A 144,179-nucleotide genomic window follows, 5' to 3' on the forward strand; every position below is an offset into this window, starting at 1 on the left:
GATGAACTCTCCGATGTTGTTCTTGGAAATCGTGTTTGTCCGCCTCATCCTGTTGATACGGATAATGATAACGTGCTTATCACTGAAGGACCTATATTTGAAGATTGGAATGTTGCCTATACGGATTGGCAACGACGTGATAAAGCAGCTTGTCGGTATATTCTTTCTGCTCTTACTGATTCCCTTTTGCTTGATATGTACGAACTGCCTACTTCCCACGACGTATGGAAGTACCTTATTGCAAACTTTCAGAAGAAATCTGTCACAGAAATACTTTATTTGAGAGGGTTGCTTAACAAGTTACAATATGAAGTTGGTACTGCCATGACGGGACATATTGAATCTTTCAAATCTATTATTAATCAACTTGCTGCTGCCGGTGATCCTGTTCCACAAAAGCAACTGATTACACTTCTCCTTGATACGGTGAAGGACTCTTCTTATGATAACATTGTTACTATTCTCTCTAATAAAGATGGTCTTGATTTCAACCAAGCCTGCATGTCTTTAATTGAATACTCTCAACGTCAAGAACGTCGTAATGCTAGTCATGAAACAGCTATGATTTCACACGAGGAGACTGAGTCACAACAGATGGAACGGGCTTTTTATGCTCGAAGGCGTCCATTTCAACGAGGAAACCGCAGAGGTGGCCGTCGCGGTAATATTTTCTCTCGTCTCAAATTTCCTAATAAGCAATGTTCTTACTGCAACAGAAATGGCCATACTGAAGATGATTGTTGGGCACGTCAATATGATGAAGAACACAATATTACCACAAAACAACCACGTTTATCTAGAGACTCTTCTTCTTCTTCTTGTGAATATTGTGGACGATCTGATCATCCCACTCATATGTGCTATAAGCGTCGATTCGACACAGATCGGAATAGAGCATATGCTACTGAACATCGAAACAACATTGTACCAGAAACAAGCTGCGTCCTATGTTCAGTTGCTCCAGACAGAATACTTCATGTACGCGATGGATCACTTTTTATTGTCGATTCTGGTGCTACAGGAAATATGACATATCAGTCTAAGTGGCTTCATAACTATCATCCACTGCCAGTTCAACGTGTTGTTTATCTTGCCGATGATACTACTTGTCAAGTAAAGGGTATTGGAGACTTATATCTTGGTACCTTATCTTCTTCCACTCGAATTTTGCGAGGAGTATTACATGTACCAGATCTTCAACGTAATCTTCTTTCAGTTGCTAGACTTGTTGATCTTGGTCTGTTTGTTGGATTTGATCATACCAAATGCCGAATTGAGAAAGATGGACAGACTATAGCCACTGCTCCTCGAAATGGTAATTTGTTTGAACTCTCTCTCAACGATGCTGTATCAAATGTTGTCACTGCTCCAGGTGATCATGATTGCAAAGTATGGCATCACCGTTTTGTTCATGCTGATTTCTCAAAACTCCTTGATCTTCAACGTCGTGATCTTGTTCATGGCATGGATCTTAAAGCCCATCCTCATATGGGAATTTGTGAATTTTGTGCTCTTGGGAAACACAATCGCAAACCCTTTCCTCTTTCAAATACAACTCATTCTCATGACATATTGGATCTTGTTCATACTGATATATGTGGACCTCTACCTTCTTCGAGATCACAATATCGCTACTTCATTACTTTCATTGATGATTTCTCAAGGTATACGACTGTATTTCTACTTAGACAAAGATCTGAAGCCTTATCTGTTTTCAAACAATTCCACAAGGCTGCGGAACTTCAAACTGGTCGTCGCCTTAAGAAGCTTCGTAGTGACAATGGAGGCGAATATGTTTCTCGAGAGTTTGTGAGTTACTGTGCTGACAGTGGAATTCATCATGAACACACTATTCCATATTCGCCTCAACAGAACGGTGTTGCTGAACGAAAGAATCGCACTATTCTCAATGCTGTAAGATGTATGCTGATTCATTCTGGCTTATCTCGTGTTTTTTGGGCTGAAGCTACTTTGACAGCAGTATTTATTCAGAATCATCTTCCTACTACTGCACCCTCTGGTAAGATACCCATCACAGCATGGACAGGTGACATTCCTTCTGTATCTCATTTTCGAACCTTTGGATGTATTGCTTATATTCATGTTCCCAAAGAAACACGAACAAAGCTTGATGCTCCTGGTCTTAAAGTTATTTTTATTGGATATTCTGACACTTCCAAAGGCTACAAATTCTATGACCCTTCCTCCAAGAAAGTAATTGTGAATCGTGATGCTACTTTTAACGAACAGCTTATGGGAGGCTCATGGTCCATGGATGATTCTGATGATACTAAATCATTGCTTCAAGCTTTTCCATTTCTTTCAGAAGATGAAACTCTTCCTATAGAGCAACTTTCCTCTTCACGACCATCCATTCCGAATGTCGCCAATGATGATATTGATATTTTTGTTGATCTGCCTATTGATTTTGAACATGGCTCATGTCATGTTTATGATGACGATATTGCTGATAATGCTTTTTCTACTTCCGAAGATCCAGTTACTTATGATGAAGCTATTTCTTCACCACAAAAGGATCAATGGCAAGAGGCTATGGAAGCAGAGTACGATTCTCTTATCTCTAAAGGTACATGGATACTAACTGAATTACCTCCTGGTCGTACAGCTATTAAATGTAAGTGGGTGTATAAGACAAAAGTAAAAGCAGATGGATCTTTTGACAAGTTCAAGACGCGTTTAGTTGCAAAAGGTTATTCCCAAGTAGCTGGTGTTGATTATCAAGAGACTTTTTCACCAGTTGTTCGCATTACAAGTGTTCGAGTTTTATTGGCATTTGCTGTTCAATTTGATTTAGAAGCTCATCAAATGGATGTGCGAACTACTTTTCTTAATGGTGACTTGGAAGAGGAAATTTATATGGAACAACCAGAAGGGTTTGTTATTCCAGGTAAAGAAGACCTTGTTGCTCCACTCCATAAGGCACTATATGGTCTCAAACAAGCTTCGCGAGCCTGGTATACAAAATTTGATCTTTTTCTCACCTCTAAAGGATTCATCTCTTGCTCGTCAGACCCCAACTTATACATAAAACGCCAAGGTAGCAGTTTTGTGATTCTTGCTCTTTATGTGGATGATACCATCCTTGTTTCCAATGATTTGGGATTTCTTCAGCAAGTGAAAAAGTTATTGTCTTCTGCATTTGATATGGTGGATCTTGGAGAGATTCACTCGTGTCTTGGCATTCAAATCCAACGGAACCGTACAAAAGGTATTTTATTCCTTCGACAGTCAAAGTTTATTGCAGATACTATTCAAAAATTTGGTATGGAATCTGCACATTCAGCCAACACACCTTGTCTTGCAAGCTCTACGAAGAACACTTCTGACAATGGCGGTCAACTTGTCACAAATCAACCTTATGCTAACTTGATTGGATGTCTTCAGTTTGTTGTCATGAACACTCATCCTGATATTTTGTTTGCTGCTAATTATCTTGGACAACATCTTGCATGTCCTTCTCTTAAGCATTGGTCTGCTGCAAAGCGTGTATTGAAATACTTGAAAGGCACTACAGATTTTGGTTTAGTCTATCAACGACAACTCACATCGGATTCTATGCAATCTCTTTCTCTTTTGGGTTACACAGATGCAGACTGGGCAAGCTCACATTTATCTATGCGATCTACTAGTGGAAATTTATTCTTTATAAATGGTTGTCTTGTTTCTTGGACTAGCAAGAAACAACGTTGTGTTGCAGTTTCTACGACTGAGTCAGAATATGTTGCGGCATCACTTGCAGCTCGTGAGTTGATTTGGCTTCGACAAATGCTAGTTGATATTGGTCACTCTCCTCTTTCTAGCACACCCTTGCGGTGTGACAACCAAAGTGCTATTAGTCTTGCAAAAGACTATGTTCAACATAATAAGTCAAAGCACATTGCTGTCCATTATCATTATGTCAGGTATGAAGTACGCAAAGGAACCATTATGGTTGAACACTGTCCAAGTGACCAGATGATTGCATACATTTTGACTAAAGGCCTCAACGAGTCACGTTTCATCCTCTTGCGCTCGGAGCTTGGAGTTGCTTTGACCTCACTCTTTCTAGATTAGCTTCTTTGCTATTGTAATAGCTTTGTACATATGACATTGTAATCTTTTAGGTACCATGCACTATGCACACTCCACATTTGCACATTGTGATATCTAAGTCACTTGAATATTTGTACATAGATGCACAATTCACTTTCACATCATCATCGCTGGTTCATATTTTCACATTGTATAGGGGCTTGGGTTTTTCCCTTGAACTCCCCAAGGGTTTTTTCATCCAAAGCTAGAGACCTTTGTTTGAGTGGGGGTGTTGGAGCTATATATGGCTCACTCTACTCAACTTGGTCTCACCTATATATTTGTATCTTGTCCTCAATATGAATCAGTCTTTGGGAGCGTATATGGTGTGTCTCTTGTTTCGTCTCTCTCTTTCTCTCTACATCTCAACACTTTCTTTGCTGTACAATATCAACTTAAACGTTCACCGCCCCAAAACGTTTGTGAGTAGGGCCACCCCCAAAAAAAGAAGTGTAAGCCTCTTTTGATTTTGGAGGTATAACTTCCACCATCTATATGCTTTCTTCCGGTTAGCCATTGGAATGATATATCACTTACTACGTTTTTCAATGAAGGTAAATTATTTCTTTTGAGTTTCATATCCACCGTAAGCTTAGAACCTTTCATTTGGGTAGTGAGCATACTATGTTGAAAGAAAGATTTTGAGCTTAACAATTATCGTGCTTTCATATGAACTAAAAGATGTTACAAGGACAAGCTTTATTGTGTGCTATGTAACTCAGAAGTAAATGTAAAGGCCCATGCTATGATTGTGTGGTAAAGAAGCCTTAACAAAGTGATCCAATATGCACAGGTGGTGATGAGTTGCAATACCACTACCTATTTACATTGAGTACTCTTTTTGAAGTTGAAATTCTATAGGAATAGAAAGCAATATTACTTTAGTGAGGTTGAACAATGCCAACTACTATTCAAAAGTAAATATATTCTTGGCTTTATTTTTTGGTCTAAGTAAGTCCTTAGTAAAGCGTTGCATTTTGGGTGAAATTGTGGACCATTGAATAAAGCTTGCTGATTAGTGCAAAATTGCAAACCAAAATGGGCCTCTTTATAGAGGAGAGTGTTATCGTTTTTCGAGCGATGTTTTTCGAGCGATCCTAGTTTCCAAGCAAGTCTTGGCGAAAGGGTACTCCGTAGAAGTGTACTCCTATTAGACAAGGTGGTCTTGTATGCAGTTATCCATAAAAACTACAAATCTATAAATTAGATCACGTTCTTGAATACATATTGACAATAATGAATTTTGGTGCTTGAAAAGGACATAGAGAACTTTACCTACAAGAGGATACATGCTACATTGATCAATACAAATGGAATGCCTAAATCAATCGTTTATTTATATACACCCTAATCTCATGTCTAGAGAGAGAGAGAGAGAGAGAGAGAGAGAGAGAGAGAGAGAGAGAGAGAGAGAGAATGCAAGATTGCAACAATAACAATACACATTTAAATGAAAGACTCTTGGATACTAAATTTTTGTTATCAAAAAGACATGACAGATTATAGCTGAAAATAAGGATTTCATGTACGATCAATGAAATAAAATGTAACAATAATTTATAATGATTCACATTCATCATCAATGTAAAGGTTTTGAATGTAGCGATGCTCTTCTCGTTCCATATCGAATCGTTTGTCTCTAGAAATGCTCTTTGCCATTGCTTCGGCATACACGGGCAATTGACTTTGCATGGAAGCAATAAACGAAATCTTAATACATATAAAGAAATCCATACAAAGGAAAAAGATTAACATATTCAAATATAACATCTAATACATAACATTTTCCATGTAAAATGTGTTTCCTAAATCGTGATTAATCTATATATTGTCACCAACCAGGATAGAACAAAAGCATATCCAAATATGGCAATACAAGCCAAACAACACATAAGCATATATTGAAATACTACTATTTACCTAGAGCTGGAAATAATTTCTATACCAAAACATTCATACAAAGGGAGAAGATTAACATATGAACAACATAACATTTCCGAAGTAAACTATGATCCAAAACCCATGAGTTTTACATAAATGTCAATCTGCGACAAAACATGGGCATAATATTAATTAAACATGGCAATATAAACCAAACATCACATAAAAACAAACCACACTTGAAAGAAGTCCATAATAGTATTAGTCTCAAGGGACAAGGGCCTCACTAGTCATACGGATTGAAACCTGCAAGTGGATCTACCTCATCATCTGCCTGCACCCTACTAACATCATCATGGCTGCCCTGTTGCATGTAAGCCAAAAGGAGAGGCTCTACATACATGGTCATAAAAAATGTATCCACATCAATAGATGCACATAGTCTGTTGAGCTTATATGTGAAGCTACTCAATATATGGCTTCTTTATATATGGCACCTAGGTCCCCTCTATATATACATCATCTCATGTGTGTATTCTACACACTTTGGGTTATATGTGAAGCTACTCAATATATGGCTTCTCTATATATGGCACCCAGGTCCCCTCTATATATACATCATCTCATGTGTGTATTCCACACACTTTGGGGTTCTATTTCTATGCTCTCTCTTTCTCTCTCAACATGGTATCAGAGCAGTACGTTTTTGTTTTCTATTTTTCTTCTGATCGAAAACGATTCTGCAGAAACTACCCACGTTAGAGACCAGAGTTGATGTAGTCTACAACTTTGCAGAAGAAACTACTCGCGAGAGGGACTAGAATCGATGTGGTCTACAACTTTGCAAAAGGAAGTTTTTTCAAATTCTGCACCGATTTTGAGTTATCATTCACAGACTACGTACATGTCCGAAAAGCAAGTTTCGTTTTATGTTTTTGATTTTTCTGCTAAGTAAAAACGATTTTGCAAAAACTACCCATGTGAGGGACTGGAATCAATGTGGTCTACAACTTTGCAGAAGGAAGTTTTTTCAAATTCTGCACCGATTTTGAGTTATCGTTGACGGACTCCGTACATGTCCAAAAAGCAAGTTTCGTTTTATGTTTTTAATTTTTCTGCTAATTGAAAACGATTTTGCAGAAACTACCCGCACGAGGGACCGGAATCAATGTGGTCTACAACTTTGTAGAAGGAAGTTTTTTTTCAAATTTTGCACCGATTTTGAGTTATCGTTCGCGGACTGCGTACATACGTGAAAAGCAAGTTTCATTTTATGTTTTGATTTTTTTGCTAATTGAAAACGATTTGCAAAAACTACCCGCGTGAGGGATCGAAATCAATGTGGTCTACAACTTTGCAAAAGAAACTAGCCGCTGCAGGCATCGAAATCGATGAGAAACTATTTGCTTGAGCCATCGGAATCGATGTGGTCTATAACTTTGCAGAAGAAAGTTTCTCTAAATTCTGCACCAATTTTGGGTTATCGTTCGCGGATCGTGAACATGTTTGAAAAGCAAAATTTTACTTTTTGCTTTTGATTTTTCTCATAATTGAAAACTTCTCAATTATATTTTTTCTTCATCAATCATATATTTGTTACTGTCGTAACTTTGTTGCAGAAGCCAGCTACGTATCATTCCGATTCAGTCGAGTCGTTGATGATCATCCAAATTCTATCGAGCTACTGTTGGTACATGATATTTTGTTATATAATATACTCGTTCATTGATTCTCGTATAATTATTCTTTTAGAGATATAGTTTATGTTGTTTTATTGATAATTTCTCATTGGTACCATAGTGATTTTGATGGTACCATGATGATGTTTTGTTAGTACTTTGGTCATGGTGATTTTCGTTGATAGCATGATGATATTTCGTTGATACCATGGTTATTATCGGTGATTTCATGATGATATTTCGTTGATTCCATGGTGATTTTTGTTGATACCATGGTTATTCTCGGTGATACCATGATGTTGTTTCATTGATATCATGGTTATTCTCGATGATACCATGATGTTGTTTTGTTTATACAATGATTATTCTCGGTGATATCATGATGCTTTTCATTGATACCATGATGATTTATTCATTTTTATTGATACAATGATGATGTTTTGTTAATACTTTGATGATATTCATTCATGGCTACGTTAATAAATGTTGTTTTATGTACTATATACACATATCATTTGCATCACGTAATCACACATCTTGTACTTTTACGTTCATATTTATGTACCATATGTTGTCGTGCGTATATATGTCGTCAAAAGAGTGGCGTCGTGAACCATCTCTTATGGCATTGTGAACGTAATTATTTCACTAACGATGCTAATAATTTCATGACTATGTTTGCTTGAGTCTATGATCTATGTAGGATTGATCAAAGAATTGATTTTATGAAGACAAACTTGGTGACAATAAAAGATTTATGAAGATATGTTTGGTGATGCTATATTGAAGACAATATGAAGACATGTTTGGTGATGTGATATTGATGACAAGCTACACAGCAGATTCACGGAGACACTTTTGATTACAAGCTAATTGATAGCCTTTACACCTCTTTAATGAACCTTTGTATTCATTATTGTATTTGATAGGATAGGATTAATGTAACTCCTCATAAAACATTCATTGTAAAAGGAGTGATGTAGCTCCTCGTGAACATTTGTATATTCAATGATTTTTCTAATATAACGGTGGGTGTATATAGAGCTGTGGGTTTTTCCCTTGATCCCACAAGGGTTTTTTCATCCACAGTTAGGGACCCTTATTTGAGCGGGGGTGTTGAGCTTATATGTGAAGGTACTCAATATATGGCTTCTCTATATATGGCACCCAGGTCCCCTCTATATATACATCATCTCATGTGTATATTCTACACACTTTGGGGTTCTATTTCTATGCTCTCTCTCTCTCTCTCTCTCTCTCTCAACATGAAGATATATTTGGTGATACGATAGTGATGACAAGCTACATAACAGATTCATGGAGACACTTCTTATTACAAGCTAATCGATAGCTTCACATATAAGCTCAACATACTCTACCAGTGTGCATGCATGTCTTAAAAATAGGCGCAGTACCACATCCCATCTCAATGCACACACCACCTCGACGACAGTACATGTGTACAAAGCATGCTAAAAATGTATGACTCCTCTCCAGTCCCCCATGCCACTGCTGCTCGACAGGGTCCAAAGCACGCAAGTCATCCGGAAGATAATGGTAGGCGAGGGTATCTAAAGGATGCATGCCGAAGGACACAAAGAGAGGTGTACTCTCTGCAATGAAAATAGGAGGATCTGCAGCTCGACGTCGAACCATAAAAAGCATTGACGTAGAAAACTAGCAACAAAAGATAATAATATCCAATTAGACCTTAATTCAAGAAACACATGTAGTTTTGAGCATTTGAATAGAATATAATCATCACTATACTCACATCTGTGCGAATACCACCAATCTCTTTGAATCCATATGTAGAGCAGTGAATGACAACCACTCGTCTCACTATCTCCAAATCGTAAATGCGAACATAGCGCTCAATCCACCCAATTGTGAAATCACCTATAATATAATTGCATCATCTTAGAAAAGTTTCAATAAGTAGAAACATACAAAATAAACATAAATATTAACAATTATTAACTTTAACAAATACCTGCCATAGAGGCCATCACCAATAACCATCCCAAGTCTGTCAAAGTAGATGCTGCCAAAGCAATCCCATAGCGCACATGGTCCTCAGAAACAAAATCCCAGGTGGGACAAGGATCGTCACCACCTTGAGTGCCTCCAAATGGCAAGTCAAGAAAAATGAAGTCAGCTGTCCAATCCACACTAGTCTTTCCCCTCTTTGTGTAATTAACCCCTTAAGGCTTATTTTGCTTGATGAACTCGTGCACACTATAGAAGGTATCATTTTTTCTTCCTCTCGTAAAATCCTTCCCAATGGTGATCTAATCACCAACCACTCCAATGCTTTTGGGATTCTCAACATGAGGCATGTATATATCCCAAACAATGCGTTGCAAGATAAATAAATTGTGTAGTCCTTTTGGAAAGTCTCTTTTGATCTTTTAGAGTATTCCCTTCAAGATCACAAGAGCATGATATCAATATGTTTTCCTCTCAAAACACATACAAATAAGAGAAGAGAGAGAGAGAGAGAGAGAGAGAGAGAGAGAGAGAGTCTCTGTGTATGTGTGCAAAGACATAACCTGGATACTTGAGAGACATACACAATAGAGTAATGTATTGAGAAACATGATATATATATATGTATATATACAAGTACTTACATGCATAAATAGACATTTATATATCTATGTATACGTATGCAAGTAAGTAGGTATATATATGTGTGTGTGTATAAACACTATTAAAATATTCACTAAAGAATCAAAATAGATGTGTGTGCAAGTAAGTAGGTATATATATGTGTGTATATATAAACACTATTAAAATATTCACTAAAGAATCAAAATAGATGTGGATCTTGAAATTCAAACCTTGAATGCAATCCTTTGTTTCCAGGTCCTCCATATGATGAGAAATATCAAAGGACTTTTGGCTTTCAACATCAATCCTTTGTTTCTCAACATGCTTCTATTTTTGTTTATCTAAACAACAATAGAATAAAGAACAAAACGTTATTGAAAACCAACAAATACATGATTCAAATTTTCACTTATACAAAATTTCAAATTATCATACTCTTTCTTTGGTCCACTTCTTTTGGAACCATGGTTGATATTTGTGAATAGAGCTCCTTCTCTCTATTCAAAACATGACCTCCTTCAAGATCTATCCACCATGGACAATTGTCAAGCTCCCATTGTGTACATTGATGCATAGCACGTGAGTACATACAAGTCTCTTCATTCAGGGTCAAAAGCCATTGCTTTGCCCTAACTGGAATACTTGGCACATGACCTTTTCCTTACAAGCAAACAAAGTACCTACCATGAACAATGAAACAATTATCAAAGACATAATTTTATCTTCGTTATGAAATTAAAGTAACTATCAAGTAAATTCATTCACACATCTTCACCTAAAAAGTAGCCTCATAGAAGCTTTCAATATCATATCCTCTTTCTTGAGAGGTTTATCATTGCTGCTCTTCTCCTTTGGCTCTCCTCGAACCTCAAGAGGAAACAGATATGTCCTCATCTCTATCTTCACCTCTTCATAGAAGTCAAACAGGGAGAGATCAAGAGGAACAATTACCCCTCCCGGCATATCCAGAAAATCGACCAACACCTCCGTAGCTTTATGGTATATCTTCTCAAGCACAGCTTCTCTTCTAAGCCAACTTTAAGAAGAAAACATAAATTCATGTATTATTTTTGTTAGCCTATAAACCATGCAATCTATACAATCATAAAAAATGTTCGGAACTCACTGTCTATAAAGGTGATCCCCTCGTGCAAGGCCATACATAGATTTTGTTGCTTTGTTTGCCTCCAACAAAGTCAACCAAAAGATTTTTGACTCCATTTGAACATCACATAAAGCCAATAAATTCTATTTCTCAAGCGTTGCAAAACTTTCGGGCCCCCACTTGAGAGACCATACTTTTGACCTCCAAGTATCTCCATGCTTGGGATCGGCAATATTAAGGATCTAAAATTAACTTAGTGAAGTCAATAATTTATATAAGCAAAGTAAATACAAACACATAGTTGTTCATTGAGAAAGACTCACCTTTCCAATCCTATCACCATATCTTGAAGCCAACTCTTCATTCTCCTTCTCTTCAAACAATCGAAGCTCTTCATCTGACATTTTTAGTCTTGCCTCTTCAACCTTCTTGTTTAGTGCTTTACTTATTTGCACCTATAAAAACAAGGGAAGGAGTCAAATCCATTGTGCCAAGCATAGCAATACTGAATTCATGTCAGAAATATATTTGACTCTCCTGTTGCATTGAGTCTACATTAAGTTGAGATGAACCTCTGGTTTTTCTCAATCGCTTACGACCCCCTGGAAACAGCCGGAGGACTGCAAAGAGAAACAAATAAAAAAGTCTTTGTTAGAAAAGCATCCCAAATTATAAAAAAACAAATTGGAAAAAACACCTCAAAAGCATGCCGTGCCGACGCGGCCTGCTTTTGAGGTGTTTTTTTGCAATTTGCATGCCATTTATACTTGCAACTTAAATTGGCCAAATGCAATCCTTTTCTAATTTTCACGACTAATTTGTTGCAGCTATAAGAATGCAAATAGAAAAAAATAAAAAAGTCTTTGTTAAAAAAGCATCCCAAATTTTAAAAAAAACAAATTGAAAAAAAACACCCCAAAAGCAGGCCGTGCCGACGCGGCCTGCTTTTGAGGTGATTTTTTGCAATTTGCATGCCATTTATACTCGCAACTTAAGCATTCTACCACTTACAAAAGAAGGGCAAGAAATAGCTTTGCCTACACCAACGAACTCAAATACAACAAGCTGATCAGGCTAAAGACGATAAGCTGATCACGCTTATCAAAAGATAGCATTGTACTAAGAGCATCCTCCCAATCCTGACAGTGTACATTGTCTGAGGTGTTGTGAAAGCAACTTCCATACAAACAAGCAATAAAAAATCTTGTCAATGTACTCACAATCATAGCTAACCCAGAACTCAAGGCATGGTTCAAAGCACTCAAGGTGGTGCCTGGGTTTTTGCATACTTCAAACTACACACATACAACCCATAAGGCACATGCTACGATACTTTACCAATTTCACCTGCCTTGAGTTCTGTTCTGAAGTACCTTCCTCACATGCATTATACATAAGCAACAACATAGAGAACAGACACATTAGATGAAAACACTTGGTTCACTTTAGTTGGTCATTTTTCCCTGATCTGGAGCATGATAGATGAAGTCTATTGAGGTCTCCAAGGACAGCCTTGCACTTGCCAATGATTCATGACAGCTCATGAATCATCCATGACACTAGCTTAATGCAAATATTAAAAAAAGATACCTTTATCCAAAAACTTACAAGTCCTCTATGTAGAAACATTTAGGTTCTGTAAAGTTTTGTACTAGGTTCTGGACTGTTATTAATAACAGGTGGCCGTCATCCCCATAATATGCACAAGAGTATTCAAAGAACAGGTTGCCGTCAATTCCATGATATGCACAAGAGTATTCAAAGAACAGATATGCACAAGAGTTGAAATAACATCTATGCTGCTTGTTTGCTTGGAAGAAATTTTGATGAGCATTGCATACATAGCCTCCTCAGACACAGAGAATGAAGACAAAATGCAAAAAAAACACCCCAAAAGCAGGCCGCACCGGCGCGCCCTGCTTTTGGGATGTTTTTTTGCATTTTTTTTTTAAAAACACACACACATTTTGCAGGCCTTTATCACACATTCTGGCATCAGACCTCAGTTCGAAAAACCAATGTTGGCAACATACACAATGCTGCTATAATGTATGCAAAGAAAGTCTCATTATGTGCAGACTCCAAAAGACATCTGTTCCTATCAATGTTCCTCTGCTGGCCAACTACGGGGAGAAAGAGCGGAATCCCCGACCATCTTAAAGGTCAGAATGCAAATCTGAGAGAGCACTAAGAAATCTTCAACAATGAACCTCATAGCAAAGAGGCCTGCACAAAGAATCATAAAAGAAGCATTACTTGCAACATATGCCTGCACCGTAATTATAGTCAGGTTTTGCTATAATTAGACCGCAAGATCAACATGAATTACATTGCAATCCTACAAGGTCATTATGCACGAGTCTTGCCATTTACTGCTTCGATTGCCTAGAGTTCTGTTCAAAATCAACACACCGACATACAAGCCCTCATTCTGAATTTAGCAATAAGCTCAACAATCCAGTTGTTTGAAAATTATCTCTCCAACAAGCCCTCTAACCTGTTGTAGATTTCTATCACTCAATGACCACAAGTTGAAGAAACGCATACAATAGAAGCGCATGACAGTAGAACCGCTGGCTGAAATTGACTAAAGCGCAGAATTTTTTTTCCAAAGAGCACCACAAAAGGAGGGCACGCCGGCGCGGCCTCCTTTTGAGGAGTTTTTTTTAGCAAAGAGCAGCTATGGAAACTTATGGCAAAGAGAGCAGCTATGTACCTCTGAGGAGTTTTTTTCGATTTCTTCATCTTCGCATCTTCGCTCTATTCTTCCCTTTCGACTCAGAAAAGCCCCAAATTTAGAGAAATTTTGATATATATATATATATATATATATATATATATATATATATATATATATATATATATATATAGAGAGAGAGAGAGAGAGAGAGAGAGAGAGAGAACTAGAGAGAGAGAAGAAGAAGAAGAATAAGAGAAATTTAACTTCATAGGAAACTATCCCAAGAGACCTTAAAAATCTATCCAATGAGGAGATTTGAACTCAATACATGTTATTCAAGAGGGAAATGGCATAACCAATCTACCACACTCGGGTGATAGAGAGAAAGAGAGAGAGAGAGAGAGAGAGAGACAAGATATATATATAGAGAGAGAAAGATCTAGTTATTTTTATGATGGAAAAAATTTAACGCATTGAAATTTTAAAATTATGTGATCATGAGATAGAGGTGCATTTATGACGGTTTCACTAGATTTTTGTGCCAGTTTTTTTTTTGCAGAAAAAGGGAATTCTCGATCAATAGAAATTCCCTTCAGTTGGTTCAACTTAGAGTTTCTACAATCAGAGTTGGTTCAACTCAGAGCTTTAACGCCCTGTTTTTACAATCGTCCCCTTTCTTCAACCATCCATGAGTAGATTCATCACCATATATGGTCCTTCTCCACGACAGAAATTAAGTGTTAATTTTCACAGCAGGTTTGTGGAAATCAAGCTAAACCTTCTAGAGGAGCATTTTGACTTAGAAGGGGTGCCTTTGTCACTTAAGCCTTTGTCACTCAGCCATGAACAATTAAAGTTTGAGCCTGTTCTGCTCTCCACTGGTGAAGAAGGATTTCTTCTTGATGCATAAATACATCAATTCTATAAGATTTTTATTGATATTGCTGTACATGAGACTCCTACTTCTGTTGAGTTCATTCCTAATGAAACACAAAAAACTCACAGTGTCATTGAAATGATTAAACAGATGCCCTTAAATAGTAGCTTGCATGTCGCTATGGAAAGTGCTACAGAGATTGTTAAAGCTGAAGAACTGCCCAAAGTTTACGATGGGTACATTGCATTTGAGCTCCCTCCTTGTGAAGAGAAGTCAACAATGCATGGCATGGAGCAGAAGTATGATGGTCACTCTTGGATGGAGTACTTCACATGCAGCTCAGATTGTTTTGATGGTGTTGTGCGCTTGAGTCGTTGTCCTAGACACCTTCGGTGCGTCAATATTGATTGTCCTCACTACTCGAGGCTACATTATCAAAATGAAACACACTGGAAAGGAAGAATGAAAAAAGTTGTCCTGTCGGTCTTGTAGGGCTTCAACATGGTAATAAAGTTTGCAAGCATTGCTCACAAATGCCGGAGTGTGTTGATTTGTGTCATGCAATAATATACTACTGTGTGCCTAGAGATCATTTCAACACTACAAGATGTGCGATTCATCTGGGTAATCATAAGCACCCTTATGAAGAGAGTGTAAGCAGAGCCATCAAAAAACAAATAGAGGAGAAGGTTGCAGCATGTGCAAAGCTCAATCCTTTCACTACTCCAAAACAACTTGAGGGTGTCATTACTCAAGATCTTATTATGGACATTCTAATGAAAGACAATAAAGAGGGGAACTCAGAGATTGGTGAGGATGAACTTGCAGACATTCTTGAGTATGCCACTCCTCTCTCAAATAAAAGGGGGATAGGAAGATGTTTAGAGTATGCCAAAAGAGAGAAGAATATCACTGCAACGGGCCTTGAAGCTGTGTTGGACTTAAAGAATCTTTGTTGCTACCCTTTCATACACAGTGTGATTTTCCCAGGGCAGTTGAGTGATAGACATCAACCACATGTTTTTAAAATGTCGATTAGGGGACCTGGTAGTGGACTTGATTAGATTAATAGAATGAGACCTAGTGGAAACTTGCAAGAAATGTGGGTTCATTTTGATCACATACATAGAGTTTCTAGTTGGCCCACAATGCCTGCACACATATATGACCCTTATGTGCGTTCTCTTTTGACTATTGCCACATGTGAGTTCAAGGTCAAGGATCGCTTTGCTCAAACTGAGTTTTGGAAAAAGTTGTATTCTATGGTTCATGAAAATGGCTTTGAAAAACTAGAGTTTCGTGGATTCATGGCAGATGCGGCAAATGAAAATTGGCTTGCAGTGCGTGCAGTTTACTTTGGTGGGGCAAAAAAAACGGTACCTGAAAAAGAGAGGAGTTGTACTTTCCATTGGGAGAAAAGCATGGTTCAACACACACACGTAAGTGTATCCGTCCTTCATTTCAAGAGGAGCATAATCCTTGTGTCGAAAGTGGCAAAATGCACCATCCGACGTGGCTACAAGAATGAAATCAAAAAATTTTGGCATGCAGGTCATTCAATCAAGGGCGAGATACCATCATTGGAAACTTGGCTTGCTTGGTGGGATGTGAGAGCATTCCATTGGGGATCTTGGTTTGTGAGTCAAGATGAGTCAGGTATTTTTGTACCCACCACTAATCTAGCAGAGGCTAAACATGCAAGTATGCGTGCTGGAGTTGGTTTTAAAAGCCAGATATCCCTTTATGAGGCCACAGGATTTGACATGTCAATGGCTATTTTGCAAAGTGTGAAGTGTAATGCATACTTGAAAGGTATTCATGCAGGAATAGGCCCTGGAATACAAGATATGGCAGAGAGATTCAGTAGTCATAATACAAGCCGGACATTGAATAGAAAACTAGCAGATCTTTCTCATTCATCTATGGTTGAAATGGGGATTCAGTCTCCGGAGATGCAACATTCCGCAATGTGTAAACGGAGTGTGCGTGCAAAGCGACCGCTACAGGTTGATCCAAGAGAGATCCTAGAAGAGGATAGTCATAGTCCAGAATTTTTAACTGTTACTGAGGGTCATAGTTACCAAAATAAACCAAAAGGTGAGAAAAAAGGAGAATATGTGGAGAGGAGGATCCCAAAGACAGTGTGGGCTATCAGAAGAACCGAACCAGGAAAGAAAATGACTTGTTTTGGACGATTACCAGGGAAAAGTGGAAGATGTGGAACATACATTAATTCAGGGATTGATAATAGCAAAGATGGAGTACCTGCACCTTGCTTTTGGGGTCGAAGCAAGTATCCTGGAGGTCTTGTGGGGGGGTTTATTTGGTTCTTTAACTCATCCCCAACACACTCTTGGGAGGTTGATGAGGACCATGTTGTTGGCTTGATTGGCCCTGCTCCAGGAGTGTGGCCAGTGGATGAGGGAACTTTGTTGCAACCAGAAGAGATACAAATCCTTGAGGAAAATGGATTTTCACTTGAATCAGGTAAAAGCTCAATCAAATCAACTACAACAAATGCAACATCGAGCTCTTTGCAAGCGCTTAGTTGTTTTCGGTCAAAATTTAGAGTTGGTAAGCTTGTTAAGTGGAGAGAAAATTTGACCAAAGAGTTCCAGGTTAGCATTCAGAAAGGAAGAACCTTGTCTGTGCAACTGGTTTGTGAGGCCATTGTTTTATGCAATGAGTCTCATATTTTCTACGTAAGTACTAAAGGCTCGCGAGCATTAGGTGTCAACTACTCAGTGAATCTGGGTGAGTTTCCTCGTTGCACGTGTGAGGGACTTCTGAAAAGAGAAAGCAAGTACCTGACATACATGCCATGTAAGCACTTGTACTATGTGTATTTGCAAATATTGGGATTGGATTCATCATCTCACGAGTTCATTCACCAGGCAGCTCTCACAAAAGTCGAATTATTTCAAGCTCTTAGTGGCAGACACTGCAATGTCACAATTTGACAATCATGTGTGTGAGCATTAAAGCCAACTGAGTCTTTTTGTCTCTTTGAGATGCAAATCGTGACCAAGCAACAACTAGAAGCTTTTTGGTGTATATTTTACATCGATACGGAGATGACTCTTTCGCTACTATCTAATGGATCGAAAACTATAGCAATATAAAATCAAAGAGCATACATTTTGCTATGAATCTTGGAGTATATTGCCATCATTGTTTTTACTTTTTGTTTTGACAAAGTGAATCATTGTAAATTATTGTTACATTTTTTTTCATTTATCGTACATGAAATCCTTATTTTCAGCTATAGTCTTTCATGTCTTTTTTATAACAAAAATTTAGTATCCAAGAGTCGTCCATTTAAATGTGTATTGTTATTGTTGCAATCTTGCATTCTCTCTCTCTCTCTCTCTCTCTCTCTCTCTCTCTCTCTCTCTCTCTCTCTCCATGAGATTAGGGTGTATATAAATAAACAGTTGATTTAGGCATTCCATTTGTATTGATCAATGCAACATGTATCCTCTTGTAGGTAAAGTTCTCTATGTCCTTTTCAAGCACCAAAATTCATTCTTGTCAATATGTATTCAAGAACGTGATCTAATTTATAGCTTTGTAGTTTTCATGGATAGCTGCATACAAGACCACCTTGTCTAATAGGAGTACCCTTCCGCCAAGACTTGCTTGGAAATTAGGATCGCTCAGAAAACATCGCTCGGAGAACGGTGAGGCAAGCTTTTCCATGCATGGGAACCCCCCCATATATCTTTGCCCTTTTACCAAAATATTTCCTATTATATAAGTTACTTTTGATTTTTCTTATCTTTTTCACAAAAGTTTTAGCCTTTATTAAATAAATAAGACTTATGCTAATCAATCACGATGTAGCATAAATAAGTAAGCTTTCTTTGTTGATATCTCTTTTGACCTTAAATATTAAATATATATATTCTAAATTACATTATATAGTTTAGTATTTTCAAATATATTTTTCATGTATATATATTATTCCACCCTACCAAATATTTTATTCACTAGTTTTCATTTTCAAACCTCAACCCCACTTTCAAATTTCAATAATACCTCCATCTAGATGATTTCCAATCTTTTCAAAACTCTAGGTCATGTTTTCATACACATGAAGGAGCTTACACTTGAAGGCAAGAGAGAAGTCCACTCAAAGGGGACCACCAAAAGACTTTTGTAGCCACAAATAATACATTATTTGGCTGAATTTTTTAAGTAAAGAAGAACCCCGAATCTGAAGGAGCGTTCAACATGAAAGATGTAGCTCGTGATCTCAACTTTTAGCTCAATTTTTTTCAGAATTTTTGAAGTTATGAACATGGAGATATGACTTTTGTAGTGGACCCCACTTTTCTCGTGTAATGGTGACACAGGCCATCCCCAATTTTCTTCCCTCTAGAATGGCTATGGTTCTACAAGTCTTCAAGCATGATTACAAGAGACAAGGCTCTTTTAATGAGGTCTTGGCAAGTCTAGAGTGATTCTATCACCATTTTTGGAGGATCCATCCTCATCAACAACTATCCACCTTTGACAATCTCTCTTGTAAATCTCTTACCTCTCTCTTCTCTCCCTAATAAGCTTATGTCTAGCCAAAGCTAGACTATTGTAAATATCTCCTATCCTCTACATCCTACCCACATTCTCTCATCTTCTCTCTCTATTGACTCTGGTATTTTAAATAATGAGGAGACAAGATGGGAGCCACAGTCACATGCACCCCATTTTCCTAGTCACCAAAGTGGGACACTTACCTCAAATAGAAATATTGCTAAATCCTCCCCTCCTTTCCTATATAAGGAGGCCATGAGAGAACACACACACACACACACACACCTATCCATACACACTCTTGTGCTACATGCTTGTAGCATGAACCCTAATCACATAATCACAACACCATCAACATCACCATGCACAAAAGATGAGCACTACACCTCCACACCACTTGTAATTAAGGGTTGAAGGCACAATTTCAAGAAGAAGAAGGGTGGACACACTCATGATATTCCTCGCCATCAACTCCCATCTCTCCATTATGCCTCCTACGATCTTGTTCCCTTCTCATTTTCCTGCCATACGCTACCTATTGTATTCATCTTTTGCAAGCAATCAACACACTCCATCTTGGTGCCATACTTTGTGTCGCTTTGGATACATCTCATTGTGAGTATGGTATATGCTTGTTCCTTGCCATTTTTTTTCCTGCTTATGTTAAGGTGTGCGGATTCGCCACCATACACACACACTCTCTCCCCCTCTCATATTCCTATCATCTTTCTACTTCCATCTTGAGATGTGCGGATTTGCCACCTTTTGTATGAGAAGTGAGCATACTTGCATGTATCCTTGACTTCGTTATCTTCCTTACTACATGCACGAGTAGCGAGCCCATTCTCACTCACTCACCACTGCTCTCACCTTATTCTCTGACCACCCCATTCCACATTTGGGTGTGGATCTTGAAATTGTTTTACATGGCATGTTTCATTGTGTATATGTATGCATCATAGCCACATATCTTGCTAGGTGGTGCCTCTATTGTGTATCCCCCATGATGAGGCCATTGTGCATAGTCTTGGTGTAGAGGCCACCGGGTCTATTTTTCACTTCCGCCTCTCATTTGGTGCCCCCACGGAGGAGGGCTCTTGAAACCTTCAGTTTACAAGGCGGACATGTTTACTTCTCTTTATGAACGAGTGGCTTCTTGAATTCTCTAATTGGACCACTGAAGAGGAGGAGCTTCAAGCAGGTTTGACACAAGTCATCAAGACACTCTTGTCAGGGTGTTGTATTGTTAGCATAGAAGAAGTGGTAAGACCCTCTTTCCCTACTCAGATTGTTTACATTTCTCATCATCCCCGCAAGCGTAAAAGAAAAGCACAAGCTGCATCATGCTCACATTGTAGCCAAAAACCGCACCTTAGACATGAGTGCAACCCAAAGTGAAGAAAAGGCCATCATTTTCTCCCTCAACATCCGCACAGGAGTTCTCACAAAGGTAGGCTTTCAAGTAGCACCAGGCTTCTCTACATCTACATCCCCATCTTTGCCACCTATTCCACCTACATCCACAACAAGCCTTCACAACTTGAGGAAGCTACTACGAATGCGTGGTCCCTCCCTCTCCCTTGCACCAAAAGATTCAAGGGTTTTCCAACGCCGACAATCACCCCGTCTCCAAAACAAAAGGGTAAATCCTCCAAAGTCTTTCTATACCTCACTCTCATCTCATGAGCCAGGAACTAGAAACAGCAGCATGGATTCTACGTCGTCTACCGAGTGAAGTGGCAGAGCTTGTCATCGACAAGGTCTTTGACACTGGTTTTGCTTGGCGGAAAGACAAGACCCTCCACCTTCAAGGGGTGTTGCTTGTGAATCAAGGCTATGATGACGACTTTACAGCTTGCTATGTATCCATCCAACTTGGATTAATACAAGTGGTAAGACTCACCACCTACCTCATCACACCGCTGTATACACTAGATGACACTCTATCTTGCAAGAAAGTGAAGTTGCTCAAAGAGAGAGAGTTCAAGCTTTTCCAAGAGCTTGCTAGAGGGGCAGTCCTAGAGCTAGAAGATGAAGACAACCTTGTTCTGTGGTACTATAAATTTGACCTCGACTACCAAGAGCTCTACACCTCCGACTATAACCTTCCACCACAAAGGAGAGAGCCTTTCGAATTATCATGTGATGGACCCAGCGCATCAGCCTTTTGCAAGGAACCAAACTTATGCACCACAACAAATTCAATCAATCAAAGTAATCTTGAACCGCAAGATGTTTTATCAGCAGATCATTACAACCATGTTTGGTAGAGAACGATTGCAAGAGATAAACACCTCTTCTCTACCCTTTATCCTCCCTATGATTAATCATGAAGTGTCTTTTGATGTAGTTATTTTCATCCTTGTATATTATGTTTTCCATCTACCGAGCACCCATGTATTGAATCTCTATTTATATTATAAAAAAAAAGATTTCTAAGTTGAGTTAATTTTCTCACTTTCACAATGGCAAGTGTAGCATTTCCAACCTTTACTGGTAAGGTGGGTGACGATGCTACAGACTTTTTAGACAACTTGGAAATAGCATGTGTCATCTCTGCGAGAGATGATGATGCTTCGCGCTTGCGCATCTTCCCACTTCTAATGAAGGTGGAGGCAAGATCATGGTACAATGCCTTGGCACCAGAAACCAACGAACGGTGGGACTTATTAAGAGTAGCCTTTTTCAAGCATTTTGGAGAGGGCACAACATCAAAGAAGCTATGGCAATTGTTGACAGAGTTGAAGCAGGGCAGTATGCTGGAATACGCATCATATGAGGCAAAGTTTGTAGATTTATGGGGGCGATGGGTTGCATCGCTAAGAGAGGATGAGGGGGCACCTGATTTCCTAAAGAAGGATCGGTTTGTGGCTGGGTTATGGCCAACTCTTAAAGAGAAGGTGAAGGGAAGGTTTCCTGATACGTATGAGCTAGCAGTTGAAGTGGCCCACCTTAAAGACAAGAAGTTGCGCCTACAAGCTAGGAATATCGATGAAGAGGAAGCCGTTAGGACCCGACCACCTCTAGCACCACCTACAATAGCCGCCCAGAGGATTCAACCACAAGAACCAATTGAAGATCAGCAAGGCCTGCTCAATCGAATCACCAATCAACTTGAGAATCTCTCATTCCATTTGATACAACAAGGGCATGCACACAATCGCAACCAAGAGAAAGGAAGAGGACAACGAAGGCAAAACCAAGAATACCACTGCTACAATCGTGGGGAGGATGGTCATGGCATGTACTACTGTCTACACCCAAGGAGGAAGAATTTCAACAGAGGAGTCAGACAAAACCACGTTTCACCACCGAGAGCAAGACCACCACCACCGAGGGCACCACAACAAGCACCACCCATGCAAATCCTACAACCACCCATTCAACCACAATCACCACAACCACCACAACCTCTCATTCCACCCTTACCCCTACCACTAGTTGGCAATCAAACAGTAAGCATCATCAGTCTTGAAGGTAAAGGAAAGGAGAAAGTGGTGGAGGATATCAAGGGAGTAGCAAAAGGTAAGACCAAGTTTAAAGGAGTAGATGCCATAGGGGTAAACGCGCTAGGCATGGTGAATCTTCCCAAAAGAAAGAAAAGATGAAGACTAAAAGGGAATCTAGCAAAAAGCCGTCCAAGTCAGGACGTAAAATTGACATTGAAGATTTCTCTTTGGGTGAATGTTCTAAACCATATGATTTGGTTCAAGATGTTTCTATGCAGGGCCCAAAAATCACCTGGCCCCAATTACTCCACCTAGCACCTAGGGTGAGGAGACAATGGACAAAGATGGTTAGCACGAGACGACCAAAGCCAAAGATAGCTGGGGCTATCTCTGGGAGGAATCTAGATGACATACTACCAGTGATGGATGCTTACATCAAAGAGCAACACATCTCCAATATCTACATCGATGGTGGTGCACAAATATGCGTCATGAGTGAAAACATGATGCACCGTTTGGGTTTAGAGGTGAGTCGGCCAGCACCATGCCGAGCCAAAATGGCAAATAATGTAAAAGTTCAATGTGTTGGTGTTATAAATGCAGTTAGGATAAAGGCATTCAACACCAAGGTAGATATGGATATCTTTGTCATGCCACACAAAGGGGAGGGCTATCCTATCATTCTAGGGAGGCCTTGGCTTATGGCTATGAGAGCTAAGCAGGACTCGGACACCGGCATAATCCAGATGAAGGATGCAAAAGGGAGGCCAATACTTTATGACATGAAGACAGGTCGTCAATACGACATGGATCTAGAAACCTCTATGGATGAGTTTTCTAGTGGTGACTCTTCAACCACTTTAGAGGAGGAGTCAACAGGGAGTGAAGGAAGTGATAGCTCCATTGAGGTAATGGGCCTCACATTCAACCACAACAAGGTGGACCCTTCAAATTTTCAACCACAGGTGAAAGTGGTGAAGACACTTCAACTACCCCTATGGCACGAGATTGGTGGAAGACGACCAAAAGTTATATTGACGACCACTTGGCAAGTCCTTTCTAGAGAAAGACTCATGCAAAGAAATGCAATTGAGGTCTACTGGCACTTTAGGTTTTCCTTTCTAATTGTGAACATTGTGTGTAACATTAATTTGGGAAGCTCTTTAAGTTGGGTTGCGACAAGAGTGGAAGGATTGACATCAACAACCAGTGGAATCAATCTAGGACACACCCATCAAGGAAGAATGGTTTTGCATACTAGTGGCAACATGGAGTCATTTTTCAAAATGTGGTTTGTAGTTTATCTTTTGTACATGGTGGGCTCTCTTGTGCAATAGGCATCAACCATGCAATCTATCCATGTGGGCAACAGGTGTCTATCAATTTGGCATCAAGAAGGACAACAAGCAAGATATAAGGATTATGGCTTCTTACTCCCTTTAGGCTATGTGTCTGGACGAGAAAGCCATGCATGGTGCCGCTTTGGAATACTTTCAAGGACTGATCAAGTTCTTTCCATACCTTCTATCATTTATGCAAGAGTTAATTCTTGTGCAGCTTGTGGACTCAAGAATCATTATAAGTGTGATCTTATGAAGAAGGCATTATTGCACACAATGGATTTACGCTTAGTGTGGGACCCAGGTGGACATCGAAAAGAACTTTGGGGAGCCTCATGCTTCCAAGGGATCCATTATTCCCTACAAGGATCTACCAGCCACCAACGAGAAATCCTACTCTATTTCAACATGCTCCAGAAGAAGAGCTAGAGCCATGAATACCTCTAGCCTTAGGGGGAGGGCTAATGAGGCAAGCTTTTCCATGCATGGGAACACCCCATATATCTTTGCCCTTTTACCAAAATATTTCCTATTATATAAGTTACTTTTGATTTTTCTTCCCTTTTTCACAAAAGTTTTAGCCTTTATTAAATAAATAAGACTTATGCTAATCAATCACGATGTAGCATAAATAAGTAAGCTTTCTTTGTTGATATCTCTTTTGACCTTAAATATTAAATATATATATTCTAAATTACATTATATAGTTTAGTATTTTCTAATATATTTTTCATGTATATATATTATTCCACCCTACCAAATATTTTATTCACTAGTTTTCATTTTCAAACCTCAACCCCACTTTCAAATTTCAATAATACCTCCATCTAGATGATTTCCAATCTTTTCAAAACTCTAGGTCATGTTTTCATACACATGAAGGAGCTTACACTTGAAGGCAAGAGAGAAGTCCACTCAAAGGGGACCACCAAAAGACTTTTGCAGCCACAAATGATACATTATTTGGCTGAATTTTTTAAGTAAAGAAGAACCCCGAATCTGAAGGAGCGTTCAACATGAAAGATGTAGCTTGTGATCTCAACTTTTAGCTCAATTTTTTTTCAAAATTTTTGGAGTTATGAACACGGAGATATGACTTTTGTAGTGGACCCCATTTTTCTCCTGTAATGGTGACACAGGCCATCCCCAATTTTCTTCCCTCTAGAATGGCTATGGTTCTACAAGTCTTCAAGCATGATTACAAGAGACAAGGCTCTTTTAATGAGGTCTTGGCAAGTCTAGAGTGATTCTATCACCATTTTTGGAGGATCCATCCTCATCAACAACTATCCACCTTTGACAATCTCTCTTGTAAATCTCTTACCTCTCTCTTCTCTCCCTAATAAGCTTATGTCTAGCCAAAGCTAGACTATTGTAAATATCTCCTATCCTCTACATCCTACCCACATTCTCTCATCTTCTCTCTCTATTGACTCTGGTATTTTAAATAATGAGGAGACAAGATGGGAGCCACAGTCACATGCACCCCATTTTCCTAGTCACCAAAGTGGGACACTTACCTCAAATAGAAATATTGCTAAATCCTCCCCTCCTTCCCTATATAAGGAGGCCATGAGAGAACACACACACACACACACACACACACACACACCTATCCATACACACTCTTGTGCTACATGCTTGTAGCATGAACCCTAATCACATAATCACAACACCATCAGCATCACCATGCACAAAAGATGAGCACCACACCTCCACACCACTTGTAATTAAGGGTTGAAGGCACAATTTCAAGAAGAAGAAGGGTGGACACACTCATGATATTCCTCGCCATCAACTCCCATCTCTCCATTATGCCTCCTATGATCTTGTTCCCTTCTCATTTTTCTGCCATACGCTACCTATTGTATTCATCTTTTGCAAGCAATCAACACACTCCATCTTGGTGCCATACTTTGTGTCGCTTTGGATACATCTCATTGTGAGTATGGTATATGCTTGTTCCTTGCCATTTTTTTTCCTGCTTATGTTAAGGTGTGCGGATTCGCCACCATACACACACACACTCTCTCCCCCTCTCATATTCCTATCATCTTTCGACTTCCATCTTGAGATGTGCGGATTTGCCACCTTTCGTATGAGAAGTGAGCATACTTGCATGTATCCTTGACCTCGTTATCTTCCTTACTACATGCACGAGTAGCGAGCCCATTCTCACTCACTCACCACTGCTCTCACCTTATTCTCTGACCACCCCATTCCACATTTGGTTGTGGATCTTGAAATTGTTTTCCATGGCATGTTTCATTGTGTATATGTATACGTCCTAGCCGCATATCTTGCTAGGTGGTGCCCCTATTGTGTATCCCCTATGATGAGGCCATTGTGCATAGTGTTGGTGTAGAGGCCACCGGGTCTATTTTTCACTTCCGCCTCTCAATGGTAGCACTCATAGAGGAGCATTGGGTATTGGGACACACACAATCTTTATTATCCTCTTTCACTTTGTTTTTCTGCAATTTCTTGCAATGCATCAAGTGTTTTTTTAATTCATTATTTATTATGCTTTTGGAATATATTGTGATCTAAATAGTTCATTGTTACAATTGTTTCTAGAAAAGGTAATATTTTATTGTGATACCAAATGTTTTAAGATGCTAGTGTCATTTTTTCCCTTATACACAAGCCTCTTAATATTATATTCCTCTCAATAGCCTTATGTAGGCCCTAGTGAATTTTCACCTTGTTATTTTTGCAAAACTCACAATTGTGAGTGATTGTATTAGAATTCCATTAAGAAATATACAAAACCACCTCAAGCTCAAACCAAGCCTTGAGTGACAAATAGCTACATCAGCCTAGTCAACTGTACCACACACCGAGCTATTAGCAAACCTTTACACAAGATGGGTCGATCGGATGGTGAGAGTTTCCCTAATCTAGTCATCCGAGATTTGTCTTTTTCCCACCACAAATATAATTTTTTTACTTTTTTGCACTATCTCTGAGAAGCCATCCATTAGATAGATCGCTATCAAAAACCTAGCAGTTCTTGGACTTCCAAAGATTACTGAAGAAACAGTATCCGGCGATTTGAGTACAGACAAGAAGCACAAGATTTTGAAAATGTTTTTCACCAAGGCACAAATCCTTCTTAAAGAATTCTATCTTCCATGTTCTTTGCATCCATTTGCACACCTTTCCTGCCAAGCCTCTAGTTGTCGGGCATTCTATGAGCATGTGGGCTTGGTCTTCGCTAGCCAAATAGCACCTTGAACATTTAGATCGGATACCACGTGCCTGAATCTTGGTAACTATTGGAAGATGCCCCCACAACACCTTCCACAGAAAAACCTTGATCAACTAAGGTTACTTTGGATTCCAAATGTTCTTTGTGACTTCAAGCCATCAGGCTTAGGACCATACGATAACTTCCATTTTTTGTTCAAGGGGCTGAACCAATCAACCTCGTGCACTGATGCTTGGTAAATTCCCTCAGTTTGAGTTTTTTTCAAAAGCATTCTTGGGCCATTTCCAAGATCTCCATCTCAAACAAGAATCCTAAACCGGTATCAAAATATTTTTCAGGCCTTCTACATCTCTGTTTTGAGATGTATCTTCTCAATGCCATCGAGTTGAAACTGTTCATTCAGTCGGTCAGAGAATTTCCAATACTTGTTGTTTCCATCCAAGAAGTTGAGTAACTATTGGAGTCCTTTATTGTTCACCCTTCTTGCACTTTCTCTCCAATAAGAGTTCAATATTCCACCAATCATTTTACACAGCCATTTGAGTCCTTTATTGTCCACCCTTCTTGAAATTTCTTTCCAATAAGAGTTCAATATTACACCAATCATTTTACACACCCAAGGGGACCAATGTGAGATGGATTTCTAGAAGTATCTAGTTAATTCACCCAATTCCAGTAACCCACCTAATCTATTACACTTTTGTACCAACTCTCCCGTGATTCCATCTAGTCTTAAGCTAGACCAACTTGAGGCTAATATTTTGTCATGGATCTTGATCACTTTCCACTGACCACTTTTAGAGCAAAATTGTGACTTGTCTATTATATCCTTGGCCATGATAGCCCATGCTAGCTGAGTCCACGTCAGTTAACAGAAGCTGCTAAAGACCAAAGACGTACGGATGCACATTGAAGATCAACATGAAGAAGCAGTAACGATTGAAGTTACACATTTTCCACGTTTTTCCAAAATGGTAACGTATTGTAAATTCCTGTTTTATTTCAAGGCATTTTAATATTGTTAATGTGTTACAGGCTCATTGGGAGTTCCAAGCTATAAAGAATAGGTTAGTTAGTATGCTTAGGTAGAAAATTCAGTAAGTGGTGGATCCCTAAAGGCCTTGGGCGCCCGAACATTGCATATTTTTACCCTACGTACATAAGGTAGTGTCTAAAAGAAATTAGGGTTCTCAAGCTCATTTGTTGAGAGCACTCTTTGGTGAGAGCTCTTGAGGTGTATGGCTATGGAGTCCTTGAGCTTTTCCTTGCTCATGAGACTTGATTAACACTAATCAATGACTCATTCTCTCTCACTATGCCTCTCTCTTACTTCTTATGATTGCCTATGATGTTTAGATTATCTAGATCTTAACTAATTAGTGGTTAATCCCTCTCTAATCCTATGTGATTGCCCTCTTTTTCTTGTGTGTGAATGTAGGTTTGATTGGAGTGTGGTGCTCGATAGATCTATGTGTGTGTGCTTTCGATTAGTGTGTTGCATGATGGGATTAGTGTTGTGTGCGTCTTGCAACCATAGTGTGTGTGATCGGGTTGATTGGAGGTGAAGAGAAGTGGATATGGAGATTTCCCTTCATTGTGGCTTAGCTCCTCCATAGGCCGAGAAGCTCACCTCGTAGAGTTAACCATTTGTGCTGTCACGACTAGCTCACTAACCGTGTGAGTGTTTCCATGACCTAACCGGGTAGCTCATCCCTCAGGATTGATAATTATGTTGGTCATTCGAGCTATTGCAACAATGGAACCCCCAACATTTGGCGCCAGTGCTGGGTACGATGGCCTACTTTAGCGTAATTGTGGCATAATCGAATACGTTCCCTCACTAATTTCACGTGTGTGTTTATGTTTTTGTCGATTTTGGATGTGTGTGCATGAAGAAATTGTGTTTATAATTCCCTAATGTGTGACCATATCTTGCCAATTATGTGTTTACACACTCTAATTTCTCACTAACCCCTTGATAATTTGACTAATTTTTGCTAGCTTACTAATTTGTTATGAAGGATTGGAGCATTCGACCATTCAACTGATCTTCAATGGAAAGGTAATTATCTCAACCTCCCTAGAATCTAAGGATGTGTAGAAATCCCACCATGATGTAATGTAATGTCGATGCAATGTAATGCTATGCTATGTTGATGCAATGCAATGTTGATGTTGTGGAATGAAAATTTTACGATTATTCATTTTCACGCCGTCGTAATGCTAAAATTTATAAGAATTGGTGGCACATGAATTTGATAAGTTTCAATTGCTAATTGATGAATGTGTGTTGGTGATTGGGTGCCTAAGTGAGTTAATTGATCTGATAATTCTATAAAAACACAATAATCTTTTAAAATAATTAAAAATTCACATAAAAATTAGAAAAATTCATAGATAAAGCCCAACACAATAATCTTTTAAAAAAATAAAAATTCACATAAAAATTGGAAAAATTCATAGATAAAGCCCAAAAATTAATAAAAACTCAAGACGGTCACAAAAAAATTCAAAACCGATCGAAAAAAATCCCAAAAGAATCATAGAAATCATAAAAATTCAAAAAACAAATCACAAAAAATTCATAGATTGACAAAAAATTTGATTTTTTTCCCAAAAATATCGTAAAAAATCATTAAAAAAACTATAAAAACTAGAAAATTGAAAATTTCACAAATAATTAGTAAAAATAAAAAGAGAGTGGTCGTAAGGGTAGAAATAACTCAAAAGAGCCAGAAATAGCGAGAACGAGGTCGAAAAGTCCAAATAGCCCCGTGGAAAAGAGTCAGAAATGGCAAAAGCAAATCTAAGAAGAGTATCGCAAACCGAGCAAACACCACCAACCAAAAATCAAACCGGGCAAATTTCTCAAAAGCGAATCAAAGATTAGTCGGAAAAAAACGAGCAGAATGACCAACTCCAAGTAGTGGAGCATTAGGGAAATAAATTTCAAGAATTTTGCATGCTAGAAATTGACTAGTGCAAATAATTGCGCTGCAAATTGAGCTTCGAGTTGAACGAACAGGGACACAACGCACATGCGATTGTAGATTAGTCTAGTACGAGCATCAAAAATTATACTAATCAATACCAAAATCTGCTAGGAGACAATTTTGGTAGATCAAGCTGACATGGACTCAAATCGAGTCGAGAGTTCAAGTACATTAGAGCAAGCTAGTAGCAGTGGCAACACATGTACAACTGCACAAGAGCAGCTTCTACACCTATATGTCCACAATGGAGATAAAGTCTTATATGCAGATTCAGAAGGCCATAGATACTTGATGAGCAGTAAAAGCAGCATAGGAGCCAAGATCGTATTGATTAGAGTAAAGGCAGATTCAGAGAACTCCCACATATTCACAGACTTCAGTGGAGCCAGGTATTGCAAGATCAAAGATGAAGTGCAGATAGAAGTGCAAAAAAATCAACCCAAATGGTTATCCAAAAATTTGCACAAATCCGCAAAGCATCCATTTAGTACATATGCAATTAGGGTCATTGTACATGGATTATAGTGGTTAGATCTATAATCAAGAGCCAGAGTTGCAAGATCCAACAGATCAATCAATAGAAGCAAATCCAATTGGAAAACGAAGCCAAGACGGTACAAAGGTCTAGATAGAGCAATCTACAGGTTGATGCCCAGTGTTTTAAAACAAGATGCCGACAACTTGGCAAGCATAGAAGCAGAAACTTCTCTGCAAGATCTTGACATGACAGAACCAATTGAAATACCACTAGTAATGGCATATTGCTCATATTGTGGATGAAAAGGTGGACATTTTTTTGAAGATTGTCCAAGAAATTTAGACAACAAGGACATATCAACTGCCAAGCAAGGTACATAGAAAATTGGAAATACGAATCTCGATGTAAGTGCATCTAACTTGTCACTTTTAATGAAATCAGATGATTCTTCATTATTGTTAGAGGCACCAGTAATAGCACTGCAAGTTAAAAATCAGCATAAAGATGCACAGGCAACTAAAAGGATTAAAATTGATTCTTTGAACAACAAATTCTTTCATGAATTTAGTAAAGGTGTCGAGATATCACCAAAGGTTGAAAAGACTGTTAGGTTTGCAAATGATTGTGCATTCACTGTCACAAGTGTGCAATCATTCACAAGTCTAAGGGACACATCAAACAGAATGATGTTAGCTTTGTATGGTACACATAACTCACATGTGCTTTATGCAGATAAAAAAGGAAACATGTACGAAAAGAATCAACCTGTGTTTGAACGGCCCACATACCAGCTCATAGAAGTGCATCCAATGATAGATCAGAAAGGATGGTTCATTTTAGAGGAAAGAATCTATTATAGACCATCCTCTCTAGAGCTAAAAGATATTACCGAGTGAACCCATAAATTTGTTCAGAGCCAAACTCTCCTCCATCAAAAATCAAACTTTGATGTTGTGACCAAACGAGCATATACTTTGATCAAATCAGTCGTAGATATAGACGAGAGTCTAGCATCTATGATGCCTTGGGTTTTGAAACCACAGAAGTTCATATCATAAGAGACCCATGGGATAGACAATATCAGGGCAAAGATAATACTATCTACCAACTTGATTTGGGGAATAATTTGTCATGTTTCTCAAGGATACATAGGAAACGATACAGAAGGTTTACTGATGCCTAACATCAACAATTCTAGACAAAGTGTACCTTCACAATCCCAAAAGGTGAGACTAAACCAGAGCCAAATGGTTTTGAACTCTTATAATGAAGCAGGCTATAGTGATCACCCTAGGAAGGGGGGAGTTGTAAATCCATCAAGCTCAGCTCATGTACCAGGAAATACTACACTAGTTAGAAGCCCTAGAGCTTCAAGCCAACAGACCCCTTCAAGGCAAAAACCTTTGAAATATCATATGGTTGTTGGAAGTTTCCAATTGACCTAGGTTCCATGAGAATCTGAACACAAATGCTTATATGAATATTATCAGGGATAAAACTTTCTGTTGATCTCCACAATTAAAAGCCATAAGCCAACAAATCCAATAGTGTTCAAACAGTTACATGTGATCAAGCTCACGTATACATATCAAGATGCACATGGGAACGAATACCAACAAGGTCATGACCTTGTACAAACCCATACGGATGGCCCATCGAGACTGAAGTCAAAGACTATTTGAAGATGATGCAAAGCCTCAAGCCGCCAGAACAGGTGACAAAAAAGTACAAGTCAATGAAAGCTAAAGTCCAGAAAGATACACAAAGGTCACCACAAAAATCTCCTTTCAAGAGACAGATTCTGCCAGAAAGTACAATGGATCTTTTAAGGTCAAAGGTTACTCAGATGCAGGAGGACAATGCTCATCAATTGCAAACAAAAAGTACAGTATCACAGCCAATGGAGTCAACATTGATTAAAGACGATGGTCAAAGCAAATAAAGTGCAGATAAAGCTCAACCAAAGGACACTACCACAACAAAAGTAGTCAATTCAAACACGAATGCTAAGATAATCAAGTGCAACATTGTTAATGAAAATGAAGAAAAGCTGTCAAGAGAAGTAAAGCTAGATTTTCAGTTAGACGAGAACCTTATGTCTTTTCGCACTTGGAAAACATGTGGCCAACCACAACTAGAAGATGCTCCTGAATTTTGTGAGCATATGAGGAAACAAACGGGCAGAATGCTGGGGAATCATCTCCACCGCCATTGAAGTAAGTTCAAAAATCATCATAGCTCAATTCTACGTGATCACAAGAAAAGATATGCCATACGACATCATAATGAGAATGCCAATGACCCAGAAGATGTCAGAGATACAGAATGTAAACATGACGGAGTCATCACAGACAGCAAAGAATGAAGATCAACAATGGTCACCCACAGACGACAGCACAAAGTCCTCAAGCACAATCCAAATGGAAGATCTTATTGAAGATGATTCTTCTCCATCGAGCAAAACTTCAAAAGAGCTTAAAGCAAATCAAGGAATAGCAAGTGAAAATCAAACAAAGCAAAGAGCAACCACAAAATCTATTGAGTAGAGAATGCCACCAAATCCATAAGTTAAGAAGAACGAGGTTGCAGACAACCAAGAAGCAATAGGAAGTCCAAAGATTAATACATTGCCAGTCGAATCAGCTGATGCAAGTCATATTGGAAAACAAAGTCTCAAGTCACCCCCATAGAGACACAATTAGGTCAAGATGAGACCATGACAAAAGCAGGACATAGATCTTCAATAGAACCAACAATGAGAATACCTGTAGTTCTTAGCAGTACAAAAGGAGCAAGTGTTAGATGCAATGCTCTACTAGATAAAGAAGAAAATTCCAGTAAGATTGCAGATAACATCTAGAGCGTTCTAGAGATTACTCAGAGCAAGCCACATAATAGAGAAATCATGGGTAAGGCTACATGTCAAGAAGAAATGGTTGCTACCCTTAGCATCCAAAATCATGAAGACCATGTAAATTTTTAGATAAAGTCTTTAAAGGACATGCTTGCAGATGTAATCCTTGGACATCAGTGGTTAGACCAACACAAGGCCTAGAAAGAAGATACAATGATAATACTCTCTTTTCCAAGAGGTAGCCAACAACATTTACACGTACCATTACTGCTAGATTCAGAGTTGCAGAAGTCACAAGAAACAAAGACAAATCGTGCAAACAAAGGTAAATCCAAAGTGGAACTTCTACCAAATAGCGAAGAAGGTGTGACCTCATATGCCTCTACATCAAAGAACCCTCATGGATTAGATGCTTCTAGCAAGTCAAGCTTCCAAATCTTCAAGTCAATTGCTAACACAACTGAAACCTCTAAGGAGACACCCAGGAAAGCAAAGATATTCCAGCCAAAGTACTCAAGAAAGCAAAAGATAGTCAAGCAAGTGTTTGTTACAAGCTATATAGTCAAAGTCAATGATCCGCTTTGGATTAAAGACAAGAAATCAACACAAAAAGAAAAACACATGGGATGGATAGCATCACAATGGAGATTAAAAGAACAGGAGTACTATGAAGGTAACAAACAGATATGGGTACCAAAACCGTAGGTTAGAGCATATGAATCAATGTCAACTCCCTCCCAGGAAAGAAGGCCCGCAAGGTATCAACCTCGACAATCTCCTAGGATACCTAAGAAGCAGGTATACAAAAAACACAAACAAAATATGCTCAAGTGAACCACAACTTTCAAGAGGATACAAAACAAAGATGGATTTCAAAGAATCTTCCTCTTGGACAAGGATTCTACACAGGCTATACAAAGATTTCGCTACCAGTCAACCACAAGCCAACTACATCAGGCCTGCATAAAGATATAAGAAACTCAACAAGACCTAGAACGAAGAAAAGTCAACAATGGGGATACAAAGGTCATCAAGAGATTTGGGTTCATAAGTCTTCCAATGCTCCTAATCTAAAGCCAGATGCTGGTAGCCAACAAAGGCCTACAGCAACATCAAAGACTCCTATGAACACGCCTAATTAAAGAATCAAGATAATGGAATCTTCACAGTCAAATAAGGACAACCCAACAAATGTGAATGCAGATTCAAAGATGATAAAACAGGTATGGAAAAAGAAACCTTCAATGCCAACTTGGTCCTTCACTAATCCTCTTTTTGAGGATTCAAGCTTACTTTTATTCGAAGAAATGTTTGTAGTAAGCTCAAGAACGTAAAAATTCAACTCGCTAGGGTGCAAATAACACTCTTTGGCATAGTTAGAGTCAGGCTGCTGAGCCATAAAATGAGCACAGCATTAGTCACAAAGCTTCAAGTCATATTAAACTCTATGCTACAAGTTGTAGTTATTAGGCTTACCGTGTCGTGCCGCTCCGCTTCCATGACAAGAAAATGGGCAAAGGAATGCCAATTAGGTTTATTTGAATCCTACAAGATTATTCAGTAGTAATAAGGGCTTGTTAACAAGCCAATTTTAAGTTAAAAGTGTGCCAGATGCAGCTCTAAGGGCCAAAAGATGTCTTGGTAATGCTAAACAGTGAGTATGCCTGAAGTGGTAATAGCTAGGATTTTATTAATCAAAGTTTAAGTAATCGAAGTGCTCTACAGGCCTGTCTTTATAGCTCTTCAATCAAAGCTACAGATAAGAAGTTATGACAGTTTTAAGTTCAGTCAGTAATAACAGATACGTACCAGATTAGGTAGCTGTTGATAAAAGGTAAAAAATGATAGGAATACATGGGTCTGAAGTGCTCACTTCCACGAGCATGTCGGTCTTTCCAGTTTGTCAATCGAGGTTTTGGTTGGTAAGATATGGCGAGTTTAAGTATCACCGGGGACCGATCTCGAACCGCTCTGGTCGCCTTGATCAGTCAAGTTCATCTGCCAGTGCTTCAGTCCAATTATATACATGGTTGGCTAATAGCAGTTCAAATTCATTTATTCAAACCATAGGAGTCGTCAGAGCCAAATGCAATGCCTTAGTCAGTATATATGCCAGGTATGGTGTCAATCGAAGGCTGTCTCCACTAGCAGGTGTATTTTCAAGTCTGATGGTCTCCACGACGGCAAACCATGGCCACTTATGGATGACAAAAGAGGAGTAGTGCTTTCCCGGGATAACTGCCAAAACTCAGCAAAACTTTGGTCGATATTTATATTAAATATCAAGTGTGGCCACCCAAGGGCCACACTTGAATATGTATACCAAGTGTGGCCACCCAAGGGCCATGGCCGATATGTAAGCCAAATGTGATGCCCTTCAAAAAAGTGCCCAATAGCCACAACCTATGGCCACCCAAGGGCCAACTTAATGGCTACCCGCCCACTTAAATTAATGGCCACCCTATTTTGTAATGGGGTGTGAAGCCATAAAGAAAAAGAAAAACCTTCATGACAGGTAGGGGCAGCGCAAGCTGCGCAGGCAGGAGGGAGCACGGGACGGGGCTGCACGATGCTCAGATGAGATTGACCAAGAGACGAAAATTGCAGAGCTCGCTAGCGCGCTTCTATTTGGAGCCACTCCGGCCGCATTTCGTGCACCTCAACGTTCAGCCTACCACGTACTCAGGGAACCGTTCCCATTAGCGATATCACTATTGGGATGGCGGAGAATAGACATTTTTCCCATGCAACCATGGGGAGCTATTTAAAAATAAAGAAAGGTGCAACTCTTGTTGTTCTTCTACTGGGCATTCCTTAGCAGGAGAAGCCAAGACGTCCTAGGAATCTTAAGCTCTAATCTAAGCTTTCATAAGCTCCTTAAGCCAAGCCGCTCCACACTCATTAGCATGGATGTTCATAAGCTCTCTAAGCCATAATCTCGGCTCTCATAAGTCATCTTAACCTTAAGATATCCAAGCCAACTTTGCTCTCGATCTCATTGATCAATCCTAACCATAAGCTCTAAGCCAAGCCTCTCAAACTCATTAGCTATCAGAATCCTAACCTTGAATCTCAAGCCATCATAATCCTAATCTTAAATCTCATTAGCCTTGATTATTATCATAAGCTCTCTAAAGCAAGCCAGCTTAAACCCAAGCTTCCATAGTTGGTTCCAATCATATCTAATCCTAATCTAAGCCACCTAAGCCTGATCAACTCCGAAATTAAGCCATAAATTCTTAGCCGAACACCTTAAGCCACACACCTTAAGCCAAATCGGACCTCCTACGGCCATTGGAAGTCAAAGCTCCCATAACCATAGCGGGAAGAACTTCAACCATTAAGAAGAGAATGAGGAGGGCCTCTTTATTTGCCATGAGATTATGGAGGTGATTAAAATTTTGATGAATGGTGCATGCCATGTGTGCAAGAATGGAGGGTGTGTAAGAGAGGTATAAGAATGGTCAAAGGATGCACTTTTCCCCTCAAAAAAGGGAGGAACAACTTTATGATATTCGGCCTTCCATAACTTTTACGTATGATCTCCGATTTGAGCGGAGATTATATAGCTATAATCTACACACCGAGCTCTTTTCATAGATATGTTACTTGATATAGGTTTGCCCCGCTAGTTTTTAAAATTCATTTTGGGGGGGAAATTTGAATTCAAATAAAGTAGCCATTTTGTGTGTTTGAATTCAAAATATCTCCTTTGATTGCTTTCTTAATACTAGAGCTTTGACTTCCTTAAACTAACAAATAAAGAGGCCCTCCTAGACCCCATTCTCTTCCTAATGCTCTCTCTCAACCTCGAAGCAGTAGAAGGAAAATGAAGCAGATCAAGGTAGTTTTTGGCAGACCAATTAAGGCGAAAGGATCATATTTGGTACTGTTATGATCAGATGAGACTTTAGCATCATTACTGAAGCTTGATTTTCTTAATTAGCACTTGGATTAAGGCAGGTTTACTCCTCGATTAACATTTGATTAAGCAGGGATACTATTTGTTTTGAGTTATCAAGCTTCGAAATCTGGATCAAGCTGTCTGTTTTAAGCTTTCTCTTCATTAATTATGACTGCTGTAACTCTCTTCCTTACACCTCCCATAGCGAGAGGCCCCGTGCCTTCTCGGCTCACCTTTCAGACACAAATCCCTCTACATTCTTGGTGAACACGATGAGAAACAAGCCGGAGTGGGAGGTAAAGATTGAGATTCCAGCAGAGTTGATGTAGTTTATTGAAGATTACAATTTCAATAGATTTGATAAAGGTCTAGCAGCCTGCAGATCTGCCAAAAATGTTGGCCTTAGTTCAAGGATGTTTGCAAGAAGTAAAAGCTATGAAGACCAAAATAGCATATTGATGATGCAGTGGAGATGGAACTTGATGCCGTATGTGAATAGTATGGAATTTTTCAAGGACATGATCTAGATGGACTCCTTGCATGGTATAAAGTGGAGATGAAGAGCCGAGGAATTCCAAAAGATCGGATGATTTCAACCTTTGAAGAAGTGGTAGCCCCCGAGTTTAAAGATAAGGTTTGAGAGCTGGCAGAAACATATCCCACACAGAGAGACTATTTTGCAGATGGGTTTGTTCACGAAAGCTCAAAGATTATCGAGTTGGCAATGAAAGAGATTAACGAACGAAGCCATATTTTTTTCTATAAAGAGAAGGGGATCAGATGCAGTTCCCTCGCTGAACTTTTTTTTCCCTCACAGGAATATTTCTTTTCATCGGAATATTATGGCCGGATGGCGGCCAGAAAGTGGTCGAAAAATGACCGATCGGTCGGCTGGTTGGCTGATGCCTGTAGTCAATGGCCGGTGGCCGGATTCAAAAGCAGATTTTTCTACACAAGAGCAGCCACACATGGGCGGATTGGAGGGTCCGATTTGGACTGTTCACACAAGGGCGGCTTCACATGGTTGCCTCTCATGAGAGAGGGCAACCCTTTTGGCCTATAAAAGGAGGCCATTTCTCCACACATTAGATAGTGTGAAGTTGATGCAACAAGGTGAGTGTGAGGAGGTGAGAGTGAAGCAAGGCGGGAGCTCTATTAAGGGTTTAATCCCTTTGTAAACTACTTCTTCATTTGAAGTGCTAAAGCCATTGAGTGGCTGCTTTCCCGTGGACATAGCCCACATTGGGTGAACCATGTATATCCTGTGTACTCTCTCTCTCTCTCTACTCTATAATCTCTTGTGTGTGAAATCTATCTCTCTCCATTAAGTAATCTACTCTAATATCTATTTAGCTCTGTCATATTTCCTAACAGTGTGAAGCCATAAAGAAAAAGAAAACGCTTCGTGACGGGCAGGCGTAGCGTGAGCTGCGCAGGTAGGAGGGAGCACGGGAGGGGCTGCACGATGCGCAGATGAGCTCGCTCAAGATACGGAAATTGTAGAGCTCGCCAGTGCGCTCCTATTTGGAGCCACTCCCGCTGCATTCCGTGCGCCTCTACATTCAGCCTGCCATGTCATCAGGGAGCCGTTCCCATTAGCAATATCGCTAATGGGATGGCCAAAAATAGAAGGTTTTTTCCATGCAGCCACGGGGAGCTATTATAAAAAAAGAAAGGTGCGATTCTTGTTGTTCTTCTATTGGGCATTCCTTAGCAGGAGAATCCAAGATGTCCTAGGAATCTTAAGCTCTAAGCTAAGCTTTCATAAGCTCCTTAAACCAAGCCACTCGACACTCATTAGCATGGATGTTCATAATCTCTCTAAGCCATACTCTTGGCTCTCATAAGCCATCTTAACCTTAATCTCTCCAAGCCAACTTTGCTCTCAATCTCATTGAGCAATCCTAATCATAAGCTCTAAGCCAAGCCTCTCAAACTCATTAGCCATCGAAATCCTAACCTTGAATCTCAAGCCATCATAATCCTAATCTCCAATCTCATTAGCCTTGATTATTATCATAAGCTCTCTAAAGCAAGCCAACTTAAACCCAAGCTTCCATAGTTGGTTCAATCATATCTAATCCTAATCTAAGCCGCCTAAGCCCAATCAAATCTGGAATTAATCCATAAATCCTAAACCAAACACCTTAAGACGATAACCTTAAGCTGATAACCTTAAGCAAAATCTGGGGCCAAATCGGACCCCCTAAGGCCATTGGAAGTCGAAGCTCCCATATCCATTTTTTTCCCCACTAGGTATTTTCCCTTTGGTCATCCAGGTATTAGACCCTAATTTAGAACCTCATCATTCTACTTTCCTTCTACATAATTTTCATAAATAAACAGCAGTCTCATCATTATGCTATTACAACGGACAAAAGCAACATCATCTCTCACATCAAACATATTTGGACCAATGAAGATGTTGTAGCAAACTGAACCTCATCAACAAATTCAATGAAAAATTAAGAAAATAAGCCCATCAAAAACCAATCAAAACCTTCCCTTGCCTCCACGGACACCTTTCAACACTGCCCGAGGACGGGCACTAAAATCCGAAGGGGGGAATGTTAGCTGAGTCAATGTCAGTTAACAAAATTTGCTAAAGACCGAAGATGTACGGATGCACATTGAAGATCAACATGAAGAAGCAGTAAATATTGGAGTTACACATTTTCCATGTTTTCCCAAAATGGTCACATATTGTAAATTTTTTATTTATTTCAAGCCATTGTAATATTGTTAATGTGTTATAGGCTCAATGGGAGTTCCAAGCTGTAAAGAACAGGTTAGTTAGTGTGCCTAGGTATCAGATTCAATAAGTGGTGGAGCCCTAAAGGCCTTGGGCGCCCGGACATTGCATATTTTTACCCTAGGTACATAAGGCAGTGTGTAAAAGAAATTAGGGTTCTCAAGCTCATTTGTTGAGAGCACTCTTTGGTGAGAGCTCTTGAGGTGTGTGGCTATGGAGTCCTTGAGCTTCTCCTTCCTCGTGAGACTTGATTAACACTAATAAATGATTCATTTTCTCTCACTATGCCTCTCTTGTTCATTGGATCTATTGCAACGATGGAACCCCCAACAGCCCAAGGCTGGTCTTCTTTGGAAAATGAGACCTTAAATTTGGTACATAGGTCCTCAACATGTACAACTCGGTTCAGAATCCTTAGGCCACATTGTAACACCGATCAAGCGATGACGTCCCACTTTGACCATTCCTATAGTAAAGAGTGTCATAAAATCTAATATCTAACCAACCCAAATGATTTTCTCATATTATACTGATCATTTAATGTGGGAGAATAAATAAAAACAAGGGTTAGGATATAGACATGTTCTTATAGATCTATCTCAACACGGGGCCAATGCTAAAGGGGCCCAAATTGTTGAGCTTATATGTGAAGCTACTCAATATATGGCTTCTCTATATATGGCACCCAGGTCCCCTCTATATATACATCATTTCATGTGTGTATTCTACACACTTTGGGGTTCTACTTCTGTGCTCTCTCCTTCTCTCTCAACATGGTATCAGAGAAGTACGTTTTTGTTTTCAATTTTTCTCCTGATCAAAATCGATGTGGTCTACAACTTTGCAGAAAGAAGTTTCTTCAAATTCTGCACCGATTTTGAGTTATCGTTCGCGGACTGAGTACATACCTGAAAAACAGCCTCCGCGTTTTGTTTTTGATTTTTCTGCTAATTGGAAACGATTTTGCAGAAACTACCCGCGTGAGAGACCGGAATCGATGTGTTCTACAACTTTGCAGAAGAAACTACCCGCGATGGGGATTGGAATCGATGTGGTCTATAACTTTGCAGAAGAAAGTTTCTCTAAATTCTGCACCGATTTTGGGTTATCGTCTCAGACTGCGAATATGTTTGAAAATCAAAATTTTACTTTTTGCTTTTGATTTTTCTCATAATTGAAAACTTCTCAATTATATTTTTCTTCATCAATCATATATTTGTTACTGACGTAACTTTGCTGCAGAAGCTAGTTACACATCGTTCAGATTCAGTCGAGCCGTTGATGATCGTCCAAATTCTATCGAGCTACTGTTGGTATATGATCTTTTGTTATATGATATACTCGTTCATTGATTCTCGTATAATTATTCTTTTAGAGATATAGTTTACGTCGTTTTATTGATAATTTCTCATTGATACCATAGTGATTTTGATGGTACCATGATGATGTTTTGTTAATACTTTGGTCATGGTGATTTTCGTTGATACCATGATGATATGTCATTGATACCATGGTTATTCTCGGTGGTGCCATGATAATATTTCGTTGATACCATGGTTATTCTCGGTGATGCCATGATGATGTTTCGTTGATACCATGGTTATTCTCGCTGATGCCATGATGTTGTTTCGTTGATACAATGATTATTCTCGGTGATATCATGATGCTTTTCGTTGATACCATGATCATTTATTCATTTTTATTGATATAATGATGATATTTTGTTAATACTTTGATGGTATTCATTGATCACTACATTGATAAATGTTGTTTTATGTAGTATATACACATATCATTTGTATCACGTAATCACACATTTTGTACTTTTACGTTTATACTTTATGTACCATATGTTGTCGTGCGTATATATGTCGTCAAAAGAGTGACGTCGCGAACCATCTCTTATGGCATTGTGAATGTAATTATTTCATTAACGATGCTAATAATTTTCATGACATGTTTTTTTTTGGAGTCTATGATCTATGTAGGATTGATCAAAAAATTGATTTTATGAAGACAAACTTGGTGACAATAAAAGATTTATGAAGATATGTTTGGTGATGCCATATTGATGAAAACATGAAGACATGTTTGGTGATGCGATATTGATGACAAGCTACACAGCAGATTCACGGAGACACTTTTGATTACAAGCTAATCGATAGCTTTTACACCTCTTTATTGAACCTTTGTATTCATTATTGTATTTGATAGGATAGGAGTAATGTAACTCCTCATAAAACATACATTGTAAAAGGAGTGATGTAGCTCCTCGTAAACATTTGTATATTCAATGATTTTTATAATATAACGGTGGGTGTATATAGAGCTGTGGGTTTTTCCCTTGATCCCCCCAGGGTTTTTTCATCCATGGTTAGGGACCCTTATTTGAGCGGGGGTGTTGAGCTTATATGTGAAGCTACTCAATATATGGCTTCTCTATATATGGCACCCAGGTCCCCTCTATATATACATCATCTCATGTGTGTATTCTACACACTTTGGGGTTCTACTTCTGTGCTCTCTCCTTCTCTCTCAACACAAATGAGAGATGATCTATCAAAGAGCAAGACTAACCAATTGTTAGCAGCAAGCTAGCTAGGATACCATTTTTTGAGCTTTCATTGTAAAAAAATTTATTATCTTGATGAATCGGGAATACTGTAACTCCTACTTTCTAGATAAACATTGTAATTGATGAGTCAGGGCTACAAGCTTCCAAATTGTATCAACGTGTCTTTAGCTAAAGCTCCTAGATTATTAGTTTTGACCACAAAAACCTTGGCTAAGGTATAAAAGCCAATTTTTGTAAGTTTTTGATAATAGAAACATAGCGTGAGATAACGACGCTTACTTCTCTCGCTTCCTACTCCCTTCTCGGTTGTCACGTTGCAGTTGCTCTGTTGCATTGTAACCGTAGGTAAGAGCTCTACGCATTGACGTAAGCATTTTACGATATTTTATAGCTTTTGGCATCGTCGACCCGCAGCCTAATTTACTCATAAGTAGGAATTTAAGCTTTTAAATTAAAAACTAAGTATAGGCGAGATATTAAGGCATCATTGTTAAGCATCATTGTTAAGCATTTAAATGCATTTTGGGACGAAACCGACTAGGTTAAAAACTCACTACTTTTTATAATCTCGATTTTTTGCACTTTTCCTAAAGTGAGACTTGAGACCATAATCATGTGTGCTTAGGTCTTATAAACATTTTCTAGAAGTTTCGTAATGTTTGGATGTCGTTTGATGCTGTAACAAATGTGATTTGTTTGTCGATGAGCGAATAGCTTTTGGTGATTTCAATCATTTTAGTGTATTTTGAGTTAGATGCGAGTTGTTTGTTGTTTTACAAGAGATTAACACCTCTTGTAGCCTCTATGCACTGGTCTAGTCAGCTTTGTCCCATGGATTGACAATTATATTCGTGGTTCTCGCTACATCTGCAATAAGATAGGAGTGAGGTTAGACACCCGTGCCACATTTGGCACCACTGTCAAGGACCAAAGAGACCTAAACTAGGGGAAAATACGAGCGTCTTCTGAAGTTATCATTTAACTTCCTCTAGGATCTCCTAGAGTTAAAAATTTCTTTTTAAATCCGCATAGCTTAAGATTGTCATCTTTTGCTGTGTAGAGGTAGCTTGGAAGTAGGTTGTAGTTGCTAAGTACCTTTTAGTATTGCATGATTGTAGAATGAGATTAGGATTTTGAGAATGATTGATGGATGAGACAAGTCTTAAGATCAAGGCTCAGAAAACCATAAAAAACAAGAAAACGAGTGTTTGTGGACACTTTCCAGAACCCCATTGTAGTAGAACCTAGGGGTAGGGTAAGTAGAATCCGAGGTGGATCTTAGAACATTGCTCTATCCAAAAGAATCAATTGTGAGTTGTTTATGTGAAGTTACAAAAATTCAGGTCTATGGCTAGAAATAGCACCAGAAGACTGTCAACCACTCAATCCGACTGGAGAGTATGCTTTAAAAGTTGTATGAACCAGTAGTAGGTAAGCTCAAGGAAACATTGAGGTTAAAATTTCAAGAGTTTGCAAAAACTCAAATTACTTACTTTTTCTTGACATTTTAGGCCAAATTAAGTTTTGACTTGACTCAGAGGCTTAAAATAGCTCACGAATAGACTGTCCAGTGAAAAAGTTGAAAAAAGTGCTCATTTTAGACCTAAAGTAAATAATCACGATTATTTACTTTCAGCTCAAAAGTAACCAAGGTTGATAACAGAGACTCTATGCATGTGTACAAACATCCAAAAACTAGACAACGAAGATGCCTTAGACAAAATTCCACGCATAGAAGAAGACTGGCCATGACACTTATGTAAAAAAGTTAGAGCGATGAAAGATGGGAGCCTAACTTTGAAGTTAGCTCCCAGAGAGGAATTTTGGTTAGACAATCTACCTCCTCACATGGACATGGATGTACAATCCTTGTATGGGGATTGGGTATTTGAAGCTTCAGGAATGTCGAAACCATTTACTCTGAAAACACTAACCTCTTACTTGGGAGATGCCGAAGATGAATCCATAGTGTGTAAAACCACTCAGGTAAAAAGAGCGGAACAGACCCTAGAAGTAGACAACATCCATTCAATCATGTCTACACCCTGCCAATGCACTCTTACTTTAGGAGAATTATTGAAGATCAGACCATATTTATGGAATGATCTATAGAAAACTCAAGAGAAGGTGGGAATGACATGGCTAATTGTAAAAAAATTGGGAAAATTGAAACACGATTTGGATAACAAAGAGATTCGATTTGCTCCAATGAACAAAGTTGGAGAATACTACGAAGGTAAAGAAGGAAACACAACCCTTCCAGTGAGATATAATGATATAAAAACCACTATAATATTGGATAGTGGAGCAGGCATAGCCATAGCCATGAAAGCAGTATGGGAATCATGGGGACAACCAGCCATTAGACAAACTCAAATGAAATTGCAATTGGCTGATGGACACATCGAAAGACCCATAGGACTACTTGAAAAAGTGATAGTTAATTCCTGTGGATTGAATATCAACACACTTTTGCCATAGTGGAATTTGGAAAGAAACTCAATTACGAAATCATCTTAATCTAAAAGATCACACTTATAGAGATGTCATGAAAACGCTCATACTAGAACTCAATTCAGTCTCTTCGGTTGAAACTAAGCTTCCATCTTGGTTGAACAAAGACACACCTATTTGGATGTGTGGAGTCTCAGAAAATGGGAGTCTAAAACGAGAAGAATGTATCTTAGAAAGGGCTCGGGGGGTTCACTATGTGTAAAACTACCATATCACGTGCGTTCAAGACATGTTTGTAAAACCCCTTATCTATGAAATCTGTTAAGAATATAATGTACCATTTTCTTTTAAAATCTGTAAGTTTTTTTCAAATTTGAAAAAATAAGGTTCTTATGTATATATATTTCTGTAAGTTTCAAGAACTTTAAATACCCTTCTGTTGAACTCACGTGATAGGTTACATTTTTATTAGGTGACCTCCTCGAGAGAAAGGGATTGCACAGACAAAGACAATGTACCTGAACCCTTTCCAGAGCAGTTGTTTGATCCATTTCAGTGGACTCAAATGTTACTAGCAGCAATGGATGTATGTGTAAATACGTCTATGCCTACTCAATTTTGTAAGGACGGCTATGACATAATTCCCATACAAATTGACCCTTCACTTTGAAGAAAAATTTTAGGAATCCAAGGACTTGATGAAAGCTCCACAAGTCTTTTCAAACATCTATTATGATGCAACAGATGAGTTAGAAGAACACTCAACTACCTTAGATGATTCGAGGTTGAAAAAAGAACATATGAGAGCTAAAGTACTCATGAAAGGAGGGGAGTAAAAGTTTTTTGACTTTCCAAACCAGAAACCAAGAAGACAGAAATGATATAGAAGAAAAAGAGACACACGAAACGTGAAAGCTAGACCTAGGGCATCGGTCTCCAGTAGAATACAATTTCTGATGTAGATAGATGCACATGATTCTGTCAAGGATAAAATCACTTGTAGATATCCTTTAAATAAAAATCAAGAAATGTCAAAAACACTGAGAAAAACTAGAAAGGAAACTCAGGAAAAATCTAAATACCAAGACAAGGATTCAACCATGACACGAGTTGAACGAAGAAAGAAATATCAAGAGTTGAAAAAAGCTCTAAAGGAGATATATACAAGTGAAATGGAAACCACAAAGGAGGAAGGTAAAGATGTAATGATAATTTCATCCCATTACAAGAAATATATTCTCCAAGACCGATAAATTATATAGTCGAACAACCTGTTAGGGAACTACGAAAACAGGGTGAGTCCTATGAAGGACCTGAAAATGCAAAAAAGATAGATCTGGCCGAACCAGGAGAAGATCCTAGACCCGTCGTTGCAAATGACCTGACAAAACAAGAAGGAGAGCTTTTGTTAAGATTACTAAAAGAATACGAAGATATCTTTGCTTGTTCTTAAAAGGATCTCAAGGTGTTGATCTAGAAATCTATCAACATACCATACCGATAAGAGATAATGAGAAACCAAGCAAACAAAGGCCATACACATATAATGAAACATTTACTAGGAAGATCAAAGAAGAGATAAAAAAGCTAAAGGAAGACAAATTCATTTATGAAATTGAACATAGAGATTGGGTGTCTCCAATTGTGGTACTACCCAAGAAAAATGGAAAATTAAGAGTGTGTGTCAATCTCAAGAAAGTGAATGCAGCTACCATTAGAGACAACTTTCCTCTTTCAATCACTGAGCTTTAGAGTCAAGTTGCAGGAAAAGAAGCTTACAACTTTTCGGATACAATCAACTTTTGGTTGACCTAAAAGATCAACATAAAACTGCCTTTGCAACTGAATGGGGTATTTTTTCCTATCAGGTTATGCCTTTTGGGTTAACTAATGCTCCTGCCACCTTCCAAATATTGATGAGCCATGATTTTAAGGAATATCTACAAAATTTATTGGAAGTATATATGGATGATCTATGCGTACATTCATCATTCCGAGCTGATAATTTTGAACACCTCAAAACTATATTCGAAAAATGTAGACTTTATAGGATTTGCTTAAATCCTAAAAAGTGCACATTCATGGGTAGACAAAGAAAAATTCTTGGACATGTAGTGTCTAGAAATGTATAGCTAGTAAAATGGATAAAATTCATGTTATTGCTGATTTGCCTATATTGATAACGGTCAAGGGGTTTCAAGTCTTCATGGGACATTGTCGATATTATAGATGGTTCATTTACATGTACGCTATAATTGCAAAACCCATGTATAGCTTGATTACACTCTTTGAATGGACTGATGAGTATGAAGAATCCTTCATGGAGCTTAAGCAAGCTCTCATTTCAGCTCCAATATTGAATGTGCCAGACTGGAATAAAATATTCCACATACATGTAGATGCGTCCAATTTTTCCATTGGGTGTATACTAGCTCAACCAGGAGACGAGAAAATTAATTTTCCTATTTCTTATGCTAGCAAATAGTTGAATATGGAAAAAAAAACTACACAACCACCAAAAGGGAAGGATTAGGGATTATCTTTGCCATGAAAAATTATAGCCATTACCTATTGGCTAACAAATTTATGTTCTTTTTGGACCACCAAGTCTTATTGTACTTGGTCAACAAGCCATGCAACACAGGAGAATTAGTGAGATGTTCCATCATTCTTTTGGAATTTGATTTCACTGTAGTTGTGAAAAAGGGCACCACATAGCATGCCCTTAAGACCAATGATGGGGGCTAAAGCTTTTGCAAAATGGGGTATAGACTTTGTTGGGCCAATACAACTACCTATTTATAGAACCCCAAGCTCAACATATCATTGTAGCTACAGACTATTTGACCAAGTAAGTCGAGGCTAGATCAACTCAAAAGAATGATGCCAGAACCACAGCCGCATTCTTGTATGAGAATGTGTTCACAAGATATGGACTGCCAATAGAATCTGTCAGTGTTAGGGGAACTCATTTCCAATGAGGTAATTGATTATCTTCTTAATGAATTTATGGTCATCCACAATAAATCGGCTCCATATCACCCACAAGAAAATGGACAAGATGAGTATACGAATAAAATTCTTAGCTCGATATTGACTAAAGTGGTTAGTTCTAGAACAACAAATTGGGAAATGAATTTACATGCTACTCTATGGGCTTATAGAGTTTCATTCAAAATAGCTTTAAATGCTACACCCTTCAACCTTGTTTATGGTCTTGATGCCATATTGCCGATAGAATTTCTATTGCTAAAATTAAGGGTAGTTAAGGATCTTGAGTGGACTAGACATAAACTGTCACAAAGGCTTGAAGATTTAGTGAATATTGATGAGCAAAGGCTAAGTGATGTAGCTCACATCTATGCACAAAAGTGGAAACAAAAAAAGTTTTTTGATTCCCATCTTGTTACAAAAATTTTCAAAAAAGGGAACTTAGTTTTAGTCTACTCCCTTCCCAAGTTTAAGAAAAAGGGAAACGAACCGTTTATCCTTGAAGGTGTATCTCCAAGTGGAGCAGTTAAGTTGTCCACCCTAAATGATGAACCAATGGGTAATTGGACTAGTGGATGCCGTTTAAAGAAGTATAATTTGCCACTAGCTAATGAATTGCTAGAAAGGATGCATGCAGCAAAGAAAAAAAAGATAAAATGATAGCAGTTTATTGATGAATCCCAAGAGGAAGCTCATCTTTGGGTATTCAAAAGGAAAGCTGCTCTCAAGAATCAACAAATACCTATTTCCATCAACACTCTGGAACTAGATGATGAATGGTTAGATGGAATGGACCTTCACATCAAAGTACAACTGAACAATCATAGCACAAATGCATTGGTCAATACAGGAGTTCGAGTAAATGCAGTCAGTTATTCCACGTACAAGAAAGCAATAAGTCCGTCTTTGACAATAGGAATAGCGACTATTAAAGAATGCAGCAAGAACCCAACACCGACATTGGGAGTAGTCAACTTAAATGTGATAGTACATGTATGTTCATGCACTCATCAGTTTGTATGCTTACCAGATGAGCACATGAATGAAACAATGATTCTTGGAATGTCATGGATGTGGACGTACAAGGTAGTACCGGATTGGGATACCAATCAGCTCAACCCATAACCTAAAGGAGAACAACTCATTGTTCCAATTGCACTAAGTAAGGAGGAATGGAGAGGAGGCTACTAGCAGAGAAAACCACAAAGCAATCAATCTTCTCCATCCTATCAACAAGAAAATGCTACAAGTAGCATGCAAGGAGTCAAGAAAATTTGGGTACCAAAAGCATAGCTTAAGGACAAGTCGACTCAAATTTTCGTGCCCAAAACATCATCCATTGTACCAAAGACGGTTCCAAGGTCAAAACACAAACAAGAGCATCTTTGAGCAGGGAACCTAGCATGAAATGTATTTGGAAGAAAAAGAAGTACTTATCTTCTCTGCAAACTGTAAAACCAATAAAGCAATGGAGAGTTAAGTCTCAAAAGACACAACCACACCATTCTGACCAAGACAAACCAAGATACCAATGGCGGGTAAAAGCTCGACAACAATCACTATTGATGCCGATAGCTCACGAAATCAGCGTAGCAAAGCATCTTGATGGTACAATCAAGCAAAGAGTACACAAGCTACAAGATTTGCTCTTTGGAAGACAGCAAAAGAAAACCTCGATATCAAAAACCCTTGAGTTAATTACTCAAGGCCCAACTCTTGCACAAGATAGTGGTTTTAATTGCATTGATCTTCAGACCATGGTAGAGCCAACCAAGGCTATGCATAGATACGATTGATCAACCCATGCATACAGTCGTCCCGAAGTACGCCATCTAGGAGGGGTGGAAGGGAACTAAGTAATTAAGGGTAATGTTCGAAGAGGGAGAAAAAAGTTTGATGTTAACGTGTGATTCTTCATAAAATTACCTAATAATGCCCTAACAAATCATCAACAGGGAAAATTTAACTGATAACATCTCCCCGATGAGTGTAAATATTGTATATAGTATTAGAAAATCATCAAAAATGGTATTTGTTGGTTATTTTTTATCTTTTTCTTGATATTGGGACTTAAAAATGAAGAAATCTAATGAAAAACAAAAAAGATGTATTTTTTAATGGATTTTCTTAATTATTGGATTTTCACTTTGCTTTTTTAGCGTACTTTGTTATTCTCTTTTATTTTTTCAATAAACAGGTCAAAAATTAATAATAAATAGCAAATGAGCTTAGATGAAAAAACTCAAGATATGTTGATGATCAAAAGGACAAGGTGGACATGCATAAAAAATTTCAATCAAATTGGCAGATGGAAGAGGGAAGCCTAAATTGGGCTGCCAAGGCCTACTTTCACAAATTCTTGCACAATGAGCTACAAGAATCCGATTGAATAAATTTTTGAGTCTAACATAGATTTCATGGCCTAGTAGAACTAACAGGGGAATTTGGGGAGAAATGGTTCGGGAAGTCCGAGTATAGATATCCAGGGGAGTCTAAAATCACTTCATTTCCACTTGTTGCCCTTGGAGAGAGAGCTGTCGACCTTCTTCGCACGCGATTTCACGAGTCCACAGTTGCCCGTTTACATGAGGGGTAAGTTCTATACTTATCACTAATCCATTCTGTATGTCCGGTAGCTAGTCTAAGCCCAAGGAAAAAAACCTAGAATCCGAGCAGTGCACGAAGTCCTACGACCAAAGATTGACCATAGCAGCCTATCAACTCAACCAAATCGGACGACACATGAACTGTAGCATGCCCCTACATAATAGAGCACTTCTATATCACCAAATGTCCATTCCGTAGGGGTCGAGGGGGGTACCAAGTAGAAAAGCTAGGTTTTTGGCAGATACGAGAATTGGATTCTGAATCCACTAACAGCTTATAGACTAGAAAGCTACAAAGCGTCAAATTTGACATATACGATGTCAAATTGACTCCAAATGGGCCAAAATTAGATGGGTTGCTTCAGGACTATGTAGCGGACAAGTCCATAGCCTCAAAAGTGACTAACCAACTCCATGGGCCATGTAGTCACAAAAATTGGTGATTTCAAAGTCGACAAAGCATGAAGTGATGCGGACACGACAAAACTTAGCCAAATTCAATTTAGGACTTGTTCTACGTGTATTGAATATGTTTAGGTAAAAAATTGTCAAGTTTAGCAGAAAAAGTTGACTGCTGTAAATAATCGTGATTATTTACTTTTGCTCTTTTTTGGTTTGAAAATGGTACCTTCACTTCACCTATCATTTGAACACACCTATTACATGCCACATTTCAAGTCTGAGCCAAATGATCAAGGAAAACTTAGAAAATTATCAAAAAACGCAAAGTAGTCTTTCCAATCAAAATTTTGAGTTATCTATCACATTTTTTTATCCAAATCACCCCATATCTCATACACAGGGTCTACATCAAGACCACAACCAAGTTGCACCAAAAAATGTTCATTTTGATGAAAAAGTTAATAAACGTGATTATTTACTTTCTTGCCAAAATGGGAGAAAATTGCAACTTTGACCTCATGGGACCAAAGCACATGTTGTCCGAAGCCCACTGACCAAGTTTGAGCAAATTTGGATCTCAAAATCTCATTATATCTATTGTTTTAGAGACGGAAAACCTAAATTTGGCACCATTTTCACCCTGTGCACTCAAATTAGCCCACACTTCACTCAGAGTATCTAATTCCTATATATTTCAAGCCTATCATGTCAAAAATGCAAAAAGTTAGAAAAATTCTGCAGCTACAAATAATCGCGATTATTTATTTTGTTGCAAATTTTTGCTTGAACCTAATGATTTTGATCTTTACATGTTTTTATGCATCTATGCATGCTCCAAAATTGATCTGAAGAAAATTGTACTCAATTTGTCAGCAATTCAAACTCAAGGTCATTTCATAGCATAATCTATAGAATTTTCTAACTTTGGCACAAACTTCCCCTAGCAGGAGAAATGCAAGCTGCGAAGAACGCCAAGAAAAATATATCCCAAAAAGAAAAGTTGCAACAGCTGCCACTTACCAACTGGACCCAAGTTCAGTGAAGACGGCTAAAGAAACACACTTGTCTAGAGGAAAACTTCAAGAAAACAACACCACAATTTTCACAGGCATGTTTAGGAGTGAAGAAGGACACCAAGTATTAGCAGCAAGCTAACACGGATACCATTTCTTGGAGTTCTTATTGTAAACCACTTATTATTCTGATAAATCGGGAATATTGTAACTCCTATTTTCTCGGATAAACTCTATAACTAATGAGTCGGGGCTACAAGCTTCCAGATTGTATTGACGGGAGCAAAGCGAACCCCGAACCCCGACGGCCTCTAAAACACCGGGGACCGAATGGCGCGCCTCGAGCCTGTCATGGTAAAGCAAATAGGTGGCACCACCTAGCTTCAGCGGTTAGGACGCAAACAACACACCACCATAACAAAGTTTTCATCCAAGAGAGATGGATACTTGGGAGTAATGATGAAGAGGAAAGGGAATGAGATCAAGTGAGAGAGAGAGAGAGAGAGAGAGAGAGAGAGAGAGAGTGAGGGAGGGGGTATAGCGGCTTAGTACTTAGGCACAACAAAAGGATGGCGAATCCGCACACCCTTCACACATACACAAGCTCACTCCAAAACACAAGACTAGGTGGGGATTCCGCACACCTCACATGGGCAAAACATTGTAAGAAAACATACTCACAAAACCTCAAGCTTTATTTAGAGAATAAGGCGATGAAATGGGGAGCATAGGGTAGGGGAATGAGAAGGGAGAGAGTGGTAGAGCACATGGCAGATAGGTGGGAGTTGATGGCGAAGACTCGCACGAGGATTATGGCCATCATCCTTCATTTAGTTGCCCTTCATCTTCCATAGCCAAGGGTGTAGAGGTCATGCTCAAGACAAGCATGGTGATTGCGGTGATGGTGATGGTGTGTGTGTGTGTGTGTGTGTGTGTGTGTGCACTAGGCACTCACAGTGCATAGTGTGTTCTTTGGTGATGTTGTGTGTTTTTGTGTGATGGTGAACCCTCTTTATATAGGGGAGGAGGGGGGGGAGAAATTCTAGAATTTAGAAATGAAGAAATCATTATCTACATAGGCCATGTGACTGTGGGCCCCACTTGTTTGGCTGTGTGTATATGTGCCAGAATAGCAGTCTCATGAGAGAGAGACTAAGAGAGAGAGATGGGTTGATGAAAAAAAAGTGAGAGGTGACATGGAGAATAAAGTAATTACAAGAGGGGAGAGAGGGGAGTGTGCTCAGAGGTGAATCTGTGTGCAGATGTGTGTGAACACAAGAAAAATCAGGTAACCACCGGGTGGGGATGGGTCTGTGGGCACCTTTTTCAGTGAAACTGAGTGTGTGTGTGTGTGGGGGAGGTTATTTAGCTACAAGACAAGAGACATGGCGCCCTTTAGAGAGAGAGGGGGGTATTTGGGTCATGGGATATGATAGGAGAGAGAAAGAGGGGGTGGGGTATACTATTTTGGAAGATAGGGTAAGTTGCATGTGAGTTAGGGTGCATTATTGGTGAGTTATAATGCATTGTTGGTGAGAGGTGGGGTAGCTTGAGGGGAGAGAGAAAGGAGAAAGGACAAAGGGAAGAGAGAGGGGGTTGACCTTTTGAGTGGAGGAGAGGAAAAGGGACACCCGACGGGACAACAGTGAAGGAAAAGGAGGCAAGGTGGGGATGGGCTACCCCGCAGGCATGAGGTGGCCTATTTTAACTTTCTTATATATTTACATAATCATACTTTATTTTTTCTTACTTTTTCCAATGCCTTTTATCACTCCCTCCATAAGAGGGGGTTTTCATGGGGTGGGGATGAGAGAAGAGGGGTATGGGAGCTTGGCTTGTGAAAAGCCCCCACCATTAGCCCTCCCCTTTTGGCTAGAGGCATTCATGTCTCTAGCTCATCTGTTTGATCATTATCGTCGGAGGTGGCGGCTGATGGTGTGTCCTCATCTGGAATGTCAATTGGTGGAGCCTGGTCAAATCGAAGAAAATAAGGTTTAAGTCGCCAACCATTTACCCTGGTTTTATGAAGTTTTCCATCAGCCTCCATAAGCTGGTAGCTTCCATTGGCATACTTTTTCTTGATGATAAAAGGGCCTTCCCATCGGAGCAGGAGTTTCTTATCCTTGCGCGTGTCGAAGCGATTGTCGTAGCGGAGCACCAACATTCATTTCTTCAATTCTTTTTTCCGGAGATGCTCGTTAAAGCTAAGCCGTCTATGCTCTGCTTGTGCTGCATAATAATTTACTGCTTCTTCTCTGTCCAGCTGCAGTCTTCAGCTGCAGTCTTTCCAAGTTGATGATGTGATATCTCAAATGCATGTTGGGTTGTTGAAGTTGGCTTCCCATTACTCTGAGACTTTGTAGTTGCACTTCAATGGGCAACATTGCTTCCTTACCAAATACTAGATGATACGGTGTGAATCCCAAGGATGTACGAAATGAAGTTTTGTAGGCCCATAAAGCTGGTAGTAGATACTTATCCCAGTCTCTAGGATGATTGTTTACCTTCTTGGTAATAATTTTAGAAACCATTCCATTTACCTTTTCAACTAGGCCATTACATTGAGGGTAATATGGTGAAGAGTGCCTCCTTGTAATGCCCAGTTTTTGCATTAATTCTCCTACCAAGTCCGCTCTGAAACCTGGCCCTCTATCAGAGATGATCACTAAAGGTGTGCCAAACCTACAACATATGTGCTCGTAGATAAATTTAGCTACCTCTACCGTTGTGATTCTAGTGGTGGCTGTAGCCTCTGCCCATCTAGTCATGTAGTCGACCCCCATGATAATGTAGAATTTTCCTGAGTTGGCCCTAGGTAATGGCCCAATGGCATCGATACCCCATTTTTCAAATGGGCCATATGAGAGAATAGGTGTCTGTGGTTCAGGCATAAGTGACCTAGTGCCGGCATTTTGACACAACTTACATGTTTTGCACCAGTGGTGTACATCACGGTTGAGGCTAGGCCATATGAAGCCTGCTTGCAAGATTTTCCTACTTGTTATGTCTAGGGCAAAGTGACCACCACAAACCCCGTCATGACAGCTAGCAATTACTCCTGTGATTTCCTGAGAGAGAGGGACCTTCCTGAGTATTTGGTCCTTACCCTTACAGTACAAACCGTCATTGATGAGTCGATACCTTGTGGCCTTCCGCGTCAGCCATTGCTTCTGTCCCTTTGTTAAATCTGATGGGCATTCCCCTGTTTCCAAAAAATACATGATGTCAGGCAAGGCATCACTTCCTTGAAATAGAGGGAGCTTTAGTTTTATTGCTCCAACCACCACTTCCTGTAGTCTTTCACTTGCTAGGGCATCTGCTTCTTGGTTTTGAGCCCTTGGGATATGGTGTATTTGAACTTCTTCAAACTTACCCAACAAGGTTTTTACACCACTTAAGTGAGTCCTTAAACTAGGATTCTTGCATGTCCATGCTCCATTTACTTGCCTTACCAGAAGTAGAGCATCCCCAAATACATTAAGGCGTTGTACACCTTGCGAGACGCACCATTGTAGACCCTTGGTTAGTGCTGCATACTCAGCTTCATTGTTAGAATGTGAATCTAACAATTGGCCCAACGAAAATACCTTTGTCCCTTTGTCATCAAAGACCACTATGCCAGCAGCTGCTTTGTCGGACGCTCGCTTGTAGGCGCCATCAAAGTAGAGAGAGTATGCTCCTTCTACCATAGGTGGTACTGGAGGTAATCGGACTTCTCCTTCCTTAGATTGCTTCTCCTTCCTTTCAAAGACTTGGTAGGTCACGAGTCCCCCCAAACTTGCCCTTGTCGTGCTTTCTACCTGTACCGTGTAGTCAAACTCTTGTAGACGAACTAGCCATTTAGTAATTCTAGCAGACACATCCATGTGTTGTACAACATAGGGAAATATTTCATCCGTGGTTAGAATCACAAATTGCTTAGGCAGCAAATATGACCTAAAATTTGTAGTTGCAAATTTAAGAGCTAGGACTAAGTGTTCCACATGGGTGAAACCTTTCTCTCCTGCTGTCATCATTCGACTAGAGAAGTAGATTGGCCTCATGAAAGATGTCGTCGTATCCTTTTGGAGTAGCACAACCCCCAATGAGTCATCACCAACACTTGAGGTGACATATAATTTTTCATCTCATTTAGGTGGTGAGATAGTTGGCAGAGTGGCTAAGACCTCCTTTACCTTGTTGTAGCGATGTTCGCTTTCCTCGTCCCAAGTGAAAGTTGATCTTTGAGTGAGTTGTTGCAGTGGTAGAACAAGTTGTGATAGCAGATGTATGAATCTACTTAAGTACCTCACCTTCTGTAGAAAAGAGACCAGTTGACGTGCGGTCGTTGGTGAAGGTAGGGCTATGAGTGCGGACACCTTACTTGGGTCGGCATTGATACCTTTTGCTGAAATTTCATGGCCTAGTAGAATGACTTTACTCTCCCCAATGTGGCATTTGTCCACATTTAATTGCCCACCTAGGCTCTGCAACCTGGCCAAACCTTCAGTTACCTTTTCTAAATGTGAAATACGGGAGCTATATATACAAAAATCATCAATGAACACTCTTATGGATGTTCCAAAGAACGGTTGAAAAACATATGTGACATATCTTTGGAATGTGGCAGGTGCATTTGTGAGACCAAATGGCATAACCCTGTATGCAAAACAACCCCATGGCGTGATAAAAGTGGTTTTTAGCTGATCTTCCAAGGCTATGCGTATTTGAAAGTATCCAGAATAACCATCACAGACGGTACAGCATTCAAAACCCGCTACTTCATTCAGAATTTCATCCAAGAAAGGGAGAGGAAAGTGGTCTCTCTTTGTAGCTGCATTTAGGACTTTGTAGTCAACACAGAGCCTCCACTTACCATTCTTTTTAGGCGTCACCACTACGGGTGACACCCATTCTGAGTTTTCTACAGGATAGATGAATCCCGCCTCCAGCAGTTTCCTTACCTCGTCCAAGAGTGCCTTTTCTTGTATGACCCCCAGTCGTCCTAGCTTTTGCACAACTGGTTTTACCCCTTCCTTCAGCTTAATATGATGTTCCACCACTGTAATGCCTATGATTCTTTCATAGTTGTCAATGAACAGGTTAGAAAATCCCATCAACATTTGCAAAAAACTATCTTTCTCCTCAAGTGTTGATTCCGTAGACAACATACCCTTCAACCTACTTCGTCCTAGGCCAGGTGATTTTCTCTCCTCTTCATTGGGTTTCCCTTTTGGTGATGGATCACTAGTTGTGCTTACCCTTTGTGGATCCTTTATAATGATACCCATCACATCAATGGAACTGTCACTTTCGTCGGTGGATGTGGTCTCCTCCTCAGAACTGGAAGATTCGCTAGTGGTTTCATCTGCTGATGTTTCCAGATTCATTTCCTTCTGCTTGCCAATCCTCATGTCGTAGTAGATTGTCTCCCCTTTCTTACAGGTCATGCGTAGAAGGCCAGTACCCCAGTCCTGTTTTTCCTTCATGGCCATCAACCATGGCCTTCCCAAAATTAGTGGATAGCCCTCCCCCTTAGTAGGCATTACAAAAACATCTACCTCTACCTCAGTGTTGAAAGCTTTGATTTTCACAGCACTTACCACACCCACACACTTTACTTTTGCGTTGTTTGCCATCTTTGCCTTGCATGGAGAAGGCCTGTCAACCTCGATCCCTAATCGAAGCATCATAGCTTCACTCATTACACAGATTTGTGCACCTCCATCAATGTAGGCGTTTCCAACCCTCTTTCCTTTTATGTTTACGTCGACAATTGGAAGGATGTCATCCATGTTGCATCCCGAAATTGCTCCGGCTACCTTTGTTTTGGAGCATCTTGTACTTACCATTTTAGACCATTGTCGCCTTACTTTTGGTGCAAGATGTAGCAGCTGTGGCCATGTAATCTTCGGTCCTTCCTCTGCCACATCCAATGTTAGATCATAGGGCTTAGAACTTTCCCCTAGCTGGAAGTCGGTGATGCCCAATTTCCGTCGTGGCCTGGATGGCCTCTTGCTAGTTTTTCCTCTCATGCTTCTCTCATCATCTGATTGTGTAGCTTTCTCCCTCCTAGCTCTTTTCACAGTCATGGCTTCAAGTGGTTCTAAAAAGGTTACCTTCTCCTTACCCTTGTCCCTCTCCTTTGCTCTGGGTGGATCCACTACTATGGCTTTTCCTTTCTCTTCTAGCCTTATGATGTTTACAGGGCGATCAGGTGGTGGGGCTGGTGGAAGAGGTGGGATGGATGCTTGTAGTGGTGTCTGGGGTGGACGTAGAATTTGTGTTGGTGGGGGTGGTGCTCGGGGTGGGGGTGTTCTTTCTCTAGGGGGTGACAATTGGTTCCTCCTACCTCCTCTATTATAGTTTTGTCGTGGTTTGGGACAGTAATACATACCGTGACCTTCTTTTCCGCAGTTGTAGCAATGATACTCCCTGTTTTGTCGTCGTGCTCTTCCAAGGTCTTGATCTCTTTCTTGACTCCTCCCTTGTTGTATTAAGTGGACAGACAAGTTCTGCAGTTGGTCAGTAATATGGGCCAACATATCTTGTTGATCATCTCTTACCCCAAGAGCCGGTGGTGGTGGTGGAATGGTGGTTGTCGTAGTTGCTGGTCGACGCAATGTTCCTGATTCTGTTGACTCGGTTTCTTTGGCTTTCATTCGCAGCTTCTTGTCTTTAAGGCGAGCAATCTCAACGGCTAACTCGTACGTAGCCGGGAATATACCTTTCACCTTCTCCTTGAGAAGCGGCCATAAGCCATGCGTGAACCGATCTTTTTTTAGGAAATCGGGTGCAGCTTCCCCCCTTGCCAGTGACTCAACCCACCGTTCCCACAAATCCACAAATTTGGACTCATAGGTGGCATATTCTAAAAGACCCTCCTGCTTCAAGTCTCTCAACTTGTCCCACAACTTTTCTGAAGTGGTACCTCCTCCAAAGCGCCTCTTAAAAGCGGTTTTTAAGGGTTCCGAGTCATCCTTGGTTGCTTGTGGAAGTGCATTGTACCATGAGATTCTTAAAGATTCTAACCCGGGATTCATCCGTATCTTTGTTGCTCACTACACATGCTACTTCAAAGTCATCTAGGAAGTCTGTTACCAAATCCTCCCCCTTCTTTCCTTTAAATGTTGGAAATGCTACACTTGCCATGATTACTGAGAGAGAGCTAGAAAGACACACTGCTTAACTTGCAAAAGTTTTTTTTCTTCTTTACAAGGAGGCGTGTATACCCTCTTATACTAGGACATAGATTAAAACTTCAAACGGTACATTGCCTTGTACCAAAGGTAAGACAAATGGTTGATCTGATGCCAGAACCTCCAAAAACCGCTCCCCACCCGGCATGGTGTCAATGACGTGCTGGTAGTGAGCCTTCAAATCCAGTATTACCTTGATTGAGCGTACACGTGTTGGTATGTGTGATCTGTCTTGAGGTAGGTTGTACTGATTCATGTGAAGCTTAGAGGTGCTTAGTCACTGTCCAAGCTTGTGGGAGAGGGTGGTGTTCTTTCTTGAAACAAACTCAGTAGATCCTTAGTTTCTCTAGTGAGAGTGTGAGCCAATGCTTCCGTTATCTGTGCTGCAGCATCAGGTGCGACTTGAAAACTGACTGTGATAATTACCTCGGTGACTTGAGTTACCCGATTCTCAAAGTAGAATAGTGTTGATTCTCTATTGTGTAGAGCTCCTTCCATTTTGTTGTTGTGGGTTGGTTGTAGGTTGCGGACATGGTTTCGACCTTCTCCTTCTTCTTCTTGGCACTTGGCCTATGTATATCCACTGGGTTTGGCGTGTTGGTTGCCTCTCCCATTGCAAATCGATTACCGTTACGCCTGGCACTCGAGCTTCGATGGAGATGCGGAGTTCGTCTAGTTGTGCTTGGAGCTCTTCTTCTTCTGTCGTCCAATTAGCAAATCCTGCAAGCCATTCATCCATTCACAATAGTTTAAGGGTTTCAGTCTTGTAAACTGAAGGGTTTCATGAAAAGATCCTCAGTGGGGGCACCAAATGACGGGAGCAAAGCGAACCCCGAACCCCGACGGCCTCTAAAACACCGGGGACCGAATGGCGCGCCTTGAGCCTGTCATGGTAAAGCAAACAGGGGGCACCACCTAGCTTCAGCGGCTAGGACGCAAACAACACACCACCATAACAAAGTTTTCATCCAAGAGAGATGGATGCTTGGGAGTAATGATGAAGAGGAAAGGGAATGAGATCAAGTGAGAGAGAGAGAGAGAGAGAGAGAGAGAGAGAGTGAGGGAGGGGGTATAGCGGCTTAGTACTTAGGCACAACAAAAGGATGGCGAATCCACACACCCTTCACACATACACAAGCTCACTCCAAAACACAAGACTAGGTGGCGATTCCGCACACCTCACATGGGCAAAACATTGCAAGAAAACATACTCACAAAACCTCAAGCTTTATTTAGAGAATAAGGCGATGAAATGGGGAGCATAGGGTAGGGGAATGAGAAGGGAGAGAGTGGTAGAGCACATGGCAGATAGGTGGGAGTTGATGGCGAAGACTCGCATGAGGATTATGGCCATCATCATTCATTTAGTTTCCCTTCATCTTCCATAGCCAAGGGTGTAGAGGTCATGCTCAAGACAAGCATGGTGATTGCGGTGATGGTGATGGTGTGTGTGTGTGTGTGTGTGTGCACTAGGCACACACAGTGCATAGTGTGTTCTTTGGTGATGTTGTGTGTTTTTGTGTGATGGTGACCCCTCTTTAAATAGGGGAGGAGGGGGGGGAGAAATTCTAGAATTTAGAAATGAAGAAATCATTATCTACATAGGCCATGTGACTGTGGGCCCCACTTGTCTGGCTGTGTGTATATGTGCCAGAATAGCAGTCTCATGAGAGAGAGATGGGTTGATGAAAAAAAAGTGAGAGGTGACATGGAGAATAAAGTAATTACAAGAGGGGAGAGAGGGGAGTGTGCTCAGAGGTGAATCTGTGTGCAGATGTGTGTAAACACAAGAAAAATCAGGTAACCACCGGGTGGGGATGGGTCTGTGGGCACCTTTTTCAATGAAACTGAGTGTGTGTGAGTGTGGGGGAGGTTATTTAGCTACAAGACAAGAGACATGGCGCCCTTTAGAGAGAGAGGGGGGTATTTGGGTCATGGGATATGATAGGAGAGAGAAAGAGGGGGTGGGGTATACTATTTTGGAAGATAGGGTAAGTTGCATGTGAGTTAGGGTGCATTATTGGTGAGTTATAATGCATTATTGGTGAGAGGTGGGGTAGCTTGAGGGGAGAGAGAAAGGAGAAAGGACAAAGGGAAGAGAGAGGGGGTTGACCTTTTGAGTGGAGGAGAGGAAAAGGGACACTCGGCGGGACAACAGTGAAGAAAAAGGAGGCAAGGTGGGGATGGGCTACCCCGCAGGCATGAGGTGGCCTATTTTACCTTTCTTATATATTTACATAATCATACTTTATTTTTTCTTACTTTTTCCAATCCCTTTTATCACTCCCTCCATAAGAGGGGGTTTTCATGGGGTGGGGACGAGAGAAGAGGGGTATGGGAGCTTGGCTTGTGAAAAGCCCCCATCAGTATCAACCTGTCATTACCCATCTTTGTAAGAACTCCCAGATTATTAGTTTTGACCACCAAAAACCTAGGCTAAGGTATAAAAGCCAATTTTTGGAAGTTATTATTAAGTTTTGGATAATGAAATACACAGCGTGAGCTAACAATGCTCACTCCTCTCCTTCTCGCGCTTCCTACTCCCTCCCTGATTGTCACGTTGCAATTGCATTTGTTGCATTGCAACCGCAGGTAAGAGCTCTACGCATTGACGTAAACACATCACAATATTTCATAGTTTTTTGTATTGCCAACCCGCGGCCTAATTTCATCATAACTAGGAATTTACACTTTCAAATCAAAAACGAAGCACAAACGGGGTATTGGGGCATCATTGCTAAGCATTTAGATGCATTTTGGGTCGAAAACGACTAGGTAAAAAATCCACGGTTGTTAATAATTCCAATTTTGAAACTTGACCTAAAGTGGGGTTTGAGACTATAAGCATGTGTGCTTAGGTTTTATAAACAGTTCTAGAAGTTTGTTACGTTTGGATGTCATTTGATATTGTAACAGCTATAATTTGTTTGCTGCCCCGATGAGCGATTGGATTTTAGTGATTTCAGTCCCATAGATTGACAATTTAATCATGGTTCTCGCTAAAACTGCAATAAGATAGGATGGTGAGGTTAGACATGCGTCCCACATTTGGCACCCCTACCGGGGACAAATAGACCTAAACTAGGAAAACACGAGCGTCTTCTGAAGTTATCCTTAACTTCCTCTAGGATTGTTTAGAGTTCAAAACTTTCTTTTAGAAACCACATAGCTTAAAATTGTCGTCTTTTGCTATGTAGAGGTAGCTTGGAGGTAATCGTACTTGTCGAGTGCCTATAAGATTGTAGAAATAGATTAATATTTTGAGGATGATTGATAGACGAGACAAGTCTTAAGTATCAATGCTCATAAAACCATAAAAGATAAGAAAACCAGTGTTTGTGGACACTTTCCACAGCCCCATTGCATGAGAATCTAGGAGTAGGGTAATTAGGATCCGAGGTGGAATTCAGAACATTGCTCTCTCTCAAAGATCATTCTGAGTTGTTATTCGAAGTTGCATAATTTCAGGTCTACGACTGGAAATAGCACCAAAAGAATTGAAACCACTCAATCTGACTGGAGAGTAAGCATAAAAGTTGTCTGAACCAATGGGTAAGCTCAAGGACACTTCAAGGTAAAAATTTCAAGAGTTGGCCAAAACTTAGATTATTTACTTTTTCTTGACATTTTAAGCCAAAGTAAGTTTTAACTTGATTCATAGGCTTAAAATAGCACATGTAAAGACTATCTTTGAAAAAACTGCAAAAAAGTGTTCATTTCAAGCCTGAAATTAATAATCACAATTATTGATTTTTAACTCAGCTTTGACCAAGATTCATACCATTGACTCATTGCATGTGTAAAAACAACTTTTGTAAAGGCTTAAGAGATTTGGATCACCAAACTGACAAAAAATTGGGTAAAAACTAAAGTTTGTACTGACTTTCTGAATCTTGACTGTAAATTGGGAAGAAATTTGTGGGAACTTGTTGAAATTTGATTCACAGGCTTATATTGATGTGATAAACACGGGTACATGCTCAGTTGAGCAAAAAGATGCAAAACGTTGCCAGTTATAAATAATCGCGATTATTTACATCTGTCCCATTTTTCAACTTTTTTGACCAAGTTAGCATACCACTAGTTTTACCATGTTGTAATAAGCCCAAAAACCAAATCTGGTAAGATTTGGATCACTGGATTGAAAATTGTGACCAAATTTACAAAGTTAGTCTGTAGATAGGAAATTGATGACCATTTAACCAAAAATTGTCCAAACTTGATGGAACTTGGATAGGGACCTTAACTTGAGGTGCTTAATAGATCTGTGTCAAAGTTGGGACAAAAATTTACAAGAATTTAGTTGGAGTAAATAATTACGATTATTTACATATGCTTCAAAATTTGAAGATTTTATAAATTTGCGTATACCACAAGGTCAAGCATATCAAGTAGACCCCACAAATCAGTTTTGGTGAAATTTGGATCACAAAAGTGAGACTTAAGCCAGATTCTTGAAATCAAAGTCTGCGAACACAAAACAGTTGATACACTTGATCAGCTTTTGTCCAAACTTGTTGAAACTTGTTTAGGGACTCTAACAGGTTGTTTACTTGCCAAACCAAGCCAAAAAGTGTAAAAAACTAGAAAAAGTAAATAATCTCGATTATTTACTACTACTACCCAGGAATATCAGTTTTGACTTTTAAACTTGTACAGTGTTAGACTAGCATAATATAAAGTCACCCGGGCAATTTTAGGTTTAATTGGATCCAAATTGGTACATGTTCAATCAGTTTCCAGGTTGCAGATTAATCCTTGGATTTTTTGCTAAAGTCAAATTTGAAGTTGAATTGCTGACTCCCATAGCTCGATTTGAAGTGATACACATAGACCAATCACAAGAGTTAGCAAATACTCTACTCTCTTTATAGAAGAATGGCTAACTTAATTAAATTTGTACAGGAATCAGGTTATAGACAAGGAATCGGCAATTTAGTAGAGGTTGCAATCAAGCCAAGTGTAAATTGACGACATGTCAATTCATAGGTAAGTACTCTATCCAGGGCTTCATAAGTCTATATGAACCTTAGATCTGGCCTTGTACTACAAAATCAGGGCATACTCTGAGAAACCTCCAGTAGAGTATCCATAAAAGAAAGCGTGAATCAAGGCAATTCCTTGCACACAATTCTTGAAGAAGTCTCAGACACTTTTTCAGGTTCAACATCTAAAATGTCATCTTACTCGACTCACTCGAAAACCGGAACAACAATGCGCGATAAGAATATACTCTCTTTTTATAAGACTAACCGCCATGGAGCTCAGGTTTATACCTGGACCCCAACGAGGAGTATGCTATTCGCATTGATGACCATGGTATTGAGTTCAAACAAGAGATTAGGGCAAACAAACAAGGAAACATGTACATGGACAGAAACGGAACTCAGTATGTACAAGTTGAAAACCTTGATGTGATAGACAAATGGGGGTTAGAAGTAAACACCATAATCCTAGATATGTTAGCAAAAGAAGGATGACCAACTTTAGATTTTGAGGGATACAATCAAGTAGATTTGAAGCCTTTGAAACGACTTAGAACGGATAATCCTAGGATTGGAGTCTATTGTTGGGAGGATAGAAACGTAAAAGATCTTTGGTGGACGTTGCATGCCAAATCAGGACAACTAAGGGCCATAAAGATCATCTATATCTACAAGATCAAAGATAAGGGATCAACAGACCTACCAACATACCTATTTAGGGATTGTTATAACAACAACTTTGTTATGATGAATCCTAAGGAGGTAGAACAAACCAAATACCAAGGGTATTCGATACGGGATTGGATATTGGGACAAGGACCAAAAACAATTCCAAGAGATGAACACCATGAGAGATCATCTGAGAGTAATGTTAAGAAACTAAAAACCACCTCATCACGTAGAAAACTGAGTGACACTAAGTCTAGTCTAAGGCTACATGAGTCACTATTTGCAACAGACTGGTTTGAAGGACTCGAAGGAACAACTACCAAGTGTTGAGATGTAGAGAGAAAGAGAGAGAGACGAGACAAGAGACACACCATATACGCTCCCAAAGACTGATTCATATTGAGGACAAGATACAAATATATAGGTGAGACCAAGTTGAGTAGAGTGAGCCATATATAGCTCCAACACCCCCACTCAAACAAAGGTCTCTAGCTTTGGATGAAAAAACCCTTGGGGAGTTAAAGGGAAAAACCCAAGCCCCTATACAATGTGAAAATATGAACCAGCGATGATGATGTGAAAGTGAATTGTGCATCTATGTACAAATATTCAAGTGACTTAGAGATCACAATGTGCAAATGTGGAGTGTGCATAGTGCATGGTACCTAAAAGATTACAATGTCATATGTACAAAGCTATTACAATAACAAAGAAGCTAATCTAAAAAGAGTGAGGTCGAAGTAACTCCAAGCTCCGAGCGCAAGAGGATGAAATGTGACTCGTTGAGGCCTTTGGTCGAAATGTCTGCAATCATCTGGTCACTTGGACAGTGTTCAAGAACATGAATATAAGCAATACATCCAAAGGTTCAAAAATGAAATACAGAAGGAATGTCACATGTCCATGTTGTGATGGGTATCTTACCAGAGGGTGCAGTAGTAGGAAGATGATTCTGAATAAATACTGCTGTCAAAGTAGCTTCAGCCCAAAAAACACGAGATAAGCCAGAATGAATCAACATATATCTTACAACATTGAGAATAGTGTGATTCTTTCGTTCAGCAACACCGTTTTGTTGAGGCGAATATGGAATAGTGTGTTCATGATGAATTCCACTGTCAGCACAATAACTCACAAACTCTCGAGAAACATATTCACCTCCATTGTCACTACGAAGCTTCTTAAGGCGATGACCAGTTTGAAGTTCCGCAGCCTTGTGGAATTGTTTGAAACAGATAAGGATTTTGATTTTTGTTTAAGTAGAAATACAGTCGTATACCTTGAGAAATCATCAAAGAAAGTAATGAAGTAGCGATATTGTGATCTCGAAGAAGGTAGAGGTCCACATATATCAGTATGAACAAGATCCAATATGTCATGAGAATGAGTTGTATTTGAAAGAGGAAAGGGTTTGCGATTGTGTTTCCCAAGAGCACAAAATTCACAAATTCCCATATGGGGATGGGCTTTAAGATCCATGCCATGAACAAGATCACGACGTTGAAGATCAAGGAGTTTTGAGAAATCAGCATGAGCAAAACGATGATGCCATACTTTGAAATCATGATCACCTGGAGCAGTGACAACATTTGCTACAGCATCGTTGAGAGAGAGTTCAAACAAATTACCATTTCAAGGAGCAGTGGCTATAGTCTATCCATCTTTGTCAATTCGGCATTTGGTATGATCAAATCCCACAAACAGACCAAGATCAACAAGTCTAGCAACTGAAAGAAGATTATGTTGAAGATTTGGTACATGTATTACTCCTCACAAAATTCGAGTGGAAGAAGATAAGGTACCAAGATATAAGTCTCCAATACCCTTTACTTGACAAGTAGTATCATCAGCAAGATAAACAACACGTTGAACTGGCAGTGGATGATAGTTATGGAGCCACTTAGACTGATATGTCATATTTCCTGTAGCACCAGAATCAACAATAAAAAGTGATCCATCGCGTACATGAAGTATTCTGTCTGGAGCAACTGAACATAGGACGCAGCTTGTTTCTGGTACAATGGTGTTTCGATGTTCAGTAGCATATGCTCTATTTCGATCTGTGTCGAATCGACGCTTATAGCACATATGAGTGGGATGATCAGATCGTCCACAATATTCACAAGAAGAATAAGAAGAGTCTCTAGATAAATGTGGTTGTTTTGTGCTAATATTGTGTTCTTCATCATATTGACGTTCCAGACAATCATCTTCAGTATGGCCATTTCTGTTGCAGTAAGAAAATTTCTTATTAGGAAATTTGAGACGAGAGAAAATATTACCGCGACGGCCACCTCTGTGGTTTCCTCGTTGAAATGGACGCCTTCGAGCATAAAAAGCCCGTTCCATCTGTTGTGACTCAGTCTCCTCTTGTGAAATCACAATTGTATCATGACTAGCATTACGACGTTCTTGACGTTGAGAGTATTCAATTAAAGACATGCAGGCTTGGTCGAAATCAAGACCATCTTTATTAGAGAGAATAGTAACAATGTTATCATAAGAAGAGTCCTTCACCGTATCAAGGAGAAGTGTAATCAGTTGCTTTTGTGGAACAGGATCACCGGCAGTAGCAAGTTGATTAATAATAGATTTGAAAGATTCAATATGTCCCGTCATGGCAGTACTACCTTCATATTGTAACTTGTTAAGCAACCCTCTTAAATAAAGTATTTCTGTGACAGATTTCTTCTGAAAGTTTGCAATAAGATACTTCCATACGTCATGGGAAGTACGCAGCTCATACATATCAAGCAAAAGGAAATCAGTAAGAGTAGAAAGAATATACCGATGAGCTGCTTTATCACGTCGTTGCCAATCCGTATAGGCAACATTCCAATCTTCAAATATAGGTCCTTCAGTGATAAGCACGCTATCATTATCCGTATCAACAAGCTGAGGCGGACAAACACGATTTCCAAGAACAACATCGGAGAGTTCATCGCCTTCAAGAATTAACAACATCTTTGCTTTCCAGCCTGGAAAACCTTGACCTTGGAAAGGAGGAACAGAACGCTGGCCAGAAGGAAAGCCGTTGACGAGAATATTCATAGCCATATCTTGTTGCGAGAAGACGTATAAGATAAGATCGCAGAATTTGCACACCATATATGGTGAAGGCCGCAATTGAGAATGAGAGAGATATGAGGACTACGTTCTGTCAATGATAAACGTAAGAAGGATTCTCAAGGAACGTCCGAAGATGTGAGAGACGTCACCCAAAAAAAAGGCAGGATAAAGGAGACATTAATAATAAAAGAGTCCTCAAAATAGAGTGGCGTGAGACGCAAGATTGACCGCCACAATACGAAAAGCAAAACGCTAAATCTTCTCAAAAAAGTTAACGCCAAAATAAGAAAAACGGTCGCAAACGCTTCACGAAGAAGTAGGACAAAGAAAGCTGCGTCAAGCTCAATTGCAATAAAAACAGCATAACTTTCTGCTGCGAACTCCGATTGACGCAAACCTAGAACTCAAATCGAAGAGCTCGAGGAGACGAACAAGTTTTGGATGAAAAGGGCCATTGCGCTATGCTCCATTGCGCTTTTCTCGTTTCTCCAAATTTTGAGCAGAACAACAAGAAAAATTGAGATGAAGTTCAGGGTGTCATCAAGAAGAAAACGTAATCAACGATTAGATTGATTAGCAATAAACGCCACACAAAACACTAATCATATTCTTCTTAACACAAAACAACCACAGTTAACAAGAATCAATGCTCAAAAATAAAATTTGTAGCAATTTTTGAATCTTACATACAAATCGCATACACATACTGTTTTGTCACCATGAATTGAATCGGCGCATGATCGTTACTGCTCTGATACCATATTGAGATGTAGAGAGAAAGAGAGAGAGACGAGACAAGAGACACACCATATACGCTCCCAAAGACTGATTCATATCGAGGACAAGATACAAATATATAGGTGAGACCAAGTTGAGTAGAGTGAGCCATATATAGCTCCAACACCAAGAGATCGGGAGCTGAACCAAAGAGACGCGTCAGAGAAGCTAATTTTCAAAAATGGGTCAGAAAATACAGTGGATCAGGGGATCTAAACGACCATTTAGGAAGCTTTAAGCAAGTGCAATGAGCAGAACATATATTCGATTTCCATTCTCAATTCGAGGGGTTTGGAATGAGACTAGAAGGAAAAGCATTGACATGGTTCCAAAACATTCCACCAAGGTCAATTATGGACTTGAACATATTAGCTCAAGGATTTGTAGCTACTTGTTCCAAAACGGGAATCAGACATAGTAAGGTAGCTCAAATCTATAGCTTTAAACAGAAACATGGTGAGTCTGTTAGGGATTTTGCAACTCGAATGAAACAATACATTGCAAAATCCCTAGGGCTAGAGATACCTGTAGAACAATGACTTTTATCTTTGTTTCTAGAGGAACTGCTAAACAAAGAACTTCATGCTATACTCTATAGTAAAAAGCATACAACCTTAGAAGAGTGTGTGTCAGATGCTATTGACTAAGGAGACAATTGTGATATTTTTAAAGAAGAAGATGTCCCTAAGGATAACCAAAGCGAGAGAACAGCATCCGCTAAACCAACACAAGTGGGAATGGCTGCTGCTGTAGCACCACCTTTAACCATATAAGATATGCTCAAAAGGATGAACAACATGATGAACACATGCAAAAAGCACCTGTGAGGGGACCAAGACAAGGGATACCTCAATAGGGACAACCAATTAGGCCACAAAAATGGTATGCAGTTCAAGGTAAATGGACCAACCATGAGACCCACGAGTGCTACTTTCGACCAAAGTATGATGGGAATGTTTAGGACGTGTCTATGAGGCCACAAGGACAACCCTTGTACAGATATCAGCCTAATACGGCCCAAGATCAAAGACCACCAATGGGTATGGAAAGACCTCACACTTTGTTGGGTCAAAAACCTCCATATCCAGGACATAATGCAGTTCCTATAAAGTATACTCACTCCAAAGGAGTCATAGATGAACAAGAATTAGTGCGTGTTACACCTTATGTGGAGCTTAGTCCATCTACAATAATTGTAGAAGGAGACTGGTATAATTCACATCCACTACCAATGGAAGAAATCGTGACTTATGCTCCACCAGAGCTCGCACCAATGTATTAACTAGCTAATCAAGGTGTCAGACCTCCCATGGTAAGACCCATGATAAAACCAAGAACGGAAAATTGTCACAAATGTGGTGTAGATGATCATTGGAAAAATGAATGTCCAGAGCATGAAAAAAACGTCAAGCCAATTGAAGCCTATTGCATACAATGTTGCAAAAAGGGAGGACACTTTTTAGAAGATTGTCCTAAAAATCCTTTAAACAAGGGTAAAACAGTAGTAAATGTAGTCCAAGTAATACCTAGTAGCTCACTAGAGAGTGAACTGATTTTTCCAATCAAGGTAATCACTAGAGCCGAGGCCAAGAAAAAGAAACATAACTCCTCTGATGATTTGGAAAATAAGGAAGTTTCCTCTCAAAGGATCAAAAGAAGCAAAAGAAAAATAGATGAGATGAGAAAACAAAAACAACGGATTGAAATTGAGGAGAAAGCAAAAAAAACTATTCCAGGAAAAGGTGAAAGAAACTAAAACTGAAATCAAGGAAACAACAGTGAAATTCGGAGGATCCATTTTGGTTGATAAAATTTTTGAGCCCATTAATGCCACCTTGGAAGCCTACCAAGTAGGACTTAAAGCAGGTCAAAACATGAAAAACAAATGGAAAAACTATCCTTCTTCAGACATGGAAGCAGCTAAGCTAGAAGCTTATCAGAATTTGGTAAGAATCACGCAAAGAAATGCTAGAAAAATAAATACCCAAGCTTGAAAGTATTGCAAAAATTGAAGAGCTTGTGGTAAGAGACACTACAAAAAAACCCAATGTGGTGGCAGAACCCCACATTGAAACAAAAGAACGAGAACTTATAGTGCTGGACAACGAAGATTCCTTAGACGGAATTCCATTTGTAGAGGAAGACTGGCCAAGACACTTATGGAAAAAATTTAGAGAGATCAATGATGGGATTTTAACTCTTAAAGTCAGCTCCTATAGAGGAAGTTTGGTTGGATAACCTACCTTTTGATATGAATATGGATGTACAATTCTTGTATGGGGATTGCGGATCTGAAGCTTCAAGACTGTCAAAACCATTGACCTTGAAAACATTACCCTCTTACTTGGGAGATAACAAAGATGAATCCATAGTGTGTAAGACCACTCAAGTAAAAAGAGCTGACCAGACCCTAGAAGTAGACAACATTCATTCAATCATGTCTACACCCATCCAATGCACTCTTACTTTGGGAGAACTGTTAAAACTCGGACCATATTTATGGAATGACCTACAGAAAACCCTAGAGAAAGTGGGGATAACCGGGATAATCTCAAAAAAATTGGGAAATTTGAAAACCGAAATGGACAACAAAGAGATTCGATCTGCTCCAATGAACAAAGTCGAAGAATATTACAAAGGGGAAGAAGGAAACGCCACCCTTGGAGTGAAATTTAATGACATTGAAACCATGGCAATACTAGATAGTGGAGTAGGCCAAGCCATAGCCACAAAATTAGTTTGGGAATCCTGGGGACAACCAGCCACTAGACAAACTCGAATGAAATTGCAATTGGCTGACAGACACATTGAGAGACCATTAGGGCTGCTTGAAAAAGTGATAATCAATTCCTGTGGAGTTGAATATCAACACACTTTTGCCATAGTAGACTTTGGGGAAAACTCAATTATAAAATCATATTGGGAAGACCTTTCATGCAACAAGTATAGCTTATCCAAGACTAAGAAAACAATTATTTGTACTTGAAGCAAGTGGGATGTATAACAAGACTAAATCTAAAAGATCACACTTGTAGAGATATTTTGAAAACACCCATACAAGAGTTTGATTTAGTCTCTTCGGCTGAAACTAAGCTTCCATTCTAGGTAAACAAAGACACTCCTATTTGGATGTGTGGAGCTTCAAAAAATGGGAGTTTAAAACGAGAAGAATGTATTCTAGAAAGGGATTGCACATACGAAGGCTCTGTACCTGAACCCTTTCCAGAGCATTTGTTTGAGCCATTTGAGTGGACTCAAATTTTCGCAACAATGGATGTATGTGTGAATACTTCTATGCCTACTCAATTTTTCAATGAGTATGGCTACGACATAATTCCCATCCAAATGATTTTAACCCTCAACATTGAAGATGAAGATGAGGATCCCAAGGACCTGATCAAAGCTCAACAAGTCTTTTCAGACCTCTACTACGATGCAACAGATGATTTAGATGAACACTCAGCTACCTCAGAAGATTCGGGGTTAGAAAAAGAACATGTGAGAGCTAAGATACTCTTGAAAGGAGGGGAGGAAAAGTTTTTTGACTTTCCTAACTAGAAATCAAGAAGACAAAAATGGTATAGACGAAAAAGAGACACCAAAAACGTGAAAACACAACCTATGCCATCATTCTCCAATAGAACATAATTCCTGATGCAGATAGATGCAAATGATTGTGTCAAGGACAAAATCACTAGCACATATCCTTCAAACAAAAATCCAAAAATGTCTAAAACATCGTGAAAAACAAGGAAGGATACTCAAGCAAACCAACACGGTAAGGAGCCAATCCTGACACAAGTTGAGCGGAAAAAGAAATATCAAGAGTTGAAAAAATCTCTAAATGAGATATATACGACCGAAATGGAAACCACGGAAGAGGATGGTAAGGATGTAATGAGTGTACCACCCCATTACAAAAAGTATACTCTCCAGAATTAAAAAATCATAGTCGAACAACCTGTTAGGGAACTACAAAAACAGGTCAAGTCCTATGAAGGGTTTGAAAATGCTAAAAAGATAGACCTGGTTGAACCAAGAGAAGAGCCTAGACCTGCTTATATTAAAAACGACCTAATAGAGAAAGAAAAAGAGCTCTTGCTAAGATTGCTAAATGAATACCGAGATATCTTTGCTTGGTCTTACAAGGATCTCAATGGTGTTGATCCAAAAATCTGTCAACATACCATACCCATGAGAGATGATGCAAAGCCAAGTAGACAGAGGCCATAAACATATAATGAAACATTTGCCAGAAAGATAACAGAAGAGATTTAAAAACTAAAGGATGCCAAATTCATTTACAAAATCGAACACACAGATTGGGTGTCTCCAATTGTGGTAGTACCCAAGAAGAATGGAAAATTACGAGTGTGTGTTAATCTCAAAAAAGTGAATGCAGCTACCATTAGAGACAAATTTTGTCTTCCAATCACTGAGCATGTTTTAGAACGAGTTGTAGGAAAAGAAGCTTATAGCTTCTTAGATGGATTTTCGGGATACAATCTACTTTTGTTTGACCCAAAAGATGAGCATAAAACTACTTTTGCAACAGAATGGGGTAATTTTGCCTACCGGGTTATGCCGTTTGGGCTAACTAATGCTCCAGCCACATTTCAAAGGTTGATGATCCATGATTTTAAATAATATCTTATGAAATTCTTAGAAGTATATATGGATGATCTATGCATATATTCATCAATCTGAGCTAATCATTTTGAGCACCTCAAAAAGGTGTTCAAAAAATGTAGACTTGTAGGATTTGCTTAAATTCTAAAAAGTGCATATTCATGGGTAGACAAGAAAAAATTCTTGGACATATAGTGTCTAAAAATGGCATAGCTACTTACATTGAAAAATTCATGTCATTGCTGATTTGCCTAGACCGACAACAGTCAAGGGGGTACAAGCCTTCATGGGGCATTATGGATATTACGGAAGGTTCATTTACATGTACGCTATAACTACAAAACCCATGTATAGCTTGATTACACACTTTGAGTGGACCAAGGCATGTGAAGAATCCTTCATGAAGCTTGAGCAAGATCTCACCTCAACTCCAATATTGAAAGCACCAGATTGGAATAAGGTATTCCACATACATGTAGATGCTTCCAATTTTTCTATCGGTTGTATAGTAGCTCAACCAGGAGACAGGAAAATTGATTTTCCTATTTGTTATGTTATCCGACAGTTGAACATGGCAGAAAATAATTACACCACCACCAAAAGAGAACGATTAGGAATGTCTATGCTGTTAAAAAGTATAGACATTATCTATTAGACAACAAGTTTGTGTTCTTTGTGGACCCCCAAGCTTTGTTGTACTTGGTCAACAAGCCATGCAACACAGGACTTGAATAGTGAGATGGTTCATCATTCTTCTAGAATTTGATTTCCCTGTGGTTGTAAAAGAAGGCACTATACATCAACGAGTTGATCATTTATGAAGGACTGTTTCAGGAGAATCACCTAAAGCGGTAGATGATGATCTACCAGATGCCTATTTGTTCTCTGTGTAAATGATATCTCGATGGTCGAAAAACATGGTATCATTGATGACAATAGCTCAAGTGGATTGACAAATATCACTTCCTTTTACGATCGGGTTAATCGAGCAATTGACTATGTATCAACTACTAGCTGGTAGGCTATACAAAATAAATTGTGATGGAATACTTCTCTTATGCATTAATTATAAAGAAAAAAAAATTACCTAAGTCAAGCACATGTTACCATAGTAGGACTTTGCTTTGCGGAAGACCAAACTATGCAAGGAATCTTGCGACTTGGAGTATTTTGGCCGACTATGAGGAGTCACAAGGTTCACAAGGTGCCAATATAGAGTAAACAGAGGTTCTTATTAGCATAGAGGGGATCCTATGGCCTTCAACACACAAGGTGTCCTCAATATAGAGCAAATAGTTTTCTTTACTGGTATACAAAGCACCCTATGGCCCTGGGGCCGTAGGCTGCCACAAAACCCTTATGAAGGGTTTCTTCAAAACATAGAGGCCACCTTGTGGCCTGGGGGCCATAGGATGCCAATGTAGAGCGTAGAGAGGTTCTTACTAGCATGCAAAGGAGCCATATGGTGTGGGTGTAGAGGCTCTAAAGGGGGATTTAAGACATCGAAGGAATACTACTTTGAGGTTCCTCTAATGTCATAAGAGAACCTGTGATCACAGTACCATAGAATGGCCTAGGTACACTTGTAGAACCATTTTGATGGCACCCTTTGGACTTAGGACACCATGGTTTAACATAGAGGGGACTCTATGGGCCTAGGTCCATATGGATGTATTAATATCCATCTTGTCTAAATATATGTCATTATTTTTATAGAAAATGTCTCAGAAGAGAATGTCAAAGTCAGTTGATGCAATAGGATCAACACCAAGTTCTTGGTATCTATATTTTCACTTACCAAATGGTGGAACTGATGAGAAAGTCCACTTGTTATTTCAAGATAAAGAGCAATTAAGGATTGTGGTATTGTCAAGGAGATAAAGAGGGATTGCTCAGATCTTGAAATGTCTCCATGCCTTGGAGTAAAACTACTGAATGGTGACTCCTACTTGCTGGAGCCTATGGCCTTTTCTCAAAAAATGGTAAAGGTTGATTATGACGGAGTGACAATGACAAAAGCAGGGTGGGTGGAGCTTCAAGATGACACTCCCAGTGAGAATTTTATAGACTTATATATTGAGGGCTTTAAGAAAGTCAACCAATATTTAGGTAAATTGAGCAGCACAAAGAAGAATAAGAAGCAAAAGAATGAAGACACATGTAAAGCAAATCAATCTAAGACTCTCAAGGAGAGTCAGACTCCCTCACTTGGAGACAATGGTAGAAATGTGACCGAAGAAAGTCTTTCAATTATACCCTTATAGACTCAAGAAGCAGGAGATTCTAGTGGACTTGCAACCCTAACAGTTGAAACCCCCTCATTGGCAATGGTTGTGGACTCAGTATCCTTAGCTGTGTTGGGACTCTATTAAACAACCCAAAGAAAAAGATATTGATAAAGAAGCTGCCAAAACTTCTAAGAGTGGGCTAGATGGATACGTTGGAATTTCACACTATTTTAAATTTGGTGTATAATTTACCCAATTTATCCCAGTGGAGCAATGCAACCTTGCACCAGATGGCTATAAATGCAGACCATTGTCATATGTGTATGTGAAATATCTCTTGAAGCAATTTGCAAGGCACTCAAGGCCAGTCTCCAGTGTAGCAGACCTGATGCTGTATAACCCAATTACAAAAATGTCTTTACAAATAGTTGAAGTGCATGGAGAGAAGCTATCAACAGTGATTCCATCATAGCGGCTAGAGTTTTTTTGCATAACAACAGCACTAAGTATGCTTTGAGAAAAGAGTTCTATAAGTTTAGAACTGCAAGGATAGTGGTAGACGCTCCTAAGAGGTTGCTGTTCGAATTTCCAAAATGGAGAACATGGAGAGAATAACACTAATGAAACACTAGCCTTATGTGGAGGTCTTAAAGCATGGCCATAGTCAATGGCTTGCATATTCTAAACCAACAAAACCCAAGGAAGGAGTTCCTATCGTTCATCTGAGTCGAGCACCTTGGGATGTAAGTTCTACTTCCCTATGCTTGTTTTTGTTACAAATATGTCTTGAAATAAAGTTAATTTTCTTTTATTTATTTTCAAGGCCTTTGTAAATGTGGCAAACATCACATTCAGCCATAAATCATCTGCCAACAAAGAAGCACACATGGTCATGTACAATGATGAAATCTATGATCAGTGGATAAACATCTTGGAGAAGCATCAGACATCAATTGCTCGTGGGAGACAACCAAGCATAACAACCTTTAGATGCCTACATGGTTTAGAAGATAATGATGTCAAGCTACTACAAGAGGAGCTGATAGAAGAGAAGATATGCTTAGTGAAGCAACCACATCAAGCGAGCATGCTCAACCTCACTACACGTGCAACGAACTTAAAGCAGACCAACAAAACCCAAGGCAGGAGTTTCTATCGTTCATCTGAGTCAAGCACCTTGGGATGTAAGTTCCACTTCCCTATGCTTTTTTTTGTTACAAATATTTCTTGAAATAAAGTTATTTTTCTTTTCTTTATTTTCAAGGCCTTTGTAAATGTGGCAAACATCACATTCAGCCATAAATCATTTGCCAACAAAGAAGCACACATGGTCATGTACAATGATAAAATCTATGATCAGTGGTGGATAAACATCTTGAAGAAGCATCATACATCAATTGCTCGTGGGAGACCACGAAGCACAACAACATTTAGATGCCTAAATGTTTTAGAAGTTAATGATGTCAAGCTACTACAACAAAAGTTATCCAAGAGCATTTGGGAAAACCTAAGGTCTTAGGCCCATAGGGTGCTGACATAGAATCTCCACAGGGACAATTAAACCACCCCATGGGTGCAAATCAGTTAGCTCTCTCTATACACATCTTATAGAATATCATGACACCCTATGGCCTTTAGACCATAGGTTGGTTATTCTAAGTTACCTAAAGACTGTTTGTTTCAAAAACATTTTTCTTTTGCCTTACTATCTTGTGTTCATAAACATTAGGGACATATATTGCTTATCTTGTACCAACATAGAGTTTAGACGGTTTCTTATTAGCATGCACCTTGTGGCCTACGGTCTTTTATGCTAATATAGAATTTCAATGGTTTCTTACTAGGCATAGGGGGACACCCTATGGCCCTAGGGCCATAGGGTGCCAATGTAGAGCGTAAAGGTTTTCTTTTTAGCATAGAGGGCACCTTGTGGCCTGGGAGCCATTTGATGCACCCTATGGCCCGGGGCTATAGGTTGCCAATGTAGAGCATAGAGGTTTTCCTTCTAGCATAGAGGGAACCTTGTGGCCTAGGGGCCATTTGGTGCTCCCAACTTAGAGCATACAAGGTTTCTTTCTTAGTAGCATTATAAAGTGTACCTTGTGGCCCTCAAGTCTCCATAGGGTGCCAACATAAAACATAGAGGGTTTTTCTTACTACCATAGAGGACATCAGGCTATGGCCTTTGGGCCATAGGGTTTCAATACTGAGCATAGATGATTTCTTACTATCATAGAGGGTACCTTGTGGCCCTAGGTGCATAGGGTGCAAACATAGAGCATAGAAGGTTGATTACTATCATAGAGGGTATCTTGTGGACCTAGGTCCATAGGGTGCAAACATAGAGCATAGAGGATTTGTTACTAGCACAAAGAGCACCCTATGGCCAAGTGCCATAGCGTGACAACATATAGCATAAAGGGTTTCTTACTCGCATAAGAGGCACACCTTGTGGCCCTCAGGCCATAGGGTGCAGACATAAAGCATAGATGGATTCTTACTAGTGATCATAGAGGGCATCTTGTGGCCCTATGACAACCCATGGCCTTAGGGCCATAGGGTGACACATAAATAAAGTACCATATGGCTTTGAATCCATAAATCTATTTATATGTTGAGACCTGCTAACAATACTAAACTTATGGCCTTGAGGCCATAAAGTAACATATTTTGGATTATCTTAAATTCATAGAGATATCTTCAAAGAGAACCCTATGGCCTGAAGGCCATAAGAAACTTAGTCTAGGAAATTATCCAATGCAAGAAGATAGTGCAATAGAAAATGAGACTTTTGTTCTAGAGCTTAAAGGCATAAATATTTCTCCAAGTATACTTCTAGATGCCACCATCATGGACAAACAAGTAATGTAGCTAGATAAAGATAAGGAATCTCTAGACAATGAGGAGCATAACAATAAATTTGTTGTAGATGTGTTGTCTATTAGTAAATTTGTTATTTGCGATTACGTTTTTTTAAGAGAGCGACAAAAAATATTTATCACAATGTAGATACTTTGGAATCTAAAATTAGGTTTTCTTTAAACTTTCACTCCTTCAACAAGATAGTGCCGCGGACAAAGTTTTACTCGAGATCGTTGGTATAGAGGATGCTCATGCCATTGACCCTACTGAGAAAGATTCTATCAATCTCCATGTCAACCAAAGAGTTTCTGAAGAAGATGACAAGAATCTACAAGTTTTTGAAGTTCAGCCGCCACAACAACTAGAGATAAATTTAAAGAGTAATCCAATGGAAGAAGACAGTGAAAGTTCCAGAACATGTGCAAGGCAAGAAGAAGAATCCAATGAAAATATTCTAGTAACCCAAGATTTGGGAATTGGATTGCATGGCAATACAATGGAAGTAGAAGGCAATGGAAGTTCCAGAACATGTGCAACGCTAGAAGGAGAATCCAACACAAAAATTTTAGGTCCCCCGGATTTGGAAATCGAAGTGCATGGTGAGTTGGACCTTCCATCCACCAACAAACCAATGCTGACTATAATAGTGAGATTGTGTGGATTTTTATTGAGGAGATACTGGCAAAAGTCCAAGAAAATCAAGAGCTTAAAGTTTGGACATGAGCATATTGTTCTTCGTCCAGGATGCATTGAGCAATTTCAATGTAGGGATATGGTCAGATGCGAATGACATGCATGTTGTGCACATCATTAAGATTTTAGAAAAGGAATCTAAAGAAAAATTTCCATTCTTTATGATCTGGGGGCAAAGCCAATGTCAACCATGCATAGAATCAAGGATCACTCGCTTAGATAATCCAGGAGTAGAAGCACTTTTCAAACCGTTGGCTATTGTATCATCAAAATTTGGGCTTGATGCAAGAAGATTGCTTCTTTTAGATGATGAACCATTAAAGGGATGCATGAATCCTACATTGAATTGTATTTTTCAACATCATTTAATGTTGATGATGAGGAGGATAATATCCTCCTTGGGGAGCTGCTACCATATATCAAAGCTCTCAATCATGTTAATGACATTCGCACAGATACAGGGTCTCATTTATATGGACAAGCACCCATAGCTCAAGGTCATGAGCTTTATAGCCGTATACACAAGGTTGTTGCAAAGTGGGAGGAGAGAAATCATATTTTTCTAGAAAAAACCTACTCCACAGACAGGCTACCAAAAGTTTCTCGTCCTCTTCATGATGAGAAAGTTGCAACATCTACCACTAGTGTAATGTCCACTCAAAGTCAAAACAAGAAACTTTCAGTAGGTGATCGAGAAAAAGTAAGGGTCTTAAAGAATATCAAATCATTATTAGCCTTGAAAGGTACAAAATCAATTATGCTTGCCCAAAAATTGGGATACAAGGATCCTGTGATCAAAGCATCTAAAAATTCAGTATGATCTCAAATAGCCCTACATCAAGAAATGATGGAGCAATGTTTTGTAACATTTTTTCATTTACAAAGATCTGTATGTACTCAGAGACTTTGCTAGAGTGCTTAGGATTTCAAGATATATGAAGATGTAAATGATTAATAGTTTTTTAATTTTTCTTTCAACAGTATAAGTAACTTTTGAGTTTTGTGTGCCAAATGCTCTTTTTTTTTAAAGGTTTTATAATTGTTTGCTTTGAAATTTGAGTTCATTGTGCTGGCAATGTTAATCTACATGGACATAAGGTCAAATATTTTTTTTTGTGAGAAAAAGATCCTTCTATTAGTTACTGAAGCTGCCCATAGGGCTACAACCACCTCTTCAATAGAGGGCTATAACAACCATGGTGGGAGACTCTCCCAATGAAAAAACCATCATATGTACAATGGGGCTAAATCAAGAAATGGGGGGAGGGAAAAGCCACACAGGTGGTCGGTTGTGCCATCAAAGTACACCCTAGACCATGGTGTAGAAAGGCCCAGGACGCCAAAGTCGAAGGAAAGCCTCTCTGCACTCCTGTATGTAGTCGAAGCTGCCCTGTAATCCCTCGAGCTTTCCTCTAAGAGTGTGTATAATCTCTAGCCAAAAATTGTGAACAGTCTCTGCTGGTGGCACAGGGAGAGCCTCAAAGATGTGGAAGCAACAAGCCCGCCAGATGAACCAAAGTGTCAGGCCATTGATGAGCTCCCAACACTCCTCTCTCTCACTGCACCACTCTTGTGGAGTAAACTCTGTTAGTAGGCTGGAGTGTAGGTCGCCCCTCCTGCATCACTATCATCCTACTGGTGGAAGATAGCTCAAGCTGAAGTGCCGAGCCCGTGAGGGTGGACCAAGCTACTGCTCCCCAAGTGTACTGTCAAGCCGTGGAGAGAATAGACATCAGTAGAAGAACTCATAGCCATACCTTCTGGGCCGAACGATAGTCCCAAAGATAGCGACGATGACTCTCCACAAGATGGTCACAAGCTGCACATGTGGCCAAGAGACCACTATGCAGTAGCCAACTACCAACTGTTGTAGCTCTGTGTGTGACCAACCACGGAAACAAGGTGACTCGCCTCGGCTGTCTGGAGTCCCACAACCTCTCCCAAAAGGCTGCCAAGAACTTAGCTGTGAGACCCTCCTCCTGCCAATGAGGTGTTGTAGCGGGGCGAGCCTCTCTCTGTGCTTCTAGTATATGACGTCCCAGTTGAATAGTGTAATGAAAGAACGGGACACATGGGTGGTCTGCAGAAGAGAAAGGGCCCTTCCAGAGCCACTCACGAGGATCCCATTGTACTCATGCCAGTGGATAGCGCTCCCAAGCCCATAGCCTCCAGTGTCCACTCTGAAGAGGTGCTGGGTCAAGATCTATGACACAAGTCCTCCCACAGATGCCCACTACTCGGATCCTCTAAAAACAACACTCTGCCACCAGTGGGGCCTCTATTGCAACTCGCTGTAAGAGTCCTCCACCCTGAAGCTCAAAGAAAAGGTATGGAACAGTCTCTGAGCAAGCCCTGACTAAGATGAGAACCTCCAGACCTTTGAAGGCTCCCATCCACCTAGGTGCTACTGGCTCAAGAGGCGTGAGCCACTCAGTTGGAACTACCTCTGAGATATCCTGGCACATGCTCTGCACCCCTCTCATGCCTTGTAGCTGGAAACCCTGCACCTCCTCTAACAAGCCTGTGAACTCTAACCAGTCACCTAAAGAGCATGCTGGACCTCACGAAACATCAGGCCGACTACCAACCAAGTGGCCTGTCTGAGTGCTAACCATGGGGTTCCAAACAAGGGGCTTCTGTAGACACTCCTCCATGCAAGTAGGCTGTCTCTTCTGTAGGCCTCGCCGCCGTAAGAGCTCCCAAGATCAAAGCAAGCTCATAGCGAAGTGGTTCTCCGGTCTCTTGGTCAAACCAACTATGTGCATCTTTGTGAAGATCCATCTGGTCGAGGGTCTCAAGGGGCCTCCTGCCTAAGGCACCCTAGCACGAAGCTGTTGTAGCAAGAACTCCTTCCAGGGCTCCTCACCTAGAAGAAGTCCTCTGACGAGAACTTCTCAAGAAGGGCTCTGATCTGCTGTGCTGGGTCAATGATCCCAAGCCCTCCCTGTGAACAAGGAAGCCTAATGACCTTCCAAGCCACTTTGGTTCGGGCTATCTGAGTGTCATGTCTAGATCAAAGGAAGTTCTTGATCAGCCTCTCTACATGGCTGATAAAAGAACTCTAGAAGATCCAACAAGAAGTGATGTACCACATACTCGCCAACAACACTTGGCTGGCCACTAGTACTCTGCTAGCCAAAGAAAGTCGTGTTGAGCCCCAATGTAACAATTTCTTCGTGATAGACAGGAGGAGGGAAGCAATATGCTGCTCGGGAGACAAGTCCAAACCAACCTGACAGCCCAAGTACCGAACTGCAGTCCCTGGGGGTATCCACCTAAAACCCTCTCCTGGCAGCCAGTCGGGCAAAGGAGCACTACCAACCGAGAAAGCCACTCTCTTTCTCCAGTTGATCAGTGCGCCGGATTCACAATAGAATTTCTCTAAAGCCTGCTCACACCTGTGAAGGTTGGCCTCCTGGCCATCTTAGCACAAGGCTGAGTCGTCGGCAAACTCAACGTCCAGTAGCTCATCTCCCCAAATAGGGAGTGCTAAGCCCCGTAGACCAACCTGCTGCGACACCAAAAACCTACTCATCACCTCCGCATAGAACATAAAGAGGAAGGAGGCAAGAGGACAGCCCTGTCTGACCGAATGTGTGAGCATGAAGCTATCACCTCTACCTTCTGCCAAAAGTACTTGACTAGTGAGCCTGTTTGTACAAAGCTGACACCCCTCTAATCCACAGCATCTGAGAAGCCCATTGTGCAAAGAGTGCCCTCTAGAAAGTCCCAGTCAACTTTATCGTATGCCTTCTCAAAATCAAGAAGAAGAATCACTAGGTCCTCACCACGGAGACGTGCTAGGACAGAAGCCTCCCAAAAAGTAAAGATGTTAAGGATACTACATTTCTTGACAAAACCTATCTGAGTCCCATGTATAAGGCTCTCTAGAAGTGGATGGATCCTCATAATCAGAGCCTTGGCAAGAATTTTGTAGACTGAGTTGAGGATGGTGATGGGGCGCCACTGTCGAATCTCATATAAGGAGCCACCCTCCTTGGGAATGAGGGAGTCAGCCCATCCTTACCTGGACAGCTACCACGGGGGAGGGCCCTAAGAGCCGTGTGCAGCTCCACAAGCTGAACTGGCTGCTCAAGCCTCTGACGCATCTCCCCAGTCAACAAGACAAGGCATCTGTGCCCAAACCTACTCCCTGCATGCATCCTGATGCTCTGTCTAGGGCTTTGCAGACAGCGACTCACGATAAAAGTCAGTGGCAACTGCACGCATATCCTCGGGCTCAGAAGCAACTGACCCGTCGGGCCTCCGAAAAACATTCTGACCTTGGCATGCAAATACCGAGGTCCCATTACCTTAAAGAAAGCACTAGCCACTCTGTCACCCATCTGGGTCCACTGAGATACCTGTTTTTATAATAATCAATATCTAATTCTTTTCTCATGTTAAACTGATCATTTAATATGGGGAAGTGCCAGGGGAGAAAAACCTATAATATTGGTTAAGCTAGCACACCGGCCATAGTAGGGATCCAAAGGAGGGAAAATAGGGATCCAAAGAGGGGGCCATTTGCAAAAGAGTCATGTGCAATAATGGGCTTAAAAGACCCTAAGGTTTATCCCATTAAGACTTCCAAAATGCTAATGTTCCAAAATTCAAAGGTTGTGTCCAAAGGTCAAACTTTGGGAAAATTGGATGCTTTGTGTGTGCCCCAAAAGTCTTTAGCAATCCCTACATAGGAGGGGTCGAGCCTTGCTTGTAGGGGATGAGAAAAAAAGTCACACACACACACACACACACACACACACACACACACACACACACACACACACACACACACAAGCTTCCTTTACACAAAGGGAATGGGGGACACATGTCAACTCCCTAGCCCAGATGCCCACAAGGTGTACCCAATTCCTATTGGATGGACTTGGAGGTGGACCAATGAGAATTAGGCTAGAGTAAATCTAGTTTAATTAATTAAAAAACACTTAATAAAATAACCAATGAGAATTAATCCCTCTAGAAGACTAATGGACAGTCTCCCAAGGGGTCCAATGAGCATTCAGCAGCTCAATGGCTTCCTTGATTCCTATTGGCCAGGAGGCAAAGGGGTCCAATGAGAGTTTAGTTGAGTTATTAAATTACCTAAAGCTCTCACAAAAGGGGAAAGGGGGACACATGTCAGAAGGCTATCACTTATGCTGCTTAATTGTCATTGGCGAGCCCTAGGGAGGTCCAATGAGAGGCTAGCATGAGCAAATAGCAAGAGGGGTCGACCAAGAGAGAGAGGGGGCTGATTTTTGCAAGGCATTATTGCACACACACTCACACAATCTCATGTGTGAAGAAAAGAAGACACTCTCTCCTTGTCAAGCTTTAATGGAAAGCTTATCACCTACTCCAAGCTTGTGAGAATGGAGGCCTACACCAGCAACTCTTAGCTTTGTGATGCAAATCCAACCAAGAGCCAAGATTCAATGCATGCTCATATCCTCTACCATGCTAATTACTAAGCTAATATATGATAATATGAGTGATTATGTGAGGAGATGTACATCTTTCTTCTAAGAATACTCCTTCTTCCTCTCAATCTACTCTCATACCCCGCTAGCTCTCACCATCTTCGAAGGTGTGTGAGGTCTTGGGTCTGAGACCGGAGACAATTGATGTTATGGTTGATAAGTGTTTTTCTTGGTGCATAAAGCTTTCATCTTCATTGTACTAGCTAGTCTTGAAGGAACACAAAGAATTGTATTGTACAATGTCTCTCTTGATTGGAGAAACCATAATACAAAGCCTTTTGAAGGGGGGACCGGCTCCATGTAAATCCTGTTCTCAACTGTTGTCAATAGCTTAATTTATATTTCTTTTGAAAGTATTGTTCATGCTATCTATTTAGGTGTTATGCTTTTTTTTTCTCTCTCCACCCAAGCACTCTTGTAATTCTCATTAGGAAGATTATATTCTAATGAAATCCCACTATGTTCATGCTAATTTCTACTACACATAAGTTTTTAGGCCATTAAATGTTACATTGGTATCAGAGCACAAGGTTTCTCTTTTCTTGCTCAAGAAGGGAGGTCCTCAACATAGCTATAAATGGTTGGTATTATTAATTGCTTGTGAGTAAGTAGAATAGGGATTTTTCAGCCTTGCAGTGCGCCTGCCTTTGTGGAGTTAACGGGGCATCACCGTCGAGAGCTATGGTCTTAATAGTGGAGTCCTATGGGGCCTGCCTACGGCTTAACCACTATTGAGCTATTAGAAGCTTGACAGGAGCCGGTGTTGTTTTGGTGTTGAACGACCCTCTCTTCTATTCCTTGCAATTAATGGTATTCGAGCCATGGGTACAGTAGCTTGAGTGCTTTTTCTAAAGGGGTAAAGAGGAGTAGAAACTAGGGCTTGAAGTGCCAAAGTACACCTAAAAAGTTTACACCTAAAAGTTGTTAGCATGGCTGACAATAGTAAAGAGAGTGAAATTAATGTTGATAGCTTTGATTTTGCTAATGAGAAAGCTAATAATGATGCCCTGATGCTTGTTAGCTATCTTGTTTCTAGGCTTCAACAAGACATGGGTAATCCATCCCTCCAAAGTGAAGTGCAATGGCAACTCCGTGCTCATGGGATTCTCCAAGCTCACCACCATGACGAGAGAACACCTAGGAAGCCTCCTTGTGAGACTTCCAAAAGAGGTCTCTCTCCGATTCGGGAAGAAGAAGAGAATCCATACGAAGGGCTCAAGAATTTACTTCTTGATGATGCATCTCCTTCACAAAGGAGAACTCAAGAGCCTCCACCGAAGGAAGGAGAAAGAAGTGAGTCTCCCACCACCTCGGCGGAGATGGCTCCACGAAGACGGCGGGCTAAACGCTCTCCATCACCACCACAGTGGAAAAGACCATCGCACCCTTCTCCACACCATAATTCAAAGAGGGATGATAAAAAGCAAGAGAAGAAAAATGCAAGAAAGAGGACACCCTCTTCTCCGTCTTCTTCATCCTCTTCCTCTTATGAAAGTCATGGTGAAGACGACGAAGATCAAGACAAGAAAAAGGCAAGAAATAGGTCACCCTCTTCTCCACCATCCTCAAATTCTTCACCTTCTGAAGAAAGTGATGGTGCAACCTTTGAACCATAAAAAAGAAGAGGCCATAGGAAATCCTATGCCGCGTGGAAGAGGAGTATCTCTTTCCTTACCTATGATGGCACCTTTGATGCTATGGGCAAGGTCTTGGCCTTTATCCAACAATTTGATGCAGCGTTCGGAGATGAGGGCTTCACAGAGTCCTCTAAGCTACGCCATGGAGCTATGCACTTTCAAAAGTCCGCCAAGCAATGGTGGTCTAGCCTACAAGCCAACGGTGAAGCTCCACAAACATCGAAAGATTTAAGAGCTTCCATTATGAAGCATTTTTTGGCCACCGATGCCAAAGACAAAGTACTCACCGAATGGAGAAGCTTAAAGCTCTCTTCCTATGAATCCATTCACAAATATGTAGACAATTTGTGGGACCTACAACTCAAAGCCGCTGTCTTCAAAAAGTTGGATTTTGGAGAGCAAAAGCAACAATTTTGTGTGGGATTAACCGAAGAAATGGCGGAGTATGTCGACTCCCAAAGGCCACGTACCATATCGGCGAAAATACACCATACTATGGTGGCCTCTCAAATCAATTTCCAAACGGGGCCTAAAAGAAATAATAAGCCCACGGAAAACAAGGGTTCCAATGAGCCTAAGGGGAAGGACAATTTCCAAAATTCTCCTAAGGGCAACTCCAACAAAGCTAAAGAGAAGGGAGTTTACAAAGGTAAAAACAAACTCTCCCCTGAAGAGCTTGAGCGTTATCATAAGGATAACCTTTGTTTCAAGTGCGGCGAACAAGGGCACGCGTACCGCGCTTGTCCCCTAAAGAAAAACCGCCAAGATCCTCCTAGAGCTACCTTGGTTGAAATCGAAGAGGAGGAGACTCACCAAACTCACCACAAAGGATCTCCTCTATGCCATGCTTGGGGAAAGATAAGAGAACATGATGATTTTATTCTCTTTGACCCTGGTTCTACTCACAATTCTATATCTATAGAGTTGGCCACCAAGCTAGGCATACAAGCCTATGAGATGGGAGATGTTCTACCTGCAGACAGTGCTTGCAAGGGGCAAGAAGCTTGAGTCACTCCCTTAATCAAGAAATTGAGGCTTCATGTCAAAAGCTATGTGGACAAAGAGGACTTCTTTATCTCTCCTCTCAAGCATGAGGATGTAATCCTAGGGGCACCATGGTTTGACCGCCTCAAAGGAGACTCTTATTTAAGTTCAGGGAAAAAGACATGTATATAGATGCTAAGGAAATGGGTAACACTATCCCCATTGTACATACACCAGCTTTCAACAAGTCAATAAAGAGCTCTATTTCCGTGTACATGATTTTTGTTAAAGATTCTCAACATGAACCTAATGCTTTAGCAAAAGAAAACAAAAGCAACCAAAAGGAATTAGAGTTATCCAATTTTCTCAAGGGGTTTCAAGATGTCTTTATTGACGACATCCCTTGTGAGCTACCTCCTAAACGAGGTAATGATGACCATGCAATTGAAATTCTCCCAGGAAGTTCATCGCCTAACAAACCTCCTTCTAGAGTTTCTCAAGCTCAACAAGAGGAGATTATGCGGCAAGTGCATGAGTTAGTTGAGAAGGGCATGTTTAGGCCTAGCTCATCTCCATTTTTCTCACCTATGCTATTAGTGCAAAAGAAAGACACCACATATCGTATGTGTGTCAACTATAGAGCACTAAATAGGATCACTATCAAGAATAGGTTTTCCGTTCCATAGGTAGAAGACCTATTTGATAAGCTACAAGGATCCACCTACTTTAGTAGGATTGACTTTAAAAGTGGCTATCATCAAATAAGGATAGTTGATCAAGACATTGTAAAGACCGCATTTTGCACCACATTTGGTCTTTACAAATACATTGTCATGCCTTTTGGCTTGACCAATGCACCAGCCACATTTAACCGCTTGATGGAGAAGCTGTTTAGGCCTCATCGAACCTTCACTGGAGTGTTCTTTGATGATATTATCATCTAATTTAATTCATTAGACAAACACAAGCAACACCTCCAGGTAATATTTCAAGTTTTAAGAGAGAATAAACTTTATGTCAATCGAAAGAAAAGTTAATTTTTCTTGCAAGAGATTCAGTATTTAGGTCACATTATCTCTCAATATGGCATCCAAATGGATCCATCAAAGTTAGAGGTAATTAAAGGATGGCCTAAACCAAAGAATCTTCATGAACTAAGAATCTTTATAGGTATATGTGCATACTATAGACGCTTTGTAGAAAAGTTATCACAAATTGCGGGACCATTACATGACCTAACAAAGAAAAGTGTTAGGTATACATGGTCTGCTAAGGAGCACAATGATTTCAAAAAGCTTAAAGAGAAGCTTAGCTCTCAACATGTGCTTACACTACCGGATCTCTCAAAACCATTTGAGGTCCAATGTGATACTTGTGGTGATTTCCTTGGAGCTGTTTTGCTTCAAGAAGGGCACGCCATAGGCTATGAAAGTCGAAGCCTCGACCCTGTTGAGCAAGCTCTAGGCATATATGAAAAGGAACTCCTTGCAGTTCTACATGCCTTAGACTCATGGAAGCACTATTTATTGGGGACTCCTTTCATTCTGTGAAGGGATCACCAAAGTCTTAAGTACTTCATGACGCAGACCAAGCTCTCCGACAAACAAATGAGGTGGGTAAATTTCCTTTCGCAATTTCATTTTCATATTGCTCACATTGATGGCAAGCATAATCAAGTAGCTGATGCACTCTCAAGACGGCCGAGAGTGAATGTGGTTTCCATAGCAACTCACAATGATCTAAGGCTTCAATGATAGATGAGTATGCTATTCATCCTGATTTTAGAGATGTGATCTCAGCCCTTGCATTAGGGAAGAAACAAGAACCATTTGCTTTACAAGTTGGTTATCTTCTATATGGCAATAGACTATGCGCTACTAACTCACTACGTGAGACAGTAATGTATGAATCTCATGCTCCTTCTTATGCGGGGCATAGAGGGATTCAGTCTACCTTAAAGGGAATTGAAACATATTTCTATTGTCCTACCATGAAAGTGAACGTACAAGAGTATGTTTCCAAATGTGTGGCATGCCAAAAGACAAAATTTGATAGAGGGAAGCAACCTCGATTGCTTCAACCCTTGTCCATCCCTAATTCACCATGGGAGAGCATATCCATGGATTTTATCTTTGGATTGCCTAAGTCTATCCATGGGAATACGGGAATATGGACGATAGTAGACAGGTTCAGTAAACAAGCTCATTTTATACCAGTCAAAAAGACTATCAAAGCCCATCAAATGGCAACCCTCTTCATTTCGCAAATTTTCAAGTACCATGGCTTGCCAATGTACACAGTGTCAGATAGAGATCCTAGAATGACCTGTAATTTTTGGAAGGGTCTCTTTGAGAATCTAGGGACAAGGCTAAACTTCTCTTCGGACTATCATCCACAATTGGATGGCCAAAGTGAAAATACTAACAATTCTCGATCTACTAAACGGATGGCCAAAGTGAAATATCTATCCTAACAATTCTCGATCTACTAAAAGCCTATGTAACGGAAGTAGATCAAAGATCCCAATGGGAGAAGTACTTACCCTTAGTGGAGTATGCTTACAATAACATTGTACATACTTCCACGGGAAAAGCACCTTTCGAGGTAATTGAGGGAAGATCAAAAAGTCCCTTGCTACTTAAGGTACATGGGAAGATCTTTGTTGCAGATGAGTATAGCCGAGACCTACAAGAATCTTTTCAAAAGATTAAGGATGCTATCTCTATCTCACAACAAAGGAAAAAGGCTATTGCTGCTGACAATCACAAAAGAGCCCAAGCCTTTAAAGAAAACGATTGGGTCTTATTAAAATTTTCCAAGGCTTAATTAAGGCACACGACGGACAAGAATCCTACGGGACACCAAAAGTACTATGCTAAACTAGCAAAAAGGTACTATGGTCCCTTCCAGATTTGTAGGCCAATCAATGAGATGACCTATCAACTCAAGTTGCCCAATCATTGGATCATACACAATGCTTTCCATGTGAGCCTATTAAAGCCTTACAAAGGAGAGCCACCTCAAGAGCCAACTACTGAAGACCCACCGGAGATCAAGGACCAAGAACAGGTGCTACAGCCCGAGTCCATTCTCCGACATGAAGACAAGGTACTAAGAGGCGACAAGACTATCCGACAATATCTTATTAAGTTTAAGAATTATCCTTTTGAAGATGCTAGATGGATGCAAGGCATACAATTAAAGAATAACCTAAACCTTTTCAATGCTTACAATGCTTCCCAAGAGTAAGCAAATGTACAAAATGCTAAAAATGAACAAAGTTTTTGTCTTATAAGACTCTCTTTTTCTTTATTGTGCACAAAATTGAAGTAGTATGCATGCTTAGATCAAGTTTGCGGAGACGACGTCTCCCAAACACCAAGTAGAGCTTGTCACTCTACTATGGAAGATTGATAGGACTAATGTGCAGACATGCTTGCGGCAGCCTCAGGCTCTCAAGCGCCAAATGGACTAGTCATACATTGTGGAATGATGTCTTAGGGTAACATAGGGATCCTCTACCTGCTAAGAAAAGAACTATTGAATATGCTTTATCTTCTCTATCCCATACTAGAGGACGACTATGATTTCAAGAGAGAGGTAATATCATAATAATCAATATCTAATTCTCCTAAATGATTTTCTCATGTTAAACTGATCATTTAATACGGGGAAGTGCCAGGGGAGAAAAAGCTAGAATATTGGTTAAGCTAGCAGACCGGCCACAGTAGGGATCCAAAGGAGGTAAAATAGGGATCCAAAGGGGGGGACATCTGCAAAAGAGCCATGTGCAATAATGGGCTTAAAAGACCCTAAGGTTCAGCCCATTAAGACTTCCAAAATGCTAAGGTTCCAAAATTCAAAGGTTATGTCCAAAGGTCAAACTTTGGGAAAATTGGATGCTTTGTGTGTGCCCCAAAAGTCTTTAGCAATCCCTACAGAAGAGGGGGCGAGCCTTGCTTGTAGGGGATGAGAGAGAAAGTCACACACACACACACAAGCTCCCTTTACACAAAGGAAATCAGGGACACATGTCAACTCCCTAGCCCACATGCCCACAAGGTGTACCCAATTCCTATTGGATGGTCTTGGAGGTGGACCAATGAGAATTAGGCTACAGTAAATCTAGTTTCATTAATTTAAAAAAACTTAATAAAAGAACCAATGAGAATTAAGCCCTCTAGAAGACTATTGGACAGTCTCCCAAGGGGTCCAATGAGCATTCAACAGCCCAATGGCTTGCCTGATTCCTATTGGCTAGGAGGCAAAGGGGTCCAATGAGAGTTTAGTTTAATTATAACATTACCTAAAGCTCTCACAAAAGAAAAAAGGGGGACACATGTCAAAAGGCTATCACTTATGCTGCTTAATTGTCATTGGCTAGTCCTAGGGACGTCCAATGAGAGGGTAGCATTAGCAAATAGCAAGAGGGGTTGACCAAGAGAGAGAGAGGGGGATGATTTTTGCAAGGAATTATCACACACATACTCACACAATCTCATGTGTGAAGAAAAGAAGACTCTCTCTCCTTCTCAAGCTTTAATGGAAAGCTTATCACCTACTCCAAGCTTGTGAGAAGGGAGGCCTACACCAACAACTCTTGGCTTTGTGATGAAAATCCAACCAAGATCCAAGCTTCCATGCATGCTCATCTTCTCTACCATGCTAAGCTATGCTAATATGAGTGAATATGTGAGGAGATGTACATGTTTCTTGTAAGAATACTCCTTCTTCCTCTCAATCTACTCTCATACCCCGCTAGCTCTCACCATCTTTGAAGGTGTGTGAGGTCTTCTGGAGACAATTGATGTTATGGTTGATAAGTGTTTTTCTTGGTGCATGAAGCTTTCTTCTTCATTGCACTAGCTAGTCTTGAAGGAACACAAAGAATTGTATTGTACAATGTCTCTCTTGATGGGAGGAAACATAATACAAGCCTTTTGGAGGGGGGACCGGCTCCATGTAAATCCGGTCCTCAACTGTTGTCAATAGCTTAATTTATCTCTCTTTTGAAAGTATTGTTCATGCTATCTAACTAGGTTTTATGCTTTTTATTGCTCTCTCCATCCAAGAACTCTTGTAATTCTCATTAGGAATCTATTCTAATTGCCCACTATGTTCATGCTAATTTCCGCTACACACAAGTTTTTAGGCCATTAAATGTTACAGCTGTCGAGCCTGCTGTAGCTGCTCCTCCAACCAAGGACTCTCTGGATGCTGCTCTTTCATCCTCTATAACGAAGCAATGCCCCATCTGAGACGTTGCTCCTCCTCTCTCACTCTGCAGCCCGGAGTTCGAGAGACTCGTGGAGAAGGAAATGGCTAATCTGAGGTAATCCTAAGGCCACTCTGTCAGCAAGAGAATCCTACGTGTCCAAGCTCTCTGTCCAGAGAGACTCTACTTGCTCTCTGAGTGCAGAGTCTAACAAAACCCTCTCTCGGATGCGAAGCATTATGCTCCCTCTCCTCTGCCTGTCTGCCACTGTGAGGATCACTGGTGCATGGTCCGAGAAGGAAGTCCTTGCCAGAATGCCAACTATCCCTCCCAAGTAACTGAAATGGTCACTAGTGTAGAAATGATCTATCCGCGATAGATTCACTCCTCCCACTCTGCAGTCCGAACAAGAGAAGGAAAGGCTGTTTGGGGGCCTCACAAAACTAGAGTGTTGCCAAACATCCGAGACCCACAAAGTCATACAAAACCTCTCCCAAGCTGCCACCTCAACTCCATGCCCAATAGCATGGCTACCACCAATCCTGTCAGAAGGGTCCTCCAACATGTTGAAGTCCCCTCCTATGCACCAGTGTTCTGCCTATGGCAGAGACTCAATTATCTGTGACCAAAACTCTGCTTGAGCACTCACCACTTTGAGTGCATAGATGTTCAGGAATCCCACTAGGCAGCTGTAAAACTGCAATATAATCCACTGAGCCCTGCCTGGCACAATAATCCCTCTGACCACAATGGCCTGCTACAAAGAGTCCGCAATAGTCATACATACCCCACCCTGGATGCCTCCAGGTCCAAAATTAGTTGACCAAAAAGTATCATATCGTCCACGCAAGAGCTGACCACAACATCTAGTGCGGCTCTCACACAGATGGTGCTCCTAAAGCATAGGGAGATCAATCTCTCCTCCCACAAGGCAGCACTGAAGCTCTTCATGCAGTCGCCCCCGCTAACGCCAAAACTGGGGCCCACCTTGTCCCTCCACGTTGGTGCAGCTAAAGTTGGTCAAAGCTAAGAGGTGGTCTATGCAAGGCAAAGGGTGCAGTCAAGTGCAATGCAGAAGGCTAGGGCAGGTGCCAAAGCCCTAGGTAGACAAAGGATAGCGGGAAAGTATGCCTGATGCGGTTTCTTAGGCCAAAAGTGCAGTGGAATGGTCCAATTGAGATGGCAGGTCAAGATGTTTGAAGTGCCAAGTCAAAGATCTAGAATGTGGAGTTCAGGGTGATCTAGAATCCGGTCTAGACGGCTCATCAAATGGAGCCCCGGTGTGCAAGATATTGCGGTTAAAGAAAGAGTGTGTAGCAGATCCCCGATGGGCAGGGCAGCTAGGGATAGGTGGCCCGTGTTGAGATGTCGAGCTCTACATCTTGAGCTGGCATCCACTACGGGTCTTGGCCACTTAAGACATTTACTCAGTGGCGCGTTAGGTGACCGACACGGAGGATCTCTGCCAGTGATTCTACAGCTGGACTACACTTATAGTGCCATCCTAGTACGCTTCTAGCGAGTTCACACTTAGTGACCGCATGTACATATGTGCTACTTTTCAGTTTTAGCACTTAGTCATTTTGTACTCTCTTTTATGTGAGAAGAAGAAGAAGCTTTCCATCTCTGTGTGGTGTGTGCTTGTCTTGTGTAGCTCTCTTGAATCCTCTTTCTTTACATGTTATCAGAGCCTGGTGTAGGCAAGAGAGGCTAAGAGAGCAAGAGCATCACAATCCCTTTGTTCGCAATCCACGACCAGATGCGAGTTTCTGAACAGGTCTCCAAAGTGCAGTACACAGAGATTTACTGTACAAGTACAGTGGTTGTATGTACGCTTGATTGTGGACACTCGTTTAGTGTAGAAAGCATTACAAGTACCACGATAGTAGGTTCAACAGATTTGGAGGTTTTTGCAGATTGCAGCTATTTTGTCTTAGTGCTTCAAGATGTCTGACGGTTTCAGTCAGATTTTCACTGAGAATCTTGAGAAAAGTAACTACCCTGCATGGAAGTTCAGAATAACAAATTTCCTAAAAGGAAAAGGTTATTGGGACTATGTAGAAGGAGACAATGAAAAGGAACCAGAGATTCCCGAGGCAAATGCCACAACAGAACAAAGGAATGCTTTGAGGGACTGGAAACAAGGCCAGAGCAAAGTGATGTATTGGCTTTCTATGAGCATCACAAATGGCATGATGGGCTATCTACAGGATGCTGAAACCCCCGCCATTGCATGGAAAAACTTAGGCAGAGTGTTCGAGGTGAACACCAAGGCCAGGAAGCTTCAACTAAAGTCGGAGCTAAATCAGGTTAAGAGGAACAACCTCTCCATCAATGATTATGCCTTGAAGATCAAGAGTATCATTGAGGCTCTTGGATCTATTAACACTAGGTTGGTAATGGGACACTTTTATGTCCTGGGACACTTTTATGTCCTGTTAAGTGACCATTTTCCTTGAATTATGTCAAGAGTTTCAAAATGGATTTTGAGGTGCTATCTGCCTAGAAAGTTGTCTTATGAGCTGAAAAAAAACTCGACATTTTTCTGGAATATCAATTCCATCTTTAACCTTGTCCTTGCACAACATTTCACAACCTAAACTGTGTGAAAAACGGGTCGTATTTTTGGCTTTTTTCAACTTTTTGCAACTATACCACTCTAGAATTCATGTTTGTGAGGTCTATAATGCTAGAGAACTATCTTTAGTAGTCCTCAACATGTCCTGATGCTTCTAGGGAGAAATAAATGTTAAAGTTGTAAGTTATGACCAAATTACAAAAATTGTCAAATCCTGTTTTTTAGCCAATTTTAGCTCTTCTATGATTTTTTTGGTGGCTTTCATGATATCCAAATACATTTTTGATTTTCTATGTCTCATATTGTAACACAAAGCTAATATTCCTTGAGTTTTGGTGCACCTAATACCCTATTTTGCATAGTAGACAACGATGGTTGATTTTTTCAATTATAGAAGAAAACGAAACATTCTAGTATATCAAGTATAGCTTTTTCAATATTGTTAGTTTCTTGTGACAACTACATGCATTTTGTAGGTAGTAACCATATCTAGTCATAAGGATCAAATTTGGCTAGATATTGAATAGTTTCTATGGGATTCTACAACTCATAATGTTGAACCCAGTTTTTTCATGTTTGCTGTATTTAGCACTTCATCTTTGTCCCCAAGATTTCCCTTGGTAAGAGATGTATTATTCTTTTGACATGCTCCATGACTCCTTATGAACCTAAAGGACAACAAGGAACTAAGAAAACATGCATATATTATTTGTATTGAGCGTGGCTATAGAGACTTTGATGATAGGTTTGCAGAATGGTAAAAATTCAACTTTTTTGTACCTATTTCTTTTGGCAAAACAAAAAATAGTGAGTGAGAAGCAATCATATGTTCTGATCACCGACCCATTGAAGTTAACTAGGGAATTATCTCAAGTCCTACAAAAATCCCTAATCTTACTTTTATGCAACAAAACATAAGAAATGATTGTTTTGATGAAAATGTACTGGTCCATCGACTTTAGAGGCTTGGTGTGACCAAAAGATGAGAAATTTTACAAGTTTCTTATTTTTTCCATGTGTAGTAGGCCTTGAACTATAACCTCATGAAAGGATTTTACAAAATGAGTGGATCTACTATGGTTTTGGAGGTTTTTTTCGAAACCCTGAAAGGACACTTTTATGTCCTGTTAGGTTACCAACCTAGTGTTAAAGTCTCAGTGGAAGACGATGACATTGTCCGTTCATGCTTGGATGGTCTAGGAGATGAGTATGTACATTTCAAGTCTTCCATGAATACAATAGACGACATCCCCGTGTTCCAAGATTTGATTTCTATGCTTATTCTTGAGGAGAAGAACCTTGACACATCTTCTTCTCATGGCAGAAATAATTCAGAACATGCCTTCTATTCTAACTCCAACAGAGGTAGAGGTAGTGGTCATGGTCGAGGCCCAAGGGGTTGCAGGGGACAATTTCAACAAGGTCAATCAAATCAAAACAATACAAGTGGCAGGGGAAACCAGTCTCAAGGCAGGGGGAGTCAAAGAGGTCATGGTGCAGGATCAAGCAAGCAGCAACATATTGCAGATAGCAGAGAATGTTGGACTTGTGGTGAAAGAGGTCACATGTCACGTGACTTTCCAAAGGGAAAAGCAAGTGGAAAGAGAGCACAGGGCAACTATGTATCTACTAGCAGAGATGGAGATGACAGCAAAAACGAGTGCATATTGTTATGCAGCATGTAATGAATACAATGACTGCAGAGAAGTCCACCCAAGATGATGTTTGGTATGTGGATTCATGTGCCTCTAATCACATGACGTCTCGTGGAGAGTGGTTTAGAGATATGCGCAAACCAGATGTGTCAGGCTATGTGCAGACAGGAGATGACACGGCTCACCCCATTGCTCATGTAGGGGATATACCTCTAAATACGAAGAGTGGGAAATCAAAGTACCTAGCAGATGTACTTCATGTCCGAAATATTACAAAGAATCTTGTTTCTGTTGGACAAATGGTTGAGCAAGGTTTGCAGGTTCGCTTCAATCCGAATGGCTGTTATGTAGAAGATTTCCAGAATGGCTGTAAGCTGATCAAAGAGGGCAAATGTGTGGGCAGAATGTTTACGCTGAATGTAGACATGCCTGAGGTAAAAGCTGCATTATTTGCACAAGGCACAGATGTTGTGGTTGATGTTGACATTTGGCACAAACGCATTGGCCATGTCAATGAGCAGAGATTGCGCAATCAAAACAGATTGTAAAAGGTTTGCCCAAATTCAAGGTGGATGGTATGCATAAAGTGTGTGCAGAATGCCAGTTTGGAAAACAGTCAAAGGGCTCATTTCCACATGAGCGCAATGTATGTAAAAAGCCACTTGAGGTGGTGCACACAGATGTTTGGGGTCCAACCGATACTGCAAGTATACATGGTTGTAGGTATTATGTCTCTTTCATTGATGACCATACAAGGAAAGTATGGGTCTACTTCATGCGTAACCAAAGTGAAGTGTTTGGTCACTTTCAAAACTTTAAAGTCATGATTGAGAAGGACATAGATATGCAAATGAAGACATTGAGGTCAGATGGAGGGGGAGAGTACTTCTCCAATGATTTTTCAGATTTTCTGCGAATCCATGGTATACATAGGCAGTTTACATGCAGATATACTCCACAGCAGAATGGAGTCGCAGAAAGGAAAAACAGGCACATTGCAGAGGTTGCACGTGCATTGATGAATGAGAAGAACATGCCTCATCATTTCTGGGCTGAAGCTATAAATACAGCTGTGTACATTATGAACAGGACACCTACAGCTGCGATGCAGAGAAATGTATTCTTGTGGGATATTCCCTTGAACAAAAGGGGTACATGTGCTACAATCCTACTACACGAGAATTACGAGTGAGCAGAGATGTAGTCTTTGATGAGATGAGCAACTAGTACAGTAATGCACATGGCACTATTGGGGCTGATTAAAAGATGATGTGGTTGTACAAAATGTGAGTCCACAGTCACAGATTTTGAGTGGACCACAAGAGTCGTCTTCTCGTGGCTCTGTTGAGAAGCCATAGAATGGTAGAATACGTACGCAGGTTACTCCACCAGCACGTACAGGGAATGTATCACGAAAAGGAAAGGAAAAGGTTGATGAACCTCCCCTTATGGCTGATGCATCATCAGGGTTTTCACATGTAGACATGGATTCAGATGGTTCTGAACAAAGTCTTGATGAGGAATTTGGAATTCTGGCTGTCAGGACACCTGGTGTAAGGAAAGTACAAGAAGATGTTAGAGGGCAAAGGAGTGACCCAGGACCGCGCAGATCTAACAGAGTCAGAAATCCAGTTCAGAAATTGACTTATGATGGGTATCTAGCGCATCACCAAGCCTACATGTCTAAGGTGATACAGGATGTGGAGCCCACATGTTTTGAGGATGCAATTGGAAATGTGCATTGGGATGATGCAATGAATGAAGAGATGGCTGCATTGGAAGCAAACGACACATGGGAGTTGGTGCCATTGCCAAGTGGAAAGAAAGCTATTGGCTGTAAATGGGTGTATAAAACTAAGCATAAGGCTAATGGTAACATTGAGCGTCACAAGGCAAGGCTGGTCGCAAAGGGTTATGCACAGACGTATGGCATCGACTATGAGGAGACCTTTGCTCCAGTGGCAAAGATGACGACTGTGAGAGCTGTCATAGCAGTGGCTGTATCTAGAGGATGGATTATGCATCAAATGGATGTAAAGAATGCTATCTTGAATGGTGAGTTGCAAGAGGAAGTGTATATGGATTAGCCACCTGGTTATGTCGATCCAGGTTACCCAGATTATGTATGCAGACTTCTCACAGCTTTGTATGGTTTGAAGCAGGGCTCTAGAGCATGGTATGACAGATCGCCAAGTATCTTGTCAGTATTGGTTTTAGGAAAGCTCATGCTGATCATTCACTCTATGTACGTGAGAGTTATGTGGGGATTGTGGTCATTACCATATATGTAGATGACCTTATTATTGTGGGTGACAATGCTATGGAGATTGACTATGTGAAGGGTCTTCTCAAACAGGAGTTTGAAATGAAAGATTTGGGCGAGTTGCGCTACTTTCTTGGCATTGAGGTGATCAGAACTCCATAGGGTGTATGGCTGTCACAGAGACAGTATGCTTTGGACATGTTGTCAAAGTATGGTATGGCTGATTGTAAGCCAATTTCTATTCCCTTGGATGTGAATGCAAAGTTGAGTGCAGAGAAGGGTGATGTTGTTGAGGATGTCAATATGTACAGGAAGATTGTGGGTAGTCTAATCTACTTGACTATCACGAGGCCAGACTTGAGCTACACAGTAGGTGTGGAGAGTCAGTTCATGCAGCTTCCAAGGAAGCCACATTTGGATGGAGTACGACGGACACTTCGGTATGTTCAAGGGACTCTTGACTACGCATTGTTCTATGCAGCACATGCGCCATTAGCATTGTATAGGTATACAGATGCAGATTGGGAAGGTAGAATTGTTAATAGGAGATCTACGAGTGGCTTCATGTTCTCTTTTGGGAGTGTTGTTGTTACTTGGAGCAACAAAAAGCATCCTACGGTTGCTTTATCGAGCACAGGGGCCGAGTACAGAGGTGCAACAGTTGCGGCGTGCGAGGTAGCTTGGCTACGCACATTACTTGAGGACTTGGGAGTGCAGGTGGACAAGAAGATTTTCATCCATTATGAAAACCTCAGCAGCATGAAGTTGGCTAGGAACCCAGTGTTCCATGCCAAGACCAAGCACATAGAGGTCCATTACCACTACGTTTGAGAGCGAGTGATGGCGGGCGACATCGACTTGGTCTACGTCAGTACAGAGGAGCAGATAGCGGATATCTTTACCAAGGCCCTCGGGGCTGAGAAGCTTGGACGTTTTTGGACTATGCTTGGACTCTGCGACATGCAGAGCTCGAGGGGGAGTGTTGAGATGTCGAGCTCTACATCTTGAGTTGGCATCCACTACGGGTCTTGGCCGCTTACGACATTTATTCATTGGCGCGTTAGGTGATAGACACGGAGGATCTCTGCCAGTGATTCTACACCTGGACTACACTTATAGTGCCAGCCTAGTACGCTTCTAGCGAGTGTACACTTAGTGACCGCATGTACATATGTGCTACTTTTCAGTTTTAGCACTTAGTCATTTTGTACTCTCTTTTCTGTGAGCAGAAGAAGAAGCTTTCCATTGATGTGTGGTGTGTGCTTGTCTTGTGTAGCTCTCTTGCATCCTCTTTCTTTACAGCCCAGGCTGATGTCAGTTTATATGTGTGTAGTGCTCGAGTTGTGGAGCATGCGTGTCTTCTCGGATTGTGAATCGGAGCTCTGGATAGCAAGTTAAGGTCAGTTGAAGATTTTTCGGGGGCCGGGTCTGAGCCCACTTGACCGCATTGAAAAATGTGCCATTTGGAGTTTTTTGGGCCTCGTCAAGATTCTCGAAGGTAGTATGCACTATGTGGAGTTAGTCAAAACCAACCTCGCGTGATTCCGAGCCTCGAGGACCAAGTTACGGCTTGGAAAACCTAGGGCAGTTGAGTATGAGGTGTTTGCAGATGATTTTTCAAATTTTTCTTGCCTTGGATCGCGGGCCTGGGAAACTTTAGAGGCAACGAGGATCGCGTAAGTCCAAGCCGGCAACATGCACCTTTGACAGGGTTTTGTGAAGGGGGGCAATCGGCCGACCAAGCAATGTAAGGGGTGTTGCTAAAGTGGGTCACAAAAGGGGCATGTTTGACCATTGTTGTGTAAAAGTTTCAACCCCCAAGGGGCGGCAGTCGAAGGAGAGGGCGCCACGTGGCACAGGGTTGGCCCCACATGCGCTGAGGGAGGCTATGAGTATGGTGTATATATACTGTGTGGTAAGGCCTCATTAGCATCGAAGAGTGGTGTGGAGAGCTCTTGGAGCTCGTGGAGCTATGGCGGATGCCCAGCGCGCGCTGCGAGGTGGTGTTTCCGAGCGGCGCGCGTCCGTGAAGGGCGCTAAGTGGGCGTATTTTGTCAGTGGCGGAGAAGGCATTGCCGCCCGCGTGTGAGAGATGGACAGCGATGACGTGGTAGGGGCAGAGTTCCCGCTGCCTTGGAAGGCCCCATTTTGGAAGGGCAAGGGAGAAGGGCATTAGCCACATCGCTAATGCCCCCCCTGCTCGAGATAGGGAGCAGCCCCACGGAAGAAGAGAGAGAGTATAGCCAACTGAGGTGGTGCCAATTAGAAGGAGGGTCAAGTGGAGCTGAAGCATAGAGAGAGAGAGAGAGAGAGAGAGAGAGAGAGAGAGAGAGAGAGAGAGAGAGAGAGAGAGAGAGAGAGAGAGAGAGAGAGAGAGAGAGAGAGAGGATGGATTCAATAGACGGCCAAATGGACCAAGCCAAGGACTGTCCGGGCCAAAGAAGACAAGGAGAAGTCGGATAGAGGAGAGAAAGTCAAAGTCAAGCCAAAGGGGCAGTACAAAATGGTAACCCCAATGGGGGGTAAAAAATGTAAAAATGAGGGGTAAAAAAATAATAAAGGCAAGAGGCAATAGAGACATCGCTATTGCCCCTCCCTTCTCAAGTGCAAAGAGTGAAGAAAAGATCAGATGGGGCAAGGAGGTGCCCCTTTCCCAAAAGATGCCCAAAAATGGGTACCAAGTGGACCTATTAAATTGTAAATTCCCAAATTAAAGCCACCCCCTATAAAAGTCTAAAATTAATCAAATTGGGGGCTTTTGTCTTGGCCTTTTGAGGTGCCGTTTGAAGCCTTCAAAGTGGATTTTTCTAGCAAGCTAGCCCCTTTGTAACTTTTGCTTGAGAATGGCCATGGTGATGGCATTGCAAGCCGGTGTATGTGTTTTTTGAAGTGCAATCAAGCCACAGTTGCCTCCCGTGCTGTTGTTTCCCCTTCCCCCCTTCTCTTTCTCTTGCTTTCATGTCCCTCCTCGGTTTCGGCTGTGTGGAAGTGTGTACCCCCTCGGACCGATGGTGTTTTGAGTGAGAGAGTGAGATTGAGTGGCTGTGAGCGTGTGTAAGGGCGGGGACAGGCAATGGTAGTAGGTGTATCTTGTGTAATGGTTTGTAGAGTGTGTGAGTAGTGGCAATTGAGCAGGCGGTGGTATGCTAGTGTGAAGTGTTTCTTTGAAGGTGTCTTCTGAGAGGATAGGGGTGTTGTGAATACCCTGAGCTATAGAGAGGACCTTTTGTTTGTGCTGGGCGTGATCCCCCATTCCCCCTCTCCATCTTCTGGTGCCCCCACTGAGGAGCACACTGATGGCTCCTAGTTGATCGAAAAGAAGCGGTTTTTTTCGTTGGAAGTCATGGCAGCAAGAAGCTATGGACCAATTTTCACAGGAGAAGAGAGCCCTAACGAGTGGATGTCAGATTTCGAGCTGTACATGCTATCGTTACGTACGCCGAACGAGGATAGCAAAATGCAAAGTTTCCCTTTGGTGATTTGTGGTAGAGCTAAAGCATGGTACGACGCATTGGAAGGTGAGCCGAAGCAAGCATGGCCAGCTCTACGGGCGAGGTTTCGTCACGACTTTCGCAAGGAGACTTCCCCAGTCAAAATGGATGCAAAGATGAAGGCGCTTAAGCAAGATGTAAGTGAAGAGTTTAATTTGTTTTTGGGCCACTTTGAAGAGTGTTGGGCAGAGTTAGCGGCAACCATGCATTTGGCCAATGGAGATTACTTCAAGCTAGACAAATTCATGGTGTGTCTGCATCCCAAGGTGAGAGAGAAAGTTGATTTCGAGAGCCCAGAGAATGACAATGGTGCGGTAGCCATTGCACGATCTAAGAGCAGAAAGATAAAGAAGAAGATAGAGCAGGGCGTGTTAGGATACGAGACAATGGACCATGTTCAACCGCAGAATCCGAGAGAGGCTGCACATGAAGAAAATCAAGGAATTCAAGGTGTAGCTATGTGCCGCAAAATTGGGTGCGCACGGTGCAAGATTTGTCCGAGCAGATGCAGGAGTTGTGGCTCAGTGTCATGGATAGAGGAAAGCCAAGAGGAGCAAGAGGCAGGGCACGACCACTACCAGGTGGGTGTTATAATTGTGGAGAAGAAGGGCATTATGCGCTTGATTGTCCTCAACTGCAGAGAGAAAGAGGAGGTATGTACCCGCTTTTTGGTAGAGGTCGAGGTCGAGGTCATTACAATGGTCCAAGAGAGCAAGCGGTGGAGAATCCGGTGCAGCCAGCTCCGCAAAACGGAGGTGAAGTTCCAAGGGTAAACATCATAGGGGTGGATAAGCAGGATGTCAAAGTTTTGGCCATTAAGAGGGAAAGAGTTGAGAGGGAGACAGAGGTAAAACAGGAAACTAGAGCTCGTAAAGGCAAAGAAAAGGTGTACGAAGGTAGAGAGCAGCCTGCGCCTAGCAAAAGATGGAGACATCGCAAGATCAAGCAAGCGGATTTCCAGCTAGGGCATGGCTATCCTGAGTACAATCTGGTAAGTGACGTTCAAAATCAAAAAGCAAATATTACGTTTGGTCAGTTATTAGCTTTAAATACAAAGTTAAGAAGGCAGTGGTCAACAAGTGTTAGCACCAGACTACCGAGAGCTAATGGAAATGTCCAAGCAGTGCAAAACATGGCTTTGTGGGTAGGTAGCCCCACTGATGTTCTTCCGTTGGTGGATGCAATTATAGAGAAGAGGATGTAGGTACAAGCTTACATAGACGGTGGAGCACAGGTTTGTGTCATGACGGAAGCAGCCATGAAAGAGACGGGAGTCAAGGCCAACCATACTAATGCCAGGTGTCTGGGTGTGGCGCAGGATCTAAAGGTCAAGGTGATGGTCATAGAGTGCCTAATTGACTTCTTTGTGATGAAAGCAGGGGATAATGCTTACCCTATCATTTTGGGTAGGCCAGGGCTTTTGGCGATAGGAGAAAAGCAGGATTGGGAGAGCAAAGTGTTCACTTTGCCTGACAAAGAGAGAGGCAGACAAATTGTGCTTGATTTGAAGACCAAGGAGATTAGTTCTCGTCCTATGGTAGTTAAAGATGAGGGCGATACGACGAGCTATGAGTACGAGACCGAGACGGGCTATGATGAAGGCTATACTAGCACAGAGGAAGAGGAGAGCGAGGATGACATGCTAAAGATAGATGCAGACTTGTTTGGGGTCACCATAGACGACTCTCCACTTAAAGGAGAAGGTATGCAGCCTCAAGCTCATGGTTTAAGCATAGAGGAGGTTTCGAGTATGATAAGTGAAGACCTTACCAAAGGGGAAAAGGAGAGCTATGTTCAATTGTGTGGGTCCTATCCAAATCTGTTTGCAACGGAGTACAAGCATTTGCGAGGTGCAAAAGGGGTGGAGCACAAAATTTTTGTTAAGGAGGGACATAAGCCTAAAGCACAGAAGCTGAGAAGACTAGGAGAAATTCAAAAAGAAGCCCTTTGGCAAGAGATCAATAAGTTGTTGGAGGCAGGCATCATATATCCTGTGAAGGAGTCAGAGTGGGTCTCGCTAGTGGTCATAACCCCTAAGAAGAATGGGAAATGGAGAGTGTGTGTTGACTACAAGCCATTGAATGTCGCGACCAAGAGGAATCACTACCCCTTGCCATTTCAAGATGAAATCCTAAACCAGGTGGCTGGGCATGAGAGGTACTCGTTTATGGATGGCTTTTCGGGGTACTTTCAGATAGGGATTGCGCTTGAAGATCAACTGAAGACCACATTCATATCTCCATGGGGTTGTTTCGCTTATCGCAGGATTCCATTAGGCTTAGTAAATGCATATGCCACCTTCCAAGGTTGGATGAACAAGGTATTTGGTCCATACTTGGGCTGTTTTATTAGGGTCTTCATGGATGATATCGGCTGCTATAGTTCGAGGTTGGAGCACCTATCGAAACTCCAATTATGCTTTCAAAGGCTTGATGAAGAAGGATCAGCTGAACCCCAAGAAGTGCAAGATAGCACAGCCTCGAGCACAATTGTTAGGTCATGTGGTGTCGAAAAACAGTATAGAGGCTGATCTCGAGAAGGTGAAGGCATTGGTGTTAATGGAGCTGCCATCGAATGCTCAAGGTTTGGATTCATTTGTTCATAAGCTGAAATATTTGTCACGTTTCTTTTAGATGATGTCGCAATATGTGCATCCTCTTCAAAAGAGGGCTCAGCAAATGCATGGCTATGAGTGGGATGAGAAAGCTTAGGAGGCTTTTGATAGGGTCAAAGAGATTTTTTGTCAGTAGCAGTGCGTCCTCCCAATTGAGAGGATGACTTTTATGTGTCTATGACAGTGGCCACAGTTGCTATTGGAGAGGTTCTATTGCAAAAGGTAGGGAGGAGCTACAAGCCGATATACTTTGAGAGCAGGGTGATTAGCCCAGGATAGGCTACCTACACCAAGGCGGAGCAGTGGGTGATGGCTCTAGTCTTCGCTTTTAGGAAGTTCAAAGTCCATTTGATTGTGCGTAAGTTTTTTGTGTTGACGGCTAATAATCTATTGCCAGAGTTAGTGCTACATTTGAAGCCAGGAAGGAGGATTATGAAGTGGGTGTTGGAGCTACAGGAGTTCGAGTTCGAGTTCAAGGTGGATCACACGAGTCGGTCTCACCTGGCAGACATTCTTGTCAGGAAGGACATCGATATGCCAGCCTATCCAAGAGTGGTACGAGATGAAGCCAAGGAGGAACCCGACTTGGAGCATGCTTTTACTATGTGGTTCGATGGAGCATATCCAAGGGTAGTGCAGAAAGCAGGAGGAGGTGTGGTGATACACGACCCATAGAGAAAAACTATATTTTCAAAGGCATACGATTTAGAGGATGTCCACACCAATAATGAGGCGGAGTATCCCACTCTGTATTTGGGTTTAAAGCAATGCATAGAGTTCGGCATTTCAAGGTTGGTGGTGAAGGGAGATGCATTGCTAGTCATCAAACAACTGCTAGGACAATGGTAGGTAAAGCGTGATTCTTTGAAGCATTGGTTCTTTTCCATCAAGAAGATGTTGAAGTCTTTTGAAGAGGTTCAATTCAAGCATGTGAGGAGAGAGCAGAATCAGGAGGCGGATCAACTAGCTAGCAACAAAGTACAGGTACATATTGAAGCTCTATATGTGGCCCCAACCACTTATGCAGGTAGAGAGACTCTTAAGGAGATTGAAGGATTTTTTAGTACAGGGAAATGTTCAGAGGGTTTGTCCAAGCTGCAAAAGAGGAGAGTGGTGCAAAACGCCCGCAAATTCACATTGGTAGGTGAAGATCTCATGAAATATGGGTGTGACGGAGTGCTTAGAAGGGTGCTGTACAAAGAGAATATAGGAATGGTGCTGGAGCAATTCCATGAAGAGAGCGGACACCAGGGCAAAGATCAGGTTCTGTTTCAAGTGCTTAGAGTAGGCTTTTTGTGGCCTTCCATTGTGAAGGACGTGCATTACTGGTGCAAGATGTGCCACGAGTGTGAGACTATAGGTGAAAGACGATTGGTAGCGGAGTCGCAGGGTGCCATCATCGCACAAAGCGCTTTCAAGAAGTGGGGTCTCAATGCTATAGGCCCTCTCCCAAAGTCTACAAGTGGTAATAAGTACGTGGTGGTAGCCATTGACTACCTTACAAGGTGGGTCGAGGCCAAAGCAGTGAAAGAAGTAAATGCTAGTGTTGTGGCTCAATTTGTGTTTGATAATATATGTTGCCATTTTGGTGTTCCATGGGTGTTAGTTTTTGATAGGGGTCAGGGGTTTAGAAGTAAGCTCATGAGCGCATTAGTGGAAAAGTTAAAGATTCAGCACAGGTTTTCCTCACCCTATCACCCCCAATGCAATGGTCTCGTTGAGAGTGCTAATGGTCAAATTGTCAAGATGTTAACATGTGTACAAGTAGAAAGCTGAGTGGGAAGCAAATCTAGAGAAGTGTTTGTGGGCGTATAGAACATCTTATAAAGTGGCTACAAACTTCACTCCATTCGAGCTTGTCTATGGTAAGGAGGCAGTGTTCCCAGTGCATGCACAACTAGGTGCTTTAAAGGGTATGTGGCGTGTCAATGCCACTCAACAAGGAGTTCTACAGGATCGGATAGCCAGCTTGGAGGCTTTGCAGATGGACAGAGAGGCAACGGCAGACTACTACGTGAAGCAGAGAGAGAAGCGGGTTGCCAAATTCAATCAGACCCTGCCGGACAAGAAGATAGAGGAGGGAGACCTGGTCATGAAATACGAAAGCTACCTGGATTTCACATTCCAGAAGAAGTTCAAGAAGAAGTGGACGGGTCCATATAAAGTGAAGAAGGCCTTTCCGAATGCGACATATCAACTGGTAAGGGCAAATGGCAAGCTTCTCAGAAATTGGGTAAATGGTGTGCAGCTTAAACTGTATTTCGAGAGGGATTTAGTGCCTGAAGTGCAGCAGATTATAGTCAAGGGGGGTGGTCAACCCACCTAGAGTATGCAGTGTGCAAGAGAAAAGAGATGTAGCTTTTGTACATAGAGTTATGCTTTTGTCAGTGCTTTTAATCATCAGTTTGGTGTGCCAGTTTTAAAGTTGTGTACATATGCTTTTGGTCGAACATAAATGTTCGACGAGGAGGCTGGGCAATGATGGTGCAGCTAAAGTTGGTCAAAGCTAAGAGGTGGTCTTTGCAGTCGAGTGCATCGTAGAAGGCTAGGCCAGGTGCCAAAGCCCTAGGTAGCCAAAGGATAGCGGGAAAGTATGCCTGATGTGGTTTTTTCGGCCAAAAGGGCAGCGGAATGGTCCAGTTGGGATGGCAGGTCAAGATGTCCGAAAGGCCAATTCAAAGCTCTAGAATGTGGAGTTCAGCGTGCTTGAGAAGCCAGTCCAGACGGCTCGTCAAATGGAGCCCCGGTGTGCAAGATATTGCAGTTTAAAGAAAGAGTGTGTAGCAGATCCCTGACGGGCAGGGCAGCTAGGGACAGGTGGTCCGGGCTGATGTCATTGTATATGTATGTAGTGCTTGAGCTGTGGAGCATGCTTGTCTTCTTGGATTGCGAATCGGAGCTCTGGATAGAAAATTAAGGTCAGTTGAAGATTTTTCGAGGGCCGGGTCTGAGCCCACTTGACCGCATTGAAAAATGTGCCATCTGGCATTTTTTGGGCCTCGCCAAGAATCTCGAAGGTAGTATACACTATGTGGAGTTAGTCAAAACCGACCGCGGATGATTCCGAGCCTTGAGCACCAAGTTACGGCTTGGAAAACCTAGGGCAGTTGAGTATGAGGTGTTTGCAGATGATTTTTCAAATTTTTCTTGCCTTGGATATCGCGCCTCGCAAAGATTAGAGGCAACGAGGATAGTGTAAGTCCAAGCCGGCAACATGCACCTTTGACAGGGTTTTGTGAAGGGGGGCAATCGGCCGACCAAGCAATGTAAGGGGTGTTGCTAAAGTGGGTCACAAAAGGGGCATGTTTGACCATTGTTGTGTAAAATTTTCAACCCCCAAGGGGCGGCAGTCAAAGGAGAGGGCACCACGTGGCACGGGGTTGGCCCCACATGCGCTGAGGGAGGCTCTGAGTATGGTGTATATATACTACGCTGTAAGGCCTCATTAGCATCTAAGAGTGGTGTGGAGAGCTCTTGGAGCTCGTGGAGCTATGGCAGATGACCAACGGGCGCTGGGAGGTGGCGTTACCGAGCGGCATGCGGTCGTGAAGGGCGCTAAGTGGGAGGATTTTGTTAGTGGCCGCGGGCGGAGAAGGCATTGCCGCCCGCGTGTGACAGATGGACAGTGATGACGTGGTAGGGGCAGAGTTCCCGTTGCCTTGGAAGGCCCCCCGGCTCGAGATAGAGAGCAGCCCCACGGAAAAAGAGAGAGAGAGAGAGTATAGCCAGCTGAGGTGGTGCCAATTAGAAGGAGGGTCTAGTGGAGCTGAAGCATAGAGAGAGAGAGAGAGAGAGAGAGAGAGAGAGAGAGAGAGAGAGAGAGAGAGAGAGAGAGAGAGAGAGAGAGAGAGAGGATGGATTCAATGGGCGGCCAAATGGACCAAGCCAAGGACTGTCCGGGCCAAAGAAGACAAGGAGAAGTCGGATAGAGGAAGGAAAGTCAAAGTCAAGCCAAAGGGGCAGTACAAAATGGTAACCCCAATGGGGGGTAAAAAATGTAAAAATGAAAGGTAAAAAAATAATAAAGCCAAGAGGCAATAGCGACATCGCTATTGCCCCCCCCCCCCTTCTCAAGTGCAAAAAGTGAAGAAAAGAACAGATGGGGCAAGGAGGTGCCCCTTTCTCAAAAGATGCCAAAAAATGGGTACCAAGTGGACCTATTAAATTGTCAATTCCAAAATTCAAGCCACCCCCTATAAAAGTCTAAAATTAATCAAATTGGGGGCTTTTTTCTTGGCCTTTTGAGGTGCCGTTTGAAGCCTCCAAAGTGGATTTTTCTAGCAAGCTAGCCCCTTTGTAACTTTTTCTTGAAAATGGCCATGGTGATAGCAATGCAAGCCGGTGTATGTGTTTTTTGAAGTGCAATCAAGCCACAGTTGCCTCCTGTGCTGTTGTTTCCCCTTCCCCCCTTCTCTTTCTCCTGCTTTCATGTCCCATCTCGGTGCCGGCTGTGTGGAAGTGTGTACCCCCCCGGACCGATGGTGTTTTGAGTGAGATTGAGTGGCTGTGAGCGTGTGTAAGGGCGGGGACAGGCAGTGGTAGTAGGTGTATCTTGTGTAGTGGTTTGTAGAGTGTGTGAGTAGTGGAAATTGAGCAGGCGGTGGTCTGCTACTATTAAGTGTTTCTTTGAATGTGTCTTCTGAGAGGATAGGGGTGTTGTGAATACCCTGAGCTATAGAGAGGCCCTTTTGTTTATGCTGGGCGTGTTCCCCCATTCCCCCTCTTCAATGTCCATTAGATGATCCTCATGGGGAGCGAGAGAGAACAGATGTTGCCGCAACAGCTAGATGGTGTAAAGATTTTTTTGGAGCAAGGGATTGCACATATGTACATACCCATGCATGGTGCATAAAATAAGGAATTTACCAGTTTCTAGAGCCAGGTGGTTACGTGGGCCCACATGTGTACAGGTAGGACAGCATGTACATAGTGCATTGATTCTCACTATCACCAGTACCAGTGTGTTTCTTCCACAATAATGAGGAATTGGTAGCACGTAAAACTTCTCAAGGAAGCTATCCGTGGGCCAATGACATGAGGTAAGCAGGTGCGTCAGATGGCATCTAGTGGCATCAGGAGGTCGAATGGGGTCAATACTTGCACGTGGAGAAGTACGGACACGACGTGGGTGTTTCCTTGTGATAATTATGCAGAGGGATCATCATGATGTCCATATCTTGGGCCCACTTCACGTGGTTGCGGGATTCATTATTGGAAAAAGTTGAGTGCCAGGTTTGCGGATGGATGCAAAAAGGTGACAACTATGCACTGTGAGGTCAGTTTTTGGCCTGCTCGGGGCTCGTTTGAAGTCAACTAAAAGGCCAAGGGTGCCCAAATAATAAAGCTAAGTGTGTGAACTGAAAAACTAAGAGAAGACCAGAAAAAACATGGAGAGAAGAGGAGGAACTTCCACAACTATGTTTTTGCTCATTTTGGAGCCTGTTTTGGCCATAAACTGCTCATCCTAGGTCGCATTTGAGCACTTTGACATTGCAGACTGGGGTTTTGGGCCGTTTTGGATGCGATAGCGCTGTCCATTTTGCCAAAATCTTCACTATTTTTCTACTTTTTTGACTGTGTAAGTTTCTCCTGTGAGCGAAGCTTCTGCTCCAATTTGTGATTGTATCTGGCATATTTTACTTATATTGGGTGAGCTAATTGCCCCATTTGTGTTGGCCCAAGATCAATTGTATCTAAACATCATAAATTCTCCTCTTTGCCTGTTGTAATTCCGGTGATTAACTATGAAAACTCATTTGATGTGCATGTGTTTGTCCTCATCTAAAGTTGAGCTCCATTGAAGTTTCTAGGAATTGAGTCAGTCAAAAGTTTTGGGTTCTAGCACGTGTGTCAAAGGAGTTCTCAAAGCATCGTAACTTGGGTAGCCATGGCTTTCTCTTATCCGGAGTTTCATGGAAGAAGTGATGAAGATGTGGAAGAGTTTTTGGAGAATATGGAGGTTGCCTGCATTAGCAACCAAATCCATGATCCGGCACAGAGGTTACGTCTTCTCCAAATTTTTTTGAAGAGTGATGCACGAGTTTGGTCCAAAGCATTTGAAGAGGAGTTGTGTGTGGCTAATCCACCTATAAGATTGAGTTGGGACAATCTAAGGCATGGATTGGAAGTGGAGTTTGTGAAGACAGAAGATCCTCACAAAGTGTGGCAAGAAGTAGAAGGTTTGGTGCAAAAGGAAGGTGAGCCAGTAGACGCATACATACGTAAGTTTTCATTGGCATGGGAGAGGATGTGCAAGGCCTTAGCACCACAAGTACCCCCACCTGACATGATGAAGACGGAAAAATTCTTGGCTGGTCATTGGGAGAATATACATTGGAGAGTAGAGCTAAAGAAGCCTAGGATATATGAAGATGCACTAGAGGTAGCAAGAAACAAAGAGTGGAAGTTTAGAAAAATGAGCCAGTTAGGGGTGGAGTCTTTGCCCATGAGTTCTGAATTTCAGCCTATGGACTCTTTACAAGGTCGCATGCCAGGGGTTCATCATGAACCAGTGGTTTCTGTTACTCCTCAGGTTATGCCAGCAGTGGTCACTACAGCAGTGCAAGATGATGGGCTAAGGCAAGACATGAGGCAAGTGGTAGATTTGATGAAGAATCTCAGCCTAAACATGCGAGGTCAAGTGGTAAATAATCAAGGTCGAGAGAGGTTTGCAAATCAGCCAGGTGGTGAAGAAAGACCCAAGAATGGTGCTGGACAAAGTAATGGTAGGTTTTGGAGGCAGACGCCCACGTGTTATAATTGTGGAGAGTTGGGACACATCAGCCCGCAATGTGATAAGCCACCAAGGATGGGTGGAGATGTGTATCCATTGCCAAGACAGGTGCTAACTAGGTCAAATGACTATGGCATTGAAATTAAGGGAGAAGAAGGAACCAGTGGGTTAACCCAAGAGGAAAATGGAAATACAAAAGTGATAAGTTTAGTCACCTTAGAGAAGGCATCAAAGCTAGAGGATACATTAGTGATGCCTATTGCGAAGAGGACCACAGAGGATAAGGAAGGAAGAAGTGCCGGAGGTCCTAGTAAGAAGAAGGGAAAGATCCATGCAGGCCAGGATATCAAGGCCAAGAGGAAAAGGAGGACTCGTCGCAAGTTTCATGTTTCATATTTTCCACTAGGGGATGGGCAATTAAGCTATGACTTGAAGGAGGATCTGACATGCAGGAAGACAGATGTTACTTTTGGGCACCTTATAGAGATGGTGCCTAAGCTAAAGAGACAATGGAAGAGAATGGTTAACCCAATGGAGAAATAACCAGAGAGAGGTTCAGTGAAGGTATTGGCGATGGATGAGCTACCAGACATTTGTCCAATAGTAGATGTGTGGCAGGAAATGAAAACTCTGGGACAAGGTTATGTGGATGGCGGAGCCCAAATATGTGTCATAACACACTCATGCATTGAGAAGATGGGTCTTACAGTGAGTGGGGTGTCAGGCTTCCAGATCAGATTGGCAAACCATCAGAAAGTAAAATGTTTGGGTGTTGTAAAGAGCTTAGAAGTGGAGGCGTATGATGCAAAGTCGGTGGTTGATTTTCATGTGATGCCAGAGCAGCGCTGGGAGCATATCCTATTGTATTGGGTAGACCATGGTTATGTGCAGTGGGAGCTGTTCAAGATTGGAGACGTGGTACGATTAGCCTCTATGGAAAGACAGGTGCCAAGAAGCTATATAATATGGACACAAGGAAACGATTGGAAGAGCTTTATGAAGATGAGGATGAGTCTAGTGATGAAGACTATTCCACAGTGAGACTGATGAGGACAGTGATAGCACTACCAGCAGTGATGAGGATGTTGATGTTGCATTTCTTTTGATGGACAAAGAAACCCAGGAGTCTGGTTTAGTTGCATTTGCAAATGAGATTGAAGATGAAAGTTAAGGGCCTTATGAAGTGATTGAAGGGCTAATAGAAACCAATATTGAATCGTCAAAGACGCACGAATTGATGACACAAATGATAAGTGGAGACATCTCAACTATGGAGAAGGAGATATATTTTCACATGGAGGTGTATGCCAAAGTAATTGATGGTTTTCTTGATGCAAAGTTGATATATGGAATCTCTACAGGTTTTCCTTGGGAACCAGGTGGAACCTTGATTAAGCTTTTTATGTAAGGAATGCCAAGTGTTTTTGTGTGGGATCCAAGTGGAATGAGCATCTACTAGTGTTGTTGCTGCTGAGTATGAATGCTCTAGCAGGCTAGGGGATGGCCAGATTATGTCAGGAGTTTTTTGGAGCAAGGGATTACGCATATGTACATACCCATGCATGGTGCATAAAATAAGGAATTGTCCATTTTCCAGAGCTAGGTGGTTACGTGGGCCCCACATGTGTACAGGTAGGACAGCATGTACATAGTGCATCCATTTTCACTATCACCTGTACTAGTGTGTTTTTTCTACAATAATGAGGAGTTTCTAGCACAAAAAAATTCTTGAGGAAGTTATCCGTGGGCCAACGACATGAGGTAAGCAGGTGCGTCAGATGGCATCTAGTGGCGTGAGGATGTCGAATGGGGTCAATACTTGCATGTGGAGAAGTACAAACACGACGTGGATGTTTTCTTGTGATAATTATGCAGAGAGTTCATCATGAGGACCATCTTTTCAGGCCACTTCACATGGTTTTCAGATGCATTATTGGAAAAAGTTGAGTGCTAGGTGTGCGGATGGATGCAAAAAGGTGAGAACTATGCACTGCGAGGTCAGTTTTTGGCCCGTTTGAGGTCAACTAAAAGGCCAAGGGTGCCCAAGTAATAAAGCTAAGTTTTTGAACTGAAAAACCTGAGATAAGACTAGAAAAAACGTGGAGAGAAGAGGAGGAACAGCCGCAACTGTGTTTTTGCTCATTTTGGAGTCTGTTTTGGCCAAAAACTGCTCATCTGAGGTCGGATTTCAGCACTTTGACATTGCAGACTTGGGCCGTTCCAGACGCGATGGTGCTCTCCATTTTGCCAAAATCCTCATTGTTTTTTTGTTGTTTTGGTTGTGTAAGTTTCTCCTGTGAAGCGAAGCTTCTGCTCCAATTTGGGATTGTATCTGGCATATTTGACCTATATTGTGTGTCTCTCTCTGTGTGGAGTGGGTAAATAGATAGTCTCGCTCCTCTCACTCCATAGGTGTGTTCCCTGTCTCGGCCAGGTGGGTTGTGTAAGCCGAGTGGTGCCCCATACTGTGTGTATATATCATCCCAAGAGTGTGTGTCGACTCATTATAGAGGCGTAGTGTATTTCCATCCCGCTCACAACGGGCTATCTTTGAGGCTGGCTTGGATGGGGAGTAATCCACATTTGAGCATCCTCTAGATAGGCGTGACTGCAACAAGTTCCTAGCCCAAGCCCAAGCAGAGCCAGCCATACATAAAGCAACCTCCTCTGTCCAAAATTCCTCATGAATGTGTACATAGCATGGCAAGCACTATGTATTGGCAAAGAAGTAAACCACAATGTGTCCACATCCTACTCTATCTGGAGGTGTCACCACAAACTTGGCCAATGGCCACAAAGTGTGAAGCATGTCTGTAACTCCTAGTTCTCCCATGTGGTGAGAGAACTCTAGGACCTGTGTGTGCAACCATCCCAACACTGAGTCGAGAGTCCACTTAGTCTGGTCCATAGAGCAAAGGGGAAAGAAGAACCCAACTACTGCTGAGTCCAAGGTCTTTGTCCCCCTAGCTACAAGAAGCAGAACATGGACCTGAAGCAGGCTCCCTCATGCTCTCCTGGGCAATCATCGAAAAAATGAGTAAAGTCATAGTCAAAGAAGTCCCATCGGCGTCGGATGTCGATGCTTGTGAGACCACGAGGGATAGCTGCAAGGGGAGACGTATGTACCTGTAGAGGGGGGTGCAAGAAAGGCTCTCCCTCTCTGGCCAAGTGACTCATGGAAAAGGCGCTGCCAAGAGATCTCCTAGCAGCCGGAGAAGGCCCTGCCCCCTGTGTCGACTGTGGAACTGAAGAGGGAGGGGGGGGAGAAGGAGCAGGGGGGAGTGGTCGAGAAGAGGGGTCGGGGGGTGGGGCAGAGGTAGAGGGGCGAGGGGAAGAGTCGGTGGGAGCAGGAGGAGGAGGGGAGGATGATGAGGAGAGGGGGGACTCTGCGGGAGAGGGGCTGTTGAGGGTGAATCTGGGGTGGGGCTGGAGCAGGGACCTCATCCTACTCGAGAGGATCAAACCGGTTCCCTGTGGGAACCGGTTTGGGAACGCACTACTGCGTTCCCTGTGCGTTCCCTATGGGAACGCATTGCTATTGAGTAGGTGCCTGAGGACTACTTTGAGTGCCAGGTTGTCACTGTGGCCCCTGGCGTCGTCGACCACAGACTTGCTGCCATCCCTCCTCCGCTGGAGCCCCACGCTTAGAGGGTAGCTCTACATGTGTGCAATGTGTCTGTGTCTGTGGCTGCTGGCTAGCCCTTGCAGGCTGGGGCTGAGTCTGTGGTATAGGGCGAGGCCTCCTCTCTGGTGGACAAGCCTTCACAAGATGGCCCATCTGTCAAAAAATGAAACACTGGTTTGGGAGGCCCGAATACTCCACACTCTGTCTAAACCAACCCCCACTCACACGAGGAAGAGGAATGACCTTCAGGAGCGTGTGAGTGTCTCTGACCAAAACAAGAACTGAGGGAATGCTAGCTGCCTTTGGAACTACTGAGGCTGCCATTTGAGGTGTCTCCAAGATAGTCCCCATGGCTGAGCCTATCCTGGACAAAAGTGGTAAGTACTCCCTCGGCAAATTCAAAAAGCATACGGAGATGGGGATGTCTGACTCCTCTACTAGAACATCCAAAGTAGGGTCAAAACCATGTCTCAATTGTCGAAAGTGGAGACATGTCGAAAGTAGACTCGTGCTGCTTGGATGGTCAATGGACTCATGGCGATGACCTTGGACACCATCTCGGAGGTCTGAAGCTTGATCTGATAGTAACATCATTCGAGTATATGTACGTCCAAGATCTTGCCCACCTCTACGACAAGGCAGGCCTGGAGAAGGTCACGTAGCTCCCCTCTCCTAGGTCGGTTGCCAAGAATCTTGCGGTTGACAGAAGTCGCCTGCAAGCGCTCTACCTCTGCGCGTAGTCTCGCTTGCCCTGTCGGTGGAAGAGCAAGTAGAATGGTGGGCTCAGCAAGGTCGAGCAAAGGGGGCTTCGGACGAGTCTCTCTGTGGTAGAGCTATAGCTTCCATTTGTGTCTATTGTTGTGGAAAAGAAATGGATGGAGAAGAGACTCTGCAACCGAGCGCGCCGAGCATTGTCCAAAGAAACAATGCTCCTGAGCCAATTAGAGGGAAACTTTGGGAAATAGGAAAAGGGGGGGGGGGACGGATAAGGCGGGCAAGGGTGTGGAAACTCAAGAGGCAGCGGGTGGGGGGGTGGTGGCACCAGAGGGCAGCTGGCGGGGGGGTGGCGGTGCGAGTGGGCAACGGGCGGGGGTGGGACGACACAAGAGGGGGCAGCGGCCGGGTAAAGTAGCGCGCAACAGGGGGACGGGCGGGTTGGACTGCCACATGCGAGGACAAGCGGGGGTGGGGGGCAGCGAGAGGGGAGGCAATGATGGCATAGCAGAGGGGGGGGGCGTTAGCAATATAAGGTCAAATCTTGCTCCACTGCAACATTTGTGCTTCATTCAAGGCCAACCTGGACCAAGTACATGTGCATTGTAGAAGACAACAATGAGGTGTATGCGGTGCATCCAGATTCAAAGTATCTCTTAAAATTTTTCTTTGAGTTCTTTGAGGTTTGGATTTGGAGCTGCCATCATTTACAAAAATCTCAGTACATAATCAAGACCTGTTTTCCTACACAAAGTCACAAATTCAAGATGATTATGGATAACAGGTGCTGCCAAAATTCAAATTTCATGATCGGTTACAAGAGAGCCTATCACAAAAATCTTCCGACCATATGGAAGCTATTTGATTATTTAGATGGGGGCAACACTATAATATTTGATGATACTCCATACCAAGTGATGTGAAATATGCAAGGACTTATATGATTTTTCCAAAGTTTTGGAACCAACCTACTCAATTGCTTCAAAATTTCTTAAAAGATGAAATAGTTCCATGGTTATGTGGATGGTTGTATGGTAAATACAAGAGAGATAATACCATAAGAAAATTTTTAATGTTCCATCTAGATCCTCCTGAGACTCACTATGTAATGCAATGTTATATGTCTCAAAGGATTCAAAATCTCAAGAGAAGGAGGCCACCTTAAGTGTACTAGTTAAGTATTCTAAATAGCATCTACCAAGTATTTGGCATTGTGTACTTTTCAAATATTAAACTTGATGGAAAGTTGTGGGATAGCTTGAAAAATCTTTAAATTATTTTTTTAATGAAGTGCATCCTATTGTGCGGAGACTTCTCTCATTCAAGTTCTTTGGTTTCATTGTTTGATGCGTCTATGGTACTGTTAAACTTTTCTTTTTAGTAATTGTCTTTATTAAGTGATGCAAACAATCGGAATGTTCTTGACATTTGGTAGTGTTACAAAATGATGTTTTTTTAACACCCTCAATCTTGGAGATATCATACTCATTTTAGTTAGTACTTTGTTGTACATGCAATGAAGACCATCATTTTTGTGAAACTGTAAAGTTGTTGGTGGTAATCTTTAATTTGTGTCTATACTTTATAATATTTTGACATAATCAATGTATAGGTTCTTATTATTCACATCAAATGGTGTTTTTAAACACCTCCTTTGACTTGTCAAATGTATTCAAATGTCTGACATCGCGATGGATTGCACCCTACATATCCATTAGCCATGCACTATAAATGGGTTGTCGACTAGTCAGAATGCCTTTAGTACTCTCAAAGATGAGATACTTAGTTCTTGCACGAGAGGACCTAACTAACCAATTTCAAGCATGAGAATTAAGAGTTAAAACCACAGAAGTTGTATGCAAATTCCTTCTTGATGCAGTGAATTTCCGTTATGGGTGTGTGGAAAAGATGACTACAAACAGAGGTGAGCTAGATGTTGAGGAAGCAATAGTTCTTTTTTAGATTAGGAATCAATCTTTTTCTTACTACAACCCTGAAGGTAATGGAAAGAGTGAAAGAGGGCATCCTCCTATCATCAAGGCTTTGGCCAAGGCTTCCTAAGGAAGAGTATGCCTACGGAGCTCATGTACGATCAAAAGCCAGTGAGACCAATTGAAGATACAATTTCCACATGGAATGTACTACCTTGGTAAGAGGGGCTTACCAGAAAAGGTCTCCTTGCATTGCACATAAGGCAGCTAGAGAGAAAACCTGGAGCCATTGAGGTTGCAAAAGAACAACTCAAAAATGCAAGGTTGAAAAACAAGGCCTACTTTGATAAGCAACATCAGCTCATGAGTAAAGCAATTGACAAAGGTGATTGGGTCTTAGTGTATGATAGTAGCCTTGATAACCAACATACAATCGTGCGTAAGTTCTCAAAAATATGGTTTGGACCGTATGTTACCTAATGATAGTTATAATGATGAGGGTGAGAATTTATCCGATCAAACGGTATGCTTTCTATTTTCCATGTTTTTTACTCCCTTGTTGTTGCTCCTCAATTTGGACAATTGGTAGTGTAGTAACATCTTCATGGCTAGATGAGCCACCGGCAAACACAAAACTTGCGACTCATGTGGCTGCTAAACCCGGGTGTCTGATTGTGCTTGATCTCAATGGGGTGTTATTGACAAGCTGCAACAAACTTCCAAAAGGCCTTTGGGCTTTGGACAAGCAACTCCAACCACGGATCACCAATGCATATAGCTCCCTAATTTTTCTTGTAACACCAAATGCTGATGAGTTCATGCTAGCTATTAAAAAGAAAGCCAATATAATTTTTTGGTCCTACTATTCAAGGAAAAAATTGATAGATATGTTGAACGCTTCCTTCCCCCCACATGTGAGGTTGAAATATTTTGCAAGTAACACATGTGAGCCTTGAGTGATTCAAAGGTTGATTTATGCATAATTTTAACCTCGTTTAGGCATGACAAATGTACTCTCCCAAGAAGAATGTGAGACATGGTGATAAATTATGGAAGAGGTGCCACACATACCCAAAAATGTGAGCGACAAGACTAATATTGAAGAACATGCAGAGAGTGTGAGCATGCTAGAAACACAATTCTCGTGGATGACTATAGATACAAGTTGCTCAAAAGTAACTATGAGAACTATCTTGCAATCAAATGGTGGTAGACAAAGAATGCCATTTTCAACTGTGGACCTCATTTTATTGTGGTTACTTGGATGGAGACACGATCGGTATCCAATAGCATACACTCCCAAGAACCCAATCTTTGACATACAAGGTGATATTTTTGTGTATGTTGCTGATTTGATCCTTGACCTAGAAGATTCCAAAAATTTTGTACTTGGTGAAATCTTGTATCAATATATATTGAAAACCCACTTTTTTGTTGTACATTGTCTTGGGATCTCGATATTTAGTGTCTTTTCTTGTTTTCTCCGAGAGTTTGTTGTCTAATAGCATATTCTTTGAAGTCCTTGACATTGGTGTTATTACAATTGTGAAAATGTACAAAATCTACTAGTGCTAGAACAATACCAAACTTGGTGCTATGCGGTACAATCTGGTGCTAGAACAATACCAAACTTGGTGCTATGTAGTACCAAACTTGGTTCTATGAAGTACCAAACTTGATACTGGTTGTCATCACTTTGGTATTGGTTAGCTCCATTTTGGTCTTGGTTATCTACCTTTTGGTATTGGTTATCTACATGAGCTTATGCAAATAATGCTATAGTAAAAGTTTTTGTATTGCTTCTCGTCACTTTGGTTCTGGTTACCTCCCTTTTGATACTAATTAGTATTATTTTGGTACTAGTTACATGCAAGTTGGTATAGATCTTGAAAGGTAATGTACAACAATCTTAAATACTAAACATTATTAGGAAGTGAAGTGTAATGTGCCTGACCCCGGCAACAAGTGTACCCATTGATAAATGGAAAACCATGCAATTTTATTGAACTTAAAGTATCCATTTTCATGAATTTTTGGGTTCAATCATAGGCAATAGAGATGTGTGTAATTGTGTGGCCATTGTAGTCCTCATGATGAGCTTTCCAATGCACTTGACGGCACCTGAAGCCGGGGTCTCAGATGAGCATTTTAGGCTAGCTTGAAAATTAGGGCAAATATGGAAAAGGGGAAGGCTAAAGATAAGTGCATGGGATTTGACACTTGTCCCTCCCTCAGGTAGGGATTCCCCCTACACTCCAGAACCACTCTCCCACCTCTGGAGTTCATTTGCAGTCAGCATGGAGCCTCCCCTAGCCTATATAAAGACCCCCAGCCCCCTCACAATACACATTGTATGCTCAGAGAGCTATTCAAGAGGAGGAGACTCTGCTGAAATTCACTCATGCATTTGTACACATACACACACATACTCGCACTCACTCACTCGTGGAGTTAGGGTAGGTTCATGCCAGGCAATGCGAGGCGACGAAGTGACGAACTACGATCGACACCGTGAAAATTAAGTGGGAGACGAAAGGTAATAGAATGTTAAATTCAGCTTCTACACATACTCTTGTATGCTTAGGAAAACACTCTCTCTCTTCAAAATTTGTAAATTTTCTCTCGCTAGATTTTCTTGTGTTCCTTGATACTAGGTAGCATGCAACGCTTGCATGTATGATTTTTGCGTGCATGAAGCCTTTAAGAATGACATGCATCTTTGAATTTCATAGAAATCTCGCATGCATGCTCACTACACACCCATACATACATTATTTGTGCATGCATGGGCCTAGATGGGCAAGTATCATAAAAAAAAATACCCGTAATTATCCATAGGTCATTAGATTCAGTAAATTAGTGATAAGATACTGTAAAATTATATATTATTATAGAGTTTACTAATCGGAAATTATTTATAAATTAATTAACAGTTAAGTACGTATCTGATCAAACTTTTTACATCACCAATTTTATAATTTTAAACTACGTGCATAAAAAAATGATTCTAATTTTTCTCAAATTTTTAAAGATATTTTTAGAATAAAATAATACTTTTTGGCAAAAATAAGTAGGAATTACACTAGAAATAGAAAAAATTAGCCTAGTAAAATTAGGAAAAATTAGCAAATACCATTTTTTTGAGATTTTTGCTAATATCTTTTAACTCGTTTTATATGCTAAAATTTTCTTGTGATTTCTATACGCATGCATAATTTGTAATAAATAACTTTTGGCAAAATTATCTATAAAAGTCGACTTTTCACTTGATTTCTAGGACAAATAGGTGCATCGGATCCTAGAAAAATTAGTTTAAAATTATTGGATGTTTGGTTGAACTTAGCCACAGACTCTCGCTTAGCACGAGGAACTTCTTTTCCCACAAATTTTATTTTTGAGTTGTGTAATGGCCCCCAAAGTCACAAACAAGAACAATAACGGAGCTGGCCCAAGCCATGCTTCCGTAGACGAGGCAAATCAGGACATTGTCGTAAATCTGAACTAGGTAGGAGTAATTTAAAGTTTTATGCATCATGGATAAGCACCTAGTGAAGCTTAGGAAATTATAAGGAAAACATTGGTTGTATAAACCAAAACACATGCTTCTGTTAATAGAAACTTAGGTAGGAATTTTGTTTGATGTTAAAAATACTACTTGCATCAAGTTTGGGTGAAGAAGAGTTAGATTGAATTTGAATAGAGACTAAATCAATTGGATGTAATCTTGATGCATGCCGCGTTGTTGCGCGATGTCGTGTTGCTGCGTGATGCGGGTTGGTACCCATGCCGTGTTGTTGCGTGATTCCATGTTGGTGCACGATGCTGGGTTGGTGCCCGAAGAGGGTTGTCTCCCTAACCTGAATAACTGATTATGAATGACAAAAACTTTATACAAAGGCTCTGTTGGTGCAAAGGAAAATCCTGTTGTTGCAGGTCAGACGCGATCAACTGTTAAGTCTAATAAGTAGGCCATTTTCAGTAGAAATTATCTACAGAAAGACGGTCTTGGTGATGTTTGAAAATATTACTTTCAGAATGAAAACCATGTTAGGAATTAATTAAGGAATTTCTTGTAAATGTTACACAATGTGGTAGTAATCTAGAAACAAAGACCAGAGTGTGTGTGGGGTGGAAAGCGGGGATTGGTCTAGAAGCAATCCTCAGACGGGTGGACCCAATATGTCGTGTGCTTTCCATGAACGTGGACTTAAATGACAATAGATAATGTAGAATTGTCCTAACCTTAGGGGATCGATTGACGGTTGTGCTTCACAATCAATGAGGAAAAAAAGTGTTTCGAGAAGCAACCCCTTTTAGGGTGACCTCGCTAAAGGATCCGTAGAGTTAGGGTAGCTCACTTGATCGTTCGTCCGCTTTGCATTGCAAAGTCGGAGCGGATGTGTTGGCCCTCCCAACCGATCTTAGACGATTGGGGGTGTTACAAAGATGAAACAAGCCTTAAGAATCTTTGTAAAAATCTCCAAAAAAATTCCAAATGTTATTTGCTAATTTTTCCATAGTTTTACTACGCTAAAATTACCTATTTTTACTGTAATGTCTATTTTTTCCTAAAAGTGTTATTTTAGGCTTAAAAATATTTTTAAAAATTCAAGAAAGTATCACAATCATTTTTTCTTATGTTGGAAGTAGTTTTTAAAATTATAAAATCAATGATGTAAAAACATTGATAAGATACGTACTTAATTGTTAATTTATTGAAATTGCAGACTAGTAAATTCTGTAATATCATATGATATTATAGTATCTAATCACTAATTTACTAAATCTAATGACCTGTGGACAATTAAGGGTAGTGTTTTTTATGATACTTGCCCATCTAGGTCCATGCATACATATATAAGGTAGGTATGGGTGCATAATGAGCATGCATGTGAGATTTTGATGAAATTCGGAGATGCATGCATTCTTAAAGGCCTCATGCATGCAAAAATCATACATGCAAGAATTGCATGCTACCTAGTATCAAGGAACACAAGAATTTCTAGAGAGAGAAAATTTATGGATTTGGAAGAGAGAGAGAGAGAGAGAGTTTTTCTAAGCGTACAAGAGTATGTGTAGCTAGATGCTGAATTTAACATTTTATTATCTTTGGTATCACGCTTCGCAAGTTTCACGGTGTCGATCGTAGTTCGTCACTTCATCGCCTCACGTTGCCTCGCATGAACCTCCTCTAGATCCATGAGTGAGTGTGTGCAAGCATGTGTGTGTGTGTGTGTGTGCGCGCGCGCGCATAACTACGTGAGTGAATTTTAGTAGAGGCTCGTCCTCCTCAAGATCTCTCTGAGAATAGAATGTGTGTTGTGAGGGGATTGGGGGTCTTAGGCTAGGGGAGGCTCCATGCTGACTGTAGATGAACTCCAGAGGTGGGAGAGTGGTTGTGGAGTGTAGGGGGTGTCCCTAGCTAAGGGAGGGACAAGTGTCACGTCCCATGCACTTATCTTTAGCCTTCCCCTTTTCAATATCTGCCCTAATTTTCAAGTTAGCCTAAAAATCTCATTGGAGGTCGGTTTCATGTGTCGTCAGGTGCATCGGGAATCTCATCTCAGTGACTACAATGGCCACACATTGACACACATCTATTTCCTATGATTGAACCCAAAAAATCATGAAAATGGATACTTTAAGTTCAATAAAACTACACAGTTTTCAGTTTATCAATGGGTACAGTTGTTGCCCGGGTGAGGCACATCCTCGAAGCATTCACCATGGACAACTTACTGCACCACGTAAGTGCAGGGGAGGGGTTTTTTTAAAACAAGTTACATTAGTGTATAAGTTAGGGGTATGCCCCCAATAATTTATCTCCTAAGCTTAAAAATAAGGGAGGGGGTATCATATTTAGGGGGGGGGGGGGGGTGTTGAGACGAGGGAAAAATGAAATGAAGTTTTTGTGTTTCAAAATCATGGCATCCCAAAAGAGTCTTCCCTCAAACTTGTGAGTCAATAGCTACCAAGATGCATACAAGAACCAACATTGCTTTGTATTAATTGCTTGTTTTGTAATTTTAGCTCATTTGATGAGGGTATGAAAGCTATAAAGAGTTTGTATAGATGAAAATTTACACGGAGAACCTAACACAGCTTTATAACCTTGTTTGTTGAGTAGTTTAGATGGGTCAGAATTGGACGAGTAGCTAGAGTGCAGGCTGAATGAGCACATAGTTTGAAATTCAAACTAAGACACATTGAGGGTATATCTAGTTATCAACAAAAGTGGTTCCTTAGTACATTGTTAGTCACTATACTACACGCTCTTTGACTAGTTTTACTCAGTTAGATCATGTGAGACCTAAATTTTATATGTAAGATAGAAGTCTTTTGCATTGAATTTTACATAAGAGTAGAAAGGGGGGTCATATTCCCTAATATGAGTCATATATAGGGGTTTTATCAAAGTTTCCCGCTCGCAAGTGGCATCCCATTTTGTATGTAGAGTGAATCCCCCGGGGGCACATCACATGGATAGATTTCCCCCGTTCCAATACTCCTTGTATGCACCCTCCCTATCTCTCAGAAGAACATAGATCATTAGACTCATATGCCATGATTTCATTCATCTAGATACCAAGAGCACATGGATACAACCAACAGAGGAGTAGGACATGAAGATGGCTTTCTCTAGAGAGAATCTTCTCCAACTAACATAGGATGGACATGTGATCAAACCAGCCTATATGGACACTCATTTTTCCCATGGGATATAATGTGCTACACATCAAATGCACACATCATCTCATTCATTAGAGATTGCAACTGACATATTTAGGAGAGTATCAATAGAGGCTAGGACTTGCCAATTGTATCATATAGAGCCTGAGACAAAGTTACATCACATTTGTCATTGTCTAGTATACTATGAGATACAAGGCTATTTTCATTGTCTATTCAGAGAGGGATTTGGACCATTGACTAGAGTCATGAGATATCAGGATTAGAGATGCCTTGGGTTTTTTTTACTAGAGTTGCACAGAGACGGGGAGAGTCTCGTGAGAAGATCAAGCAATAGGAGACATTTTGAGAGGGAGATCATGAATGGCTTCTTTAGATCACGGACTTAGTATCTAAACAAGCATGTTTCACAAGATAGCTCAAAGCCCAATATATATGTTGAAAGAGACATTGAGCTTGAGAGAGCTAGATGGCCATTTCTACGAGGGAAACCACTACATAGATGGAGGATTCATTAGAGAATTAGGAGTATTCTACCACAACATGGAAGATACGTTGAGCTTGACAAAGCTAGATGGCCATGTCTACCATGGAGGATTCAGAAGAGAATTAGGAGTATTCTACCATGACATGGAAGATACATTGAGTTTGAGAGAGCTAGATGGCTATGTCTATGATGGAGGATTCATTAGAGAATTAGGAGCACTCTGCCAGGACATGGAAGATGCCCAATATGATTATTTATAGAGGCGGACATTGACGAAGCTCTTTAGCAATCAATGCAATACCTTCACACACAAAGCCCAATGGCCAACATCCTTGGGCATTGATGATGATGACTTTAGTTTTTCACTTTACTTCATTTCTATTTTTGTATTCACATTGTATTAGATCCACCAAGATTGTATCAATTTAGTCTCATAGTTCATTCTTGCCTTTTGAATATGTTTAGCATAAAATTTCATTCCATTTCATTTTCTATATATCTCTTTCTCTCTCTCTCTCTCTCTCTCTCTCTCTCTCTCTCTCTCTCTCTCTCTCATGGCACTATATGAGAATGTTATAGGGAGAGTACGAAGAGAAAAGGGACTTTCAAACCCTGTTCAATCTACTATTGTGGTAAGGCAAGGATGCCCACTTTATCCAACTTTGTTTGTATTGTACATTGATGAGATTGCTAGCTCTATTGAGACTGCAAGGGATAGAGGAGCATAGCTATCAAGTAATTGGAAACCTCTATTGCTTTATGCCAATGATATTGTGCTTATTTTAGACTCTCTAGAGGGTATGCAAAGACATCTAGATATGCTATATGCTTATGCACATGATAGTGGGATCTCCATCAACCTTGGCAAAATTAAGATGATGGTATTTAGTACTGCAATCTAGTGAGTCGGGACATAGTAGAGTAGGTAAAATCTTATATATATTGTGGCGGTGTATTTAGTGGACCCACTTTACCTCTATGATAGGTGATATTAAAGAAGGGTTATGTAGCAGTAGGAGGACTAGAGAGTATATGTTCACGGGTGCAATTGCAAGAGCCGCGCACTAAGTTGTGACTGTTCCATGTATTGGTCACTTTCACCATGTTTTATGAAATGTAGATGTTGGGGCCTAGACTAGATCATCATAATAGATCAAGGTGCACATATCATGGATGGAGATCCATGGAGATACCACTTATATCCATGATCTTCAGGCTAGTGAAAGCATCAATGTCACAGGAGATTACTAGAGTTGAGATGAGGGCACCACCAATTGTAGTAAAGGCTCTTGCTATATTTAGTGTCTTTCATTCATAGCACATGGGAGCTACCATGCAGCACATACTCATGACTAGCACTTGAGTCTTCACAACAATTGGCCAGTGATAGTGATACTTTATGCTTGTTTGCATAGGCATCATCTTGGTTTGAACTACATGGCTTTGGTATGGACAGGCTGCCCCCTCTTGAGTATTTCCTCACACTTGAGTCTTCACAACAATTGGCCAGTGATAGTGATACTTTATGCTTGTTTGCATAGGCATCATCTTGGTTTGAAATACATGGCTTTGGTATGGACAGGCTACCCCCTCTTGAGTATTTCCTCACACATTTAGAGATTAGCAATATTATCAGACATGATCTCATTCAACTTGATACTAGAAGGACTTGGCTATCTCCCTCACATGAGATGGGGACAAAGATGAATTTTTATCAAGAGCATCTTCTCCGGACGACATATGATGGGTTCATCTCACGCCTGAAGTGCATGGACACCCAATGGTCAGCTACAAATCACATCTCACCATTTGGAGATATAGACTGGCCGATATAGAGGTATACATCTAGAGGATAATTATGCTAGGTTTGCCAATGCACAACATACGGTGAAAGCATGTTAACATGTTGCGCTTTGTACTCATTAGCATTTTCAAGTTAGCACATCTTTAAAAATTTGGGAGTCGGATAATTTTTTTACAAATAATATCAAAATTTTTTGGAGGTTTCACATTTGGATTCCTTGTTACAAGAGCTTTCTACCAAAATATTATACGTCATAAATCTTGGAGATGTAGCTCATGTTATTGTACTAGTTAGCATATGTCAAAATTGTGCTAGTTAGCATTGTCGGGGACATGAAAAAAGTGTGACACGTTAACATGCTTTCACCCCATACTACAAGATCCATCGGCATTTCCATTTCTTATTCATACAGGTATTTGGCCCCTTATCTCGCATCATGGATTATTATGGTCAGAGGTGCCTAGGTCTCTTCTTGATGAAGACCCGTAGACTCAAAGAGAATAGCGAGAAAAGGGCCTACACATAGAGGATTCATACAGAGCTAGATCGCAACCTTTTTAATAAGGACTACTTTGGATGGCCCACCACAAGTTACTCAATCATATCCTCATCAAGGTATTCTTCTTGATTAATCCATCTAGCTTGGGCACTAGCGACACCCAAGGATGTGAGGATCTTCACACCATAGGCAATGTCTACAAAGCATTATTGAGTGACATCGGGCACGGTCCCTATAAGAGCTTACCATGGAGGACATTGAGGCCACACTGCAGAGACCCATGATAGAGCTCATGGGATGATCACCATTGTCTACTTCTTCTGTTGTGCACCTCATTAGCCCTCATGTGAATGTAACCACTCCTAATATGTTTTGAGTTAATGTATCATGTGATGAGGACATTGATGACGACGATGACAATATAGGTTAGGCCTACATATCTAGCCACTCTAGGTATCCTTATTTATTTTTATTGTTATGTTTCCCTGACACTATACTAGAGTCACACATGGTTGTATCTTTTGGTCTCATAAGTCATTTTGGCCTTTTGAATATGTTAACATAAGTATCCATTTCATTTCTCTCTCTCTCTCTCTCTCTCTCTCTCTCTCTCTCTCTATATATATATATATATATATATATATATATATATATATATATATATATATAACCACTCCTGATATGTTTTGAGTTAATGTATCATGTGATGAGGACATTGATGACGACGATGACAATATAGGTTAGGCCTACATATCTAGCCACTCTAGGTATCCTTATTTATTTTTATTGTTATGTTTCCCTGACACTATACTAGAGTCACACATGGTTGTATCTTTTGGTCTCATAAGTCATTTTGGCCTTTTGAATATGTTAACATAAGTATCCATTTCATTTCTCTCTCTCTCTCTCTCTCTCTATATATATATATATATATATATATATATATGTGTGTGTGTGTGTGTGTGTGTGTGTGTGTGTGTGTGTGTGTGTGTGTGTGTGTGTGTGTGTGTGTGTGTGTGTGTGTACACACACACACACACCTAGTCATTGAAGAGAGATGGAGAGAAAGTGTTTGTAGGGAACTAAAGCACGATTTCAATGGTAGAGATGGCCCCCAACAGCTAAAGGGGTATCATTTGCAGGTTTTAACCATGTGAGCAGGTTAGAGCAAGAGATCAAGAAACTTAGAGTTTTGCATGCAGGAGTAATGGAAACTTTGTTCTTGCTCTATTCAGAGTACTGCGGGAGAAAAAATGGCTCAGGTAATAAATTTGGGCCATTTTTTAAAGTTTTTGAGATCCCTTAGGTGGCGTGAAACAGTAACAAACATTGATATGGCCATCACATCACGTGACTCTCCTAGAAACACTCTAAGAAACACTAGAGTGATGCTGTTTTTTTTTTTTGCAAAAATTTATTGGCGTCACTTAAGCAAACGGATGTCTCTTAAGCGCCAACCGCTAATTTTCCAAATGTCAATACTTACAAAGCGGTCTAGTAGTGAAATGAACGTGAAGAGGTTTTCCAAGTCACTGAGGAGGTTCTTCGTTCTCTTCCTACTATGAAAACTCCTAATTGGAATAAAGAGTTTCATGTGAATCCATCAATAGGTGAGGATGCTGATGCTATTGGAGATATATGCTTCTTCAACAAGGCAACAACTCCCACTACATAAAGCCTACCTATTGTGCTAGCAAGGTAAAACTAGAGGTGGAAAGAGGCAATATAGAGGTGGAGCTCATTATGGGGAGTGTAGTTTATGCATATAGAAGGTTTATACATTACCTTATTCTCAAGGCTTTCCCATTTCTCACTAGAGCTAAACTCTTCTACCCCAATTTGTAAATATCCCTACATTATCAAAGAAACGCATGTAGTGGCTTCAGGAGATACAAGAATTCCAATCCTCTTTTCTTGTTTTTCTTGTTGAGGAGAGTACATGGGCTAAACTAGTTGATATGCTTACTTGAAAATAATTCCCTCTTTTTATCAAGGAGGATGCTTTAATAAGAAACACATGGAAGCTCCATACATAGATAATGCCTATATAATGTTTTTTGACTGCTTTTATAGGAAAGAACATGGTGCAACTTCAAGAGATGTTATAATTTATGATCCTTAAGGTACTTTGGTAGCCAAAAGGATTTTGAAGCTCACAATTGAAAGCAACAATCAAGCTGAGTATGCTACTTTGGAGAAAGGCCTCAACCGTTGCATTGAGCTTGGGATCCCATCATGTGAGCGTAATAGGTGATTCTCTTTTAATGGCTAAACAAGTACTTGGGGTGTGGAAAAGTAAGAATTCAGTCTGCATGGCCTAGCTAGCCACCATAAACACTTTTGAATCTCCTTAGCTACCCTCAAGATCCACACCTGCTCTTGAACCCTGGCATGCACATGCAGGCACACATACCTTTGTCAGTGCCCACTTATAGATTCAACACTCTCTGGATAGGCCATCATTTCTTAATCCTCTTAGTGGAAAATTATGTCCAACCACAAACACACTTATTTTCCTAGAAAATTTAAAATTAAACAAACATTAGAGCACACCCACAGAAACTTCTACCATAAGTACAAAGATTTATTCTTGCTACTCCACAACTCCTCAAGTGGGTTGCCTAACCCCTTTCTTTATCACATGGTTGCATCGATGATCAAATGGCCAATCACCTTCTGCATCATGCAAACAACCATTATCGCCTCTTGGGTAGTCACACAAAAATATATGGGGCTCACCAGCCACCTTCAACACTCTTCTTTGTTGCTTCACCCAACCATCAACTTTATCTCTCTAGGTACCTTCAAGTATAGCACCATCTTGCACATCAGCATATAGATAAATTGTATTTCACCCTCCCAACTACCCATGTATTGCAGCAACCTCCATGCACAAAATATCCTCTAAAGGGTAGAGGGCTATCCCAACTACCCATGTTTTGGAGAAACCTCCATGCAATAAATATCCTCTAAAGGGTACTGTGAGGGATACAAACACTCCTTACTCATTTCTTTAGCATGAAAAAACATAGTATCTAGAAATTTATTACCCAAAGGAAATTGCATTTTTTTGGAGGAAATCCCTCACTTAACCTAATGATGCAAGTTGAAGCTTTACCAACAAGTACCTCTGATTCTTTATACATATCAACCATTGGGTCATCAAACCCCCAATTGACCTCATCCTCAAAGCATACTTGATCAAAAACACTTGTATACATGGCATTACCAATGCAGTCCATAGGCAACCATAACTACTCCCTCTATTCAACAATTACCCCCTTATGAACACACGAGGACTCAGTTATCTTTCCATGCATACACTTCATGAGAAAATTTTATTTTACCCTTCACACTGCTCTTAAGTGCTTGTATTTGCTATATATTTTGCACACAATTTCTCTTCCATGGAGTGCTCATCGTTGTTAATAAGCTCTCCCACCATTAGTATGGGCACACAAAAGAGGATACCTCAAAGGAACATAGTTGACAATTGGCCTTACTCCAGCACGCTCTGCACTTTGACCATTTGAAACCACCTTTGATTGAATCATAGGACACATTGCCATTGCTGTTGGAGCTATATATGGCTCACTCTACTCAACTTGGTCTCACCTATATATTTGTATCTTGTCCTCAATATGAATCAGTCTTTGGGAGCGTATATGGTGTGTCTCTTGTCTGGTCTCTCTCTCTTTCTCTTTACATTTCAACATGGTATCAGAGCAGTAACGATCATGCGCCGATTCAATTCATGGTGACAAAACAGTATGTGTATGCGATTTGCATGTAAGATTCAAAAATTGCTACAAATTTTATTTTTGAGCATTGATTCTTGTTAATTATGGTTGTTTTGTATTAAGAAGAATATGATTAGTGTTTTGTGTGACGTTTATTGCTAATCAATCTAATCGTTGATTACGTTTTCTTGTTGATGACACCCTGAACTTCATCTCAATTTTTCTTGCTGTTCTGCTCAAAATTTGGAGAAACGGGAAAAGCGCAATGGAGCCTAGCGCAATGGCACTTTTCATCCAAAACTTGTTCGTCTCCTCGAGCTCTTCGATTTGAGTTCTAGGTTTGCGTCAATCGGAGTTCGCAGCAGAAAGTTATGTTGTTTTTACTGCAATTGAGCTTGACGCAGCTTTCTTCGTCCTACTTCTTCGTGAAGCGTCCGCGATCGTTTTTCTTATTTTGGCGTTAACTTTTTCGAGAAGATTTAGCTTTTTGCTATTCATATTGTGGCCGTCAATCTTGCGTCTCACGCCACTCTATTTTGAGGACTCTTTTATTATTAACGTCTCCTTTACCCTGCCGTTTTTGGGTGACATCTCTCACATCTTTGGAAGTTCCTTGAGCATCCTTCTTACGTTTATCGTTGACAGAACGCAGTACTTATATCTCTCTCATTCTCAATTGCGGCCTTCACCATATATGGTGTGCAAATTCTGCGATCTTATCTTATACGTCTTCTCGCAACAAGATATGGCTATGAATATTCTCGTCAACGGCTTTCCTTCTGGCCAGCGTTCTGTTCCTCCTTTCCAAGGTCAAGGTTTTCCAGGCTGGAAAGCAAAGATGTTGTTAATTCTTGAAGGCGATGAACTCTCCGATGTTGTTCTTGGAAATCGTGTTTGTCCGCCTCAGCCTGTTGATACGGATAATGATAACGTGCTTATCACTGAAGGACCTATATTTGAAGATTGGAATGTTGCTTATACGGATTGGAAACGACGTGATAAAGCAGCTCGTCGGTATATTCTTTCTGCTCTTACTGATTCCCTTTTGCTTGATATGTACGAACTGCCTACTTCCCATGACGTATGGAAGTACCTTATTGCAAACTTTCAGAAGAAATCTGTCACAGAAATACTTTATTTGAGAGGGTTGCTTAACAAGTTACAATATGAAGTTGGTACTGCCATGACGGGACATATTGAATCTTTCAAATCTATTATTAATCAACTTGCTGCTGCCGGTGATCCTGTTCCACAAAAGCAACTGATTACACTTCTCCTTGATACGGTGAAGGACTCTTCTTATGATAACATTGTTACTATTCTCTCTAATAAAGATGGTCTTGATTTTGACCAAGCCTGCATGTCTTTAATTGAATACTCTCAACGTCAAGAACGTCGTAATGCTAGTCATGAAACAGCTATGATTTCACATGAGGAGACTGAGTCACAACAGATGGAACGGGCTTTTTATGCTCGAAAGCGTCCATTTCAACGAGGAAACCACAGAGGTGGCCGTCGCGAACACAATATTACCACAAAACAACCACGTTTATCTAGAGACTCTTCTTCTTCTTCTTGTGAATATTGTGGACGATCTGATCATCCCACTCATATGTGCTATAAGCGTCGATTCGACACAGATCGAAATAGAGCATATGCTACTGAACATCGAAACAACATTGTACCAGAAACAAGCTGCGTCCTATGTTCAGTTGCTCCAGACAGAATACTTCATGTACGTGATGGATCACTTTTTATTGTCGATTCTGGTGCTACAGGAAATATGACATATCAGTCTAAGTGGCTCCATAACTATCATCCACTGCCAGTTCAACGTGTTGTTTATCTTGCTGATGATACTACTTGTCAAGTAAAGGGTATTGGAGACTTATATCTTGGTACCTTATCTTCTTCCACTCGAATTTTGCGAGGAGTATTACATGTACCACATCTTCAACGTAATCTTCTTTCAGTTGCTAGACTTGTTGATCTTGGTCTGTTTGTTGGGTTTGATCATACCAAATGCCGAATTGAGAAAGATGGACAGACTATAGCCACTGCTCCTCGAAATGGTAATTTGTTTGAACTCTCTCTCAACGATGCTGTAGCAAATGTTGTCACTGCTCCAGGTGATCATGATTGCAAAGTATGGCATCACCATTTTGTTCATGCTGATTTCTCAAAACTCCTTGATTTTCAACGTCGTGATCTTGTTCATGGCATGGATCTTAAAGCTCATCCTCATATGGGAATTTGTGAATTTTGTGCTCTTGGGAAACACAATCGCAAACCCTTTCCTCTTTCAAATACAACTCATTCTCATGACATATTGGATCTTGTTCATACTGATATATGTGGACCTCTAACTTCTTCGAGATCACAATATCGCTACTTCATTACTTTCATTGATGATTTCTCAAGGTATACGACTGTATTTCTACTTAGACAAAAATCTGAAGCCTTATCTGTTTTCAAACAATTCCACAACGCTGCGGAACTTCAAACTGGTCGTCGCCTTAAGAAGCTTCGTAGTGACAATGGAGGCGAATATGTTTCTCGAGAGTTTATGAGTTACTGTGCTGACATTGGAATTCATCATGAACACACTATTCCATATTCGCCTCAACAGAACGGTGTTGCTGAACGAAAGAATCGCACTATTCTCAATGCTGTAAGATGTATGCTGATTCATTCTGGCTTATCTCGTGTTTTTTGGGCTGAAGCTACTTTGACAGCAGTATTTATTCAGAATCATCTTCCTACTACTGCACCCTCTGGTAAGATACCCATCACAGCATGGACAGGTGACATTCCTTCTGTATCTCATTTTCGAGCCTTTGGATGTATTGCTTATATTCATGTTCCCAAAGAAACACGAACAAAGCTTGATGCTCCTGGTCTTAAAGTTATTTTTATTGGATATTCTGACACTTCCAAAGGCTACAAATTCTATGACCCTTCCTCCAAGAAAGTAATTGTGAATCGTGATGCTACTTTTAACGAACAGCTTATGGGAGGCTCATGGTCCATGGATGATTCTGATGATACTAAATCATTGCTTCAAGCTTTTCCATTTCTTTCAGAAGATGAAACTCTTCCTATAGAGCAACTTTCCTCTTCACAACCATCCATTCCGAATGTCGCCAATGATGATATTGATATTTTTGTTGATCTGCCTATTGATTTTGAACATGGCTCATGTCATGTTTATGATGACGATATTGCTGATAATGCTTTTTCTACTTCCGAAGATCCAGTTACTTAGGATGAAGCTATCTCTTCACCACAAAAGGATCAATGGCAAGAGGCTATGGAAGCAGAGTACGATTCTCTTATCTCTAAAGGTACATGGATACTAACTGAATTACCTCCTGGTCGTACAGCTATTAAATGTAAGTGGGTGTATAAGACAAAAGTAAAAGCAGATGGATCTTTTGACAAGTTCAAGGCACGTTTAGTTGCAAAAGGTTATTCCCAAGTAGCTGGTGTTGATTATCAAGAGACTTTTTCACCAGTTGTTCGCATTACAAGTGTTCGAGTTTTATTGGCATTTGCTGTTCAATTTGATTTAGAAGCTCATCAAATGGATGTGCGAACTGCTTTTCTTAATGGTGACTTGGAAGAGGAAATTTATATGGAACAACCAGAAGGGTTTGTTATTCCAGGTAAAGAAGACCTTGTTGCTCAACTCCATAAGGCACTATATGGTCTCAAACAAGCTTCGCGAGCGTGGTATACAAAATTTGATCTTTTTCTCACCTCTAAAGGATTCATCTCTTGCTCGTCTGACCCCAACTTATACATAAAACGCCAAGGTAGCAGTTTTGTGATTCTTGCTCTTTATGTGGATGATACCATCCTTGTTTCCAATGATTTGGGATTTCTTCAGCAAGTGAAAAAAGTTATTGTCTTCTGCATTTGATATGGTGGATCTTGGAGAGATTCACTCGTGTCTTGGCATTCAAATCCAACGAAACCGTACAAAAGGTATTTTATTCCTTCGACAGTCAAAGTTTATTGCAGATACTATTCAAAAATTTGGTATGGAATCTGCACATTCAGCCAACACACCTTGTCTTGCAAGCTCTACGAAGAACACTTCTGACAATGGCAGTCAACTTGTCACAAATCAACCTTATACTAACTTGATTGGATGTATTCAGTTTGTTGGCATGAACACTCATCCTGATATTCTGTTTGCTGCTAATTATCTTGGACAACATCTTGCATGTCCTTCTCTTAAGCATTGGTCTGCTGCAAAGCGTGTGTTGAAATACTTGAAAGGCACTACAGATTTTGGTTTAGTTTATCGACGACAAATCACATCGGATTCTATGCAATCTCTTTCTCTTTTGGGTTACACAGATGCAGACTGGGCAAGCTCACATTTATCTATGCGATCTACTAGTGGAAATTGCTTCTTTATAAATGGTTGTCTTGTTTCTTGGACTAGCAAGAAACAACGTTGTGTTGCAGTTTCTACGACTGAGTCAGAATATGTTGCGGCATCACTTGCAGCTCGTGAGTTGATTTGGCTTCGACAAATGCTGGTTGATATTGGTCACTCTCCTCTTTCTAGCACACCCTTGCGGTGTGACAACCAAAGTGCTATTAGTCTTGCAAAAGACTATGTTCAACATAATAAGTCAAAGCACATTGCTGTCCATTATCATTATGTCAGGTATGAAGTACGCAAAGGAACCATTATGGTTGAACACTGTCCAAGTGACCAGATGATTGCAGACATTTTGACCAAAGGCCTCAACGAGTCACGTTTCATCCTCTTGCGCTCGGAGCTTGGAGTTGCTTCGACCTCACTCTTTCTAGATTAGCTTCTTTGCTATTGTAATAGCTTTGTACATATGACATTGTAATCTTTTAGGTACCATGCACTATGCACACTCCACATTTGCACATTGTGATCTCTAAGTCACTTGAATATTTGTACATAGATGCACAATTCACTTTCACATCATCATCGCTGGTTCATATTTTCACATTGTATAGGGGCTTGGGTTTTTCCCTTGAACTCCCCAAGGGTTTTTTCATCCAAAGCTAGAGACCTTTGTTTGAGTGGGGGTGTTGGAGCTATATATGGCTCACTCTACTCAACTTGGTCTCACCTATATATTTGTATCTTGTCCTCAATATGAATCAGTCTTTGGGAGCGTATATGGTGTGTCTCTTGTCTGGTCTCTCTCTCTTTCTCTCTACATTTCAACAATTGCAACAAGCACATAGTCTGCATACTTTAGCAATCCCAACTTCAACTTCTGCTTTATCTTTCTTCTCGTCACTATGGCAAGATAGACGATATCTTCATGCTATGTTCACCAAACTCCACCTTTTTCTCTAATCCTTGGATGGAGACAATCCAAGAGCTTTGACAACCTAAAGTATTGGCTTCCTTGAATTCAAGTAGAAACCTTCAATTGCTTTCAAAAAGATTCAAATTAGTCAATAAAAACTAATTGTTTTTGGCATACCTCTTGATGCAATGCCTTCAGTTTTGTAACCACTTTCCCGGTGCGAGAAATCGTATTTCAAAATTGTCCAAGAGATTGAGTCCACAATTCCTTCTGTTACCACCCTTTAGATCATCAAGCTTCACCTTTGCATGTCTATGCATCAATAATGCACCATCTGCAACTTCTTTGCGTCTATCACCATACACATTGAGAACATCCATAACTCAAAATCTGCTACTTAATCCTAAGGATCTTTGTCTCCTATGAAAGTGGGGCTAATGATTTGTTCCACCATCTTTGTCAATTCATATTTCAACCATTCAACATTTCACCATACACTTAGCCAATCATCTGTCTACTTCATCCTCCACTTTCCACTTCAACTAGGAGCAATCAACATGATCCTTTGTGGAGGCACTAGAAGATGGAGATGGGGGATGGGGAGCACAAAAAAAATACACATAAACTGTCTCCCTACAGCTTAGGTCATTCACAACACCCTTGTCATCTCAAAATCGCCTTCAAAACTACACACATTCCAACTACAAACTACCGTTTTCTCACAAACCAATGCACATACATGCACACTAAGAGAAAACCCACAATTGGTTGCAAACCTTCAACACTACACACTCACATAGTTGAGATCAGATACCCAGACACATTTCATAGCTCATTTTACTCCACAAATTACTACCAAACACAACACCTCTCTCTTACTCTCTCTCTCTATACACAAAAAATGGCATGGGGACACACTTGCTCACACACGCCAACACCACAATTTAAAAGCAAAAGAAGTAAATAAGGGGGGTAGGAGGAGATGATACTCAAGAAATAGATATGGAATCTTATTCACATTAAAAAATACCACACTCATACTTCCTTACATCCTCCATGGCTCACCCTCTTTGTGACTAGGAAAGAAAAACTTTTCTCACTCCTTCCTTGGGCTCTATAGGCACACATCTATGTAGAAATCCACACAAAAAAAACATTTCCTTGTCTCTTTGCATATGGCCGGGTAAAAATCCCTTAAAATATACAAAATATTTCCCTTACATGTGGGTTATCAAAGCGGTGTTGTGAGTAAATAACCCCACTCTCTTTTTCTCTTTTGACCGCATACTACATAGACTCTCCTTCTATTGACTACTTCATGGATTCAACAATAGTCTCCTTGGATATATTTGTTGCATTAGATGTAGAAGCATCCTCTCTAATCACCAATGGCTTAGAATTAGGCTATGAGGGATGGAAGATTGGCTTGACCATGGTGTTAGGGTTGGGGTTAAAGAGATGAATATTAGGGGTAGGCTATGCCCATAGCAAGAGCATAAAGAGAGAGAATATAGCACAATGATAATCCTCAAAGTAAAAATGATTGATTAGAGAGTAGCCTCTAATATAGACTTAGTGCTTTAAAATCATTGTCTAGAGAGGTTGAATCCCCTTGGTATCGGACCATCGGATCATATATGGTTGAGATCATGCATGGGTGGTACACTTTTAAGGGTGGAAGCTGTTTCTCAATAGCTATTTTTTCAAAAATGGGGACCTGTAAAATTATCCTAAATCAATTCTAAATTTGGTGCCCATTGTAGGTTTATAATCTCCTTTGGAAGATCCATCTAGTCAAATAAAACATGCCCTATATTTTTTATTTTTGTCAAGCATATTTGGTCAAACACATCCAAAAAGAGCCAAAGAGAACCTTTTTTTCCACCTACTCATGCTTTCACGCATATCTCTTCCTAGGTGGCTAGAGCGAATTCCCATATGGTGCCACCTTAGTTGGGCTCACTCTAATAATCACCCTATTAAGTATGGAGCTTGATTTACCCCTTGAAAATTTTTGTATTAAAATTGCACATTTGTAGGGCCCGTTATGAGGGGGAGCCCTCGTGTGTGAAGAAAAAATCACTCACCGGAAACCAAAATTTTCATGGTCAGCAGGCTCTAGAAAAGCTCAAAATTGGCTTCGTCAGAATATTATGGTCGGACGGTGGTCGGAAAGCGGTCGGAAAACGACCGGCCGGTTGCCTAGTTGGTCGGTCGTCGCCGGTGGTCGGAAGTCCATGGCCGGTGGCCGTTGGCCGATTTCAAAGCAGGACTTGTCTTCTCAAGGGCCGCCACACATGGGCGGATTGGAGGGTCCGATTTGGACTTATCTACAAAAGGGCATCCCTTTTAGCCTATAAAAGGACGCCTCTTCTACACACAAAAATGGATTGTGAAACATTGTGGTGCATTGTGAAGTTGATGTGAGGTGGTGAGCGTGAAGCAAGGTGGGAGCTCCAAAAGGGTATAATCCCTTTGTAATTTACTTCTTATTTTGAAGTATTAAAGCCATTGAGTGGCTGATTTCCCGTGGACGTAGACCACATTGGGTGAACCACGTATATCGTGTGTAATCTCTATCTCTCTCTACTCTGTAATCTCTTTTGTGTAAAAATTATCTCTCTCCATTAAGTAATCTACTCAATTATCTACTTCGCTACATCATATTTCCTAGCAGAGCCCCTTAAGACAAACTTGGGGTTCTACGTAGTTTTCATGTGTTTTGGGTTTTTGTCTTCATGTCATGGTGTACTCCTAGGCTAGCATGGTTCATCTACATGTTACATCATGGCGGTTCTCACTAGATTTAATAGTGCACAGTTCTCAATCCAATACATCGTGGAAATCCTCAATAGATTCAATAATCATGGTTCATATCCAATTATGCATCATAGAGGTTCTCTAGTAGATTCATCTGTATGGTTAACAAGTGAGACTTAGTGGGTTCACTAGTAGTCCTAGGTAGTTCAAATTTATTCATTCATCATTTTTGTGTGAAGAGGTTGTCATGTCTGTGCTCTTTAAAAGTGTGTTAATGTCTTTGTTGTCATTGTCTTCTCTCATTGTTGTGGTTGCCTTTTTCATCTTCATGTTGTTGGCTTTGTTTGATATTGTTGTCATGTCTTCATGTTTTTGTCGTTCATTAGTCCAATTTGTAGAGGTGCAACCTTCATTGCGAATGATGTAAAACACACATACATTTTATTTTGGGTGATTGTGTGTGTGCTTATTGTAGGAAAAATCTTACTAGATCTAGCAGCAGTTTCTAGACCATTTTTTATGTGTGTAGCCCCTCTACATATTGTGTTGCATACATTTCACAAAGAGGTTAGTGTACAATCTTAAGATTGGGTAAATCATACATATCAAGAATAGTGTTATGTGGTACTTCAAGATAGCCTCTTGGTGTTTGAATGGATTTGAGGCCCTTGGAGCTAAGAGCTTGTCAATGTAATTGGTGGAAGATCTCCTTTTTTTGGGGTGCAATGATTTCTTACAAGGCTTTTTAGAGGATCCAAGAGCAAGCCTGTGAGGGGCCGAGAGCAAGCTTGTGGGATTTTAGGCCTAGTAACGGCGGACCCAAAAACATATGCAAAAAAACTTATCATGGGATTGAGAATTGTCGTCAATCGATCAAAGTGATAAATAGGGGTGTTGATCATAGAGAGCCTGAAAAATTAATGGATTGCTAGCCATGGTGCTCCCCACATGCGAGAGATTGATCGGTCTGTTTGGACCTAACAAAGGGAGTTTAATTGGGGTTGAAGCACCTTTTCAAGTCTACCCACTCGGCACCCAATTTGGGTAATGTCTTTTGGGTGTAGCCCCTCAAAAAATGTGATCAAAACCTACGAATAGCATGTTCCCACCATTGTAGGACCAAGCTTGGACATTTTAGAAACAATTTGTAACTTTTACAAGAGGATATTGGCCTTGAATGCCTTTAGGCACACACACGCAAGTTTGAGTTGGTGCAAGCATGCAACAAATTCTAAAGGTTCAACCCAAGATTTTCAAAACTAATTAAAGGTGATAATGCCCACTAATCCTAATGAGCTAGGACTCTATGGAAAGCTCTTGATAAAAGCATCACATACACATATGATCCTTCAAGTGATAATGACTATAGTGAAAGCTATAGTGCAACAAAACAAGTTGAAAATAAACACAAAAATTTGCTCAAGAAATCGAAATTGTACACACACAATGCGAATGTGAAGTAATGCAAGATCTCTAGAGTGCTCAGTTATTGAGATAATGCAAGAAAACAATGCTACAAATACATTTGGAAAACAAAACTCACATTTGTGTGCATCTATCATAGGGAGAAAATAATCCCATTATTTGTCGGTCTTTGAAATTTTTCTTGAAAGTTGATTTCTAACTTACTAGCTGTTTGCTATAGCCTCTTTGAGATCAATGATGACTAGAAACGCTATTTTGATGCTTTTTAATCACCGTATGAGTCCCCTACTTGAAAACTTTAGAGTTTTTAAATCAAATTTATTGATAATAATTTAGAGGGTGAGATGGATTCAAAACCTTTCCCGATGCCTACCTACCCTTCTCCTAGTCAACTCAATAAAAGGATGTGGAAAGTGTTCACACCAAAACTGGTTTTTCTTTGTTTTTCTTTTTGAAAATAACATCAATCCTTTGAATATATCATATTCCAAGCTATTAACCTCTCAAAATAAACATAATCTAAGCCTAAAGGTCCTTGGTGAGTACCTCTACTCTTAACACTAGGTTGGTAATGGGACACTTTTATGTCCTGGGACACTTTTATGTCCTGTTAAGTGACCATTTTCCTTGAATTATGTTAAGAGTTTCAAAATGGATTTTGAGGTGCTATCTATCTAGAAAGTTGTCTCATGAGCTGAAAAAAACTTGACATTTTTTTGGAATATCAATTCCATCTTTAACCTTGTCCTTGCACAACATTTCACAACCTAAACTGTGTGAAAAAACGGGTCCTGTTTTTTGCTTTTTTCAACTTTTTGCAACTATACCACTCTAGAATTCATGTTTGTGAGGTCTATATTGCTAGAGAACTATCTTTAGTAGTCCTAAACATGTCTTGATGCTTCTAGGGAGAAATAAATGTTAAAGTTGTAAGTTATGACCAAATTACAAAAATTGTCAAATCCTGTTTTTTAGCCAATTTTAGCTCTTCTATGATTTTTTTGGTGGCTTTCATGATATCCAAATGTAGTTTTGATTTTCTATGTCCCATATTGTAACATAAAGCTAATATTCCTTGAGTTTTGGGGCACCTAATACCCTATTTTGCATAGTACACAACGATGGTTGATTTTTTCTATTATAGAAGAAAACGAAATATTCTAGTATATCAAGTATAGCTTTTTCAATATTGCTAGTTTCTCGTGACAACTATATGCATTTTGTAGGTAGTAGCCATATCTAGTCATAAGGATCAAATTTGGCTAGATATTCAATAGTTTCTATGGGATTCTACAACTCATAATGTTGAACCCAGTTTTTTCATGTTTGCTATATTTAGCACATCATCTTTGTCCCCAAGATTCCCCTTGGTAAGAGATGTATTATTCTTTTGACATGCTCCATGGCTCCTTATGAACCTAAAGGACAATAGGGAACTAAGAAAACATGCATATATTATTTATATTCAGTGTGGCTATAGAAACTTTGATGATAGGTTTGCAGAATGGTAAAAATTCAACTTTTTGTACCTATTTCTTTTGGCAAAACAAAAAATAGTGAGTGAGAAGCACTCATATGTTCTGATCACCAACCCATTGAAGTTAACTAGGGAATTTATCTCAAGTCCTACAAAAATACCTAATCTTATTTTTATACAAAAAAAATGTAAGAAATGACTGTTTTGATGAAAATGTACTGGTCCATCAACTTTGGAGGCTTGGTGTGACCAAAAGATGAGAAATTTTACAAGTCTCTTATTTTTTCCATGTGTAGTAGGCCTTGAACTATAACCTCATGAAAGGATTTTACGAAATAAGTGGATCTACTATGGTTTTGGAGGTTTTTTTCAAAACCCTGAAAGGACACTTTTATGTCCTGTTAGGTTACCAACCTAGTGTTAAGATACTGATAGCCATTTTTCGGCTCTCCATAATTGCCATAGTAAGTTACTCCACCCTACCAAATTCACCCAAACGCTATGGCTATCCCTACCATTTCACTGTACATAGGCGTGTGTGAGTATGTTTTTGTGTAGGATCAACTTTTAGCATAGTCAAGTAGTTTGCATGAATCACGAGAGTTTGTATGATCCTTTCATTCCCATTGCAAGGCAAAAGATACACATAATTGTTAGTACTAAGTTGCAATTTCAACGGGTAATTCGTAGGATTTTAGGTCCTCTTAGGTTAGCCGAGATAAACACTTCGGTAAATCCTTTTATTTTGCCTCTCATTAGGTACGATATTAGCTTGGATGTCTATATTTTTGTGTTATTTTAAGCATTAGTACATGCATAGGCCATGGATAATGGCCCAGTAATAGAGTTTTTTCCGTTTCATTTTACTCCACACATTAGAATAAACGTTGCAATTAGTAGAAAGATCCATTTTCAACAACGAATGGTGTTCATGTTTGGTGCCCAAAGAGTAGGAGAAATTCTTGCATCACCAAACCCTGTCATTCTACCTCTCATCAACTACCACACTTCTTTTGATGTACATGTGTTCATTTTATTTTAAAATGAAGTGCAGCCCGGCAAAATAGTGTGTATGTTTGTTTTTTCTTTGTCCAAGTTGTTACAAGAAACAAAAACGATCATTTGTTCTAACAGGGAATGTGTGTGCAGTGAAAGTTCAATCCTTAGAGATCTAGCTCTATTACCAATTGAGTTGCAGGAGCAAGTAGTAAGGCGTCTCCCTCATAACAAGAGGGTGGTGAAGTTAAGACGAAAGGTCCTACGCGTGGATTCCATTTTCCTCTTGTTGTTGGGCACTAAGGAAGACCGCGCGTTCATCCAACTAGTGTGTGCCCTAAGATTGGTAAATAGAGTGAAATTTGGCGTTTGGCGAGTGCATTTCACCATTGAGGAAGACTCTTCAGGAAACTTGCGGCCAGAGTTCATGCTTCATAGACTCACATTTGGAGAATTTTCCCCTCATTTGCATCTTATTAATAGTCTTTCTTTCGCTT

Source organism: Adiantum capillus-veneris, chromosome 25 (genome assembly GCF_014529385.1).
Source record: "Adiantum capillus-veneris isolate H3 chromosome 25, ASM1452938v2, whole genome shotgun sequence".
NCBI classification, from domain to species: Eukaryota; Viridiplantae; Streptophyta; class Polypodiopsida; order Polypodiales; family Pteridaceae; genus Adiantum; species Adiantum capillus-veneris.